Source organism: Rhinolophus sinicus, chromosome 18 (assembly GCF_057876585.1).
Source record: "Rhinolophus sinicus isolate RSI-liver-muscle chromosome 18, RSI-T2T, whole genome shotgun sequence".
Taxonomy (NCBI): domain Eukaryota; kingdom Metazoa; phylum Chordata; class Mammalia; order Chiroptera; family Rhinolophidae; genus Rhinolophus; species Rhinolophus sinicus.
In genome coordinates this window covers 48604257-48748435 of record NC_142518.1, presented here as the reverse complement: position 1 = coordinate 48748435, position 144179 = coordinate 48604257, and the positions used below count along the sequence as shown (strand labels likewise).

General features: G+C 36.7%; 1 protein-coding gene across 1 annotated transcript; it reads right to left on the bottom strand.

Moving 5' to 3' along the window:
* Positions 1-75107: 75107 nt before the first annotated feature.
* LOC109437982 (sodium/hydrogen exchanger 2-like) lies at positions 75108-143923 on the bottom strand. The gene is made up of 5 exons (XM_019717536.3): positions 143749-143923; positions 134050-134510; positions 133263-133519; positions 88536-88748; positions 75108-75324 (listed from the first exon to the last, which is right to left on the bottom strand). Exons 1-5 carry the CDS (start codon positions 143921-143923, stop codon positions 75108-75110), a joined length of 1323 nt encoding a protein of 440 aa, XP_019573095.3.
* Between the last annotated feature and the right edge of the window lie 256 nt (positions 143924-144179).

Genomic DNA, 144179 nt, shown 5'->3' with positions numbered 1-144179 from the left:
TGTTTGTTGTTTAAGCCACCCAGTTTATTTGTTTTGTTGTTGTTAAGTTATAGGAATTCTTTATATACTATTCTGTCTATGGCATTCTCTCATAGTAGCCCAAACCAAGTAAGACAACTTGCCATAGGTCACCTGATTCCTTGAGGTGATTCTAAATTGTGTTGTGACTTATTTTAATTCTAATGATTCTCAAAATTTAGAGGCATTATAGAAATTATTTCTCATATTTCAATTCAGAAAACACATTCACATCAAATTTTACATTTTTTCCCTGTGTCACAGGTTAAACATGTGGTTTTATATTAATTCACAGATTAAGGAAGTAGATCACAGGTCATTAAAATTAATTACTCAAGATCACATAGTAATTTTAAAAAACTAAGACTGGAGCTATATATAGAGAGATAGATATAGATATAGATATAGATGATATAGATATAGATATAGATATAGATATAGACATAGACATAGACATAGGTATAGGTATAGGTATAGATATTGATATAGGTACAAGCATAGGTATAGATATAGATGATATATAAGCACACAGTGGAAAGTTCACAAACTTAATTGTCTGACCTCACGTATGTGTGTATATACATATGTTTCATATAATATACATATGTTTCTAATCCTGTGCTCACTAACACATTGCCTTCTAGTCTCATAATAGTGACTCAATAATTGTTTTTGTTTGACTGATTGTTTAAACTTGAATTTTTACTCAAAAACTGCCATACGAAACCAATAATACATGAGAAAAATTTCCTGTGAGATTCTCCATAATTCTCAGTTGATATTCAGAAACCATTAATTTCCTCTTCCTATTATAGGTTAACTAAAACTTAAGCTTGACACACCTGAAATCTATGTAATTTTACTAACAATTGTCACCCCAATAAATTTAATAAAATAAAATTTTTAAAAAAAGGAAAAAAAAAATAAAAACATAATGGAAGAACCCAAATATAGTGGTATCCTTACCGCTATTCATTGCACACATCATAATTAAATGCAGGAAAATAAAGCATTTTCTTATTATTTCCCTAGCAAGTATTTTTTTTTAATTAGAAAATAAATAAAGGAAAAGGGGGAGGAAAGGAGGGAGAGAGAAAAAATGAGAAGGAAATGAGGGAGGGAGGAAGAAATAAAGAAAAAGAAAGGGAGAGATTGAGAGGGTGAGAGTAAGAGCAAGAGAGAGACCAACCTATATGGAACATTTTGCACAATCCTCAAAAGAATGTTTAATATAAAACTGCAATAGATATCTCTGTTTCTTGGGAAAATGTGTTCAAAATATGATATATGATCTAACAAGAGCCAAGTGTGCATGCTTTATGCTTATATTTACTAGTTACTTTTAAAATTTTACTTAAAATCTTTAGAAAATTAAAAAATTAATATTCCCCTTTTCACTACTAAGACATCTGTACGGTAAACACTTTCTATTAGTTGTTCTGTCTGTAACCAATGAGGTCACCAGTCATGGATACTCACACCAGTAGTTAGAAAGAGGAAGATATTAAAATAATTGCTGTATCTCCTAAACATGACAGAAGTTGAAAGCAGGGCTGACCACATATGCTACAAACATCTGCATCACAAAAAATTTCTAACATAAATTGTTTTTATTAAATCTGATTATGAAGAGTAGAGATGTAAATGTAGGGGGTGCAGGGAGGAGGAAAATAATGGATTAGGTGAGTGAAGATAATACAAGTGGAATGACAGAAAATGGTAGTATGTTTCGGTATAATATCTGGATTAGAAAATCAGAGTAGCAAATGCAGAGAGCAGTTGGGATGATACAGCAAAGAAGTTGATTAGTGTAACTATGTAGTTAGTCATAAGACTTTCTACTATGTGGTTCCCATGGATACCAGGGATGCAATCTAGTGAGGACATGAGTTTTAGGTAAATAAGTAGCTTAAGAAGATGAGAACTGTAGTAATCTAAAATCACACTATGCCCAGAAAGATGTCAAAATCAAAAGTAATTAATAAAAATGTATGCATTATTATAGATCTATAACTGCTAAAGCACTTGAAAGCAAAATATCAATATTTTTTTTATTTTAATTAAATTTATCTGGGTAACATTGGTTAATAACATTATATAAATTTCAGATGTACAACTTTATAATAAAACATCTGTATACTCCATTTTGTGCTCACCACCTGAAGCCTAGTGTCCTCTTCCCACCATATATTTTACCCCCTTTAACCTTTGCGTCCTTCCCCCACCTTCCTTCCCCTCTGGTAAATCATCATACTGCTGTCCGTATCTATGAGTTTGCTTGTTTGTTTTATTTGTTGCTTTTTTGTTTTGTATCCCACATATGAATTAAATCATATGGTTCTTGTTCTTTTCCAACTTATTTCATTTAGCATGATACTCTCAAGATCCTTAAACTAATTTTTCAAGTAACCAGAAAAGAGAAAGCTAATTGTAATAGAATTAGTATTTTACACTCACTTGCCTATGTATGCAGTCCCCCTTCGCACTTCTGATCACTTAGTCCAGTTACTCAGTTACTTCCTCTTTTCTCTCCTACATATAGCTGGTGCTGGCCTTTCCCTGAAAGTGTCAGAAAGGAAGATTGCAAATATTAGTTCAGTAATGATTTCTGAGCCAACAAAATGCTGGCTAAGAGATTGTTCCCAGACTAATGGGAATCTGGTGTTTTACAGCTAATCAAATTTCTATTACTATAGTAGAAATAAATATTTAATAAATGTACGTGTGTGTGTGTGTGCGTGTGTGTGTGTGTGTGTGTGTGTGTGTGTGTGTGTGTGTATCATTACCAATGGACTGTATGTGTAAAATTATTGAGGCCTAAACATAAAACTTTGTTCAGGATCATGATCTGAAAGCTTGAAATTTAAATCTTCATTTGCAAATAAAGATTTTATTGATTTCTTAATTAAAATTTACTGGGGTGTTACATAAGTTTCAAATGTACATAGGTTTCAAGTGTGCAGTTCTGTAATACATCAATCATCTCTGTATCATGTTGTGTGTTCACCACCCAAAGTCAGTTCTCCTTCCATCACCAAATAGTGACATTTTTACTTCTTCCATTCCAATTTAATAGTTTTCATATATTTTTCTTGATTAATGTCTTTGTCTAGGACTTCCAATATACATTCAATAAAAGTTGTGAGTGTGGGTATCTTTGTCTTTTTCCTGATCTTAGAGAAAAAGCTTTCAGCTTTTCACCACTGAGGTTGGCTGTGGGCTTGCCATATATGCCCTTTATTATGTTTTGGTATGTTCCCTCTATACCACTTTGTTGAGAGATTTTATAAATGAATGTTGAATTTTTGTCAAATAATTTTTCGGCATCTATAGAGAAGACCATATGATTTTAATTTTTTTTTTAATTTTGTTAATGTGGTGTATCACATTGATTTGCAGATGTTGAACCATCCTTGCCTCCCTGGAACAAATCCCACTTGATTATGGTGTATAATCCATTTTATGTATTGTTGAAATTGGTTTGCTAATGCTTTGTTGAGGATATTTGCATCTATTTTCATCAGGGATATTAACCTATGATTTTCTTTTCTTCTGGTGTCTTTGCTCTGGTTTTGGTGTGAGAGTAATGCTGGCTTCATAAAATGAGTTTGGAAGTGTTTCCTCCCCTTCTGTTTTATGAAGAGTTCGAGAAGGATTGGTATTAATTATTCTTTAAATGTGTGGTGGACTTCAGCAGTGAAGCTATCTGGTACTGGATTTCTTATGTTTGTTGGGAGGTTTTCAATTACTGATACAAGTTCTTTACCAGTACTAACTGATTTTTGTGTATGGTGTAAGATGAGGATCCAATTTTATTTTTTGTATGTGGATATCCAGTTTTCTTTTCCCAGCACTTGTTGAGGAGACTATTGCCATTGTATATTCTTGACACTCTTGTAGAAGATCAGTTGACCATATCTGTATGTATTTATTTCTGGGCTATTTATTGTGTTCTATCAGTCTATATATCTATCTTTATGCCAGTACTATACACTTTTAATTAATGTGGGATTGTATTATAATTTGAAATCAGAAAGTGTTATGCCTGCAGCTTTGTTCTTCTTGCTCAAAATTACTTTTTGGTACCATATGAATTTTACAATTTAATGTTCTTAAAGTGTAGAATTCAATGGTATAAGTACCTTCACAAAGTTGTGCAACTATCACCACTGTTTATAAATTTTTTCATCATCCCAAGCAGAAATATGTAACCATTAAGTAATAATTGCACACTTCACCCTCAATCCCTGGTAAATGCTATGCTACTTTCTGTTTCTATGAATTTGCCTGTTCTATATATTTCACCTTCATTTCCTCAGTAAGATGTTGGCCATCTATCCATTAAGAGTGCTGTTCGCAACTTGAGAGGACTGGCTATTGATGGTATACTAAAGTAACAGTTTAAAAAGTGGGTAGAAAATTACATAAAACAGTCAAAGTGGTAATAAAATTAGTTCAATGACTCAGATATTATTCAATAGCTATCTTTGGGAACTGTGATAATCTAGAGTTAAAGCATTCTATCTCTGGGCTTCAGTTACTTCCCAAATCCTGCCAGCTGTTCGCATGAAGTAATTAGAAATCAAATGCTTACAGACATCCCATTTTTTGCTTTATTTTTCTATGTTGTATTAGTTTCAGTGTACAAAAACAGTGATTAGACATTTACATACCTCAAAAAAGTGATAATTCCAATAAGTCTATCACCCATCTGACATTGTACATAGTTATAACCATATTATTAACTACATTCCCTATGCTGTACTTTATATCTCCATGACTATTTTTTAAATTATTTTCAGGTATACAAAACAACATTATGATTAGACAGTTACATACCTCACAAAGTGATAACCCAACAAGTCTACTGACCATTGACACCGTATATAGCTATTATAATACCATTGACTGTATTCCCTATCTTGTACTTTACATTCTGTGAATATATATATATATATATATATATATATATATATATATATATACACAAATATATACATATATATAACATATATATATTTGATATTTAATATTTTATATTAGTTTCAGGTGTACAGCACACTGGTTAGGCATTAAAATAATGTATGAAATGATTCCATTGATAAGTATAATACCCATCTGGCACCATACATAGCTTTTACAACATTATTGACTATATTATACTATACTTTACATTCCCATGACCATTTTGCTAGTACCAATTTGTACTTCTTAATCTCTTCACCTTTCTTACTCATCCTCCAGCCCCCTCCCATCTAGCAACCATCAGTTTATTCTCTGTATTTATGAGGCTATTTGTTTCATTTATTCTGTTCTTTAGATTCCACATAAAAGTAAGATCATATTCTGTTTGTCTTTCTCAGTGTGACTTACTTCATTAGCATAATACCCTCTAGGTCCATACATGTTGCAAACAGTAAATTGTATTCTTCTTTATGGCAGAGCAACACTCCATTGTATAAATGTATCACAATTTCTTTATCTAATCGTCTATTGATAGGCATTTTGATTATTTCCATGTCTTGGGTATTGTGAAGAGTGCTGTAGTAAACATAGAGGTGCATATATTTTTCATATTAGTGCTTTGGAATTCTTTGGATAAATACACAGGAGTCGAATTGCTGTGTCAAAAGGTAGTCTATTTTTTTGAGGAAACTCCATACTGTTTTCCATAGTGGCTGCACCAATTTGCAATCCCACCAATGATACACAACGGTTCCCTTTTTTCCACATTCTCACCAACACTTCTTGTTTGTTGATTTATTGATGATAGCCATTCTGACAGGATTGAGGTTGTACCTAATTGTGGTTCGTATTTGCATTTCTCTGATGATTAGCGACATTCAGCATCTTTTCATATGTCTATTGGCAAATCTGTATGTCCTCTCTGGAGAAATGTCTATTCAGATCCTCTTCCAATTTTTTAATTGGATTGTTTGGTTTCTTTGGGTGTTGATTTTTATACAAATTTTTGTTATTAACCCCTTATCAGATGTATCATTGGTGAATATCTTCTCTCTTTCAGTAGGATGTCTTTTTGTTTGGCTGATGGTTTTCTTTGCTGTAAAAAAAAAATTTGTCCCATTTGTTTATTTTTTCTTTTGTTTACCTTGCCCAAGGAGGTATATCAGTAAAAATGTTACTAAGGGTAAACACATCCCTCCTCTTTTTTGAAGAGAACCTAAACTGTTGGACTGTCAGGTAAAACCTTCCAAATTTGTAGTCTGAATGCTAAATCTGGCCCTCATCTCACCATGTATAGATTTCATTATAAACAAAATTATTATATTATTGCCAGAAAATTTCACCACGTGTGAAATGATTTGTATTTTATAGAAAAAAACAAGACAGAAGCTTTTTTACTTTTTCCACCAACTTATTGGAACCCAGATACAGAAATGTAAAGTGACTATTACCTAAGGATATGGAATGGCAAGGTAAAACTAGGAGGCCATGGAGTCAATGAGTTTTAGGGTGGTAATTTTTTGTGCCTTTTAAAAATTAGCATTTTGCAATTGATAGACAATAAATATTTATTCAATGAATAACATAAAAGAAAAAAGGAGAAAACACCAATTAATATAATCCTAATGGATCATTCAATTTACTGGTGACTGTATTAAATTCATAAAGGGTTTTTCAATTCCCAAACATCTGGAAGATGCATTTTTTAGTTTTTCTGAATTTGACTAAACTAATTAAATTGGTGATAACTCATAGGGTCCTATTTTGTGAGCAAGTTTTACATTTTCTGTCATTTAGATGTCAAGATAATCAAATATAAAATTGAAAAATAGCACTAAATACAAAGATCTCTTTTGTGATACTGGCAATATGTGTGTTCTAGTTTTTGAAACATAATGAATATTTACTTTAACCATTTTATCTGAAATCATATCATCTTTTCTAAGAATGTATTTCCTGAAAAGACATGTATGCTCTTATTTTAGGCTAGGAAACATGGGTCTTAAACATGGAAAGTTTGAGTCCTTTTGTTCTATTCCAAGAAATGCATAAGTTCTGATTCATTATTTGAGTAGAATTGAAAATCATATCAATTCTCACAGCCATGGCTTTACTTTATTTTTGTTGTTGCTGTCCTTCTTTATGATGTAAATACTGATGGTTCCATCTTGTGGTTAAAATCAGAATAGGTTCTGTGTAGTTGTGGTTTGGTTTTGTTTTCCTCATAAAAGTAAAACCTACTATAAAAAAATCAAAGTTAAAAATGTACTTATTTAAGAAGTATTTGAATATATTTCCCTTGACCTAAAGAAGTTCATATTCTAGTATGAAATAAAGTCTCATAGGGAGATATTTAAATATAGTGTAATTGATACTAAAAGAGATGTGCACAAGTGTCAGTAGTGAAAGAAAGAAGGTATCTGATCCTTTTCAATTCTTGGAAATATCAGGTATAAAATAGTAATTTTTGGTTGGTCCTTCATGGTTTGTGTTATAATATTAAACTATGGTTAAATAAGAAGAGAAGCTTAATAGCAGAATTCTTTTGGAGGCAGAGTAGTAAGGCCTCAAAATTGAGATCAGAGATAGAAGACTAAGGCAAATATCTGGAGTCAAAATTGAGAACTAAACATTGATTAGATATCCAGAGATGATGTTAGAAAGGAGCAATAGGTAGACATGTGCAAAAATGAAGTGGTATGGAAATTTTCTAAAGAAAATAAGGAGCTGATGGAATGAGAATGTGAAGGCAGAACAGAGGGCTTAGACTTCTGATTGACATGTCTACACTAAACACATAATAATATTAGGTAAAATATAAATGGTGAAAAATAATGACATAAGCAGGCCAAGAAAAAAATAATCTGTGAATCTTAAACTTAAAAAAAAAAAAAAAAAAAAAAAAAAAAGTACAGCAATGAGTAAAGCTAAAATCGTGACTTGCTGCTCTAAGCCCAAAATCAGGCAATGGATCTATGAATGAGCCTCCCAAAGAGTCTTGGGAGTTGAAAGTGCTTCATGTAATTTTAGAAACTAGGAGTAAGTTTACTGATTAAAACCAAGATCTAGGGTCAAATCTTCCCATCCATGAAAGAAGGTTGAAAAAAGCTGCTAACACTCTCTGCTTAAGGCAGCTTACATGAAGCGACATACCTTGGGAGTTTCAAAACACAGACCCCAGAATCATGAACAGAAACTGAGTCAAGCTCCAATAGAATGAGTGACTGAATCTGAAATATAAGCAACGTGACTGTGAGACAGTAATTTTGAACCATCAAAATATCTTACATACTAGACACTATCAGTACCCCACACTAATCTGACTTCCCAATCCCAAAAACTGTATTTCCTTGCCTGCAGGTTTTCTCTAGCATTTAAAATCCTATTTGTCACTCACGCACTAAACAAGATACGCAAAGGAATTAATATTCCCCAGAGTAGCCCTCAACCAATGCCTGATGCAAACTGCTGGATAAATACCCCACCTCCCTCATTCTTTCAGGTAGGTTTAAGTTTCAGGTAGGTATTTTATACTAGATCCCATAATTCCCTAAGAAAATAAATCTTGATTTTATCCACAATGATGATTTTCTTATTAATAAAACATTTTGGCTACCTTCCATTTTCTACCTCACTTTTTCATTACCTTTACAGTTATTCATTGGATCAACTTTAAAATAAACTGTTAAACTGGAATTATTGTTTCAGGTTCTCTTTATTTGGTATCCCAAACTAAGACATATAGGTTTTTGACAGAAGATACAAGGGGGGAGAGTGTCCAAGATGGAAGATTAGATAAACTCTATGTCTACTGCATCCCAGGATCACATCACAATTACAAATTAATTCTAGAACAATCAACCTCAAGAATTATCTGAAAACTAGCTGTAAAGAACCTCTATAACTAAGGATATAAAGAAGAGGCCACAGTGAGACCGGTAGGAGGGGAAGAGACATGAAATGGGCTGACCCCAAACCCACAGTCAGTGGTTGAGCACCTGAAGGGACACCTTGGGGGTGGAGGTCCCCCCTGAAGAGTAAGGCGTCCCAGCCCCACACTGGGCTCCTCAGGCCAGGGGTCCTATGCCAGGAAGTGGAGTTCCCACAACATCTAGCAGGGAAAATCAGTGAGGATATTGTCTGCCTATCCTGCTTAGATGGAAGGCAACTGGAAACCCAGACATCCTCTTGTAGAGCACGCACACAGACTCATTCATTTGCAAACACTCACCTGGTCTTCTGGTGGAGGGGCAGCAACTTGAAAGGCCCAGAGATGTGTGCATAAAGACTGAGTTGTGTTGCTTCAAGGTGAGGGCTGGAGGGACAGGAGCCATTATTATCCCTGTGTGGAGCCTGACACACATGTAGTATGCAGGAGGATGCCACGTTTTCTGTGTTGAGCTCTCCCCAAAGGCTCAAGTCTGGGACTGCATTGGTCTGGTGGAATTCACACATGTGCACCTCCTTGGTGATGCACTGGGTATGCACCCCTGGCAAAGCTGGTGCTGCGACACCTGGGACAATCTTGACTGTGGGTTGCTGTACCTGCCCCACAGTCTGCAGAAGCTTCTTTTGCCGTGGCAGATGGCCCAAGGTGGTGCAGAAAGCATTTGGTGGTGGATGGTGACCCAAGACCTGAGCCACAGCATCTCTTCAGCAGTTCTTAGGACCTGGAGGCCTGAGGCAGGCAGTGGCTGACCATGGTGTTCTCAGGGTATTTTTGCAGGGTGCTTGTGGACCTGGAACCAGTATGTGAGCTGAGACTGCATTAACTTTGTAGAAAAACACATGGTTTCCTGGAATCATACCCTTCACACCTAGAGCTGCATTGCCAAAGGCACTCTCGGGGCCTGCGTGGCCAGCCCTACCCCACAAGGCATGGAAGACTTTTATAGCAGAGGAAGGTCCACAACAGCCTGGGGCACATAAAGTACTGGACAGTGACCTCAAACCTGTGCCACAGTCACTCTTGGGCAGCTCTTGGGGATTTGTGAGCCTGAGGCTAGCGATGGCTGGATGCAATGTTCTACAGACATTTTGCAAAGTGGTCACAGGCCAGACAATGCCATGAAGTGAGCAGTGGCTCGCTGCAGTGTTCTCAGGAAACTTGTGAGCTGGTCACAGACCAACCACTGGTGTAAGAACTGAATCTACATTAGATTTGTAAACCACCAGCCACATCTCATGACTCCCTGGGACTCTAGTCTGCCCAGCTAGTGTTGCACCACTAAGGGCACTCTCAACACTGGGTCATGGATTTAAGAAGGTTATTTCAATGGCTGGGCATTATAGGAAGCTGGTGGGTGGCAATAGGCCTAGGGGGCCCTGGGCCTTTTGCTAAGCTGCCCCAGGTCCAACACTCTTGGCAGCCAGTCCCAGTTCACAGCGAGGCCACTCACACATGCCTCCAGGATGAGCAATGGCAGCAGTCAACCACATATAGCTTTGTGGCTCCTACCAAGTAGCTGTGGATTGGTAACAGGCAAGGCTGAAATTGGCCTGCATGGGAGCCCCACCCAAGAGACACCAGGCACAACATAGCCAGAGACCAGCGTCAGACTACACCAGAGCATTACCTGGTTAGCCCCATAAGCAGCACACCTAAGGGGGGGATTCTCAACAGACACAAGAACCCACAGGGGTGAATCCTCCTCTGAGGCGTCAGCCCCCACACCACAGCTCATAAACTGTGGGCATAGCCAAATTTCACAGTTAGTCAGTCTGAGAGCCAAACCCACCCAATGACATGCCAAAAGCAGTTAAAGCTCAACTACAACAGGAGAACAAACACAACACAGGGACACATGCACAGGAGATTAGGGAGACTGTGCCATTGGACCACACAGGACACATACTACATAAGGCCACCCAGAAAAGACAGAGACATAGGAGACTTACCTAATACACTGTAGTAAACACAGAGAGGCAGTCAGAATGAAGAAGAAAAAAAAAATGTCCCAAATAAAAGAAGAGGAAAAACCTCCAGAAATGGAACTCAATGAAAAGGAGGCAATCAACATACCAGAGACAGAATTTAAAACACTGGTTATAAGAATGTTGAAGGAACTTAGTGAGAATTTCAACAAAGAGATAGCAAGCATAAAGAAGGACACAGGAATCATAAAAAAAGAACCAGTAAGAAATAGAGAATACAATAACTGAAACGAAGACTATACTAGAAGGAGTCAACAGCAGATCAGATGAAGCAAAGGATTGAATCAGCAATTTAGAAGACAAGGTAGCAGAAAACACCCAATCAGAACAACAAAAAGAAAAAAGAATAAAAATACAAACAAAAATGAGGATAGTTTAAGAGACCTGTGGAATAACACCAAATGTAACACCATTCACATCATAGGAGTACCAGAAGGAGAAGAGAGGGAACACGGGATGGAGAATCTATATGAAGAAATAATGACTGAAAACTTCCCTAACGTAGTGAAGGAAAACGATATACAAGCCCAGGAAGTGCAACGAATCCCAAAAGGAATGAACCCAACTAGGCCCACACCAAGACACACCATAATTAAAATGGTAAAAGTTAAAGACAAACAGAGAATTCTAAAAGCAGGAAGAGAAAGGTAACTAGTTACCTACAAGGGAGCTCTGTAAAACTACCAACTGATTCCTCAACAACAACTTTGCAGGTGAGAAGGAAATGGCAGGAAATATTCAAAGTAATGAAAAATAAAGGCCTACAACCAAGATTAATATACCCAGCAAGGTTATCACTTGGAATCGGAGGAGAGATAAAGAGCTTCCCAGACAAGAAAACGCTAAAGGAATTTATCACCACCAACACAGTATTACAAGAATTGTTAAAGGGACTTCATTAAGAAGAAAAAGGGGAAAATAGAACATAAACATGAAGAGTAAAATGACAATAACGACATACCTATCAATAATAACTTTAAACGTAAATGGTTTAAATGCTCTAATCAAAAGACATGGGTAGCTGAATGGACAACCAAACAAAATCCATGCGTATGTTCTCTACAAGAGATCCACCTCAGATCAAAAGACACACGCAGACTGAAAGAAAGAGATGGAAAAATATATTTCACGAAAATGGAAATGAGAAAAAATCTGGAGTAGCAATACTTATTTCAGAAAAAGTAGACTTTAAAATGAAGACTATAATAAGAGAAAAAGAAGAATATTACATGATAATAAAGGTATTAATCCAACAAGAGAACATGAACTTAGTAAACATTTATACACCCAACATTGGAGCACCTAAATATATAAAGCAAATGTTGACCAACATAAAGGCAGAGATACACTGTAACACAATCACACACAGTAAGGGACTTTGAAACCAATGGTCTTCCAGACAGAAAATCAACACAGAAGCAGTGACCTTAAATGACACACTAGACCACATAGATTTAATTGATATTTTTAGAGCATTCACCCCAAAGCAGCATAATATATATTCTTCTCAAGTGCACATGGAACATTTTCCAAGATAGACCACATGTTAGGCTACAAAACAAGTTTCCATAAATTTAAGAAGGTTGAAATCATATCAAGCATCTTCTCTGACTATAATGGTATGAAATCAGAAATCAATTAAAAGAAAAACACTGAAAAATGCAATAGCACATGGAGAATAAATTTCATGCTACTAAATAATGAATGGGTCAATAATGAGTTCAAGGACAAAATAAAAAGATACCTTGAGACAAATGAAAATGAAAACACTTTTCTCCCCCAAATCTACGGGACAAAGCAAAAGTAATCCTAAGAGGGAAATCCATTCCAATGTAGGCCTAACTGAAGTAACATGAAAAATATCAAATAATCCGTCTAACCTCACACCTAAAGGAACTGGAAAAAAAAGAGCAAACAAAGCTAAAATAAATGCAAAGAAATAAATAATGAAGATCAGAGTGGAAATTAAAAAAAAAAAGAGGTAGAGACAAAAAAAATACAAAAGATCACTGAAAACAAATATTTTTTTTTTTTTTGCAAAGATAAAGAAAACTGACAAGTCCTTTAACCCAACAAATCAAGAAAAAAAGAGAAAGGATCCAAATAAATAAAATCAGAAATTAAAAAGGAGAAGTGACAACAGATACCAGAGAAATAGAAAAAGTTTTAAGAAAATATAAATACCATGAGCAAATATGTGGCAACAAATTGGACAATCTGGGAGAAATTACACTGTGGTAAAGACAGTCTGTTTAATAAATGGTGCTGGGAAAACCAAGCAGATACATGCAAAAAAATGAAACTGGAACACCTTCTTACACAATACACAAGAATATACTCAAAAAGGATTAAAGACTTAAAAGTAAGACCCAAAACAATAAAACTCCTAGAAGAAAATATAGAAAGTCAACACTCAGACATGACCCTTTGTAATATTTTTACTGATATATCTCCTCAGGCAAAGGAAACAAAAGAAAAAGTAAACAATTGGTACTACATCAAACTAAAAAGTTTTTCACAGCAAGGAAAGCCATCAAGAAAATGAAAAGGCAAACTAATTAATGGTAGAAAATATTTGCCAATGATACATCAGATAAGGGGTTAATATGCAAAATTTACATATTTAATAAAGTCTCATACAGCTCAACACCAAAAAAAATAAAATCCAATTAAAAACTGCACAGAGGCTCTAAAAAGACATTTCTCTAAAGAGGACACACAGACGGACAATAGACATATGAAAAGATACTCAATGTCGCCAATCATCAGAGAAATGCAAATAAAAACCACAATTAGATACAACCTCAATCCTGTCAGAATGGCTATCATCAATAAATCAACAAACAGATCAAAATGGTGGCATGAGGTGAGCCTCTGGAAATCTCCTCTGGAATTTACAACAAATCGAACACCAATAACTCCACAAAGGACTCCCTTCATAGCAGACAGGCAAGACAAAGAGGCTCACTACTTTATTCATCTACAGTTGGGCAAATTGCACGAGCAGGTCAGGCGGGAAGGGAGAAGTACAGAGACAGGGCAGCACGGGCACAGGGTGCAGAACTACCTCAGTACTCTGTGCTCGCTGCATCCCAAAACTACTGCAGCTGTGGGAGAGGGAAGAACTTTAGGGCTCCGCTTACAGCCCACAGGGCCGAGGGGATAGCATATAACACAGCTAAACCCAACATTCATGGCAGAGAACTAGGAGAAAAGATTGAGGGAAGAAGGCAGAAAATGGTCGTTTCAGCCTTCACTGCCCCAGAGAATGGGAACCTTAGGCACTGAAACTAGCCGCCCCCTCCCTACCCTCCCAGAGCTCGCCAAATCCCCACCTGCCCAGTGCTAGAAATGGAACAGTAGCAGTGTCAGATCAAAAGAACAGAATATTTGCAGTTCTGAGAATTGTGGTCCGCAGACAGAGATTCCCAGCCCAACTAGTTCTAGTGAAGGGGAGGGAGCTGCGGAAGCAGGACTGGCTGTGGTGGTGGTCCCTGCCATTACTCTGGACCCACCTCTCACAACCTACCCCACCCCTGTCCCCAACTATCTGGGCAGATTCCTGCAGGAGTAAACAGAACTGCTGAAACTTACGGGCACTGAATCTAGTGCAGGAAGAACTTTGGAAATTCAAAAGCTCTCCGCATCTCCACACGGACCGATGTCCTATGACCCATGCAAGCTGTTAACAGAGGAGAAGTCCGCCTTCCAGGGGATCCTCCCATTGTGCGAGAAGCTGGAATAGTGCAGAGAAAAAATAACATTACAGTGTGAGAGACAAAAAAAACTGCAGTTGGAGAGAAAATAAAATATTCTACCATTACGTACAGGAAAACAAAAGAAATACCTGTTTCTATCAACCTGTTGCAGGACCCACTCCTGCAGATGTCCAGGAAGAGAAATAATAAATCATTAATTACCATGAAAAACCAAAGCAACAAGACAGCTCAGAAAAAAAATGAAAAGTCTTCAGAAAATGAACTTAAAGATATGGAAATATGTGACATAAATGACAGAGAATTCAAGAATGTAGTTATGAAAAAACTCAACGAGATGCTAGGAAACACAGAAAGGAAGCTTAATGAACTAAGAAACACAATCAAAGAACAACATGAATATTTTACCAAAGAGATTGAAATTTTGAAAATGAATGAAATAGAATTTCTGGAGATTAAGAACTCAATAGAAGAACTTAAGAATGATAGCCAGCTTAGGTAGTAGAGTTGATCAGATGGAGGAAACAATCAATGACATCGAACATAGAAACCAGGAAATGACACAGATGGAAGAAGAAAGAGACTTGAGACTTAAAAGAAATGAAAGAACTCTACAAGAACTTTCTGACTCCATCAGAAAGAGCAATATAAGAATAATGGGCATACCAGAAAGGGGAAGATAGAGAAGGCAACAGAAAGTATATTTAAACAAATAGTTGATGAGAACTTCCCAAACTTGTCGAAAGAAGTGGATCCTTGATTCCAAGAAGCAAATAGAACACCTAATTACCTGAACCACAACAAGCCTACTCCAAGCACATTATATTGAAGCTTTCAAAAATCAACAACAAAGAAAGAATCCTCAAGGCAGCCAGGGAAGAGAAGACGGTAACCTACAAAGGAAAGCCCATTAGATTATCATCAGATTTCTCAGCAGAAACTCTACAAGCCAGGACGGAGTGGAACCAAATATTCAAACTATTGAAAGAAAGAAATTATGAGCCAAGAATAATATATCCAGCAAAGATATCCTTTAGATATGAAGGAGGAATAAAGACCTTTCCAGACATACAGAAGCTGAGGGACACGACCTGCACTACAAGAAATACTAAAGGAGGCTATTCGACCACCATCAACAGGGACAACTTGTGGCAACCAAAACATAAAAAGGGGGAGAGTAAAGGCCTGAACCGGAAAATGGGAATGGAGAAAGTAAGCATGCTGAAGAAAATGGAATACTCTAAATATCAAATTTTCTTTCACATGAACTTAATTGTAGCTGCTCAAAAAAAATCCAGAACTGAAATATATATGGTAATGAAAGAAGAAACAGAGGGAAATATCATAGAATACCACCACACGGAAATAATAGACAACAACAAAATGGCAAAGAAACAATGGAGACACAGTCTTACCAGGAAACTAAAGATAGAATAACAGGAAATCCTCACATATCAATAATCACCCTAAATGCAAATGGACTGAACTCACCAATAAAAAGGCACAGAGTAGCAGATTGGATCAAAAAACTAAACCCAACCATATGCTGTCTACAAGAGACACATCTCAGCTGCAAGGGCAAGCATAGAATCAAAGTGAAAGGGTAGAAATTGACACTCCAAGCAAATGGTATCCAGAGAAAATCAGGTGTAGCCATACTGATATCAGATGAAACAGACTTCAGGATGAAAAAGATAACAAGAGACAAAGATGGACATTCCATTGTGGTAAAGAGGACTATACAACAAGAAGACATAACGGTCTTCAATATTTATGCCCCCAATCAGGGAGCACCGAAATATACCAAGCAACTACAAACAGAACTAAAAGGAGAAATTCACCAAAACACAACTATACAAGGAGACCTAAATACATCATTGACAGCTATGGATAGACCATCCAAACAGAAAATAAATAATGAAATAGCAGACCTAAATGATACATCAGATGAAATGGACATAATTGCCATTTATAGAACATTTCACCCTAAACATCAGACAATACATTTTTTTTCTAGTGTTCATGGAACATTCTCAAGTACAGCACAGACAAAAAAGTCATTAGATACATGAAAAGATTATTTAAAAAAGATGATAGACTGAGGGTTCCAATATACATTTAACAGTTGTTCTATAATACAATAAGGGAACAATGAAAAAGTAATATTTGAAGAGGTAAGAGGGAAAATTATTTGAGTATTGAAGAGACATGAAATCTCATATGTTAAATAGGTTCTCTATATAATACTAAGAAGACAGAGATAAATCTACATGCAGACGTATTAGAAATATAACAGATGAGGAAACAATCTTAAAAGCTAATACAATAGATAAAATAGAACTTAAGGTAAAAGAAATAATAATAAAAAGTGCATAAAAATTTAAGAAAAATCTAAAAGAAGATAAATCAATCAGTAATTTTATACGGTTGACAACAGAAGCTCAAAATAAAAAAGATAAACCTAATAGAATAAGAATTTGAAATTGACATATCTATAACCATGGTGGAAGATTTTAAAATACCTCTATCATCAACCAATAGATCAAGCTAACCAAAAATTAACTAGGATGTAAAATATTTGAATGTGAAAAATAACAAGCTAGATTACATCAAAGGATCAGGTTGGAAGAGCCTCAGCCTCCAGAATATTCCAAGAAAGTTTCAGCCAGACCAAGGTGGAGTTCTTGACTTAATTTTCCTGATAGATTAATCCTGTAGTCATCAAGAATAAATTGCCATTAGTACCTCACCTTTCTCCATCATTGGCTAAGAGTAGTCCAGAAAAGTATGGCTTAAGAATTCACACCGATGACATAAATATTTCATGTCTCTTTCAAAAGACTATATGTTGTCTACTTGTTAGATGAACATATTTTCAGACACAGAAAAACTGAACAAATTCATCACCAGGCAAAAGAAAACCCTAACGTAAATATATGGTACCTGGTCATCTAATTTATGTGGCAGTAGAAGTGGCCCAAAGTGAGAATATATACATATTTCTAAGCAATTGGCAATGGCCTGCTCAGATAATAAGGAGCCTGAAAAAAAAAAAGGACTAGAAGATTAAAGACAAGGAAGGCTAAGGTTAAGGTATGTGGCTAGATGTATGGCTAGCGTAGGCACAAAGTTGAAAGATTTTTGCACCATATATTAATGACAAGAAGAAAGTATCTACATAGAAGAGGCACTAAATTAACATGTAGATAACATGACTTGGCTAGCTGGCATTAGTTAGATTTACTTGTTTAATGACCCTAGAGCTAGCCCTATGGGCACATGAACAGAATGGCAAGGGACAGAGATAGAGGCTACTCATGGACCCAACAGAATGGACTTCATCTTATTGAGATTTATATAGTTACTCTTGTCTCTTAGTGTCCACCTGCTGGTGATAAAATTAATGCTGAGCCCACATAGTATACTATTGTTCAAAGAGACCCCATAGCAATACAAGCATAACTCAAGAAACAACAAAAATCTCAAATAAACAATCTAACCTTACACTTAAAGGAACTAGAAAAAGAATAGTGAACAAAGTCAAAGTGAGTAGAAGGAAGGAAACAAAGGCCAGACTGGAAATAAATAAAATAGAGTCTAAAAAACAATACAAAAGATTGATGAAACCAAGAGCTGGTACTTTGAAAAGGTTTTTTAAAAAACGATAAACCTTTAACCAAATTCATCAAGAAAAAAAGAAAGGACTCAAATAAATAAAATCAGGAATAAAAGAGAAGTGACAAAAGACAGTACAGAAATACAAAGGATTGTAAGAAAATACTATGAACAATTATATGCCAATAAATTGGCCTATATGGAAAAAATGAACAAATTCCTAGAAACATACAATCTTACAAAATGGAATTATTAAAAAAATAAAACACACACACACAAAAAAAAAAAACCCAGAAAATCTGAACCAACATATTACTAGTAATGAAATCAAATCAGTATTTCAAAATTCCAAACAAACAAAAATCCAGGGCCAGATGACTTCATAGGTGAATTTTTACTAAACATTCAAAGAAAAAATAACACCTATTATTTTTCAACTATGCTTAAAAATTCAAAAGAAGAGATGGATTCCAAGCTCGTTCTATGAGTCCACTATTACCCATTTGTATATATATATATATATATATATATATATATATATATATATATATATATATATTCATATCACTGATTAACATAGATGCAAAAATTCTCAACAAAGTATTAGCAAACCTAATTCAGCAATACATTAAAAAGATCATACACCATGATCAATTAGGATTTATTCCTGGGAGGCAAGGTTGTTTCAATATCTGGAAATCGATTAATGTGATATGCCACATAAACAAAATGAAAGATAAAAACCATATGATCATATCAATAGATGCAGAAAAAGTGTTCTACAAAATCCAGCATCCATTTATGATAAAAACTCTTAGCAATGTGGGACTAGAGAGAACATATCTCAGTATAATTAAAGCCATCTATGACAAACCCACAGCTAACATCATACTTTATGGGGAAAAGGTAAAAGTGTTTTCCTTAAGATCAGAAACAAGACAAGAATGTTCACTTTGACCACTTTTATTCAGCATAGTACTGGAATTCCCAGCCACAGCAACCAAAAGAGATAAATGAAAGTCATCCAAATTGGATAAAAAGAGTAAAACTCTCAGTATTTGCAGATGACATAATACTATATGTAGAGAACCCAAAAAATTCTACCAAAAAACTATTAGAACTGATAAATAAATTCAGTAAAAAGTAGCAGGATACAAAGTTAATATTGAGAAATTGGTTGCATTTTTATACACCAATTATGAACTATCAGAAAGAGAAATTAAGAAAACAACCCCATTTATAATTGCACCAAAAATAAATAAATAAATAAACAAACAAATAAATAAATAATCTGGGAATAAATTTAACAAAGGAGGGAAAGACTTGTACTCAGAAAATTGTAAGACATTGAAGAACGTAATTGAAGGTACACATAAATATGCTCATGGATAGGAAAAATTAATATCATTAAAATGTCACCACAATAAATTTAATAAAATAAAATAAAATAAATGTCCATACTATCCAAATCAATCTAAAGATTCAATGCAATCCCTATCAAAATACCAATGGCATTATTCACAGAACTAGAAAAAATAATACTATAATTTATATGGAACCGTAAAAGATCCCAAATAGCCATGGCAATCTTGAAAGAGAACAAAGTTGGACGTATCACACTATCTGATATCAAACTACACTACAAGGCCATAGTAATCAAAACAGAATGGTACTGGCATAAAAACAGACAGTTTGATCAATGGAACAGGATAGAGAGCTCAGAAAAATCCTGCACCTATATGGTCATTTAATCTATGACAACACAGGCAAGGATACTCAGTGGGGTAAACACAGTCTATTCAATAAATGTTGGGAAAACTGAACAGACACAAGCAAAAAAATGAAACTGGACCACCTTTATTCCATATACAGGAATAAATCCCAAATGGACTAAAGACTTAAATGTAAGACCCGAAACCATAAAACTCCTAGAGAAAAACATAAGCAGTAAACTCTCTGAATTGCTCTTAGTAATATTTTTTTCTAATATAGTTCCTTGGGCAAAGAAAATAAACAAATAGTACTACATCAAACTAAATGTTTTTTGCACAGTAAAGGAACCATCAAAAAATGAAAAGAAAGTCTACTGAATGGGAGAAAATATTTGCCAATGATACATCTGATAAGGGGTTAATGTCCAAAATTAATATAGAACTCATACAACTCAACACCAAAATAACAAACAATCCAATTTAAAAATGGGCAGAGTATCTGAATAGACATTTCTCCAAAAGGACTTACAGATGGCCAATAGACATATGAAAAGATGCTCAACATCACAAATCATCAGAGAAATGTAAATTAAAATAACAATGAGATATCACCTCATGCTTGTCAGAATGGCTACCTCATGATCTAGCAATTCCACTTCTAGGTATTTATCAAAAAAAAATCCAAAACTAATCCAAAAACTAATTCCAAAAAAATCTAATTTAAAAAGCTATATGCACCCCTATATTCACTGCTGCACTATTTGCAATGGCCAAAATGTGGAAACCACCTAAGTGCCCATCAATAGATAATTAAAGAAGTGATATGACAGAAATGGCAGCATGAGGTGGGCTTCTTGAGATCTCCCCCAGAAGTTACCACAGATTGAACATATGTAATTCATCAAAAGATTCTCTGCCCATCACACAGAACAGCTAAGAGACACACATGAAGATTACCTGAAGGTGGGCAAACTGGGAAAGTGAGGGAAGAGGGAAGGGGGAAGTGTGGAGATGTGGCTCGCAGCCTTGGAGATGCAGGGCCCCAGGACACAGACCAGAAATGGCAAGAACTGAGCTGTGGGCTCTCTCCCTGTGACCTACAGTCCTGACAAGGGAACACCATATAGGACAGTGGTACCCAGTATTCAAGGCAGAGACCTCAGCTGAGAACTGCAGTCTAAGTCCTCGTGGTCAGACAGAAAGCAGAGAAAGCACCCTGCCTGGATCCCTCCCTCCATCCTCCCACAGCTCTCCTACCCCCACCCTTCAAGACTTTTAAGGAGGTCCCAGAATTGGAAGGAGTAGTGTCAGATTACAGAGGAACTGTGGCCCTCAAGAACTGGAAAAACCGGTTTGAAACTGTGACCTAGGGAAGAGGCTGGGATGAGTGTGCTACTGCTGGGCTAGCCAGGGAGACAAAGTCACCTTCCTACCCAGCCCCCACATTTCCTGGGAAGCACAAGGCAGGGCAATTAGAGCTGCTGAGACACACAGGTGTTAGCAGTGGGTTGCACAGGCATCTCTGGGCTTTCAGAAGCTCAGAAATCTCACACTCTCCACATCTCCTGATGGAAGAAATGCCCTAAGACCCAGACAACCTGCACACAGAGAAGAAGCCCACCTCCCAATGGCTGGCTATGGTATTCTCAGTGTGCATTTGTGCAGGCGAGAGCAGAAAGTGCACTGAATTTGTAAAAACTACCAACCACACCCCATAGCCCTGCCCAGCTAGAACTGAATTGCCAGAGTCCCTCTGGGTGTCAGGTGGCTGGCTCCACCTCCACAAGATGCAAAGGAGATTTTCTATAGCAGATAACAACCTGGTAGATAGCTTGGCCGACTTAAGCCAAGACTGGTGCTGCTTTTGTTTGTTTGTTTGTTTGTTTTTATTATTATTATTATTATTATTATTATTATTATTATTATTACCATCATCATCATCATCATTTTTAGATATATTTTTCCCGTTCTCTCTCTTTTCTTTTTTCTTTTCCTTGCTCTACTTTTCCTCCTTCTTTCTGTTTTCCTGTATTGATTTTGTTGTTGTTGTTTTTTTTTGCTTTTTTGTTTTGTATTTTTGATATTTTTCTGTTGAATGTTGGCTGTTGGCTGTTTTTGTGTGAGTGCATTTGGTTTTGTTGTTGTGCTTGTTGGTTTGTTTTGTTCTGAAATCATCCTGCATGAGAGTTCAGCCCAACAGACACAAGAATCAACACACCATGAGGCCAAACTCCACACCAAACCAGAGCATTACTGGGATTGACCTACAAGTGATACACCCAAAGGGAATTTTCTAAAGGCAGAAGAGCCCACAGGGACCAAGCCTCATCTGAGGGGTCAACCCACACACAGTAGCTCATACACTGTGCGCATAGCCAATTCTTACAGCTAGTCAGCCTTGAAGTCAATCTCACCTACTGATAAGCCAACAGCAATTAAAGTTCAAGTTCAACAGCAGAATACACACAAAAGAAGGGACACTTCTGGAACACATGCACAGGAGAATAGGGAGACTGTGCAATTTGAATATAAAGGAAAGATGCTACATAAGACCACCAGCAAAGACTCTGAGACATAGGGGATCTACCTAATACATCAAAGCAAAGACAGAGTGACAGACAGAATGAGGAAACAAAGAAACATTTCACAAGCTAAAGAACAGAAGAAAAACCTCCATAAATGAAACTAAATAAAGCAGACGCAACCAAACTGTCCGAGACAGAGTTTAGAACACTAATTATAAGAATATTTAAGGAACTTCGTGAGAATTTCAACAAAGAGATAGCAAATGTAAAGAAGGATACAGAAATCATAAAAAATAACCAGTCAGAGGAATACAATAACTGAAATGAAGAACACAGCCCAAGGAATTACAACCAGATTAGATGAAGGAAGCAGAGGATCAAATTAGCAATTTAGAAGATAAGATAGCAGAATTCACCCAATTGGAACAACAAAAAGAAAAAAAAAAGGATAGAAAACAATGAAAATAGTTTAAGAGACCTGTAGGATAACATCAAGCACAACATTCACATCACAACAATACCAGAAGGAGAACAGAGGGAACAAGGGATCAAGAACTTATTTGAAGTAATAATGACCCAAAACTTCCCTAACCTGGTAAAGGAAAATGACATACAATCCCAGGAAGTGCAGAGAATTCCAAACAACATAAATCCAAAAAGGCCCACACCAAGACACATTATAGTTAAAATGGCAAAGGTTAAAGACAAAGAGGGAATCTTAAAAGCAGCAAGAGATAGACAGCAAGTTACTTACAAGGGAGCTCCCATAACACTATCAGCTAACTTACCTACAGAAACTTTGCAGGCCAGAACGGAGTGGCAGGAAATATTCAAAGTGTTGAAAACAAAGGCCTACAAACTGGATTGCTTTACCAAGCAAGGCTATCATTTAAAATTAAGGAGAGATAAAGAACTTCCCAGAAAAGATAAGCTAAAGGAATTCATTACCACCAAGCCAGCATTACAAGAAATGTTAAAACGGCTTCTTTAAGCAGAAGAAAGGTGAAAACAAACTTGCTACAAAGATCAGAAATACGAATAACAAAATGGTAATACTATGTATCTATCAATAATCACTTTATATGTAAATGGATTAAATTATCCCAAAAAAGGCATAGTGTGGGTGAATGGATAAGAAAACAAGACCTTTACATATGCTGTATACAAGAGCCTCAGCTCAGATCAAAAGACATACACAGGCTGACAGTAAATTGATGGAGTAAGATATTTAATGCAAATGGAAATGAGAAAAAATCTGGAGTAGCAATACTTATGTCAGACATAATTGACTTTAAAACAAAGACTATAATAAAAGACAAAAAAGGGCAATATATAATAATAAAGGGATCAATCCAACAACAAGACATAATCCTAGTAAACATCTATGGACCCTACATAGGAAGACTTAAATACATAAAACAGATATTGACAGACATAAATACAGAGATCAACAGTAACACTATCATAGTAGGGGACTTCAACACATCACTGACACCAAGGGACAGATTCTCCAGACAGAAAATCAACAAGGAAAGAACGACCTTAAGTGACACATTAGACCAGTTGGATTTAATCGATATTTTTAGAGCATTTCACCCCAAAGCTGCAGAATATATTCCTCGCGAGTGCACATGGAACATTTTGCAAGATAGATCATACATTAGGCCACAAAACAAGCTTCAATAAATTTAAGAAAGTTGAAATCATATCAGCATCTTCTCTCACCACAGTGCTATGAAATTAGAAATCAATTACAAGAAAAAAAACTGGAAAACACACAAATACATGGAGGCTGAATAACGTGTTACTAAATAATGAATGTGTCATTAATGAGATCAAGGACAAAATCAAAAGATACCTCGAGACAAAAGAAACTGTGAACACAACGACCCAAAATCTATGGAATGCAGCAAAAGTTGCCCTAACAGGGAAATTAATAGCAATGCAGGCCTACCTAAAGAAACAAGAAAAATCTCAAATCAACAGTCTACCCTTACACCTAAGTGTCCTGGTAAACGAACAGAAAAATAAGCTCAAAGGGAGTATAAAGAAGGATATAATAAAGATCACAGTGGAAATAAATCAAACAGAGACCAAAAAAATCAATAAAAAGATCAATGAAACCAAGAACTGGTTTTTTGAAAAGATAAGGAAAACTGACAAGCCATTATCCAGACTTATCTAGAAAAAGACAGAGAGGACCCATATTAACAAAAGCAGAAACAAAAGAGTCGAAGTGACAACAGACACCACAGAAATACAAAAACAAATTAAGAAAATACCATGAGCGAAGCGACTTCCGGAAAAATGGCGGCGTGATGTGAGCCTCTGTAAAGCTCCCCTGGAATTTACAATGAATCGAACAACAAAAACTCCACAAAGGACTCCCTGCACAGCACACAGGCAACACGAAGAGGCCCACTACCAACTGAAATCACCTACAGGTGGGAGATTCGCGCGAGTGGAGGGAGGAGGAAAGGGAGAAGTGCGCGGAGACGGAGACGCGCGGGCGGAGGACGCAGACCTAGCTCAGTGCGCCGAGCTCGCTGCTTCCCGGAACTACCGCAGCTGCGGGAGAGGGAAGAACTCGACTGCTAGGGCTCCGCCAGGGCTCCACAGGGCTGAGGGGACAGCATATAACACGGCTGAACCCAACGCTCACGGCAGAGACCTCGGAGAAAAGACTGAGGGAAAAAGGCTGAAAACGGTGGTTTAAGGCCTCACTGCCGAGCAGAGAACGGAGCCTTAGGCACTGAGACTAGCCGCCCCCTCCCTCCCCTCCCAGAGCTCGCCCCGCCCCCACCTGCCCGGTGCTAAAAGCGAAACAGTAGCAGTGTCAGATCAAAACAACAGAAAATTTGCTGTTTTGAGAACTGTGGACTGCAAACACAATTTCACAGCCCAACTAGTTCCAGCAAAGGGGAGAGAGCTGTGGAAGCAGGACCGGCTGTGGTGGTGGTCGCCGCCATTGCTCTGGGCCACCTCTCACAACTCACCCCGCCTCTGACCCCACCTATCTGGGCGGATCCCTGCAGGAGTAAACAGAACTGCTGAAACCTACGGGCTCTGAATCAGGAGCTGGAAGAGCTTTGGAACATCAAAAGCTCTCCGCATACCCACCGGGACACTGCGCCCTGTGACCTAGACGAACTATTAACAGAGGAGAAGCCCGTCTCCCAGAGAATCCCCCCATTGTGTGAGAAGTTGGAATAGTGCAGAGAAAACATAGCACTATTGTGTGGGAGAAGGAAAATAAGTTGCAGTTGGAGAAATAATAAAACATTCTACCAACAAGTACTGGCAAACAAAAGAAAGACCGCTTTCTAACAACCTGTTGCAGAAGCCACTCCTGTAGATGTCTAGGAAGAGAAATAGTAAACCAGTAATCGCGATGAATAACCAAGGCAACAAGATAACTCAGAAAGAAAGTGAAAAATCTCCAGAGAAGGCACTTAAAGATACAGAAATATGTGACTTAAATGACAGAGAATTCAAGATTGCAGTTCTGAAAAAACTCAACGAGATACAAGAAAACACAGATAGGCAGTTAAAGGAACTCAGAAACTCAATCAAAGAACAGCATGAGCATTTTACGAAAGAGATTGAAATCTTAAAAAAGAACCAAATAGAATTTCTGGAGATTAAGAACTCAATAGAAGAAATTAAGAATGAAATAACCAGCTTAGGTAGTAGAGTTGACCAGATGGAGGAAAGAGTCAGTGACATCAAAGATAGAAACCTGGAAATGACACAGAGAGAAGAAGAAAGAGACTTGAGACTTAAAAGAAATGAAAGAACTCTACAAGAACTTTCTGACTCCATCAGAAAGAGCAATATAAGAATCATGGGCATACCAGATGGAGAAGAAAGAGAGAAGGGAACAGAGAATATATTCAAACAAATTATCGATGAGAATTCCCAAATTTGGGGACAGAACTGGACCCTCGAATCCAAGAAGCAAATAGAACACCTAGTTACCTCAATCCCAACAGGCCTTCTCCAAGGCACATTGTATTGAAGCTCTCTAAAATCAACGACAAAGAAAGAATCCTCAAGGCAGCCAGGGAAAAGAAGACGGTAACTTACAAAGGAAAGCCCATTAGATTATCATCAGATTTTTCAGCAGAAACTCTACAAGCCAGGAGGGAGTGGAACCAAATATTCAAACTATTGAAAGAGAGAAATCATGAGCCAAGAATAATATATCCAGCAAAGATATCCTTTAGATATGAAGGAGGAATAAAGACCTTTCCAGACATACAGAAGCTGAGGGAATTTTCTAATAGATGACCTGCACTACAAGAAATACTAAAGGAGGCTATTCGACCACCATCAACAGGGACAATTTGTGGCAACCAAAACTCAAAAAGGGGGAGAGTAAAGGCCTGAACCGGAATATGGGAATGGAGAAAGTAACCGTGCTGAAGATAATGGAATACTCTAAATATCAAACTTTCTTTTACATAAACTTAAGGGTAACCACTCAAAAAAAATCCAGAACTGAAATATATACTGAAATAAGAGAAGAAACAGAGGGAAACATCATAGAATACCACCACACAGAAATAATAGACAACAACAAAAAGGCAAAGAAACAATGGAGACACAGCCTTACCAGAAAACTAAAGATAGAATGACAGGAAATCCTCACATATCAATAATCACCCTAAATGTAAATGGACTGAACTCAGCAATAAAAAGGCACAGAGTAGCAGATTGGATCAAAAAACTAAACCCAACCATATGCTGTCTCCAAGAGACACATCTCAGCTACAAGGACAAGCATAGACTCAAAGTGAAAGGGTGCAAAGTGACACTCCCAGCAAATGGTACCCAGAGAAAATCAGGTGTAGCCATAATGATATCAGATGAAACAGACTTCAAGGTGAAAAAGATAACAAGAGATAAAGATGGACATTTCATAATGGTGAAGGGGACTGTACAACAAGAAGACATAACAGTCATCAATATTTATGCCCCCAATCAGGGAGCACCGAAATACACCAAGCAACTACTAACAGAACTAAAGGGAGAAATTGACCAAAACACAATTATACTAGGGGACTTAAATATATCATTGACAGCTATGGATAGATCATCCAAACAGAAAATAAATAACGAAATAGTTGCCCTAAATGACACATTAGATGAAATGGACATAATTGACATTTATAGAGCACTTCATCCTAAAACATCAGACTATACATTCTTTTCTGGTGTACACGGAACATTCTCAAGGATAGACCATATATTGGGACATAAAATCAGTCTCAACAAATTTAAGAAGATTGAAATCATACCATGCATATTCTCTGATCACAAGGCTTTGAAATTGGATATCAACTGTAAAAAGAAAGCGGGAAAAAACACAAATACATGGAGATTAAACAACATACTTCTAAAGAAGGACTGGGTCAAAGAAGAAATTAGAGGAGAGATCAAAAGATACATAGAAACAAATGACAATGAAAATACAGCCTACCAAAATTTCTGGGATGCAGCGAAAGCAGTTTTAAGAGGGAAATTTATCTCATTACAGGCCTATCTCAAGAAACAAGAAAACTCCCAAATAAATAACCTCATGTTACACCTTAAAGAACTAGAAAAAGAAGAACAAGTAAAACCCAAGGTCAGCAGAAGAAAGGAAATAATAAAAATTAAAGCAGAAATAAATGAAATAGAGAACAAAAAGACAATAGAAAAAATTAATGTGACAAAGAGCTGGTTCTTTGAAAAGATTAACAAAATTGACAAACCCTTGGCTAGACTTACTAAGATAAAAACAGAGAAGACACTGATTAACAAAATCAGAAACGTAAAAGGGGAAGTTATCACGGAAAACACAGAAATACAAAGGATCATCCAAGAATACTATGAAGGACTATATGCCACCAAATTCAACAACCTAGAAGAAATGGACAAGTTCTTAGAAACATATAGCCTTCCAAGGCTGAACCATGAAGAACTGGAAAATCTAAACAGACCGATCACCAGTAACGAAATTGAATCAGTCATCCAAAACCTTCCCAAAAGCAAAAGTCCGGGACCAGATGGCTTCACTAGTGAATTCTACCAAACCTTCAAAGAGGATCTAATACCAATTCTGCACAAACTCTTCCAAAAAATTGAAGAAGAGACAGTACTCCCTAACTCATTTTATGAGGCCAACATTACCCTGATACCAAAACCTGGTAAGGACAGCACAAAAAAAGAAAACTACAGACCAATATCTCTAATGAATACCGATGCAAAAATCCTAAATAAAATTCTAGCAAATCGAATACAACAATGCATTAAAAAGATTATTCATCACGACTAAGTGGGGTTCATCCCTGGGGCACAAGGACGGTTCAACATCCGCAAATCCATCAATGTGATACATCACATAAACAAAATAAAGGACAAAAATCATATGATTATATCAATTGATGCAGAAAAAGCATTTGACAAGATACAACATCCATTTATGATTAAAACACTTAATAAAATGGTTATAGAAAGAAAATACCTTAACATAATAAAGGCCATATATGACAAGCCCTCTGCTAATCTCATAATTAATGGAGAAAACCTGAAGCCCTTTGCTCTACGTTCAGGAACACGACAGGGATGTCCCCTATCACCTCTGCTTTTCAACATAGTGTTGGAAGTCCTTGCCAGAGCAATCAGGCAAGAGAAAGAAATAAAGGGCATCCAAATTGGGAATGAAGAAGTTAAATTATCACTCTTTGCAGATGACATGATGCTATATATAGAAAACCCTAAAGACTCCACCAAAAAGCTATTAGAAACAATCAACAAATACAGTAAAGTTGCCGGCTACAAAATCAACGCACAAAAGTCCATTGCCTTCCTATATACTAACAATGAAATCTCAGAAAAAGAAATACAAAAAACAATTCCTTTTGCAATTGCAGCAAAAAGAATCAAATACCTAGGAATAAACTTAACCAAGAATGTGAAAGACCTATATGCTGAAAACTATAAGACATTTTTGAAAGAAATTGAAGAAGACACAAAGAAACGGAAAGACATTCCATGCTCACGGATTGGAAGAATCAACATAGTTAAAAGGGCCATATTACCCAAAGCAATATACAGATTCAATGCAATCCCCATCAAAATCCCAATGGCGTATTTTAAAGAAATAGAACAAAAAATCATCAGATTCGTTTGGAACCACAAAAGACCCCGAATAGCCAAAGCAATCTTAAGAAAAAAGAACTATAATGGAGGTATCACACTTCCTGACTTTGGCCTGTACTACAGGGCCACAATAATCAAAACAGCATGGTATTGGCAGAAAAACAGACACATAGACCAATGGAATAGAATTGAGAACCCAGAAATAAAACCACATAAATATGGACAGATAATTTTTGACAAAGAAGCTAAAAACATACAATGGAGCAAAGACAGCCTCTTCAATAAATGGTGCTGGGAGAATTGGATAGCCACGTGCAAAAGAATGAAACTGGACTGCTATTTGTCACCATGTACCAAAGTTAATTCAAAATGGATCAAAGACTTAAGCATAAGACCTGACACAATAAACTGCATAGAAGAAAACATAGGTACTAAACTTATGGACCTTGGGTTCAAAGAGCATTTTATGAACTTGACTCCAAAGGCAATGGAAGTAAAAGCTAAAATAAACGAATGGGACTATATGAAACTTAAAAGCTTCTGCACAGCAAAAGAAACCATTGACAAAATAAAGAGGCCACCAACTGAATGGGAGAAGATTTTTGCTAACAGTGCCTCTGATAAGGGGCTAGTATCCAGAATATACAAGGAACTCATGCAACTCAACAACAAAAAAACTAACAACCCAATTGAAAAATGGGCAGAGGACTTGAAGAGACATTTCTCCAAAGAGGACATACAAATGGCAAATAAACATATGAAAAAATGCTCAACATCACTAATCATCAGAGAAATGCAAATCAAAACCGCAATGAGATATCACCTCACCCCAGTCAGAATGGCTATCATCAACAAGACAAATAGTAACAAATGTTGGAGAGGTTGTGGAGAAAAAGGAACCCTCATACACTGTTGGTGGGAATGCAGACTGGTGCAGCCGTTATGGAAGGCAGTGTGGAGGTTCCTCAAAGAATTACGAATAGAATTGCCGTATGACCCAGCAATCCCTCTCCTGGGTATCTACCAAAAAAATCTGAAAACATTTAGAGATAAAGACACGTGTGCTCCAATGTTCATTGCAGCTTTGTTTATGGTGGCCAAGACATGGAAACAACCAAAATGTCCTTCGATAGATGAATGGATAAAGAAGTTGTGGTACATATACACAATGGAATACTATTCGGCAGTGAGAAAAGATGATATAGGAACATTTGTGACAACATGGATGGATCTTGAGAGAGTAATGCTGAGCGAAACAAGTCAGACAGAAAAAGCAGAGAACCATGTGATTTCACTGATATGTGGTATATAAACCAAAAACAACAAAAGAACAAGACAAGCAAATGAGAAACAGAAACTCATAGACACGGACAATAGTTTAGTGGTTGCCAGAGGGTAAGGAGGGTGGGGGGGGAGGTGAGGGTAAGGGGGATGGAATATATGGTGATGGAAGAACTGACTCTGGGTGATGAACATACTATGGGATTTATAGATGATGTAATACAGAATTGTACACCTGAAATCTATGTAATTTTACTAACAATTGTCACCCCAATAAATTTAATTTAAAAAAAAAAAAGAAAAGAAAATACCATGAGCAAACATACGCCAAAAAATTAGACAATATGGAAGAAATGGATAATTTTTTCGAAGCATACAACATTCCAAGGCTGACTCAAGAAGAAATGGAAAATCTGAATAGACTGATAACTACCAGTGAAATTCCATCAGTAATCATCAGCTTCCACAGAACAAAAGCCCTGGGCCAGATGGCTTTACAAGTGAATTTTACCAAACATTCAAAAAAGAATTATCACCTATTCTCTTCAAACTATTCCAAAAAATCCAGAAGGATGGAAGTTTCCCAAACACTTTTAATAGGGCCATTATCACCCTGATCCCAAAACAAGACAAAGAAATTACAAAAAACAAAGCAAAACAAAACAAAAAAAAAACAAACAACAACAACAATAAACTCCAGGCCAATATACGTAATGAATATAGATACAAAAATCCTCAAGAAAATATTAGCAAACTGAATTCAGTAATACATTAAAAAGATCATACTATGATCAAATGGGTTTTACTCCTGGTAGGCAAGGTTGTTCAATATCTGAAAAACAATTAATGTGATACACCACATTAAACGAAAAATAAAAATCATACGTTCATATCAATAGATGCAGAAAAAGCATTTGACAAAATCCACCAGCCATTTATGATAAAAACTCACAGCAAGGTGGGAATAGAAAAATCGTATCTCAACATAGTAAAGGCCATATGTGACAAACCCACAGCTGACATTATACTCAATGGGGAAAAGCTAAAAGCATTCCCCTCAGGATCAAGAACAAGACAAGGTTGCCCATTTTCACCACTTTTATTTAACACAGTTCTGGAAATTCTACCCACAGCAATCAAACAAGAAAAAGAAATAAAAGGCATCCAAATTGGAAAGGAGGAAACAAAATTGTCATTATATGCAGATGACATGATACTACATATAGAGAACCCCAAAGACTCCACCTAAAGAAATTTAGAACTGATAAATGAATTTACTAAAGTATCAGGATACAAAATAAATATTCAGGTATCAGTTGCATTTGTATACACCAATAATAAACTACCAGAAGGAGAAATTAAGAAAACAATTCCGGTTGATCAAAATGGCAGCGTGAGGTGAGCCTCTATAAATCTCCCCTGGAATTTACAACTAATCGAACAACTATAACTCCACAAAGGACTCCTTGCACAGCAGACAGGCAAGACGAAGAGTCTCACTACTGAATTCACCTAAAGGTGGGCAAATTGTGCGAGCAGGAGAGGAGGGAAGGGAGAAGTGTGGAGATGGGGCCACATGGGCGCAGGACGCAGACCTAGCTCAGTGTTCCGAACTCGCTCCATCCCGGAACTACCGCAGCTGCAGGAGAGGGAAGAACTCGGACTGCTAGGGCTCCATTTATGACTCACAGGGCTGAGAGGACAGCATATAACACGGCTGAACCCAGCGCTCACGGCAGAGACCTCAGAGAAAAGACTGAGGGTAGAAGGCTGAAAACGGTCGTTTAGCCCTCACTGCCGAGCAGAGAACCAAAGCCTTAGGCACTGAGACTAGCCACCCACTCCCTACCCTCCCAGAGCTCGCCCCGCACCCACTGGCCTAGTGTGAGAAGTGGAACAGTAGCAGTGTTAGATCAAAAGAACAGAATATTTGCTGTTCTGAAAATTGTGGACCGCAGACACAGATTCAGAACACAACTAGTTCTGGCAAAGGTTAGGGAGCTGAGGAAGCAGGACCGGCTGTGGTGGTGGTCACTGCCATTGCTCTGGGCCACATCTCACAACTCACCCAGCCCCTGGACCCACCTATCTGGGTGGATCCCTGCAGGAGTAAACAGAACTGCTGAAAAATACAGGCTCTGAATCTGGTGCAGGAAGAGCTTTGGAAATTCAAAAGTTCTCCGCATACCCACACAGACACTGCACCTTGTGACCCAGACAAACTATTAACAGAGGAGAAGCCCGTCCCCCAGGGAATCCCCCCATTGTGTGAGAAGCTGGAATAGTGCAAAGAAAACATAGCACTACCATGTGAGAGAGAAAAAATGGCACCAGTCAGAGAGAAAATAATACATTCTACCAAAAAGTACTGGGGGAAAAAAAGAAAGACCTCTTCTTATCAACCTGATGCAGAAGCCAATCCTGTAGATGTCTAGGAAGAGAAATAATAAATCAGTAATTGCCATGAATAACCAAGGCAACAAGACAGCTCAGAAAGAAAGTGAAAAGTCTCCAGAAAAGGAACTTAAACATATAGAAATATGTGACTTAAATGACAGAGAATTCAAGAATGCAGTTCTTTAAAAAACTGAACGAGATGCAAGAAAACAGAGAAAGGCAGTTTAATGAACTCTGAAGCACAATAAAAGAACAACATGAGCATTTTACCAAAGAGATTGAAATTTTAAAGAAAAGAACCAAATAGAATTTCTGGAGATGAAGAACTCAACAGAAGAAATTAAGAATGAAATAGCCAGCTTAGGTAGTAGAGTTGACCATATGGAGGAAAGAATCAGTGACATCGAAGATAGAAACTTGGAAATTACACGGATGGAAGAAGAAAGTGACTTAAAAGAAATAAAAGAACTCTACAAGAACTTTCTGACTCCATCAGAAAGAACAATATAAGAATAATGGGCATACCAGAAGGAGAAGAAAGAGAGCAGGAAACAGAGAATATATTCAAACAAATTGTTGATGAGAACTTCCCAAACTTGTGGACAGAACTGGATCCTCGAATCCAAGAAGCAAATAGAACACCTAATAGATAAAAAGAGAAAGACACAAACAAAATCAGAAATGAAAGGGGGGAGGTTTCCACGGATGTCACAGAAATACAAAGGATCATCCAAAAATACTATGAAGGACTATATGCCACCAAATTCAATAACCTAGATGAAATGGACATGTTCTTAGAACCATATACCTCAATCCCAACAGGCTTTCTCCAAGGCACATTGTATTGAAATGTCAAAAATCAAGGACAAAGAAAGAATCCTCAAGACAGCCAGGGAAAAGAAGATGGCAACCTAAAACGGAAAGCCCATTAGAATATCATCAGATTTTATAGCAGAAATTCTACAAGCCAGGAGGGAGTGGAAACAAATATTCAAACTATTGAAAGAGAGAAATTATGAACCAAGAATAATATATCCAGCAAATATATCCTTTCGATATGAAGAGGGAATAAAGACCTTTCCAGATATATGGAAGCTGAGAGAATTTTCTAACACATGACCTGCACTACAATACTAAAGGAGGCTATTTGACCACCACCAATAGGGACAATTTGTAGCAACCGAAACACAAAAAGGGGGAGAGTAAAGGTCTGAACTGGAATATGGGAATGGAGAAAGTAAGCATGCTAAAGAAAACGGAATACTCTAAATATCAAACTTTCTTTTCCATAAACTTAATGGTAAACATGAAAAAATTCAGAACTAAAATATGTAACGTAATAAAAGAAGAAACAGAGGGAAAAAATCATAGAATGCCACCACACAGGAATAATAGACAACAACAAAAAGGCAAAGAAACAATGGAGACACAGTCTTAACAGAAAACAAAAGATACAATGATAGGAAATCCTCACATTTCAATAATCAACCTAAATGTGAATGAACTGAACTCACCAGAAAAAGGCACAGGGTAGAAGATTGGATCAGAAAACTAAACCCAACCATATGCTGCCTCCAAGAGACACATCCCAGCTACAAGGACAAATATAGACTCAAAGTATAAGGGTGGAAACTGACACTCCAAAAAATGATATCCAGAGAAAATCAGGTGTATCCATACTGATATCAGAGAAACAGACTTCAGGTAAAAAAAGGTAACAAGACACAAAGATGGACATTTCATAATGGCAAAGGGGCTATACAACAAGAAGACATAACAGTCATCAAGATTTATGCCCCCAATCAGGTAGCACCGAAATATACCAAGTAACTACTAACAGAACTAAAGGGAGAAATTGACCAAAACACAATTATAGTAGGGGACCTAAAAACATCATTGACAGCTATGGATAAATCATCCAAACAGAAAATAAATAATGAAATAGCAGCCCTAAATGACACACTCGATGAAATGGACATAATTGACATTCATAGAGCACTTCATCCTAGAACATCAGACTATACATTCTTTTCCAGTGTACATGGAATATTCTCAAAAACAGACCATATATTGGGAAACAAAACTCACCTCAACAAAGTTAAGAATTTTGAAATCATCCCAAGCATATTCTCTCATCACAAGGCTTTTAAATTGGATATCAACTGCAAAAAGAAAGCAGGAAAAAACACAAATGTGTGGAGATTAAACAACATACATTTAAAAGATGACTGGGTCAAAGAAGAAATAAGAAGAGAAATCAAAGAGTACATAGAAACAAATGAGAATGAAAATACATCCTACCAAAATTTTTGGGATGCAGCAAAAGCAGTTTTAAGAGGGAAATTTATCTTATTACAGGCCTATCTCAAGAAAGAAGAAAAATCCCAGATAAATAACCTCACATTGAAACTTAACCAACTAGAAACAGAAGAACAAATGAAAACCTAAGTCAGCAGAAGGAAGGAAATAACAAAAATCAGAGTGAAACTAAGTGAACTAGAGAAAAAAGGAAAAAAAAAAGAAAAAATTAATGCAACAAAGAGCTGGTACTTTGAAAAGATGAATGAAATTGACAAAACTATGGCCAGACTCACGAAGATAAAAAGAGAAAGACACAAACAAAATCAGAAATGAAAGGGGGGAGGTTTCCACTGATATCACAGAAATACAAAGGATCATCCAAAAATACTATGAAGGACTATATGCCACCAAATTCAATAACCTAGATGAAATGGACATGTTCTTAGAACCATATAGCCTTCCTAGGCTGAATCATGAAGAATTGGAAAATCTAAATAGAAAGATCAACAGTAAGGAAATTGAATAAGCCATCTGAAACCTTCCCAAAAGCAAAAGTCAGGGACCACATGGCTTCACTAGTGAATTCTACCAAACTATCAAAGAGGATCTAATACCTGTCCTACACAAACTCTTCCAAAAAAATTAAAGAACAGACAATACTCCCTAATTCATTTTATGAGTTCAACATTACCCTGATACCAAAAACTTGTAAGGATAACACGAAAAAAGAAAATTACAGACCAATATCTCTGATGAATAGAGATGCAAAAATATCCTACACAAAATTCCAGCAAATCGAATGCAAGAAGGCATTGAAAAGATTATACATCACGCCCAAGTACGGTTCATCCCAGCATCACAAGGATAGTTCAACAGACACAATTCAATCAATGTGATAAACACATAAATGAAATAAAGGTTGAAAATCATATGACTTTTATCAACAGATGCAGAAAAAGCCTTTGACAAGACACAACATCTATTTGTGATCAAAACACTTAATAAAATAGTTATAGAAGGAAAGTAACTTAATATAATAAAGGCCATGTATGACAAACCCTTAGCTAATATCACAATTAACGGTGAAAAACTGAAGCCCTTTGCTCTATGTTCAGGAACATGACAGGGCTGTTCCATATCTCCTCTGTTTTTCAACATATTATTGGAAGTCCTAGCCAGAATAATCAGGGCAAGAGAAAGGAATAAAAGGCATCCACACATGGAGTGAAGAACGTATATTGTCACGGTTGCCAGATGACATGATACTATATATAAAAAACCATAAAGACTCAACAAAAAAGCTGTTGGAAACGATAAATGAATACAGTAAATTGTTGGTTACAAAATCGACCCACAACAGTCCATTGCATTCCTATACACTAACAATGAAATCTCGTAAAAAGAAATTTTAAAAAATTCCTTTTGCAATTGCAACAAAAAGAAGAAAATACCTAGGAAGAAACTTAACCAAGGACGTGAAAGACTTATATACAGAAAACTATAAGATATTTTTAAAAGAAATTGATGAAGACACAAAGAAATGGAAAGACATTCCACATTCATGGATTGGAAGAATCAACATAGTTAAAATGGCCATATTACCCAAAGCAATGTATGGATATAATGCAATACCCATCAAAAATCCCACTAGCATTTTTTAAAGAAATTGGATAAAAAATCGTCAGATTTACATGGAACCACAAAAGACCCCGAATAGTCAAAGTAATCCTAAGAACATAGAACAATGCTAGAGGTATTGACTTCACCTTGTACTATAGGGCAACAATAATCAAAACAGCATGGTATTGGCAGAAAAACAGACACACAGGCCAATGGAATAGAACTGAGAACCCAGGAATAACCCACATAAATATGGACAGATAATTTTCGACAAAGGAGCAAAAAACATACAATGAAGAAAACACAGCCTCTTCAATAACTGATGCTGGGAGAATTGGAAAGACAAAACAATGCAACTAGACTGCGATCTGTCACCGTGTACCAAAATTAACTCAAAATGTCTCAAAGATCTAAACATAAGAACTCAAACAATAAACTGCATAGAAGAAAACATAGGTACTAAACTTATGGACCTTGGGTTCAAAGAGCGTTTTATGAATTTGACCTCAAGTGCAAGGGAAGTAAAAGCTAAAGTAAATGAATGAGACTATATCAAAATAAAGAGCTTCAGCACAACAAAAGAAACCATCAACAGAATAAAGAGGTAATCAACTAAATGGGAGGATATTTTTGCAAACAATGCCTCCTATAATGGGCTAATATACAGCATATATAAGGAACTCATACAACTCAACAAGAAAAAATCAAACAATCCCATTAAAAAAAAAAAATGGGCTGAGGACCTGAAGAGACATTTCTCCAAAGAGGACATACAAATGGCCAATACACATGAAAAAATGCTCAACATCACTAATCATCAGAGTAATGCAATTAAAACTTCAATGAGATATCACCTCACACCAGTTAGAATGGCTATCATCAACAAGACGAATAATAGAAAGTGTTGGAGAGGTTGTGGAGAATAAGGAACCCTCATATACTATTGGTGGGAATGTAGATTGGTGCAGGTGCTATGGAAGGCAGTGTGAAGATTCATCAAAAAATTAAGAATAGAATTATCTATGACCCTTCAGTCCCTCTCCTGGGTATATACCCCCAATATCTGAAAACATTGTTTTGTAGAGATATATGTGTTCTGATGTTCATTGTAGCTTTATTTACAGTGGCCAAGACATGGAAACAACCAAAGTGTCTTTCAATAGGTGATTGGTAAAAGTTGTGGTATATGTACACATTGCAATACTTTTTTGGCCATAAGGAAAGATGAAATAGTGCCATTTGCAACAACATGGATGGATCTTGAGAGTGCAATGCTGAGCAAAATAAGTCAGACAGAAAAAGCAGAGAACCATGTGATTTCACTGATATGTGGTATATAAACCAAAAACAACAAAAGAACAAGACAAACAAATGAGAAACAGAAACTTCATAGACACAGACAATAGTTTAGTGGTAACCAGAGGGTAAGGGGGGTGGGGGGTGGGAGATGAGGGTAAGGGGGCTCAAATATATGGTAATGGAAGGAGAACTGACTCTGGGTGGTGAACACACAATGGGATTTATAGATGATGTAATACAGATTACAACTGAAATCTATGTAATTTTACTAACAATTGTCACCCCAATAAATTAAAAAAAAGAAAATGCTGTATTAAAAACATGTAGCATTCAGTTAACTCTGGAAAAAAAAAGAGCATTTTTTTTTTTTCATATGTCTATTTGCCATTTGTATGTCCTCTTTGGAGAAATGTCTCTTCAAGTCCTCTGCCCATTTTTCAATTGGGTTGTTTGTTTTTTTCTTGTTGAGTTGCATGAGTACCTTGTATATTCTGGATACTAGCCCCTTATCAGAGGCACTGTTTGCAAAAATCTTCTCCCATTCAGTTGGTGGCCTCTGTATTTTGTCAATGGTTTCTTTTGCTGTGCAGAAGCTTTTAAGTTTCATATAGTCCCATTCGTTTATTTTAGCTTTTACTTCCATTGCCTTTGGAGTCAAGTTCATAAAATGCTCTTTGAACCCAAGGTCCATAAGTTTAGTACCTATGTTTTCTTCTATGCAGTTTATTGTGTCAGGTCTTATGCTTAAGTCTTTGATCCATTTTGAATTAACTTTGGTACATGGTGACAAATAGCAGTCCAGTTTCATTCTTTTGCACGTGGCTATCCAATTCTCCCAGCACCATTTATTGAAGAGGCTGTCTTTGCTCCATTGTATGTTTTTAGCTTCTTTGTCAAAAATTATCTGTCCATATTTATGTGGTTTTATTTCTGGGTTCTCAATTCTATTCCATTGGTCTATGTGTCTGTTTTTCTGCCAATACCATGCTGTTTTGATTATTGTAGCCCTGTAGTACAAGCCAAAGTCAGGAAGTCTGATACCTCCATTATTGTTCTTTTTTTTTAAGATTGCTTTGGCTATTCGGGGTCTTTTGTGGTTCCAAACAAATCTGATGATTTTTTGTTCTATTTCTTTAAAATATGCCATTGGGATTTTGATGGGGATTGCATTGAATCTGTATATTGCTTTGGGTAATATGGCCATTTTAACTATGTTGATTCTTCCAATCCATGAGCACGGAATGTCTTTCCATTTCTTTGTGTCTTCTTCAATTTCTTTCAAAAATGTCTTATAAAATCATTGCAGCTTTGTTTACGGTGGCCAAGACATGGAAACAACCAAAATGTCCTTCGATAGATGAATGGATAAAGAAGTTGTGGTATATATACACAATGGAATACTATTCGGCAGTAAGAAAAGATGATATAGGAACATTTGTGACAACATGGATGGATCTTGAGAGAGTAATGCTGAGCGAAACAAGTCAGACAGAAAAAGCAGAGAACCATGTGATTTCACTGATATGTGGTATATAAACCAAAAACAACAAAAGAACAAGACAAACAAATGAGAAACAGAAACTCATAGACACAGACAATAGTTTAGTGGTTGCCAGAGGGTAAGGGGGGTGGGGGGTGGGGGGTGGGAGATGAGGGTAAGGGGGATCGAATATATGGTGATGGAAGGGAACTGATTCTGGGTGATGAACACACAATGGGATTTATAGATGATGTAATACAGAATTGTACACCTGAAATCTATGTAATTTTACTAACAATTGTCACCCCAATAAATTTAATAAAATAAAATTAAAAAAAAAAAAGAAAAAAAAAAAGAAAAAGTTGTCATCCATATGATTTCATTGACATGTGGTAAATAAAATTGAAAATAACAAAGGAAGAAAACAAACAAATGAAGAAACAAAAATCATACACACAGACAATAGTTTAGTGATTACCAGAAGGTAAGGGGAGGGGTGTGGTGGATGAGGGTAAAAGGCATCATATATACAGTGATGGAAGGAGAACTGACTCTGGGTGGTGAACACACAATGTGATTTATAGATGATGTAAAACAGAATTGTACACCTGAAATCTATGTTACTTTACTAAAAAAATGTCACCTCTATAAACTTTAATAATAATTAAAAAATAGAATCTACCACATATCAGTGAAATCACATGGTTCTCTGCTTTTTCTTTCTGACTTATTTCGCTCAGCATTACACTCCCATGATCCATCCATGTTGTCACAAATGTTCCTATATCATCTTTTCTTACCGCCGAATAGTATAAACCAAAAGCAACAAAAGAACAAGACAAACAAATGAGAAACAGAAACTCATAGACACAGACAATGGTTTGGTGGTTGCCAGAGGTTAAGGGGGGTGGGGGTTGGGGGTGGGAGATGAGGGTAAGGGGGATCAAATATATGGTGATCGAAGGAGAACTTACTCTGGGTGATTTCACACATGGGATTTATGGATGATGTAATACAGAATTGTACCTGAAATCTATGTAATTTTACTAACAATTGTCACCCCAATAAATTTAATAAAATAAAATAAAATAAAAAAAGAATCTAGGTGGGAGATGTGTACCAGTGTGGACTAACACCAAATACAGTAATAGGAGGTGTAGTTCATCACACTCTTTTCTCTCTTCTAATTTTCTCCACAGGAATTAAGACCCAAAGGAACCATGGAGAAGACAGTTCATAAATATATGTGTAGAAACAGAAATTTGCATCATAACAAGTAGACTATGGTGCAGATGTGCCACTCAGATCTCTTTAAAAAGTACCTGAAGCAAAGAACATCTCCACTTCTGACCCCATGAATTCTAAGACCACACTTACCCAGAGCTGCTCCTTGTCAATGAAGAAGTAAAGTGCGGGGACGAGTGCTGGCCCATTCCTTTCTTTGGGAATTCCATATTCTTACACTTGCTGAAACTATCAGAACTTCACTGTGAACTGAGGATTTTCTTAACCAATCCTTTTTCCCCTCTCTTATTTCACAGGTGTCAGGCTTGAATCACATTCTAAAAGCTCCCTTTGCTTACTCATGCTCCCTCCCTGTGGGGACAGAGCCAGGAGTGCAGTTTCTAGGCTCTCGGCTTCACGTGGAAAGGTGCTGGCTGAGGTCGTAAATGGCCATCTACTGTGAGTGGATGGCCATCAGCTGTGGCTAGTTGGCCGTTAGCTGTAACCAGTGAGCTATTGGCCACTAATATAACTGCTGTGGCTACGCTAGCAGAAAATGGGGGCTAGCAAGAAGATGGTGGCTGAGCTAGCAAGGGCAGATTGCAGTTAGCACAGCGGATTGCAGCTAGCAAATGAGGTTGGTTGGCAGAGAGAAGTGGACGGCAGGTTGCGAATAGTGTGGCTCCTGCTTCCTGTGTCTCCAACCAGTCGCCTGCGAGACTATAGTGGTATGACTCCCCTATCTATAGTTCCGTGGGTGTTCCTTTTTGCCCTCACCATATCCTGTGTTCTTATGTGGGGAGCGGGAGCTGAGACTTGGCATGAGTCCTTGCCTGACACATGGCGCATTGAGCAGGGTCCGATGCCAAAGCTCTCCGAAGGGCGGTGAAGCAGTTTGTGCGTATGAACACTCAGTCTCAGGAAGACCAGAGGAAGCAGCTGCTGGAGACCTGGGCCCCCATGGATGGGTGGGAAGATGTGGACTATTCCCCAACCAGCATAGGCCAGAGAATGCGAAGGTTGTTGCGACCCTGTGGGCTGGGAAGTGCTTGCTGAGGCCCTCACACCCAGGATGGGGAGGACTTGGAGCCCTCACCCTGCGTAGAGAGTACACATTGTGAGGCTAATGCACAGCCCTGGCGAATGACTGTGGATTATGGGGAATGGGCTCCATCCCTAATTTAATGGACTGCTTGACTGCTTGGGAACCTACCACCATGTAGTGGAACTGGCGGATGTTTGCTTTTGTGTCTTGACCGGCTGCCGTCGAGAATATGTGAGAACCCTGGCTGTGCTCAGAAAGACTGCTGGTACCCTGAGAAACCCTGGCTGTTCCCAGGAAGACTGGCTGTGCCCAGAAAGACTGGAAGTACCCTGAGAGGCCCTGGCTGTGTCCAAGAAGTCTGGCTGTACCCAGAGAGATTGGCAGTGCCCTGAGAGTCCCTGGCTGTGTCCAGGGGGTCTGGCTGTGCTGTGCCCAAAGAGGGTGGCAGTGCCCTGGGAACCCTGGCTGAGCCCAGGAAGTCTGGCTGTGCTCAGAGAGTGGCAGTGCCCTAAGAGGCCCTGGCTGTGCCTGGGGAGCCTGGCTGTGTCTGGGATATTGCATTCACCTCCAGGCTACTTGCACAGGGCCCCTCACAGAAGACACTTATCACGTAGATTGTGAAGTGAGACCCTGTAGGGGTGGAGTGTGGGGACAGAGCCAGGAGTGCAATTTCCAGGCTCTCGGCCTCACATGGAAGGGTGCTCACTCGGGTGGTAAATGGCCATCAACTGTGATTGGATGGCCATCAGCTGTGGCTAGTTGGCTGTCAGCTGTAACCAGTGAGCCATTGCCCACTAATATAACTGCTGTGGCTACACTAGCAGAAAATGGGGGCTAGCAAGAAGATGGTGGCTGAGCTAGTAAGAGCAGATTGCAGTTAGCACAGCGGATTGCAGCTAGCAAGTGAGGTTGGTTGGCAGAGAGAAGTAGACGGCAGGTTGCAAATAGTGTGGCTCCTGCTTCCTGTGTCTCCAACCCAGCTGCCAGCGAGACTATAGTGGTTTCAGTCCCCTATCTATGGCTCCGTGGGTTTTCCTTTTTGGCTTCACCATATCCTGCATTCTTATGTGGGGAGCGGGTGCTGAGACCCCACATGAGTCCCTGCATGACACTCCCCGTTATTCATAGCTATTTAACAGATAATTTTTCATACATCTAATTCTATTTTGAAATCTCCTCAGAAGAGGAAAACTGACATAGAAGCCATGAAAATTACTTTTCTATCTATGGAGGTAAATGTGTATCAGACATTCTTCTGCTAAGAAAGAGAAAAAGCTAATAAATTCCACCAGTGGTGCCAAAAAAACGTATACACATTTTCAGTAAGGAAAAAACTGTATTAAAATTGTAATACAATGAATGACGCTAGCACTCATTTGATTAACACCATCTTTTGTGTGAACGTCATACTACACATTATTGTGTAATTCAATTAAACTTCAAAAAGTAATACATAGATAACATCTCTTAAAATGTGTATACATTTGTTTGGCACCTCCGGTATACATCAATCAAAGAATTATCAGGAACATAATTATGGATATAAGGTAAACACTAATAGATAAGCTTCACATTCACACAGCTTCACATCTCAATTCATTTTTCATTTCATTTTCATGGCTAAGAGGAAGAGAAGCTGAACAGAACTTTTAGATGTCTAAAGAAACTAATGAAGGAAAACTTAAAACAGTTTGAGGCTGAGCAAGGTGTGGTGTAACACCCCAGGTTTGAGTTGGGTCCTCTATATGAATAGGCCCCAGATTAAGACCCAAAACCAGAAATAAACAAGCCCTCTAAAAGATTAAAAGTCATGCTCTGGATGGTGAACACACAATGTGATGTATAGATGATGTATTACAGAATTGCACACCTGAAACCTATGTAACATTAGTAACAATTGCCACCCCAATAAACTTTAACAGAAAAAGTCAGACAATATACCACAATCACTGACTAGATGAAGATGATAGGACTTCATTAACTTCCTAGCAGAAGTGAAAGCTAAATCTCTGCAGAAGATATAATAATCAAGAGCCTCAAATTATCACAATTTTTCATACACAATGCACAGAATTCAATAAATATTATAAGATATTATATGCCCCAAGAAGGAATTTATCTGCTGAGATGGACTTACCATGATCAACCAAGGGCACAAATTTTATAAATAATAAGACCCTGGCAGCTGTTTTCTGACGGGGGCTTCTCACATCCTCTGTATGAGTATACTGTGAAGAACCTCAGACTGAATTCTCAGCTTCCCATAATATGCCCCAATTGTTTAGGCTGTCTAAGTCTACCGCTGCAGCAAACTCTGGTTTTGCCTGTCTACCAATGGGCTGAGACCTGCACTTTCCAATCAGAACTGCATAATTTGGATACCTCATTTACATAAAATGGACCTGATTGGGAACTTGGGTGACAACTTTCACTGTAAAAGGCAGCCTTGTTACAGAATAAGCGTTTGCTGCCTGACACACAGAGAAACCCATACTCTGGCAGTGGTTTTTGAGAGAAGAAAAGGTTTCTATTTGTGAGTTGATTGGCAAGGACACAGGAGGCAAGACTTAGATTTGTCTCTGAGGTGAGGTTTAAAGGGATAGCAGTTAAAGGTTGACAAGTGTTACTCATGAGTGGTATTTCATACATATCGTTATGCAAGAGCCATGAATTGTTGGCAAAAAGTTCAGGTCATCTAACTTTTTAATGCAGCCTTTTCAGCATTTCCAAATAGTAAGCTCAGCTAACTATTTGTCCAGTTGGTACAAATTCATAATGAATAATACCTCTCATATTAAAAAAAGTTAGCAACATCATTGCAACAAGTTCGCGAGCTTAATTGTCAGACCCGTATGTATAGCAAGCATTAACATATCTGAAAAGATAAATAGACAGCAATTCGACAATAGTAGAAAATTTCAACTCATCACTTACAGCAATGGATAACTCATCCAGACAGAAAATCAACAAGGAAACAGCAGATAACACTAAAGACCAATGAACATAAAAGACGTATACAAAACAGGACAGGACCAGTTTGAGCTGATCCTGTGGTTACAGTCTCACCTTTGTCTCAGGGGAACACAATTTAGATTGCCACCTGAATCTGTGTCTCCTGGGCTGTGTCTCCTTTTGCTCAAACAAAAGGTTTTTTTGTGTTTTTTTTCTTTTTTTATTAGTTTCAGGTGCACAAGACAAAGCAAAACTTAGACGTTTATCATTTATATCCCTCACACTGTGTGAACCCCACTCCCCCCATCCACTACTCCTCTGTACATTCCCCAAATTAATTTTCAAAACCCTGTGGTCACCTTGTGGTTACCAACTATTTTCTAAACATCTCACCTTCCCCTTATCCCCACCCCCCCGCCCCTCTAGCAACCCTCAGTTTTTCCTCCATGTTTCCAAAACTGTCTCTGATTAGTTCATTCATTTATTCTTTTCTTTAGATTCCGCATATAAGTGAGATCATATGGTATTTGTCTTTCTCTGTCTGACTTATTTCACTTAACATAATGTTCTCTAGGTCCATCCATGTCATTGCAAATGGTAAGATTTATTTCTTCTTTATGGCTGCGTAATAATCCATTGTATAAATGTACCACAGTTTCTTAATCCAGTCATCTACCGATGGGCATTTCAGTTGTTTCCAGGTCTTGGCTATTGTGTATAGTGCTGCAATAAACATAGGAGTGCATAAAGATTTTTGAATTGGAGTTTTGGATTTCTCCAGATAGATACCTAGGAGTGGGATTGCTGGATCATAAGGTAGTTAGTTCCATTTTCAGATTTTTGAGATACCTCCATACTGTTTTCCATAGTGGCTGCACCAATCTGCATTCCCACCAACAGTGCACCAGCGTTCCCTTTTCTCCACATCCACGCCAGCACTTGTTGTTTGTTGATTTATTGATGATAGCCATCTTGACTGGGGTGAGGTGGTATCAAATTGTGGTTTTTATTTGCATTTCTCTGATGGTTAGTGAGGTTGAGTATTTCTTCATATGTCTGTTTGCCATCTGTATGTCCTTTTTAGAAAAATGTCTCTTCATGTCCTCTGCCCATTTTTTAATTGGGTTGTTTGTTTTTTTGGAGTTGAGTTGAGTGAGTTTTTTGTAAATTTGTGATATTAACCCCTTATCAGATATATCGTTGGCAAATATCTTTTCCCATTCAGTAGGATCCCTTTTTGTTTTATTGATGGTTTCCTTTGCTGTGAAAAAGCTTTTTAGTTTGATGTAATCCCACATGTTTATTTTTTCTCTTACTTCCCTCACGCGAGGGGATATACCAGTAAAACTCTTACTCCGGGTAATGTCTGTGAAGTTTCTTCTTATATTTTCTTCTAGGAACTTTATGGTTTCAGATCTTACATGTAAATCTTTAAGCCATTTTGAATTTATTTTTGTATGTGGTGTAAGGAGGTGATCCAGCTTCATCTTTTTGTATTTGTCTATCCAGGTTTCCCAGCACCATTTATTGAATAGACTGTCTTTACCCCACCGTACATTCTTGCTTCCATTGTCATAGATTAAATGGCCATATAGGCATGGATTTATTTCTGGACTCTCTATTCTGTTCCATTGATCTATGGGTCTGTTTTTATGCCAGTACCATGCTGTTTTGATTACTGTAACCTTGTAGTATAATTTGATGTCAGGTATTGTTATACCTCCCACTTTGTTCTTATTTCTCAAGATTGCTGAGGATATCCAGGGTCTTTTGTTGTCCCAAATAAATTTTAGGATTATATGCTCTATTTCTGTGAAAAATGTCGTTGGTAGTTTGATAGGAATTGCATTGAATATGTATATTGCCTTAGGCAGTATGGACATTTTAAGTATATTAATTCTTCCTATCCATGAACATGGTATGTGTTTCCATCTATTTGTATCTTCTTTCATTTCTTTCTTCAGTGTCTTATAATTTTCTGAGTACAGATCTTTTACTTCTTTGGTTAAATTTATTCCCAGGTATTTTATAGTCTTTGGAGCAATTGTAAATGGAATTGCTTTTTAAATTTCTCCTTCTGATGTTTTATTATTGGTATATACAAATGCAACTGATTTCTGAATATTAGTTTTCTATCCTGCTACTTTACTAAATTCATCTATCAGCTCTAATAGTTTCTTGGTGGAGTCCTTAGGGTTCTCTAAATATAGTATCATATCATCTGCATATAATGACAATTTTACTTCCTCCTTACTGATTTGGATGCCTTTTATTTCTTTTTCTTGTCTGATTGCTGTGGCTAGAACTTCCAGCACTATGTTGAATAGAAGTGGAGAAAGTGGGCAGCCTTGCCTTGTTCCTGATTTTAAGGGGAATGGTTTTAGCTTTTCCCCATTGAGTATGATGTTAGCTGTGGGTTTATCATATATGGCCTTTATTATGTTGAGATATGATCCCTCTATTCCCACTTTCTTAAGGGTTTTTATCATGAATGGCTGCTGAATTTTATCAAATGCTTTTTCTGCGTCTATTGATATGATCATGTGATTTTTATGTTTCATTTTGTTAATGTGGTGTATCACATTAATTGATTTGCGGATGTTGAACCACCCTTGCATAACAGGGATGAAACCCACTTGATCATGTTGTATGATCTTTTTAATGTATTGCTGAATTCTGTTTGCTAATATTTCATTGAGGATTTTTGCATCTATGTTCATTAGAGATATCGGCCTGTAGTTTTCTTTTTTTGTGGTGTCTTTGTCTGATTTTGGGATCAGGGTGATAATGGCTTCGTAAAAAGTGTTTGGGAATCTTCCCTCCCTCTGGATTTTTTGGAAGAGTTTGAGGAGAATAGGTGATAATTCTTTTTTGAACGTTCTGTAAAATTCACCTGTAAAGCCATCTGGTCCAGGGCTTTTGTTTGTTGGGAGATTGTTGATTACTGATTCAATTTCCTTCGTGGTAATCAGTCTATTCAGGTTTTCTGTTTCTTCTTGAGTTAGCGTTGGAAGGTTGTACGCCTCTAGGAAATTGTGCATTTCTTCCAGGTTGTCAAATTTGTTGGCATACAGTTGCTCATAGTAATTTCTTAAATTTTTTTGTATCTCTGCAGTGTCTGTTGTCACTTCTCCTCTTTCATTACTGATTTTATTAATTTGGGTCCTCTCTCTCTTTTTTTAAATGAGTCTGGCTAAAGGATTGTCAATTTTGTTTATCTTCTCTAAGAACCAACTCTTGGATTCATTGATCTTTTGTAATGATTTTCTGGTTTCTATTTCATTTATTTCCACTCTGATCTTTATTATCTCCTTCCTTGTACTCCCTTTGGGCTTATTTTGTTGTTCTATTTCCAGATCCCTTAAGTGTGAAGATAAACTGTTGATTAGTGATGTTTCTTGTTTCTTTAGGTAGGCCTGCAGTGCTATGAACTTCCCTCTTAGGACTGCTTTCGCGACATCCCATAGATTTTGGGTCGTTGCATTTTCATTATCGTTTGTCTCGAGATATCTTTTGATTTCTTCCTTGATCTCCTGCTTGACCCATTCATTATTTAGTAACATATTATTCAGCCTCCATGAATTTGTGTGTCTTCCAGTTTTTTTTCCTGTACTTCATTTCTAATTTCATAGCACTGTAGTCAGAGAAGACAATTGGTATGATTTCAATTTTCTTAAATTTATCAACACTTGCTTTGTAGCCTAACATATGGTCTATCTTGGAGAATGTTCCATGTGCGCTTGAGAAGAACGTGTATTCTGCAGCATTGGGGTGGAATGCTCTGAAAATATCGATTAAATCCAAGTGGTCCAATGTATCATTTAAGGCTGTTGTTTCCGTATTGATTTTCTGTCTGGAAGACCTGTCCCTTGTTGTCAGAGGTGTGTTGAAGTCCCCTACTATGATAGTGTTACTGTTGATCTCTGTCTTTATCTCAGTCAATATCTGTTTTATATATTTAGGTGCTCCTATGTTGGGTGCATAAATGTTTACTAGGGTTATGTCCTCTTGTCGAATCGATCCCTTTATTATTATATAGTGTCCATCTTTGTCTTTTAATATTTTCTTCATTTTAAACCCTATTTTGTCAGAAATAAGTATTGGAACTGCATCTTTTTCTCATTTCCATTTGCATGGAATATCTTACTCCAACCCTTCATTTTCAGCATGTGTGTGTCTTTTGATCTGAGGTGAGTCTCTTGTATACAGCATATACAAGGGTCTTGCTTTCTTATCCACTCAGCCACCCTATGTCTCTTGATTGGAGCATTTAATCCATTTACATTTAAAGTGATTATTGATAGGTACATAGTTATTGCCATTTTTAAATTTGTAGTTAGATTGTTTTCATCTTTCTTCTATTTACAGAAGTCCTTTTAGTATTTCTTGCAATGCTGGCTTGGTGGTAATGAATCCCTTTAGCTTATTCTTTTCTGGGAAGCTCTTTATATCTCCGTCAACTTTAAATGATAGCCTTGGTGTATAAAGCAACCTAGATTGTAGGCCTTTGTTTTCCATCACTTTCAGTATCTCCTGCCACTCCCTCCTGGCCTTCAATGTTTCTGCAGAAAAGTCATTTGATAGTCTTATGGGAGTTCCCTTTTATGTAACCCTCTGTCTTTCTCTTGCTGCTTTTAGGATTCTCTCCTGTCTTTAATCTTTGCCATTTTAACTATAAAGTGTCTTGTTGTGGACCTGTTTGGGTTTATCCTGGTTGGAACTCTCTGCACTTCCTGGACTTGTATGTTGGTTTCCTTCATCAGGTTAGGGAAATTTTCAGACATTATTACTTCAAATATGTTCTCAATCCCTTGTTTCTTCTCTTCACCTTCTGGTATTCCTATGATGCACATGTTGTTGTGCTTGATGTTTTCCCAGAGGTCTCTTAAACCATCTTCATTGTTTTTTATTATTTTTTCTTTCTATTGTTCTGTTTGGGTGATCTCTGCTAACTTGTCTTCTAAGTTGCTGATTCGATCCTCTGCTTCATCTAACCTGCTGTTAATTCCTTCAAGTGAGTTCTTTATTTCGGTAATTGTGTTCTATAATTCTAACTGGTTGTTCGTTATGATTTCTACATCCTTCTTGATGTCCTCTCTAAGCTCCTTAAACATTCTTATCATCAGTATTCTGAACTCTGTCTCTGATAGTTTGGTTACCTCTGCTTCATTTGGTTCCATTTCTGGAGTTTCTTCTGTTCTTTTATTTGGGATATGTTTCTTTGTTTCCTCATTCTGGCTGAGTCTTTGTGTTTGCTTTGATGTATTAAGTAGATGCCCTGGCATTCTTAGTTCTTGCTGGATTCGTATGTAATATGTGTCCTTTATATTTCACTTGCACTACTTCGTTCTTCTCCCCTGCGTGTGCTCCAAAAGTGACTCTTGTGTTGTGTATATTGTCCTGTTAAAGAAGATCTTTAATTGCTTTTCGCTTGTGAGTAGGTGGGGTTAACTCCTAGGCTGACTAGTTGTGAGACTTGGCTCTGCCCACCGCAGGGTGTTCTGCTGCGTGAGGGTTGACCGCTTAGATGTGGTTTGGCCTCTATGTGCCTGTAAAGAATCCCCTCTGGGTGTGTCACTTGTAGGTCAAACCCGGTAGTACTCTGGTTTGGTCTGGAGTTGGCCTCTGGGAATGTTGAATCTTGTGCCTCTTAAGCTGGGCCCTGGTAGGGCAATTTCAGAACAAAGCAAATCACCAAGCACAAAAACAACAACAAAGAAAAAATAAAATACATTCACATGTAAAAAACAATCAACAACCCCCACTCAACACAGTCAAAGATGTCAAAGATATAAAGACAAATCAAAACAGAATAAAAAGCAGCGCCAGTCATGGCTTAAGCCCACCAAGTAATCTCCAGGTTGTTCTCTGCTGTAGTACAGAGTCCCCTGCGTATTGTGCAGGTAGAGCCGGTCACCTGGTGCCCAGAGTGACGTTGGGACTGCAGCTTTAGATGCGTGGGGCTAAGGGGTCTGGACAGTAGTTTTTACAAAGCCAGTGCAGTTTCTGCCCTAGCCTGCACATATGCACACTGAGAGTAGCACCACCAGCCCTGTGTCCAGTTCTCCTGAGTCTTAGGGCACTTCTTGTGTGTGTGTGTGTGTGTGTGTGTGTGTGTGTGTGTGTGTGGCGGGCAGGAGATTTCTGAGCGGCTGAAAGCTGGGAGCTGCGTCTGCCGCTTACTGCTGATCCCTGGGAGTGCCTCTGCCTATGTAATTGCCCCGCCCTAGGCAGGCCAGAAAGGGTGGGCCTGGGGATGGAGGGGTCTTTTCTTTCCCAGCCCAGCCATGTCACACTCTTCCTGCAGGCCAGAAAAGGTGGTGGCTGGGGTCGGAGACGTCCCCTCTTTTCTAGCCCAGCAAAAACCACACTCCTCCCAGCCTCCTCCCTGGGCCTGAGCCGCCTGCCAATCTTCCCAGAGCCCGAGCACCAAGGCTCCTCTGCAATCTGACACCACTCCTCAGTTCAGGGGCCAGTTCAAGTCTCTGGAAGGGCGGGGGTAGGATTGGAAGAGCGGGGGGAGGGGCCAGGTATGGAGTTTGTGTCCTTTGTCTGGCTTAGGGCTTAACTGGAGGTATCACCTGAGGCTATTTTCTCAAATGCTGGATATGCTGCCACCTCGGCAGGACAGATCAGCTGTGGGACACAGGGAAAGAGCCCACCTCCTGGCTTTTGTGTTCTCTGTTCCGTCCTGGGATCCCCTGTGTCTCTGAAGCTGCGGATGTTGGCCAGGTTTCCACCACCGCAGATGCGGGCTGTGTTTCCACTGCAGCAGATGTGGGTCGCAACCCCACAGCCGCAGATTCGGATCGCATCTCCACTCTGCTCCCTTCCCTCTTCCCCTGCTCGCCCAATTTTCCCACCTGCAAGTAATCCTTGCACGAGTCTCTTAGCTGTTCTGCGTGATGAGCAGAGAGTCCTTTGATGGGTTATAAATGTCCCGTTTCTGATAAGACCCGGAGGAGAACTCAAAAAGTGTGCCCTGCTGCCGCCATTCCTATGAAGTCACTCCACAATGTTTCTTTATGAAAACATTGTATCCAGAAATTTATGGGGCTTGATAGATATGCAATTTTACCCCAAGGAGAAGGATATTTGTATAGAATGTGTGACAACAATGGGAAGAAGGAAAGGAAATGACCCAAATCTGTGTAACCGTGACGTTTTCAAAGTCTCTGTGTTAGTTTCTCCACAGAAAAAGTCACTGCATAAAATTACATGGGACATACTTAACCAGAAAGCCAGGTAATTAGTTGAAACTATTTATTGTAAATAATAATAATAATTGTTTGGCTGTTCAACTTATCAGTAAATGCAAAGCAATATGTAAGTGCAAATACAAAGTTCTATTCATGGTTTATACCCTTCTACTATGATCAAAAGTAGCATCTAAATCAAACATGTGGAAAAGATCTATTTTTGTTAGATCCTTTGTATTTATAAATGAGGGAAAAGGGATCTATTCTTTATTTGTCAGAGTTTAAAATAAACTTGTTTTGGGGGAGACCATTTCATAATTTATTTTGGTTCTCTGACCTTAACTTCACCTTAGAAGACTCCTGGAATGTGACATAAAAGGATGTCTACAAAGTATCAGTCCTTGCACTTGCACCAAGTGTTTGCTGCTAAAAGAAGATCTAGTTTTTAATACAGCTCCTTCAAGGAATCTAGGCTGAAGTGCAATATTTTAATATGTATTACTACCAGGACTCTTAAGAGTAAATTTTAATTGAAAATAATTCAAACACTTGGATTTGAAATCTAGGACTCAATTTAATATCAGCATATAAAAGTCCTTTTTATAGTTTATTCATTCATTTATACATTCAAAAATATTTATTAGCTACCTATTATGTGGAATAAACTCTTCTAAGTGTTGTGATTACAGAATTTAACAATACAAAGAGGTATCTGCCCTCATACCACTTATATTTTAGTTAGAGAGAAGCATATAATAAAATAATTATGTATATATGAAATACACACACACACACACATATATATAACACACACACACAGTGCCAAAAAAATGTATACACATTTTAAGAAAGAAAAAAATCATATTAAAATTGTAATACTCAACATATATCAATAACAAAAGATGAATACAAGTCACTTTTGACTTCTGCAATTACAAGAGGTGATCAAAGTGGTTACCATCAGCGTAATTTTAATACACTTTTTTTCTTTCTTAAAATGTATATATATAGTATTATGTTATATTTTAAAAATAGAAAATAGCAAAACGTTCCTCAAACAAAATAAAACATTAAAATATCAGAGAGTAATGTGTTATTCAGTGAATTGTAGTACATTGATATAATAGAGAATGACTGAGGAGTGAGGGAAGAACTCTTTGAGGAGATGAAATTTAAGCTAAGAGTTAAATGACAAGAAGGTATAGGCCTACAAAGATGAGGTAGAAGTGTATTCCAGGCAGAGAAAATATTATGCAAAGGCTTTTAGGTTGAAATGTGATAAATTTAATGCATTGAATAGACAGCAAGGACAACATGGCTATGGTGTAGCATACGGTAGGTAGAATAGTATGAGATAAAGTAGGAAAGCCAAAACAGATAGTCAGATTTGTAAACCCAGGCAAAATGTTTGGATATTTTTAAGTGACAAGATATTAGAAGTTTTAATTGGGATAGTAATGTGATTCGGTATAGAATCCCTTTCTCTGGAATTGTGCATAATATTCCCTAAAGAAAGGGATGGTCTGAAAACTTTATGGCATACTGTCTAGTTTTGGAGTCTGGACTTCATGTCAGTCATGTCTCTCATAGTAAGGAAATGAAAGGAAAGAACTCTGCCTTTGTTTTTAGCTGTCACCTTTTATGACATGTGGATGAATAAAGCTCAATTATTTCCAACAAAAACATACAGAAAGAGAAACAGGCTCATTTTCTACACATGTATACAGGCATTCTTTTGGCAAATCCTCACTTGTCTTTCCAGGAATATTGTCCCTAGTGTCCTGATCTGTCTTCTATGCCAGCCAGCAAGTGATCAAAGAACTGAAAAAGAATGAAACATGTTTCTAAATATAGTTTATAGAGGGAATTTGGTCAATTTACTACTAAATAAAATGATCATTAAAAGCATCTTAAAAATCATTCATTTCACCTGACTTGCTTTTTTCTTAGTCCTAAACTCTTTCCAGGTCAAACAATAAAGAGCATCTATACTTATGTATGAGAATGCTTGCAGTATAAGAGGCACTCTATTTAAAATTGAAAATGCACATATCAATTGGTATTATATATGACAAATTCATTCATCGATCAAAGATCTGGGCATGGTACAGTGAGGGAAACAAAAAATGTAAAAAGCATAACCCCTGCCTTAGAAGGACTTTGGACAAATAGGAAAGGCAACACTTAAAGAAGTGGATAGAGATCAAAACATGTTCATTATAATATAATTTAAACTTGCATGTGTATACGTATAACTGCAACAAGGAAAGGCAAATTTAGAAGAGAAATAGTAAAAAATGTGGAGTTAGAGAAGGTTTATATAAAACTGTGCATTATGAGTGGGACCTGAAGAAATGGCATCACATATGGAAAAAAAATAAGTCAACTATACCTCAATAAAGCTGTAAAAATTAAATAATAATAATAATAAGTCATTCTGTGTAATGGGAACATCATGAGTAAAATTTATGAGAGAAAAGAAAGACCTTCATAAGAAATTTATGGAAAAGAAGGTTGAATCTATCTGGGTCAATGGTGGAAACAAGGGGTAGTTGACAAAAGTTTTTAAATACTAATATTAAACGTTCAATTTTATATATGACAAAAATTGCATATTTAAATAAATGTATGCATATTTAGAAGAAACAATCAATAAACCCAACTTGACTGATAATCCACAAAACAAATTTTATGCACTCTCAAAAATACCAGTGCCATAAAAGGCAACACAAACTTGAAAAAGAGTTTTAAATTAAAGGTGATTATGACAACTAAATACAATGCATGATCCTAGATCAGGAGAAAAATGCTAATAAAAATATTATGGGGATATTTGACAAATTTTTGAATTTGGAATTATATTACATAACACTATTGTATCAATTTTAAACTTTGTGAATTTGATAAATTGTGATTATGTATTCAAATGTCCTTTTTCTTAGGAAATATTAATCTTGGTAAAGTATTTAGCAGTTAATAGTCAGATTTCTGCAACTTAGTCTTAAACGATTCAGCAAATGACACTAATAATGTGTACATATATAGACACAGAGTGGTAAAGTAAAGATGGCAAATGTAACAATTAATGAATCCAGTTAAGGAGTATATATATATGTATTTATTGAAATATTCTATATTCTATATGCTTGTCATTTTTAAAATAAAATGTTGGAACAAGAAAATAAAGTTTGATTTGATCATATCAGCTGGTTAAATAAATATTTTCTTATCAATATAATATACATTATGCAGTCATTAAAAGTTATTGATATGGTAGGAATAAGACAGTAAAAATATGAATTTTTCCCAAAATAAGCTAATGTCATTCAATTATAATACAATCCCACAAATTTCTTTTTACACCTTGAGCAATAAAGTACTAAAATTTGAGGAAATTAATGTAAAGAGTTGATTTCTCATGCTTATATGTACACATTATTACATATATAATTATTAATAAAACATGTGTTTTACATATAGAAAGCCATTATATGTTCTGATATGTATCCCAGAAAAGTATGGACTGCTCCACATTGAAGTTAGAAGCAAGGTAGACACTGAATGATCATCCCTTATTTGATTAAAATCCCCAGATTTTTTCAACATTAATAAATCTAGATAAAAATGGCGATGTGAGGTGAGCCTCTTGAAATCTCTCCTGGAATGTACAAGTTGAACAACTATAATTCCACAAAGGACTCACTGCACAGCAGATAGGCAAAACTAAGAGGTTGCAACTGAAATCACCTGAAGGTGGACAAATTGGGTGAGTGCAGGGGGTGGGGGAGGAGGAAGCGGGAAGTGTGGAAACATGGGCCGCATGGGCGCAGGACACAGACTGGAACTCGGAGATCCAAACTGCCTGCATATCTTGGCTACCACAGCCAGGGAAGAGGGAAGAACTCAGACTGCTAGTGCTCTGCCTATGGCCCACAGTCCCGCCTGAGGGATCAGCATATAACACAGCTGAATCTAACACTCACGACAGAAACTTCAGAGCAAAGACTGAGGAAAGAAGGGTGAAAATGGTGGTTTAAGCCCTTACTGCCAAACAGAGAATGGAAGGCTTATGCACTGAACCTAGCCGCCCACTCCCCACCCTCCCAGAGCTCGCCCCACACTCACCCTCCCAGTGCTAGAAGTAGAGTGGTAGCAGTGTCAGATCAAAAGAATAGACAACTTGCAGTTCTCAGAACTGTGGCCCACAGCCAAAAACTCCCAGCCCAACTGGTTCTGGCAAGGGCATGGAGCCTTGCATTCATGACAGACTGTGCAGGTAGTCACTGCCATTGCTCTGGGCCATCTCTCACAATCCAAACCACCCCTGTCCCCACCTATCTGGGCAAATCCCTGCAGGAGTAAACAGAACTGCTGAAACACAGGCTCTGAATCTGGTGCAAGAAGAGCTTTGGAAATTCAGAAACTCTCCACATCCCACCACAGAGATGGTGCCCTGTGACCCAGCTGAACTGTTCACAGAGGAGAAGCCCGCCTTCCAGGGAATGCCCCCATTGTGTGAGAAACCGGAACAGTGCAGAGAAAATATAACACTACAGTGTGAGAGAGAATAAAAGGCTGCACTCAGAGGGAAAATAAAACATTCTACCAACACCTACAAAAGAAAGACTTCTTTCTTTCAGTCCGTTGCAGAAACCACTCATGTAGATGCCTAGGAAGAGAAACAATGATTCAATTGCCATGAATAACCAAGGTAACAAGACAGCTCAGAAAAAAATGAAAAGTCTCCAGGAAGGGAACTTAAAGACATGGAAATAGGTGATTGAATGACAGAGAATTCAAGATTGCAGTTCTTAAAAAATCAACAAGATGCAAGAAAACACAGACGGGCAGTTTAATAAACTCAGAAACATATTCAAAGACCAAAATGAACACTTTACCAAAGGGATGGAATTTCAAACAAGAACCAAATAGAATTTGTGAAGATTAAGAACTCAATAGAAGAAATTAAGAATGAAATAACCAGCTTAGGTAGTAGAGTTGACCAGATGGAGGAAAGAATCAGTGACATCAAAGATAGAAATATGGAAATAACAAAGATGGAAAAAGAGAGAGACTTGAGAGTTAATAGAAATGAAAAAAGTCTACAACAACTTTCTGACTCCATCAGAAAGAGCAACATAAGAATAATGGACACACCAGAAGGAGAAGAAAGGGAACAGAGTATAGTCAGAAAAATAGTGGAAGAGAACACCACAAACTTGTGGACAGAACTGGATCCTCAAATCCAAAAAGCAAATGGAACACCTAATTACCTCAATCCCTAAAGGCCTTCTTCAAGTAACATTGTGTTGAAGCTGTCAAAAGTTAAGACAAAGAAAGAATCCTCAAGGTAGCCAGGGAAAAGAAGACAGTAACCTACAAAGGAAAGCCCAATAGACTATTATCAGATTTTTCAGCAGAAACTCTACAAGACAGGAGGGACTGGAATCAAATATTCAAACTATTGAAAGAGAGAAATTATGAGCCAAGAACAATATATCCAGCAAAGATATCCTTATATGAAGGAGGAATAAAAACCATTCCAGACATACAGAGGCTGAGGGAATACCTAACACATGACCTGCACTACAAGAAATACTGAAGGAGGCTATTCGATCAGCATAAATAGGGATAATTTGTGGCAACCAAAACATAAAAGGAAGGAGAGACAAGGCCTCAACCGGAATATAGGAATGGAGAAAGTAAGCGTGCTGAAGCAAATGGAACACTGTAAATAAGAAACTTTCTTTTACATAAATTTAATGGTAACCACTCAAAAAAGAAAAATCCAGAACTGAAATACGTAACATAAAAAAAACGAAACAGAAGGAAAATTATTAGAATACCACCACACTGAAATAATAGAAAGCAACAAAGAGGCAAAGAAACAATGAAGACACAGTCCTACCAGAAAACCAAAGATAGACTGATAGAAAATCCTCATATTTCAATAATCACCCTAAAGGTAAATGGACTGAACTCACAAATAAAAAGGCACAGAGTAGCAGATTGAATCAAAAAATTGAATCCAACCATATACTGCTTTCAAGAGACATCTCAGCTACAAGGATAAATATACACTAAAAGTGAAAGGGTGGAAATCAACACTCTAAGCAAATGGTATTCAGAGAAGCAGGGATAGTTATACTGATATCAGATGAAACAGACTTCAGGATGAAAAAGGTAACAAGAGTCAAAGATGGACATTTCATAATGACAAAGGAAACTTTACAAAAAGAAGACACAACAGTCATCAATATTTATGACCCCAATCAGAAAGCATGAAAATATACCAAGCAACTACTGTGTTTCCCTGAAAATAAGACTGGGTCTTATATTAATTTTTGCTCCAAAAGATGCATTAGGGCTTATGTTGAGAGGATGTCATCCTGAAAAAACATGCAATGGTTAATTTTCCGGTTAGGACTTATTTTCAGGGAAACACTGTACTAACAACTAAAGGGAGAAATTGTCCAAAACACAATTATAGTAGGGGACATAAACACATCATTGACATCTCTGAATACATTATCCAAACAGAAAATAAATAAATAAATATCAGCCTTAAATGACACATTAGATGAAATGGACATAATTGACATTTATAGAGCACTTCATCCTAGAACATCAGACTATACATTCTTTTCTAGTATACATGGAACATTCTCAAGGATAGACCATATATTGGGACATAAAGCTAGCCTCAGCAAATTTAAGAAGACTGAAATAATACCAAGCATATTCTCTGATCACAAGGCTTTGAAACTGAATATCAACTACAAAAAGAAAACAAAAAGCACACAAATATGTGGACATTAAACAACATACTTTTTAAATTAAAGCTTATTGGGATGACAATTTTTAGTAAAGTTACGTAGATTTCAGGTGTACAATTCTGTATTACATCATCTATAAATCACATTGTGTGTTCACCACCCAGAGTAAGTTCTTCTTTCACCATCTATTTGATCCCCTTTATCCTCATCTACCAACCCCCTACCTCCTTACCTCTGATAACCAATAAAATACTGTCTGTGTCTATGAGCTTTTGTTTCTCATTTGTTTGTTTTATTATTTTGTAAACAACATACTTTTAAAGAATGACTGGTTCAAAGAAGAATTAAGAAGAGTTCAAAAGATAAATAGAAACAAATGAGAATAAAAATACATCGTGCCAAAATTTTTGGAATGCAGCAAAAGCAGTTTTAAGAGGGACCTTTATATCATTACAGCCTATCTCAAGAAACAAGAAAAATCCCAGATAAATAACCTCATGTTACACCTTAAAGAACTAGAAAAGAAGAACAAATGAAACCTAAAGTCAGCAGAAGGTAGGAAACAATAAAAATCAGAGCAGAACTAAATGAAATAGAGAACAAAAAGATAACGAAAAAAAATAATGTGACAAAGAGCTGGTTCTTTCATAAGATTGGTAAAATTGACAAAGCCTTGGCTAGACTCACTATGATAAAAAGGAAAAGGACACTAATAAAGAAAAACCGGAATGAAAGAGGGGAAGTTATCACGGATGCCACAGAAATACAAAGGATCATCCAAGAATACTATGAAGGACTATATGCCACCAAATTCAATAACCTAGAAGAAATGGACAAGTTCTTAGAAATATATAACCTTCGTAGGCTGAATTGGAAAATCTAAATAGACCAATCACCACTAAGGTAATTAAATCGGTCATCGAATCCTTCCCAAAAGCAAAAGTACAGGACCTGATGGTTTCCCTAGTGAATTCTACCAAACATTCAAAGAGGATCTAATACTTGTCCTACTCAAACTCTTCTAAAAAATTGAAGAAGAGACAATACTCCCTAACTCATTTTACAAGAGCAACATTAACCTGATACCAAAACCTGGTAAGGATAACACAGAAAAAAAAATTATAGAGCAACATCTCTGATGAATACAGATGCAAAAATCCTAGACAAAATTTTAGCAAATCCAATGCAACAATGCATTAGAAAGATTATTCACCACAACCAAGTGGAGTTCATCCCAGGGGCACAAGGATGGTTCAACATATGCAAACCTATCAATGTGATACATCACATAAACAAAATGAAGGACAAAAAATCATATGATTATATCAATAGAAGCAGAAAAAACATTTGACAAGATACATTTAGTTATGATTAAAACACTTAATGAAATAGATATAGAAAGAAAATACCTGAACATAATATAGGCCATATATAACAAATCCTCAGCTAATACCATAATTAAACATGAAAAACTGAAGCCCTTTGCTCTACATTCAGGAACATGACAGGGCTGTCCTCTATCACCTCTGCTTTTCAACATAGTATTGGAAGTCCTCGCCAGAGCAATCAAGCAAGAGAAAGAAACAAAAGGCATACAAATTGGGAATGAAGAAGTTAAATTGTCAGTCTTTGCAGATGACATGATGCTATATATAGAAAACCCTAAAGACTCCCCCCAAAACCTATTAGAACCAATAAACGAACCCAGTCAATTTGCCAGCTACAAAATCAACGTATAAAATTCCATTGCATTCCTATATACTAACAGTGAAATCTCAGAAAAAGAAATACAAAAAACAATTCCTTTTGCAAGCAACAAAAAGAATAAAATATCTAGCAATAAACTTAACCAAGGATGTGAAAGACTTATATCCTGAAAAGTAAGACATTTTTGAAAGAAATTGAAGAAGACACAAAGAAATGGAAAGATATTTCTTGTTCATCGATTGGAAAAATCAACATAGCTAAAATGGCCATATTACCCAAAGCAATATACAGATTTAATGCAATCCCAGTCAGAATCCCAATGGGATTTTTTAAAGAAATAGAAAAACAAAACAAAACATCAGATTTGTTTGGAACCACAAAAGACCCCGAATAACCAAAGCAATCTTAAGAAAAAAGAGCAATGCTGGAGGTATCACATCCCCTGCCTTCAGCTTGTACAACATGGGAACAATAATCAAAACAGTATGGTATTGGCAGAAAAACAGACACACAGACCAATGTAATAGAACTGAGAACCCAGAAATAAACCCACATAAATATGGACACATAATTTTTTGACAAAGAAGCCAAGAACATACAATGGAGAAAAGACAGCCTCTTTAATAAATGGGCTGGGAGAATTGGAAAGCCACGTTCAAAAGAATGAAACTAGACTGCTATCTGTCACCGTGTACTAAAATTAACTCAAAATGGATCAAAGACCTAAACATAAGACCTAAAACAATAAACTGTGTAGAAGAAAATACAGATTCTATACTTATGGACCTTGGATTCAAAGAGTATTTTATGATTTTGAATTCAAAGGCAAGGGAAGTAAAAGCTAAAATAAATGAATGGGACTATATCAAACTAAAAAGCTTTTGTACAGCAAAAGAAACCATGAACAATATAAAAAAGCAACCAACCAAATTGGAGATTTTGGCAAACAATGCCTCCAATAAGGGGCTAATATCCAAAATATATAAGGAACTCATACAACTCAACAACAAAAAAACAAACAAATTAAAAAATAGGCAGAGGACCTAAAGAGATATTTATCCAGAGATGACATACAAATGGCCAATAGACATATGAAAAAATGCTCATCATCAGTAATCATCAGAGAAATGCAAATAAAAACCACAATGGTATATCACCTCACACCAGTTAGAATGGCTATCATCAACAAGACAAATAGTAACAAGTGTTGGACAGGCTGTGGAGAAAAAGTAACCCTTATACACTGTTGGTGGGAACGCAGATTGGTGCAGCTACTATGGATGATAGTGTGGAGGGTCCTCAAAAATTAAGAATATAATTACCATATGACCCAGCAATCCCTGTCCTGGGTATCTACTCAAAATATCTGAACACATTTATCCATAAAGACATATCTGCTTCAATGTTCATTGCAGCTTTATTTACAGTGGCGAAGACATGGAAACAAACAAAGTATCCTTCGAATGATGAATGTATAAACAAGTTGTGGTATATATACTTAATGAAACACTCTTTGGCCATAAGAGAAGATGAAATAGCACTATTTGTGACAACATGGATGGATCTTGAGATTATAATGCTAAGTGAAATAAGTCAGACAGAATAAGTAGAGAAACAAATTATTTCAGTGATATGTGGTATATAAAACTGAAAACAAAAGAACAAGAGAAACAAATGAAGAAACAAAAACTCATAGACATAGACAATAGTTTAGTGGTTAACAGAGGGTAAAGGGGGAGGGTAGTTGTAGAAGATGGTAAACGGGGTCAAATATATGGTGATGAAGTAGAACTGACTCTGGGTGGGGAACACATAATATAAGATGTAGGTGACATATTACAGAATTGTACAACTGAAATCTATGTAACAGTTCTAACAATTGTCACCTCAATAAACGTTAATTAAAAAGAAAAAGAAAGAGGGGGGGAAGGAAGGGAGGGAGGGAGGGAGGGAGGGAGGGAGGGAGGGAGGGAGGGAGGGAGAGAGAGAAAGAAAGAAAGGAAAGAAAGAAAACTAATGGTATCTTGAATCCCTCTTAATATTCTCTATATTTCAATATTTATATTGCTATATTTTATAACAGCCCACCTGGGATAAGCAACAATCCAAAGTTTATTTCTATAAGAAGATAAATACAAATGATACAGACTTTGTTTATTTTTAATTTTCTGAACCTCTCCTTACTTCTAATGTAGGAATAAGGCATTTACCTCTGAACGCTGGGTAATTTTGAAACTCTATTTTGAAAAGTATATTTTGCAATTTGATTATTAAAATCTTTAACTTTCTCAACTCTTGATGATATAAAGAAACTCCACTAAAGACTGTAATAACCCAAGAAAAAAATTCCAATTACATATGAGATAAACAGGTAAGCTCATAAGCAATTTCTTTATAATATCAAGTAGAAAATAAACTAAGTTTCTGTGTAATTCAGTCTACTTTTAAAAATTAGCATGATAAATAAATTAAACACACTTGTAAATTGAAATATTTATAATTCATAGACTGTTCAATTTTAATAGGCCCTCAGAGATAATGTAAACAGCCATTTTAATTTGATTAGAAAACCAAGGCCACAGAGAACTTAAAAGACTTTCATAAGATAATATAGGAAGCTGAGCAGTTAACAGCACAAAGGCTAAAATCCATATTTTCATTGTTTTTACCCCCTTGCCAGAATAACTGATTTCTTGATTTTAAAATTCCAGATGGATTTAAAAACATGCTTATTCAGATGTGGGTAAAGGGGATCAAATATATGGTGATGGAAAGAGAACTGACTCTGGGGGTTGAACACACAATGTGATATATAGATAATGCATTACAGGATTGTACACCTGAAATCTATGTAACTTTACTAACAACTGTCACCCCAATAAACTTTAATTTTAAAAAAGTACCTATTCAGAAGTCAGAAAAATCATGCCCCCTTTTATTAGGAGAGAGATCCAAATATAAAAAGACCGAACATGTAAGGATTTAACATACAAGGGTTAGTTTCAGTCAACAATATGATCTAGATTATATATATGCATCTTACACGGAGGAGAATTTGTTCACTCACAGTTGGAGAGTTCTCTTTTCTTCTTGTCACATCTAATAAGTCAACAAGAGGACGGATGGTCATCCTCTACAAAATTAGAAACAAAATCTGTATTCATCTCATATGAAATTAGTTCTTGAATATTTCCCATCTGTGTGTGTGTGTGTGTGTGTGTGTGTGTGTGTGTTTGTCTGTGTGCAGGCATGCACATGTGTTAATCCAGCCACAATTAGAATTCAGTATATTATCTTCAAATTAAGGGGGATTATTGGGCTAACATCAGAGAGAAATGCTGTGAATTTCTCACAAGATCAATGGGGAATATTACATACAAAAATCTGGGTCATCTAATATAACCTAACAGGAAGTTTACCATTATATTTCAAAAGTGGAAGGAAGTAGTCAAATCACATAGCCAAAGTGCTATGACAGATTTTAACTTCAAATTCTGCCAGCTATCTCAGGTACATCATTTTGTCATTATTCATCATCCATTAAAAATGGGATTACAGTCCTCTTTTTTAAGTTAAAGTTTATTGGGGTGACAATTGTTAGCAAATTTACATAGCTTTCACGTGTTCAATTCTGTAATACATCATCTATATATATCACATTGTGTGTTCACTCTGACCCAGTCAGGAGAGGGATTACAGTCCTCTTGGTATGCTACTTTAACTGTTTCTTAAGAAGAATTAAAAAAACAAACATTTCACAGTGTTTACAAATGCCAATCCATTATGATGTACACCTGATATTAAAGTTATATGTCAATTATATCTCAATTAAGAAAAGAAGCAAATGTTAAATATTAATAAGCAATAAGTTGTGTCACAATATTCATAAAATTATATATATATATACATAAGTATATATATATATATATATATATACACACATATATATAATATATATGTGTAATATTTTGTTGAGACACTGGAATTACAATGGGGATATAAAGTCAAAAATTTGACACATAGCCTCATAGCCTTATGGAGATTGCAGTGCAGTGTAATGTGTCAAGGAGAGAGCCATTAGTCAAATAACTACATTAATGTATGAACAATTACAACTTGAGATAAGTGTTAGAAAGGAAATGAAGCTGGCTTTATAACAAAGTAGCACATTTTAAATTGTAGGGTAAGGAAAGTTTGTGTGTGTTTTTTCCCTAAGGAAGTGACACCTAATATAAGACCTGAAGTATGAGTAGACATTTGATATATGGAGGGAAAGAACCATTATAGGCTGAGGGAATAACAGCATCAGTAAGGCCCTATAGTAGGAGAAGGCATGGCACATTAGGGAAACTGAAAACCCTGCATAACTGGGTTGTGGAGTGCAGTGGAACTCATATTATTATTAAGACTGGAGAGATAGGCTAGGGTTAGACAATGGAAAGCTTTACAGGCTATGCTAACTTTTTTTTTCTAAGACTATTTGACAATTAAGATGGCTTGACTAGATTTATGCTTTACAAAGATCACTGTAGCTGCAGTGTAAAAAAGAGTGTTGAAAATTAGATATGATGGATATGAGGAGAAAGTTTAGGAGACCGCTTTGTTATTCCAAATAAGAGATGGTGATGGCTTAGACAGAGATGATGGCAGAGGAGATACAAATAAATGGATTAAGTTACCAAATAGACATGGAAGGAGGGCATTGTGACAGAGGGAAAGGTAAAAAGGATGACACTAAAATTGTATGCTTGAGCAGGAAGGGTAGAGAAAGTAATTTTATCCAAATGAGGAAGACTAAGAGTAGTATCCAGGTTGACAGCAAAATCAAAAGATCAATTTTAGATGTAAAAAGCTTAAGATTTCTGTGAGTTTTCCAAGTGAGGATAGCAAGAAAATACTTGACTATATGTTCTAGAATGCAGAGGAGATATTTAGGATAGAGGTATAAATTTATAAGTCATATGTGTACAGCAAGTAAATGAAATTATATGTAGGTATGAATGAGGGAAATCATCAGGGAAAAAGAGTGAGAAGAGAAATGGTTCTAAAGGAATCCTTGAGAAAAGCTAATATTTAGTGATACATAAATGAGAATAGCCAGCAAAAAAGACAGAGAAAGAGGAACCAGATATAAGATAATCATAAAGTGGACTATCACAAAACACACAAAAAAACAGAAAATTTCAAGGAGGTGGGAAGGGAGTTTGACTCATGTGGAATCCTGCTGAAAGCTCAAATAAAATGAGGATGGAAAGTGTCCATTAGTAATCTGAATAAAAGACATGGGAGCAACAAAGGCTATGAGACCAAGAGAGTATACTTTAGAGTTTGGTTGTATTTTAAATAGGAGTGAACTGAGCCTGTTTAAGGCTGATGGAAAGGCTCCAGTTGAAAAGAAGAATATGAATATACATAAGAGAAAATAAATGATGGATAGCCCAAGACAAAAAAGAGGGGGAATAGATTACAGAGCATAGCTTAAGGTAGGAGATCCCAGTTCTGTAATAAGAAGAAGAAAAGAAGAGGATAGGAACAGATGCATGTGTTTTGGGAAGTTAAAGGATATCCCATGGATTGCTACTAAGCCAAATTGCTCTTTGGGAATTTCAGTTTCCTTATATTATAGGAATTTTAGGGCTGAATGAAATCTGAGATAATATGGTAGTTCTCAATTGTTCTGACAATATGGGTGGGTGCAATTTTTGGTTGTCACAATGAGTGGCACTTACTACTGGCACTTAGTGGACAGGGATCAAGGATGCCAAAGTATAAAGAATTCTTCTACCGAAAAGCAAATTGTGACCCCATTAAGAAACTCCTCATTTTGAAGATAAAAAAAACTGAAAACAATTTAAGAAATTTAGTAATGCCAATACAGGAAATTTTGAAGAACAATTACTCAAGGTCAGATTACATAATTCTAAACCATGCTCTTCTATTATATTATAACATCAATTCAAGATGAGAGATTGCACTTGATATTTCAGTAATGTTCCTAAAGTAGCTAGAGGTTAAAATGATTAATATAAAACATCTTAATATATCCACATGTCTTAAATTTTCAAGTGTTCTCTGCGGTGAGAGAAGTTAGCCCTTTAAATTGTCTTCTCTTTCATCTTTCTTACCTCCGAATAGTATTCCATTCTGTATATATACCACAACTTCTTTATCCATCATCTAGCAAAGGACATTTTGGTTGTTTCCATGTCTTGGTCGCCGTAAATAAAGCTGCAATGAACATTGGAGCACACTTATCTTTATGTATAAATGTTTTCAGATATTTTGGGTAGATACCCAGAAGAGGGATTGCTGGGTCATATGGTAATTCTATTCATAATTTTTTAAGGAACCTCCACATTTCCTTCCATACTGGCTGCACCAATCTGAATTCCTACTAATAGTGTATGAGGGTTCCTTTTTCTCCACAGCCTCTCCAACACTTGTTACTATTTGTCTTGTTGATGATAGCTATTCTAACGGGGGTGAGGTGATGTCTCATAGGACCATTTGTGACAACATGGATGGATCTTGAGATTATAATGCTAAGCGAAATAAGGCAGACAGAAAAAGCAGAGAGCCATATGATTTCACTGATATGTGGTATATATCAACAAACAAAAAAACAACAACAAAAGAACAAGACAAACAAATGAGAAACAAAAACTCATAGATACAGACAATAGTTTAGTGGTTACAAGAGAGTAAGGGGGTATGGGGGTGGTAGATGAGGGTAAAAGTGATCAAATATATGGTGATGGAAGGAGAACTGACTCTGGGTGGTGAACACACATGTGATTTATAGATGACGTAATATGGAGAATTGTACACCTGAAATCTATGTAACTTTACTAACAATTGTCGCCCCAATAAACTTTAATTAAAGACAAAAAAAATTATACTGATTAGGTAATAAGCTTAGAGAAGCCAAAAATCAGTGTTAACTCTGTTCACTGCTGTATTCCAAGCACTCTGAATGCTACCTGGTTTATAGTTGCTCAATAAATATTTGTTGACTACATCACTAACATTCATGTAATTAATAAGAATGAGAAAGTGCAATAATAGATCTGAAAGCACTTTGTACAGTGTCATGCAATTGTGTGGTCTAGTTAAAACTGAAAATTAGACTCTGGAGAGCACTGATTGGCCGCTACTTCTGATCAAGACTGAGCATTATTCTTCTAATCTGGCTTTTAGATCACAGTGGCAGAGTCATTTCAAATACACTTACAAGAGCAGAGGAGAGGAAAAAATTGCATGAACAGCTCTTATCTACAAATTATTGCTATTTCTACCAGATCTGGTCTACAGGCTGTGATTTTTTTCCCTGAGGCAGAGCCTCCCGATTCAAAACAGGGGGAGAGATATGGGTGATGAACTACACATTGCATAGTTCACTATTAGAGAAATTTGCTTTTGTATGTCATTTTGAGAGTTCCAATATATATTCATACTTAATCCTAATTAAACACATTAACAGATCACATAGTCTAAATTAACTTAATACCTGATTCTACCTGTCAAGTCCTGAATTATCAGTGCTCTAACATGGAAATATAAGGAGGATGGTAGATGACGGTAAAGGGGATCAAACATGGTGATGGAAAGAGAACTGACTCTGGGTGGTGAACACACAATGTGATGTATAGATGATGTATTACAGAATTGTACACCTGAAATCTATGTAATTTTACTAACAATTGTCACCCCAATAAACTTTCATTAAATTAAAAAAAATAAGTGGAATGCCAGTTTTATTGACTTTAAATACGTATTTACTTAGCAATACCATTAAATTATCTAACAGCAAAGGTAAGTGATGCTTGTTTGTTCACGTGTGTACACAGAGGAGAAAGCAAGCATGAGACTAAGACAGTGAAGGCAAGGGGGAGAGAAAATGGAGAGTAGACATGGTCCAAAATATTAAGTTCTTCAGTGTTTTGCTGTTTTTTCTTTAATAAAACAAAGAATGGTTGAATGAAAAGTAAAAGAAGAAATTGAGATTTTCCCTAGAGTTTAAATGTGAAACAAGGACTTTAAGAATGAAAGTTATCTGAAGTCAGACAGGAAAAATCAAGAACCATATGATTTCACTCATATGTGGAAAATAAAACTGAAAGCAACAAAGGAACAAGACAAACAAACAAAAACACACAGACACAGACAACAGTATAGTGGTTACAAGAGGGTAAGGGGGGAAGGAGGAAGGGTGTGGTGATGGCAGGAGATTTGACTTCAGGCTATGAACACACAATGCAATATACAGATGATATGTTATAGAATTGTACACTTGAAACCTATATATTTTTTATTAACCAATGTCACCCCAATAAATTTAATTTAAAAAAAAAGAAAGAAAGCTATCAACCTAAGTAAAAATCATGAGGTGGAATATGGGGTGGGGGGAAATGCCTGCAAATAAACTACTGCTGTCAAATGAGCTTCCACACTACTTAGTCATTTTCGAAGCACTTTGAAAATACGTTTTCATAAAGTTGCTATTTTCACCTTATTTCAGAAATGTAGAAAGAAGCAGGTAATAATTTCAATTAATGATAAGGTTGAAACTTAAAAGAAACTCATTGGTTCCCTAGCTCTTCATCAGCTCTTCAGCGCTTTTAAATGACAGAAGTATCTTATTATGGACCTGGTTTCTTTAACATGCCAAAAGTACATGCTTCCCCAAGAGCTTCCTTTCCACTTTGGAACTATGCAATTTTTGTAAATGTATCTGAATTGCCTAAAGTCAGGGGATCATCCTATTCACATGGCTTTCATAAGTAATTTTGTGTAATTCTCCCTTTTTAGGTGACATTTAAGTTGTGAGATTCCACTAAATTCATTCTGACAGTTGAAAAATTATCGTACAATGCTTTCATGGAATACAACTATGTCCTCTTGACTGCTTATTATAGGCAAAATGCTTACCAGTGTGCACAGGTCTGCCTAATGAACTGGTCTTTTAAAAGGCTGCCTCCATATTTATATTTTTAAATCTATCTAAACTACTCACCATCTTTACTTATCTTATTTCATTGCACTCAGTCTATCAGGGATAGACCAAAATTAATGCTTCCAAAAGAAAGATGTCAAACCAACCAAACTCAGTGACATATCCTCATATAGCTAATTTTATGTATTTTGTACTATTATACTCTGTCCAGAGACAAACTTTCATTCCATATGGTAGAATCTTTGTAGTAACTAGCATATCAGGTTACATAATGTATTGAGTAAAACAAAGGAAATGGTTGACAAAATGAACTTGATTTCAAAGCTTTACCAAATGTTTTCATAACATAGCCATACGCCAAATAACTTTTATTTATATTCATTTATTTCTTTATTTCACAAATATTTATTGCACATTTCATTGGAGCCAACACTGTACTAGACTATGAGTATATAGTGGTGAATAAACCACATATATTTCCTGTATTCATGGAACCCATAGCTTAGCAAAGGACATAGACTTCACAAGTGGAAAAGAAAATAACTAAATGATTGATTGACTGATGAAAGAAAGAAATACAGAGAGAGAGAGAGAGAGAGAGAGAGAGAGAGAGAGAGAGAGAGAGAGAGAGAGAGAGAAGGGAGAGAGAGGGAGGGAGGAAGGAAGGGGAAGGGAAGGGAAGGGAAGGGAAGGGAAGGGAAAGGAAAAGAAGAGAAGGGAAGGGAAGGAAGGAAAGAAAGAAGAAAAGAAGGAAGGAAAACAAAGAAAGAGTAATAATTCTATAGAAGTATTAAAAACAAGACAATACACCTAAAAAGGGGACACTTTTATTAAGCCCCAAGTCATCAAATCAAGACTTGACTTAATTACAGCTTTCACTATCCCAGAAATGAAATCTTAAGGCAGTCAATCAGCAGTTGTCTAATCAGCACTAGTTTGGTGTCTGCCAGAAAAACCCCTGCCATTCTCTGAAGGAAAGTAACTTTGCAATCTGCTTTTTTGCAAAGTGTAACTTTCTTGTTCCTGCTCCCTTCTGCCTATAAGTCTTTCATTTTGCAGAGCTCCTTGGAGCTCCTTTCTATCTTCTGGATTAGAAGCTGCACAAATCATGAATCATTGAATAAAGCCAGTAAGATCTTTAAATTTTACTCAGTTGAATTTTGTTTTTGAACAAAGAAAAAAATCCACCTCCTCACCCTTTACCCTCTGGTAACCATTAAACTATAAGTTTTTTGTTTCTTCATTTGTTTGTCTTGTTCCTTTGTTGTTTTCAGTTTTATATACCACATATCAGTGAAATCATATGGTTCTCAACTTTTTCTGTCTGACTTATTTCACTTAGCATAATAATCTCAAGATCCATCCATGTTGTCGCAAATGGCATTATTTCATCTTTTCTTATGGCAAAATAGTATTCCATTTAGTATATATACCACATCTTCTTTATCCAATCATCGATTGAAGGACATTTGGTTGTTTCCATGTCTTGGCCAATGTAAATAAATATGCAATGAACATCGGAGCACATATATCTTTACAGATAAATGTTTTCAGATTTTTTGGGTAGATAACCAAGAGAGGGATTGCTGGGTCATGTGGCAGACGAGGGTAAAAGGGATCAAATATATGGTGATCGAAGGAGAACTGATTCTGGGTGGTGAACACACAATGTGATATATAGATGATGTATTACAGAAGTGTACACCTGAAACCTATGTAACTTTACTAACCATTGTCACCCCAATTAACTTTTTAAAAAATGAAAGAAAAAAAGAGTCAGAAATGAAGAATCCAATAATTGAAATGAAGAATAAATTAGAAGGAATCAACAGTAGATTAGATGAAGCAGAGAATTGAATCAATGACTTGGAAGATAAGGTAGCACAAAATACCCAATTAGAAAAGAAAAGAAATCCAATAATATGAAGATAGTTTAAGAGGCCTCTGTGACAACATCAAGTGTATCAACATTTACATCATAGGGGTACCAAAAGGAGAAGAGAGAGAGCAAGGAATTGAAAACATATTTGGAGAAATAATGATGGAAAACTTTCCTAACCCAGCCTAGGAAATAGATTACAAGCTCAGAAAGCACAGAGACTCCCAAACAAGATGAACCCAAAGAGGCCAACACCAAGACACATTATAATTAAAATGCCAAAGTTTAAAGACAAAGAGAGAATCTTAAAAAAAACAGTAAATTACCTACAAGTGAGTGTCCAAAGACTCTCAAGCTTATTTGTCAACAGAAACTTTGTAGGCCAGATGGGAATGGCATGAAACATTCAAAGTGATGAAAAACAAGGACTTACAACCAAGATTACTCTACTCAGCAAAGCTGACATTTAGAATTGAAGGACAGATAAAGAGCTTCCCAGACAATAAAAAGCTAAAGGAGTTCATCGCCACCAAACCATTATTACAAAGAATGTTAGAGGAGCTTCTTTAAGAAAAATAAATTACTTAATTAAAAAATGAAAAATATGAATAATAAAATGGCAATAACGATAGATCTATCAATAATTACTTTAAATATAAATGGATTAAATGTTCCAATCAAAAATAGTGTGGCTGAGTGAATAAGAAAACAACACCCTTACATATGCTTCCTTTAAGAGACTCATTTCAGATCAAAAGACAACACAGACTGAAAATAAATGGATGGAAAAAGATACTTCATGAAAATGGAAGTGAACAAAAAAATTGGGATAGCAACACTTATACCAGACAAAAATTGCTTTAAAACAAACGCTATAACAAGAGACAAAGGACTTAGTAATTCCACTCCTGGACATTTATCTGAATAAAACAAAATACTAATTTGAAAAGACATCTGCATCTATATGTTAATTGCAGCATTATTTACAACAACCAAGATATGGAAGCAACCTGTTTATCAATAGATGAATAGATAAAGAAGAAGTTATATATATATATATATATATATATATATATATATATATATATATATATATAATGCAATGTTACTTAGCCATAAAAAAGAATAAAATATTACCATCTGCAATGACATGGATAAACAAACAAACAAAACAGAAACAAACTTAGATACAGAGAACATTTTGATAGTAGCCAGATGGAATGGGGGATGGGTAATGGGATGCAGGGATTAAGAGGCACAAATTGGTAGTTCCAAAACAGTCACGGGGATGTAAAGTATAAAATAGGGAATATAGCCAATAATATTATAATAAATATGTGTGGTGTCAGATGGGCACTAGATTATTGGTGTGATCACTTCATAAGTTATGTAAATGTCGAATCACTGTGTTGTACACCTGAAACTAATATAATATTGTATGTCCAGTGTAATTTTAAAAATCATTTAAAAAGTAAATAAATAGGTAAATAAATAAAATTCATTGGTAGATAAACAAAGAAAAAGAAAAGAAAGTGTGAAAATGTGCTTGCAAGTTTCATAAAGTAGAACAAAAGAATGTGCCCCAACTTGGCAACATGGAGGCCAGTAGTTACTTTGGCAAGAACAATCTTGGTGGAACAGTGAGGGCAGAATCCAAATTGTAGTTAAACAGAATGGACAATTGGAGACAGCATGTGAAGATACGTTTTTGAGTGCCCTAGCTCTCAATAATAGTAATAATAATACCTTAGAAACATAAAGTGCTTTTGAACTTATATTACTATTTGATGTTTATAACAAAACAATCCTGAAAAATAGGGCCTATATCCTCTACCTCCAAAAAAAAAAAAAAAGATATTGGGTAATCAGAAACATGTTCAAGATTAGAAAACTCATCAGGAATGAAGTTGCAATCTGACACTGATTTCAACTCCAGTTCTCCTTCCCCCTCAAGAAGAATCAGAGAAGAAAAAATAGCTGGATGAACACAGAGTATCTCTGCTATATCACAGAAAAAAAAATTCAAAAGACATATTCTACTGATGGTAGACAAGGCACTCATCAGTCTAAAGCACATCATGGCAATTTTACCAATCTCCAATAAGTAGAATATAACATTGTACATTTTTTCTTTTTTCTTTTTTTTTACATTGGGCATTAATTCTTAAACAAAATGAAAATATCTGCGAATATTTTAACCACTAGATGGTGTTGGAATGACATAAGAAGTTCTCTATTGTGATTCTGTCTTTAATTGCAGTCCTCTAAACAACATCCTCCGAGCTCCCTAAACCCCATCCAAACTCCCCAAAGTCTTAAATGGTTTACTGTATTATTTGAAACAATGGGAAAATATAAATGTCAAATGATGAAGTCTATAGGAGTAAGATGTATTTGAATAACTGGGGTGTGGGAAATGTAAAATTAAAGGAGGATATGAGTGTTATTGATAAATTATCAGACATTAATCAATAATTCTAAAAGATAGAAGAATTGGAAGTTTATTGTTTAAAATGACTTTCATTTTGAAGTACCATTTTGCTACCTGACACATATTTAATGTAAAGGCCAGTTAATGCTTAGATTAAAAATACAATTTGATTTTGGGCTGGTTTAACACAATTCATTAATTTAATTTATGAGAAAAAAAGAAATATTAAATCTTAGTCATTTACAAAACAAAAAAAATAAAAAACTAAGAAACCATAACCCATTTTAGAGAAACAGTTATTTTGTTTAAAGGGAAGCCTGCCAAACTCACATATTCTGTCTTATCTTAACCTAACACACACACACACACACACACACACACACACACACACACACACACACACACAAATATCCACCATTGTTACCTTAGTTTAAAAATTTTAGCCCAAGTTTGAAATACTATCTCACTCAGTTACTGAGTAAGTCTTTAGACATTTTTTCCAACATTCTTTTGGCCAGCTTTGTCAAACTAAAGTGCAGTGAATTGACAATTAGAGAGAAATGGCGATACAGACAAGCCAAAGACATAATTCAAGAGAAAAAATGGTCTTATAAGGAAATTACTAAAGCATTTTATTTATTTCCTCTTCCGCTGTCAACACCAACCTTAACTTTTTAAATACCTAAAATGTAATATTTGTTCTAAAGCTAATGGTATCAACCACTTAAATAAATGATGCAGTCTCCCATTCCCCTAGTGATATAAAAATAAATTCCACCTCGGTTTTTGTAAATGTTCTGTTTATGTTAGAAACTATTTCATACTATTATTGTCTTTCCAAAATATAAACTACTTCAGTTCAAGATCCTGAAAGAGGATGTTAACTCATTCATTTCCATCTAAGTGGAAGATTTCAAATTCCATGACCTCAATTATTTGTTTATTGTTTGTACAATAACAGTAAATAGGATAACAACTGTAGTTGCTGCTATGAACAGTTTCTTTCTGGAAAATTCTGGAAGCAGGAAAACAAGGGAGAAACAGATTGGTCCTCTAAGTCCTCCATAGGCTATAATAAATTGGTCCTTCCTGGTGACTGTATTCACATGACATTTGCTTATGAAGAAGGTCAGCACAAGAATTCCTAAATTTTCCAAAAAGAATAGTTGAATAATCAATCAACAGAAAGAAAAATGTTGCAAATGTATTATAATAAATTCATGTTAAACTGGAATTCTAAGGATTTGTGACGAATAATTTAAAAATCTAAATGAATTAAACAATTAAAAGATTTATTTCCAATCATTGAGAATCACCTGAAGTTTAGCTGAACCAAGGCCCTACAAGTAGGGACATAAAAGAGAAGCCACCTGGAGAATGGTAGGAGAGGCAGAGACACAAAATGGGCTGGTCCCACACCCACATGTGACCATTAAAAATAAGGAGGAATATCTTAACTGCAGAGGTTTCCCCTGGAGGAGTGAGGGGCCCCAGCCCCACAGCGGGCTCCCCTGCCAAGTTTTCGGTGTAGGGGAGAGAATTCCCCATAACTTCTGGCTGTGAAATTCAGAAGAGATCGTCACTGAGAGAAACAGATAGGGGTTGCAGTCTTAGATGCTGCTCTTAAAGGGTCCACACAGGAACTTACTCGCTGATGGACTCACTCGCTCTGAACACCAGCACTGGTGCAGCAGCTCAAAAGGCACTGGGGACATATCAAAAGAAACTGAATTATCTAACTTCAGGGTGAAGGATGGAGGGTAGCTTTCTCCTGGATGGAGAAGCTGGCAGAAGCAATTATTTCCTTGTTGAGCATTCCCCCTCCCTACATGCAGATGCAGTCTGATGCCATATCTGAGTCTCCATCAAACTGACTATCACTCTGCCCTGCCCCAGTGATTCCCTGAGACCTCACCCCACCCACCTTTTGGGCAAACCCAAGCCAATTACAGTGGCTTTTCTGTACAAAAAATCTGTCTTAGCTAATGCTATGAACTTTTCTAAAGTCTCTTAGATTCACACAACCCAAATAAGCAGCATCTGGCATTGGCATGTCCTGTACCTCTAGCTGAAAAGCCCAAGTACAGCACTAGTGACAGCCAGCCTTGGTTCAAGATTTGGCCTACCAAGGCACCTCCAATCCCAGTGAGAGTGGTGGCCACCCGTGGATTGCTTTGTGGAATAAACCAGGTGGCCAAGGGCAGGGCACAGGCTGTGGCTAAACTTGGCCTGCAGCAGGTCCCTTCCCAGGAGGCTCCAGCACTGGCACACGTGGTCAGCTTCAGACCAAGCCAGAGTATCATCCAGACACCTCCAAGATGACACACCCCAAGGGCAGACTGGGTAGGTGCCAGAGCCCATCTACAGCAAACCCTGCTCTGTAAGGTCAGCCCTTGCACAATATCTCCTCCACTAAAGTCATGGCAAGTCCTCACAAAAATAAATATTTGACCCTTAACCTAAGGGTTAATCCCTCCCACTGATCTGCAAACAGTAATGAAGGCTCAAATACAAAGGGAGGGCACACAACCCGCACAAGGGACACAGCTAGAACACCTGCTCTGGTGACCAGCTCCCACCAGACACATACTACAAGGCCACTCCACTAAGACTGGGAGGCATAGCAGCCCTACCTAATACATAGAAACAAACAGGGGGAGGCAGCCAAAATGGAGAGACAAAGAAGCATGTCCCAAATAAAATAACAGAACAAAGCTCCAGAAAAGAAAACTAAATGAAATGGACACAAGCAAACAACCAGATGCAGACTTCCAAACACTGGTTATAAGGATGCTCAATGATCTCAAGGAAAACTTCAAGAAAGAGATAGGAAACATAAAAATGGAGATAGAATACAAAAAAGAACCAGTCAGAAATAAAGAATACGATAACTGAAATGAAGAATACTTTAGAGGAAATCAATACTTGATTAGATGAAGCAGAGGACTGAATTGGTGATTTAAGAGATAAGGTATCAGAAAACAACCAATCAGAACAGCAAAACAAAAAAAGAATTAAAAAAAAAAAGAGGATAGTTAAAAGGGCCTCTGTGACAACATCAGGCATAGCAACATTTGCATCATAGGGGTACCAGAAGGAGAAGAGAGAAAGCAAGGAATTGAAAAACTATTTGAAGAAATAATGACAGAAAGCATCCTTAATCTGGTGAAGGAAATAGACATACAAGCCCAGGAAGTGCTGAGAGTCCTAAACAAGATGAACCCAAACAGGCCCACACCAACAGACATCATAATTAAAATGCCAAAGGTTAAAGTCAAAGACGTAATTTTTTTTATTTTTTAAATTTATTGGGGTGACAATTGTTAGTAAAAATACATAGATTTCAGGTGTACAATTCTGTATTACATCATTTATAAATCCCATTGTGTGTTCACCACCCAGAGTCAGTTCTCCTTCCATCACCATATATTTGATCCCCCTTACCCTCATCTCCCACCCCCCCACCCCCCTTACCCTCTGGTAACCACTAAACTATTGTCTGTGTCTATGAGTTTCTGTTTCTCATTTGTTTGTCTTGTTCTTTTGTTGTTTTTGGTTTATATACCACATATCAGTGAAATCACATGGTTCTCTGCTTTTTCTGTCTGACTTATTTCGCTCAGCATCTCAAGATCCATTTTAAAAGCATCAGGAGAAAACAAGTTACGTAGCTACACGGGAGCTCCCATAAGACTTTCAGCTGATTTCTCAACAGAAACTTTGCAGGCCAGAAGGGACTGGCAGGAAATACTCAAAGTGATAAAAAGCAAGGACCTAACAAGCAAGATTACTCTACCCAGCAAAACTGTCATTCAGAATGGAAGAATAAAGAGAGCTTCCCAGACAAGAAAATGTGAAAGGCGTGTATCACCACCAAACCAGTATTACAAGGGATTTTAGAGGGACTTCTTTAAGACAATAGTAATAATAATAATAAATTAAAAATATGAACAATAAAATGGCAATAACTACATATCTACATATTACTTTAAATGTAAATGGATCTAAATGCTCCAATCAAAAAACATAGGGTGGACTAAACGGTAAGAAAACAAGACGCTTACATATGCTCCCTATAAGAGACTCACATCAGATGGAAAAGCACAGACAGACTGAAAGTAAAGTGGGAAAAAGATATTCCATGAAAGAGGAAATGGTGCATCCTGCACAACACAAGCCGTGGGAAGGCGAGGGAGGCGGCGAGGGTTAAACTATAATAAAGAGACAGAGACTCATATACAGTTAAATCACAGAGGACCAAGGGACTCGCAGCCTCAATAGACTGGAGCTCCGAATCGAGTCACTGACAGTATTTATTGATTACAAACAATGAACATTACATGATTAGAGGCAGGGTCTGTGAAAATCCTACACCAATTAAAAAAAATGATTTCAATACCCAATTATTTGTCCCAAAGCAGCCGAAGTATGTCGTCCCAAGATGACTAAGGTGCGGTATGCACCACTCTGGGGGAGAGAGTCTCTCGCGGTGAAACTGTCCCATGAGCTGAGCAGAAAGAGCTTGATCTTAACGCTCTAATGGGCCTCTCTCATAATAAGGTGAGAGGGCGTAGCAGTGGCAAGCAGCAGCTTCCCACAAGAACAAGAGGAAGGAGGGCAAGGCTCCTTTTTATTATTTCTTATTACAGCTCATTGGGGTCTCAACGGGGTCCCGACTGGCTTGAGTTGTCACTCCCACGAGGAATCTTACTCGTCTTTGACCGCAGACCCTTCTCTTGAAGACCAGGTGGAGAGACTCAGGATATTATAAACTCAACCCCAGAGAGGCACAGTCCCACAACTTCTTCTTTCCTTAGGTTGGGGGGGACAGACGGCTAGGCTGCTGTGTGATCACAAGGAAACAAACAAAAGAAGCTGAGGTAGCAATTCTTATACCAGATAAAATAGACATTAAAAAAAAGGCTATACAAGAGACAAAGAAAGACCCAGTAATCCCAATTCTGGGTATTTATCCAAAGAAACCCAAAACGCTACTTCATGAGGGCCAGGGCATCCATATGTTAATTGCAGCATAGTTTATAATGACCAAGATGTGGATGCAGCCTGGGTTTCCATCGATGGATGAATGAATAAAGAGGAGGTGGTACATATATACAATGGAATATTGCTCAGCCATGGAAGATAATGGGTTCTTGCCATCTGTGGCAGCATGGGTGAACCTGGAGGGTATTGTGCTGAGTGAGGTACGAGGTCTGGCGGTTAAGTTCGCAAACTCATCCTAGAAAAAGTCCTACAGACCTCATTGCTGAATATCACTATGGTCATCTTTGAAGTACTCCCCTTGGGAAGATATGCACCGATGCCAACGCCTAGTCCACACTTCAAAGCAATTTTGGAAATCTTTCTGGAATGGCCATCCGAGCTGTCTTCATATTACCCTTCATGTCCTGAATATCATCAAAATATCTTCCTTTCAAATATTTCCTTTATCTTTGGATAAAGAAAGAAGTCATTGGGGCAAGATCAGGTGAGTAGGGAGGGTGTTCCAATACAATTGTTTATTTACTGGCTAAAACTCCCTCACAGACAGTGCCATGTGAGCTGGTGCATTGTCATGGTGCAAAAGCCATGAATTATTGGAGAAAACTTCGTCTAACTTTTTCATGCAGCCTTTTCAGCACTTCCAAATAGTAAACTTGGTTAACTCTTTGTCCAGTTGGTACAAATTCATAAAGAATAATCCCTCTGATATCAAAAAAGGTTAGCAACATTGTTTCAACAAGTTCACAAACTTAATTGTCACATCTCATATGTCAGACAGCAAAAGACAGATACAGTGTGATTTTGCTTATATACGGAATCTAAAGAAGAAAATACACAAACAAAACAGAAATTCTTATAGATACAGAGAACATTTTGATGGTTGCTAGATGGGAGGGATATTGTGGTGAGTAAAAACGGGGATGGAATAAGAAGTACAAATTGGTTCTTACAAAATAGTCATGGAGATGAAAAGTAAAGCACAGAGAATATAGTCAATAATATGGTAATAACTATGCATAGTTCCAGGTGGGTACTTTCCTAGATTGGGATATCACTTCTTAAATTATATAAATGTCTAACCACTATGCTGTACACCTGAAATTAATATAAAATAATATGGAATGTCAAAGTAAACAAATAAATAAGTAGTAAAAAAATTCCAATTAGTTTCCAAATATTTGTTATCAACATTTCAGTAAAAACTTGTGAAGCATAGTTATTTGGATTAAATATGTTGATCAGCATAAAGTCATCACAACCACTGATGACCTTCTTCCTTTTAGATCTATACATCTTTCATGATATATTTTTTCAGGTAGAACAATCATTAAAATATAGTTGTGAAATATATTAAACAAGTCTCATAAATTGATGAGTCACAAATTTCTAAATAAAGATCAAAATAGCAATACATAACCAATCATATTTATTTCATTAAAATATTATCAGTATTAGATTTTAATAAGGCCTAAAACCTTGTTTGACATTAAAAATAAAATATGTTATATATAATTGAAAAATGTCTACCTGGTATGTAGACATTACAATGCATATAATATTTACAATGGAATAACAGTTAAACTAAATCCATATTAATATATGAAGGTAACACTGGTATAGCTATTTAATTTCCATATTTTTATAACTATGGACTCTTTCTTTCAAATATCTTTGCAAAAATCCAACCATACTTGTATACATTATTAAAAAAACAAAATTACTTTGATTAAAAAAAAAAAGTTTTACTTCCTAAAATTACTTTCAGAGAGCTTTCTTTAAGTAGATGTATTTTGTTTTGGTTGTAGTTTGGTTCATCCTTTTGAGTGTTCTCAGATTTTTAGAATTAAAGCAGTGCAATTCCTTTATTTAGGCCCATGTGGAGTACCTGAGATATTCTGCAAAAGCAGTCTCTATAAACAGAATATAACATTTATCTTCAGTCTTATTAATACAGTTGAGCTGACCCAAGCTAGTGAACTAAAAGCTAAGTAATGTGACCCGTGCTGGTTTTAACATTTAATGAGCTAGGTCTCCAGAAAGTTCAAAGCTTTGAATAAAAGCAGTTTTTCCCCTGCTATACAGAGTCTAAAGTTCTGAGATTCAAGTCTCAGCCAAAATATTTTATTATTCACACTTGTCTATAGTCTAAAAAAACTAGACATAAGCATGAGAGAAGTAAATGCTTGGTCACATACCAGTACTGTTAAAAAAACATGGGTTAAATCTTTGTCCCACAGATCTGACTCCTAGTGATTACATTTCGAATGTGTTGTGGTGAATAAGCTTATCAGACAACTTACTTCAAGATAAGAATGAGAATGCGAGGTTCCTAGACAGGTGAGTTGAAAGTAGGGATCCTTATACAAAATATGAGCTGAAATAAATTGGCCAACAGACAATTTAGCCAAAATTGATTTGTTTGGGAAAAAAATCCCAGATCCTCTTTATTGGAGTATACAGCAATTTGGAGGGCTGTGGGAGTAGTCTTGCAACCTCTATATGTGATTAAGAATTTTGGTCTATTTTTCTATTTTTAAAACATTTTAATTCAATTTAAATATTTACAGTTCCAGAAAATGAAAGCAGTCAAACTGTTAGAGCAGGCATAATTAACTAAAATACATAAAAACTAAATTCTATAAAAGTTTCATATTCTTAAATTTTCTTTTAAAATACTCTTTACCTCTTTTAATTCTCTTTCATTGTTACAAAATCAGAGTAAGCTCTGAGAGAAAAATACAAATATGCAAAGGAAGAACATAATATCTATAATGTCACCATTCCAGAGAAAGTTACTGCTAACAGTTTAGAATAAAACTTTGCAAAGCCACATATGACTATGTTTATATTACTATTTTTATAAGTTTGTTTTATCTATTCTCCTACTGTTGAACATACTATAAGTTGTTCCAACCATGCTTAATCGTATACAATAGAATTTCAAATTTCTAACCACTCTTATGCTATATTAAAATTACCTGAACTCACTGCTAGTGACAGTATATTCATTTAAGGCCAAATTACCATTTTGAATAAATGGAAAAGCCATTCAGCTTACTTTCAGTCAAACGGCATTTGTTCAACTTAGGTGTATTGCTTTAGCAATACTGACATATTGCCAGGATGTTGACCTTTCAGTTTTGTTTATCACAGGTCTTATGTGGGCCCCCAAACCAAAAAGAAAGAAAATTCAGATGCATCAACTTGTGAAACCTTCTAATTTAATAGAATTGAAAAATAATATGATTTAATACAGCTGAAATCCAAAGGAAAAACAAATACCATGGCTTCCTATGGCCTGTATCCAGCTCATCTCTACTCTGCTTATATAGGCATAATCTTAAACTAAATTGTGATGCAAGGATTATGATGTTATAGACACCTCATTAACTATATTATGATAGGGCTTCCTTCATGTCTTCTCATGTCAGAGGGAGAGACTGTCTACACATTATAGTTTGTAAATACAGTGGTACTGGAAACAAGATTGTTTTGTCTCTTGAATTTTCACACAAAACTATATATACAAAACTATAGAAATCCTAACTTCTATCTCTAACATTTTCTCTTCTAGGTCTCAACATTTTATAGAAAAAACTCAATTATCCCTGGCATTTTTTTCTTTTCTGTCAGCTACTTTTCATAGTACATAATTACGAAGTAGACTTCTTCCAATTTTATTGAAAACCATATTTAAATAAAAAAGAACATTTTGCAACCCTAGTGAAATTTTCCAGTGGGCTCAGAATAGATTAGAAATTGCCTTCTATGAACTTGCATGACATTTAACTGGTTTCACTGTTAATAGCCAAGATAAACACATTTTTTGATATAAAGACACCCTGGCCAGCTTTACTATTCATTCTTTTTTTAAAATTAAACTTTATTGGGGTGACAATTGTTAGTAAAGTTACATAGATTTCAGGTGTACAATTCTGTATTACATCCTTAAAATCATAAGCAACTTTCCTAATGTGCTGCTCAGTATTGCTAGAGTAAGTTTCATAGCCTCCAAAGAAATTACAGCCATGATGCTATTCATTTGTGGAGGAGGATAAAATTAAATATAGAAATGTCAAGAAAATATGATAAACTATAGACTGAATTCCTATGCAGACAATAAAATGTAAGATTAGAAACAGCTGAATTTATCAATGAAGGTGTGATGCTTTTAGGATGAAAAATATGCTGCACATGTGTATTTCACTTTAGTACCAATGGGATTTTTAAATTTTTCTTAAAGATTTTTATTAAAATATAGCTAACACACAATATTATATTAGTTTCAGGTGTGCACCATAGTTATTCAACATTTATATACCTAAAAAAGTGATCACCATAAGTCCAGCTACCATCTGACACCATACCTGACACAATATTATTGACTATATTTCCTGTGCTGTACATTACATCCCCATCCCCATGACTTGTTTTTTTTATACCTAAAATTTTGGACCTCTTATTCCCCTTCCTTCACCTTTTTCTCTGCCTTTTTAATTTTTCAATTACAGTTGACATTCAATACTATTTTATATTAAGTTCAGATGTACAGCATAGTGGTTAGATAATTACAAAACTTAAGAAATGATCACTTTGACTTAGTCTAGTACCCACCTGGCACTATACATATTTATTGCCATATTATTAACTATATTCCCTGGGCTTTACTTTACATCCCCATGACTACTTTGTAACTACAATTTGTTGTTGTTGTTGTTGTTGTTGTTGTTATTGTTGTTCTTCTTCTTCTTCTTCTTCTTCTTCTTCTTCTTCTTCTTCTTCTTCTTCTTTTTGCAGATGTACTTTGTTTTATTTTTTATTAAATTTATTGGGGTGACATCAGTTAGTAAAATTATATAGGTTTCAAGTGTACATTTCAATAATACATCATCTATACAGTGCATTGTATGTTCACCACCCAGAGTCACTTCTCCTTTCATCACCATATATTTGACCACCTTTACCTTCTTCTATCACTTTCCCATTCCCCCTTACTCTCTGGTAACCACTAAACTGTTGTCTGTGTCTATGAGTTTTTGTTTCTTCATTTGTTTGTCTTGTTCATTTGTTGCTTTCAGTTTTATATCCCACATATGAGTGAAGTCATATGATTCTCAACTTTTTGTCTGACTTATTTTGCTTAGCATGGGAATATAAATTGGTACAGCCAATTTGTACTCCTTAATCCCTTCACTTTTTTCACCTTGCCACCCAACCCACTTGCTGATAAATAGAGCACCCGTCGGACACCAATACATAGTTATTACAATATTATGGACTATATTCTTGGACAATATTATGGACTATATGCTATACACTGCATTTCCATAACTACTTTGTAATAACCAATTTGTACTTCTTAATCCCTTCCCTTTTCACTCATCCCCAAACCCCTCCCATCTGGCAACCATCAAAATGGTGTCTGTATCTATGAGTTTGTTTCTGTTTTGTTTGTTTGTGTTGTTCTATAGATTCCACATATAAGCAAAATCACATAGCATCTGTCATTCTCTGTCTGACATACCACACTCAGCACAATACCCTCCAGGTCTATCCATGCCACTGCAGATGGCAAGAAGCCATTCGCTCACATGGCCGAGCGATAGTCCATTGTATATATGTACCACCTCCTCTTTATCCATCCATTCATTGACAGACACCCAGGCTGTTTCTACATCTTGGCCATTGTAAACAATGCTGCAATAAACACATGGGTGCACACATCCCCTTGAAGTAGCATGTTGGATTTCTTCAGATAAATACCCAGAAGTGGGATTACTGGGTCCTTCTCTGTGTGTTGCTATAGCCTTTGTTTTAATGTCTACTTTGTCTGGTATAAGAATTGCCAAACCAGCTTTTTTTGTTTGTTTCCATTTCCATGAAATATTTTTTTTCATCCCTTTACTTTCAGTCTCTGTGTGCCTTTCAATCTGAAGTGAGTCTCATGTAGGCAGCATATGTAAGGGTCTTGTTTTCTTATCCACTCAGCTGCCCTATCTTTTGATTGGAGAATTAACACATTTACAGTTAAAGTAATTATTGATAGCTATGTAGTTATTGCCATTTTATTATTCATATTTTCTATCTTTTTTTTTCTTTTCTTTAAAGAAGTCCCTCTAACATTCCTTGTAATACTGATTTGGTGGTATTGAACTCTTTTAGCTTTTGCTTGTCTGGGAAGCTCTTTATGTGTCCTTCGATTTTAAATGATAGCCTTGCTGGGTAAAGTACTGATGGTTGTAGGTCTTTGTTATTAATCACTTTTAATGTTTTGTGCCAATCACTTCTGGTCTGCATAGTTTCTGTTGAGAAATCAGTTGACAACCTTATGGGAGCTCCCTTATAAGTTACTAGTTGCCTTTCTCTTGCTGCTTTTAGTATTCTCTTTGTCTTTAACCTTTGGCATTTTAATTATGATGTATCTTGGTGTGGCCCTCTTTGGGTTCATCTTGTTTGGGACTCTCTGCACTTCCTGGGCTTGTATGTCTATTTCCTTCACCAGGTCAGGGAATTTTTCTGTCATTATTTCTTCAAATAGGTTTTCAATTCCTTGCTCTCTCTTTTCTTATACCCCTATGATGCAAATGTTGGTATACTTGATGTTCTCCCAGAAGCCCCTTAAAACGTCCTCATATTTAAAATTCTTTTTGATGTTCTGATTGGGTGTTTTCTGCTACCTTATCTTTTATGTCACTGATTTGATCCTCTGCTTCATCTAATCTACTATTGATTCCCTCCAATGTACTTTTCATTTCAGTTATTGTATTCTTTATTTCTGACTGATTCTTTTTTATGTTATCTATCTGCACTTTTTTTTTTTTTTATGTTTCCTGTCTCTTTGTTGAAGTTCTCTCTGAAATCACTGAGCCTCCTTAAAGCCAGTGTTTTTAACTCTGGATCTGGTTGATTACTTATCTCCAGTTTGTTTAGTTATTCTTTTTCTGGATCTTTGCTCTGTTCTTTCATTCAGGACATATTTATTTATCTCTCCATTTTGGCTGCCTACTTGTGTTTGTTTCTATGTATTCGGTAGGGCTATGTCTCCTGGTCTTGGTAGAGTGGCCTTACATAGTAGGTTTCCTGTGGGGCCCAATGATGCAGTCTGCCTTGTCATGTGCGGTGGGTATTCCAGGTGTGTCCCTTGTGTGGGTTGTGTGTGCCCTGCTGTTGTAGTTGAGTCCTGGTTGCTCTTTGTATGTCAATGATAAGGACTGATCCTCAGGCTGATTGTTTCTGAGGACTGGCTGTGACTACAGTGGAGAAGTTGTCATGTAGAGGCTGACCCTATGGAACAGGATTGATTTCAGCAGGCTATGGTACCTGCCCCATCTGCCCTTAGTGTGTGTCATCCTAAGAGGCATCCAGGTGATGTTCAGCTCAGTCTGAAGCTGGCTACTGGGCTTGCCAGTACTGAGGCCACCTGGCATGAGCCACAAAGCAATTTGCAGGCAGCCACTAACCACACTGAAATTGGCACTGCCTAGAGAAGCTAAGCCATGAACACAGGTTGGCTGCCACTATTGCAGGGCTTGGGGCTGCTGAGTAAGTGGTATGGGACACACCAAAGCCAGATGCTGCCTGTTTGGGTGTTGTGACCTTTTGATAGATTTTAGGAAAGTAAGAAGCATGAGCCAAGACAGGGCATTTCTATGTAAAAACCACTGGAAATGGCTTGGTTGTGACCAAAAGTTAGGTAGGGCAAGGTCTCAGGGAATCACTTCGGTGGGACTAAGAAATTATGTTAGCTAAGTTGATAGAGACTCAAATATGGTGGCCACCTATATCTGCATGCTGTGAGAGGGAGGGCTCAACAAAGAAACGATGATTCCAACTGGCACTTCTGTCTGGGAGAAAGTTGGCCCTGCAGACATTGCCCTGAGGCCCCACAACTCAGTTCCTCCCTATATGTCCCTGGTGCCTTTTGAGCTGCTGCCCAAGCACTGGAGCTCAGAGTGAGTGAGTCCACCAGCTAGTGAGTCTGCCAGTGAGTAAGTCCAGGTGTGGGCTCTTTTAGAGGAACACCTGGGACTGGAGATGCCCTCCATCTCACTCATTCACAATTTCTGCTGGTTTCCATAGCCAAAAGATATGGGGACTTCTCTTCATGGCACTGGAACCCTGAGCTGGATAGCCTGGTGTGGGGCTGGGACCTCTTGCTTCTCCAGAGGGAACCTCCACTGCCAAGATATCCTTCCCAGTTTTTAATGGTCACATGCAGGTATGGGACCAGCCTGTTTTACATCTCTGCCCCCCCTACCAGTCTTGAGGTAGCTTTTTCTGTATATCCTTAGTTGTAGAACTTTGATTCAGCTTGACTTCAGTCAATTGTCAATGAAGATTGTTCTGTAGTTTAGTTATAATTTTGATGTTGTCATGGGAAGAGGCAAGCACAGTGTTTACCTACTCTGCCATCTTGACACGAAGTCCAAATAGAATATTTTTTTAAAATATCAACATTGGACTAAGAAGGTTTAGCTGCAGCCAACAGTAAAGTCATATAGCAGGTGTGGTTTGGTGGCACCAGATGCCACTGAGCTTCTGCTAGGGTTTGAGGAAAAAACACGGATGGTATGTATTTTCCTGCTAGAGTCAGCATTCTCGAAGACACAGTAAGTGCTTTAATAGCACTGATACAGACATTAACAATGTGCATACATGTGTGTGCTAGGCTAGGAAGTTGTAACAACAGCGCTGAAGACAGTGGTGACTTTTACTCCTTCTTTGTAAATTGGGGTGAGTCAGGGGGTTATAAAAATTCAGAAAGAGAAGAATGAAAGAAAACTCTCAGCTCTCACCCTAGCAATAGTAATAGTATTGAGTATTAATTATTAGTAGTAGTTCTTACTAAGAACTCTAAGTAATTCTTAGGAGCACACATATTTATTATATCATACTATATTACAATGGCATTAGTACTTATAATAGTAGCAGCAGCAGTATTATTATTAGTAGTAGTAAAACCTAACATTTACAAATAGCTTATGATGTGCCATGCTCTATGCTAAGCTCCTGGACTGCAGTATGTCATGCAATTCTCACAATAGCTGGCAGAAGTTGATAGTATTATCACTGTCATTTTACAGTTGAGGAATCTAAGGCCTAGCAGGAGTATGTAACTTTCTCAAATACATAAGTCTAAGTAGTGAAGCTAGGATTTGAATTCAGTTAATCTGATTTCAAAGTCTGATTTTTAACCTTTCTATTATGTACCTTCTATATAAAAGGAGATATAAAATAGTCTGCTTATGAGAAGTAAAGCAAATATAGCATATTGTAATTTTAAATTTCTTGCTTCGAATGCATCCCAAATTCAATTGACATAGTTTATTTAAGCAACAATATTCCCTATATCTGATGCTCTCCAAATAAGACAAAAAATGACAGTGAAACAAATGTAAGGCCAATTCCATTCATGGTTATCTCCAATAGTAGAAACATCAAGGAAGTTGAAGATAAGAGTATCACTAACACTACTCCATATCTTCATGAAGTACTTGATAGTGGTATGGGACTTCTGAGAAATGTTAGCTTCCACATAGTGTTTTATGCTCGTAGCACAGGCAATAATTCTAAAGAAGGGAAAAAATATGTAAGGGTAACACTTGCACTTAACTTTAAGGGAAAGTGATCACGCAAATGTTCTTGAAGACTAAACCAGGATTACTGTTACTTAAGATATCTTACTCTGTTTCAAAGTATGAAAAACATGTTTCCTCAGACTTTATTCAATAACATTTCTAAGACTATCAAATACTTAGTTTTCAAAATAAATGACAGTTTCTATGTCCTTTTGTGTGTGAGAACCACCTGCTTACTTTATCATCTTTAGCATGGTCTAATCTGTCGTCCTTAAATAGGATTGCATGGACAGAGTCTAATCATTAGTTGGCAGTAAATCACTAAGAGGCAGGTGTAAGAATGAGAAATACATCCGTGTAACCTCTAAAGCATTATAATGTCATCAATAAAGCAATTTTTGATGCTGAGGGAGGTTTTTGCTGCTTTTATTCTATTCACTACGCTTTCAAAATTATTTTTTGTACTCTTCTTTAATAATCCTTTCCAAGCTTTGCTTAAAACTATTTCATGGCACCTTTCAACCCACCAAAGTAGTTTCCAGCCTGCAAGACTTACTTCCTACTTTAATTCATTTAAGGGTCAGATATTTAGGTATTTTCCTAACAGTTGTGAGGGGGGCAGAGCTGGAGGGGTAACATTGTATATGGGATGAGCAACAACCTGTTGGCACCCCATGTTGAATTACTTTTAAATTATTATCTACTTAAGAAGTGGGGAGGGTTGATAGCCATCCATATATCTGCACTCATTTTAGAGAAGATGGATGTTCTTCCATGTCTAGTATAACCTTTTGTTTTTAATGTAAAACTCCCAGAAAAATGATTCACATTAAAAGCCGTGAGGGTAAGAATGATAAACTAGGAATCTGGAATGGAGTCTGAGGTTATGAGTCAGCTTTCTTAAATCCTCAGTTTTGCCCAGGACCAGCCCAGATGAAACAAAAAATTCTAAATCTTGTAATGTGACACTCAAGGCATAAAAACCATAGGTTGTTAATCCTTAGTCTAAACTAATCTATCTGGAAATCTACCCTGAAAATAGCCAGAGGTTTACTATATACAAAACCAAAAGTAGTAGGGAAAGCAGTGATCAACAAGGAATTTCAAATTTTAGCTTTGGTTAAACCCAGACTCACAAAAGGAGCCTTGAAAAGACTAATTCACCTTCATTTCCTTTAATATCAGCAAGAACTGATTGACAGTTTTCCTGAAACTTACTGCAGGCCCTTTGGGGTTACTCCAGTCCAATTAAACCCATGGAATTCAGTTAAAAAAGGCACACCAACTTAAGACAGTTAATGACTTAGAAGGTCATTTGACAAGTTTAATCCTTGTTCTTTTCTTTTTGACCTACAAATGAGGTTAAATATACATATACATATCTATATATAAGTATAGCTTATATTTCTTAAGTGCTTAATTTGTGATAAGTATATCATGTAAGTGTTTTACCTATTTTATCTCAGACTGACCTTTATGAGGTAGATACTATTACTGTTTCCATTATACAGGTGAGTGAGGTCTGGTGAAATTAAATAACTTTCTCAAGGTCACTTGACTAGGAAGTAGCAGAGCTGGGATTGAATCTAATCAAACTGTCTCTAGAACCCATGCTCTTAACCACCTCGATGTATATTTCATATATACAGAAGGTATTTCATTTGTGTGAATGATGACTCATGCTTTTCAAGTGTGACATGTTCAATCAACATATTTTGCTTTTCCATTCCTTGGAAGTTACCTTTTCTTACTGACTTGCTTTTTTATGTTTTCTTGCATTAATTGGGTATTGAAATTATCTGACATTCAGCATCAGTGCAATATAACCCCCCTTTCGTTTTTAAGGAACACTGGTAAACTGTTCTACTCTGGAAGAAAGAGAAGAATATAATAAGCTTCACTGACTTTTCCTTTCTTTTCTCCTCACAACAATTTACAAGGGGACTTTTTCAATGGATTATTTCGACTTTTAAAGATATAATTTCAAAATATTCGTTACACTCAGAATCAAGCATTGATACCAATGTATGTTGTTTTCTCTGTCAAACTGCATTTTTCATCTCCAGTCAGTTTGGGTCTAAACAGCTGATTCTACTGCCATTATTATATGGTGTTGCTGCTTTATTCTCTAAATAGTTTGGTATTTCCTCCAAAAACTGGAAGAGTTCCATGATGATGTTCAATGTTCTAGGACAAAAATTTTTAAATGTGTGTAATTGCTCTATTTAGCCCCAGCTACTTTAACTAGATAGACTTGGTCAACAAATAAATGACCAGCTTTTCAAAAATGTGATAGCCAACCATTGCTCTCAATCTGTTACAGGTTCTTTCCTTTCAGTTGCAGTTTTGTGTGCAAATGTTGAAGATGAAAGCTGAATTCCTGTTATAAGTGTGGGAGTCTCATGAATAATTAGTTTTATTTGGCTAGTAAAAATGCATTTGTTTTTTATTATTTAAACCAGTTCCTGAATAATATTAACAATATCTAAAAATAATGTGGGCATCAAAAGCCTTAGGTGAATTGTCAAGTACTAATTAATCTCAAGAGAATTAGCTTCCTTATTATTTTCACTATGTTTAATAATTTCTTATAACAAACAGTATTTGGTGACTTGATAATTATCATAAATTTCTTGTTTTCCCACCTGTTACATACAGGTTTTGTTCTTATTTCCTATTCTGCTTTTTAAAAAAATTAAAGCAGGTTAATAATCACAAATGTCCATTATCTTGGGTCATTTTTGATTGTTTGAGAGAAATAGAATAATGAAATCCTCAGGAAGTAAGATTTACATTGGACATCTGCTGAAATTCCTGAAATACTACATGTTGTCTGGTGTTGTTCAGCACAGGATAGTTCTTTGCATCTTTGAATATTTAGGGGAGGTAACTAACTAAAATATCACCCATAATATACTGGAGGTGTCAAAGAAATGTATATACATGACTTGAATTCATCTTTTGTTTTTGGTATATATTGAGTATTACACTTTTAATACAGTTTTTTTTTTCTTTCTTAAAATGTGTATACATTTTTTGGCACTCTCTGTATTATTGCCACCATAAATGCACTATGATGTCAATGTCAGAAATGTCCAAACCGGCAGAGAATTTTTATAAGAGTTTATGTGAGCCAAACTGACATCACATGCCAGGAAACAAGATCTCAAATGCTCCAGAGAATAACACTTTTGCAGTTTATTTTATGCATTTGAAATTAAGAAGGAGAGGTAAAGAAAATTACATGAAAATGGAAGAAAGCAAGATGAGGATAAGATTACAGGATAGTTAAGATTACTTGCTCTCTTGAGGGGTCTGAAAAGAGGCATTTTCAAAGGTGTGTTAACTAGATGCACAGAAACAATGGACAGGGCTTGGTTAAGGCAAACATAAACCTTTTGTAATAAGTTATACGCCTGGGGCATGACTACCCAACATGACCTACCCTGTTAGGAATTTATGATCAGGTCACCCTGTGAAGTTATTTTCCATAGAACCCTTTTTGTCATCCACAATGATCAAACACATCTGTTCTAAGGCAACTCCCAACTGCTGCTGTTTAGTATTTACTGAGCAATATGGTACATTGTGTGATTTCCCCCCATATGTGGTTCTTATTCTCAATCACTTTATAATCTTAGATAATATGAGATCTCTCTGACAGTAAAAATATCAATCTATGATATACAATGTGCATGTACACTGATTATTTTCAAAGGTTAATTGTAATTTTTCTTTTTATTCTGTTTTGTAAGTATAGACACACATACAATCACACGTCTCATAAAGACAATTATGAGATAAAAGGTAAATAAACTAGCTGTTGTTTTAATATAACTCCTCACATGCACTCAGGTCACTTCCAAATCTTTTGTAGAAATGACACACATAAAAATGTATTAAGAGAGGTGGGGATGAAATATCCATTATGTGAAACCAGAAATATGATTCAGTTATTTCTTTTAGCCAGAGAAAGAACAGCTCATGAAGGTAGCAAGGTCAGGTAAATAACATTATTCAAGTAAAACTGAGGGACAAAGCAGGATCAAAATGTATTTTGATTTATTAACAAGTAAATGTAGCACATTCCTAGTAAAATATTTAGAAATGCTAATGTTGAGTGCCTACTATATTCTAGTCACATTTCATACATTATTCCACTTAATCCTCATAATCTTATAATTACACACAAAGTGTAAATGAATTAACTAACTGGCCCAAGATTAAACAACTAGCAAGTTGCAGAGCACATATATGAACCCAACTCTGACAAACTTCAGAATTTACAGCCTTTCTATTACAATGCCACTTCATGTTAAAATAGACAAAAATTACCCTGCACAGAAATACTCACTTCTCATATTTTAAGAAGGTCTTAATATCTTTCTCATGCAATAAAATGTTACTATAAGCATCCCAAGATTGTACTTTATAAGTAAAAGTCAAAGATCTAAGACACAACAAAATCTATGGTAAAATATTAGACTCGAAATTTTTCGGGTATGTTTTACTTCACACACTCTGCACACCTTGCATAATAAACTGTATATGGTACAATAGTAAACTGCTATGAAATTAAGTTATAACTATTTACCTTTCTGGGTAATGGCTAGTACTAGAATCTTGAATTTAGAACACCTATCAAAAGATATCCATGTCAAATCTTCATCAGTAATAATTAGATATGGTTCCTATAGCTCTTAATGCAAAACAAACAAAGATGGCCTGCATAAGTTAAATTTGTCTTCTTATAGCTTGGCACCTCCCATTTGGTAATTTGGCAATAATCATCATCTACTTTATAAGGTGTCATGCCCCTACCTTTTATTCCTTTCCCCTCTGCTATATATAACAGGGTGCTTTTATTCGAGACCCTGATTTTTTGTTGCTCTTATTCTTTTTTATTCCTTTCCCATTTAATTGTGAAATTCCAAATATTTTTTTATTTTATTTTATTAAATTTATTGGGGTGACAATTGTTAGTAAAATTACATAGATTTCAGGTGTACAATTCTGTATTACATCATCTATAAATTCCATTGTGTGTTCATCACCGAGAGTCAGTTCTCCTTCCATCACCATATATTCGATCCCCCTTACCCTTTTTTTTTTATTTCAGCAAATCTAAAAGAAAAAGGGTAGATGAATGCTATATTTCAGTGAACTAAAGCCACTTAGGAATCAAATTCTAACAATACAGTTTTGTTTTGTTTTTGAGATATCATAACAAGGATTTTAAAGACAATGAGAACAATTTTCTTTTTAGGCAATTTATTAGACTATCAATGTAGACCATTTATTTGCTTTCACCATTAATATAGTGTTAAAGTATCAACAAGCTCTAATAATTAAAAAGAGGTTGCATCCCTATACAGATTTTGTATGTAGCACCTAGTGCTAGAAGTTGGGCTACTAGTCATTTAATAAAACTATCAAATGACAATATTTTTTATCAATCCACAAAACATTTTACAAATCTAACTTTTCTTTCTTTCTTTTACACAAAGTAAAATAATATTAATAATAAATAAATGAATAAAACATATTCAATAAATATATATTGAGCAAAAGAAAGAAAAGTTATTCAGCTTCTCTGATCTAATCAGCAACCTAGAGAGAACAATGAGCTTTTCTAAAATTTATCACTAAGGCCCAAACCATGGGGGATAATCACAGACAATCTACATAGTTTCAACACTAAAGATCAATAACAGTGACTGTTCTTTCTACATCCTGATAAAAATCACCTCAAAGCATTTCGAAGCAATTTAGTTGTTTCCAGAACTTAATTAAAACTTCCTGATTCCAGGGTCATGGCAGCTCAACATTATCTTTTCTATACTGTCAACAAAAAATCACCCAGCCTAAGAGAAAGCTTGTAAGAGTTTATTTGAGCCAAACTGATGACAATTGCCGGGAAGCAGAGTCTCAACAGATTGAGAAAATGCTCCAGAAAATGGCCGTTTTGCAACTTATTTTATACGTTAGAATAAAAGGAGGAATGTTACATGAAATCCATTGGTTGTAGATTAAGGGGGTAGGAGAAAGCAAAGCGGGGAAATCTCTGGGATTGGATAAAAAGAGAATGGAGAGACAGACACTTCTTTTACATAGGTGGGTACAAGATAGTTAATAGTGTTTTACAGCACATAGAGATGGTATTTGGGGAACAAAATAACAACGAGAGATATTGTAGTTTCCTCCTCTGGTGTTGTGGGTGGTGCCCCCTGGGGGGTCCGGAAAAAGGGATTACTCTGACATTCCGGGGGTATGTTATCTTAAATGCAAAAATACAGCAGATAGGCTCACTTAAGGTAAAGATTGACCTTTGTCAAGGAAGTTACAGGCCAAGGATGTGAGTTCCAGCCATGGCTCACCTTAGTTGGAATTTTTATGTTCACACCATCCTATGTGGTTATTTTCAGTCTCCTGAGCTTGTTAGGTTTAACATGTGGCCCCATCTCTATCCACAATACATTCCTTCCATTTGATGTAAAACTGTTAATCATTGAACTGTATGTACCCTAATTAAAATTTCTAACGTACCAGTTGTACTTTTGCTCACTCCTCTGCCTATCTAATCACCCCTCATTTTTCCAAACTTAGAGCATTGTTTTAAGGCTTTTTGAAGCTCTGCTCTTGGACTATAATCCACAAGCAAGGTCCTAAATAAAAATATTTCTAAAATTTTTAAACATTCCAGTTATTTTGTTGACAAGCATCTATGGTATGTTAGTTAATAAGTGAAACAAAAAACATACAAGAAACATTGTATTATAGAAGATCACAATTCTGGGGGGAGGAAAAGGATAAAGCATATTCACATATCCATAAGATAAAAAAATTAAGTGCTTTATGACCACTTTCTGGAATATTTAATGAGTAGCTAGTTACAAATTGTTCTCATCACCTAAAGCAGTTATTAGGTTGGTGCATAAGTAATTGTGGTTTAAAATGTTAAAAATAATTGCAAAAACTGCAATTACTTTTGCACCAAACTAATACTATGAATCAGAAGCTGTGCAATATCTAATGACATTGAAGACGAAAAGAAGTTATTAAGGCAAAAGGAGGAAGCAAGCAGGAAATATTTACAGCCTCTAGGATTTCAGTGTTGATATAGCCAATAAGCCAACATACTGTCTCCCTACCCCCCTTCCTGCTTTTCCTTTAGTTCTCAGACTTTCCGTTCTCCACAGGTATTTTGTCCAATGCCCATGCACGACAGCAGGTAAGTACTTTTAGTTGTTAATCATACATTTAAGTATTTCCTATCTTCCTTTGTTCTCAACCTTTATTTCATGTGTATGTTTTGTCTCATTTAAGTAGATTATAAGACCTCTGAAAGCAGAACTTTATTTTAAAATTATCTTTTACTTCCCATAACGATAAGAACAGCACTAAGCATACACAATGTTTCCCTGAAAATAAGACCTAGCCGGAACATCAGCTCTAATGCATCTTTTGGAGCAAAAGTTAATATAAGACTCAGCATTATATTATATTATAGTAGACCTGGTATTATATTATATTATATTATATTATATTATATTATATTATATTATATTATATCTGGTCTTATATTATGTAAGACCCGGTCTTATATTATAGTAAAATAAGACCGGGTTTTATATTAATTTTTGCTCCAAAAGATGAATTAGAGCTGATGGTCCAGCTAGGTCTTATTTTCAGGGAAACACAGTAGTAGGATCTCATAAATACTTGCTTGGTGTTTGAATTAAAGTGTAGTCTCAGGAACATTTTTAGAAGACTGACTAGAACCCGTTCTAACCCCAGAGACTCTCACCCAATGTGACTATCTAGACTCCAGCCTAAATAGGTTCCTAATGGTGGAAGTTAGAAATGAAGCTAAGTGAGTATGTATTTGAGATACTAATTGCATCAGCTATAATAAAAGCCTCACCATATATTAACAACCAATTAACACCTAATATTATTTGCTTTCATAGGCTTACATAATAAAGTCAGGGAAAATAGCTTAGTGATTTCATAATGTTAAAATTCATAAAAGACAGAAATTAAATATTTCTTTGCATGAAAGAAATTCAAAAATTGTATTTTATCACAAAATAAAAGTAATTCATATTGCTGGTGCAAAGAATGTTTCTCTTTAGTCTTATTCCATTATATAAAAATAAAAATGATGACCTTTGATGATCTGGCTACAGTTCCTACAACAGTCTCTCTTTTGCCTTTTAAGTATAATTTCATACTGGTATTTGATAAGATTTGATATTTAGGTAACAGTTACAAAATTGCCCATCTTCATCCATTATTTATTGTTTCACATCTTAGAGTTGTCATTCTAAGAGTACAAAAACAACAAGTGAGCCTTTTAATAGAATAGTATGGCTTTTAGTCTCAAAAAGACTTTTAGTCACAAAACAGGTTTAAGCAAGAAAAATGGCTGAATGTGAATATACTTTACACTACTAAAATGTACACTTAATAATGGTTAATTCAGTAAATTTTATATTATAATCTTTACCATAATTAATTTTTTAAATGGCTGAGATTCATGTAGAATTGTTTTCTTTCAGGACATTTTAAAAGCAGAATAGATTCTGAGAGACATCATCGAAATGGCGGCGTGAGGTGAGCCTCTGGAAATCTCCCCTGGAATTTACAACAAAAAACAACTATAACTCCACAAAGTACTCCCTGCACAGCAGACAGGCAAGATGAAGAGGCTAACTACTGAATTCACCTATAGGGGGGCAAATTGCACGAGCAGGGGAAGTGGGAAGGGAGTAGTACGGAGACAGAGCCATGCGGGTACAGGACACAGACCTAGCTAGGTGCTCCAAGCGCCACATCCCGGAACTACCGAAGCTGCAGGAGAGAGAACTGGGACTTCTAGGGCTCCGTTTATGGCCCACAGGGCTGAGGGGACAGCATATAACACGGCTGAACCCAATGCTCACAGCAGAGACCTCGGAGAAAAGACTGAGGGAAGAAGGCTAAAAACAGAGGTTTAAGCCCTCAATGCGGAACAGAGAACGGAAGCCTTAGGAACTAAGACTAGCCGCCCCCTCCTTACACTCCCAGAGCTCGCCCTGCCCCTACCTGCCCAGTGCTAGAAGCGGAAGAGTAGCACTGTCAGATAAAAAGAACAGAATATTTACAGTTCTGAAAACTGTGGTCCACAAAGTTTTGCAGCCCAACTAGTTCCAGCAAAGGGGAGGGAGCTGTGGAGGCAGGACCAGCTGTGGTGGTGGTGGTCGCAATTGCTCTGGGCCAATTCTCACAACTAACCCAGCTCCTGGCCCCACCTAACTGGGCGGAACCTGCAGGAGTAAACAGAACTGATAAAACACATGGGCCCTGAATCTGGTGCAGGAAGAGCTTTGGAACTTCAAAAGATCTAAATATCCCCAGAGGGACGTGTTGCCCTATGACCCAGGCAAACTGTTAAGAGGGGAGAAGCCCGCCTTCCAGGAAATCCCCTCATTGTGTGAGAAGCTGGAATAGTGCACAGAAAACATAACACTACAGTGTGAAAGAGAAAAAAAGGTCTGAGTTCCCAGCGAAAATAAAACATTCTACCAATACGTACTGGAAAACAAAAGAAAGACCTCTTCCTATCAACCTGTTGAAGAACCCACTCCTGTAGATGTCTAGGAAGAGAAATAATAAATCATTAATTGCCATGAATAACCAAGGCAACAAGACAGCTCAGACAGATAGTAAAAAGTCTCCAGGAAATGAACTTAAAGATATGGAAATATGTGACTTAAATTACATAGAATTCAAGATTGCATTTCTGAAAAAACTCAACAAGATGCAAGAAAACACAGAAAGGCAGTTGAATGAACTCAGAAACACAATCAAAGAAAAGCATGAGCATTTTACGAAAAAGATTGAAATTTTAAAAAAGAATCAAAGAGAATTTCTGGAGATTAAGAGCTCAATAGAAGAAATTAAGAATGAAATAGCCAGCTTAGGTAGCAGAGTTGACCAGACGGAGGAAAGAGTCAGTGACATCAAATATAGAAATCTAGAAATGAAACGGATGGAAGAAGAAAGAGACTTGAGACTTAAAAGAAATGAAAGAACTCTAAAAAAATTACTGACTCCATCAAAAAGAGCAATATAAGAATAATGGGCATACCAGAAGGAGAAGAAAGAGAGAAGGGAACAGAGAGTATATTCAAACAAATAGTCAATGACAACTTCCCAAACTTGTGGAAAGAACTGGATCCTCAAATCTAAGAAGCAAATAGAACACCTAATTACCTCAATTCCAACAGGCCTTCTCCAAGGCACATTGTATTGAAGCTGTCTAAAATCAATGACAAAGAAAGAATCCTCAAGGCAGTCAGGGAAAAGAGTAGGGTAACCTACAAAATAAAGGCCATTACATTATCATCAGATTTCTCAGTAGACACTCTACAACCAGGAGGAAGTGGAACCAAATATTCAAAATATTGAAAGAGAAATTATGAGCCAAAAATGATATATCCAGGAAAGATATCCTTTAAATACGAAGGAGTAATAAAAACCTTTCCAGACATACAGAAGCTGAGGGAATTTTCTAATACACGACCTGCACTACAAGAAATACTAAAGGAGGCTATTCAACCACGATCAACAGGGACAATTTGTAGCAACCAAAACATAAAAAGGGGGAGAGTAAAGGCCTGAACCGGAATATGGGAATGGAGAAAGTAAGCATGCTGAAGAAAACGTAATACTCTAAATATCAAACTTTCTTTTACATAAAATTAATGGTAACCACTGAAAAATATCCAGAACTGAAATATATACTGTAAGAAAAGAAGAAACAGAGGGAAACATCATAGAACACCACCACACAGAAATAAAAGACAACAACAAAAAGGTAAAGAAACAAGGGAGACACAATCTTACCAGAAAACTAAAGATAGAATGATAGGAAATCCTCACATATCAATAATGACCCTAAATGTAAATGGACTGAACTCAGCAATAAAAAGCCACAGAATAGCAGATTGGATCAAAAACTAAACCCAACCATATGCTGTCTCCAAGAGACATATCTCAGCTACAAGGACAAGCATAGACTCAAAATGAAAGGGTGGAAATTGACACTCCAAGCATATGGTATCCAGAGAAAATCAGGTGTAGCCATAGTGATATCAGATGAAACAGACTTCAAGGTGAAAAAGATAACAAGAGACAAAGATGGACATTTCATAATGGTAAAGGGGACTATAGAACAAGAAGACATAACAGTCATTAATAATATGCCCCCAATCAGAGAGCACTGAAATATACCAAGCAAATATTAATAGAACCAAAGGAAAAAATTGACCAAAACACAATTACAGTAGGGGACCTAAGTACATCATTGACAGCTAGGGATAGATCATCCAAACAGAAAATAAATAACAAAATAGCAGTCCTAAATGACACACCAAATGTAACGTACATAAATGATATATTTTTAAATTTTATTTTATTAAATTTATTGGGGTGACAATTGTTAGTAAAATTACATAGATTTCAGGTGTTAAATGATATTTATAGAACTCTTCATACTAAAACATCAGACTATACATTCGTTTTCTAGTGTACACGGAACATTCTAAAAGATAGACCATATATTGAGACATAAAACTAGCCTCATCAAATTTAAGAAGAATGAAATCATATCAAGCATATTCTCTGATCACAAGGCTTTGAAATTTGATATCAACTGCAAAAAGAAAGCAGGAAAAAACACAAATACATGGAGATTAAACAATATACTTTTGAAGAATGACTAGATCAAAGAAGAAATTAGAGGAGAGATCAAAAGATACATAGAAACAAATGAGAATGAAAATACATCCTACCAAAATTTTTGGGATGCAGCAAAAGCAGTTTTAAGAGGGAAATTTATATTATTACAGGCCTATCTCAAGAAACAAGAAAATTCCCAAATAAATAACCTCACATTACACCTTAAAGAACTAGAAAAAGAAGAACAAATGAAACCTAAGGTCTGCAGAAGAAAGGAAATAGTAAAAAGCAGAGCAGAACTAAATGAAGTAAAGAACAAAAAGATAATAGAAAAAAATAACGTGACAAAGAGCTGGTTCTTTGAAAAGATTAACAAAATTGACAAACCCTTGTCAAGGATCACTAAAATAAAAAGAGAGAAGACACTAATAAACAAAATCAGAAGTGAAAAAGGGGAAGTTATCACGGATGCCACAGAAATACAAAGGATCATCCAAGAATAATGTGAAGGACTATATGCCATCAAATTCAACAACCTAGAAAAATGTACAAGTTCTTAGAAACATATAGCCTTCCTAGGCTGAACCATGAAGAACTGGAAAATCTGAACAGATCGATCACCAGGAACGAAATTCAATCAGTCATCCAAACCCTTCCCAAAAGCAATAATCCAGGACCAGATGGCTTCACTACTGAATTCTACCAAACCTTCAAAAAGGATGTAATACCTGTGCTGCTCAAATTCTTCCAAAAAACAATTCCCTAACTCATTTTATGAGGCCAACATTACCCTGATACCAAAACCTGGTAAGGACAACACAAAAAAAGAAAACTACAAACCAATATCTCTGATTAATACAGATGCAAAAATCCTAAAAAAAATTCTAGCAAATTGAATGCAACAATGCATTAAAAAGATTATTCATCACAACCAAGTGAGGTTCATCCCCGGGGCACAAGGATGGTTCAACATATGCAAATCCATCAATGTGATACATCACATAAACAAATAAAGGACAAAAATCATATAATTATATCAATTGATGCAGAAAAACAATTGACAAGATACAACATCCATTTACGATTAAAACACTTAATAAAATAGGTAGAGAAGGAAAATTCCATAAAGGCCATATGTGACAAACCCTCAGCTAATCTCATAATTAATGGTGAAAAACTGAAGCCCTTTGCTCTACGTTCAGTACCACGACGGGGCTTTCCCCTATCACCTCTGCTTTTCAACATAATGTTGGAAGTCCTCACCAGAGCAATCAGACAAAAGAAATAAATAAAAGGCATCCAAATTGGGAATGAAGAAGTTAAATTGTCACTCTTTGCAGATGACATGATGCTATATATAGAAAACCCTAAAGACTCCACCAAAAAACTCTTAGAAGCAATCAACAAATACAGTAAAGTTGCCGGCTACAAAATCAACGTACAAAAGTCCATTGCATTCCTATACAATAACAATGAAATCTCAGAAAATGAAATAAAAAAAAAAACAATTCCTTTTGCAGTTGCAGCAAAAAGAATAAAATACCTAGGAATAAACTTGACCAAGGATGTGAAAGACCTATATGCTGAAAACTACAAGATATTTTAAAAAGAAACTGAAGAAGACACAAAGAAATGGAAAGACATTCTGTGCTCATGGATTGGATGTTACCCAAAGCAATATACAGATTTTATGCAATCCCCATCAAAATCCCGATGGCATTTTTTAAATAAATAGAACGAAAATTCATCAGATCTGTTTGGAACCACAAAACACCCCAAATAGCCAAAGCAATCTTAAGAAAAAAGAACAGTGCTGGAGGTATCACACTCCCTGACGTTAGCCTGTACTACAGGGCAACAACAATGAAAACAGCATGGTACTGGCAGAAAAACAGACACGTAGAACAATGGAATAGAACTGAGAACCCAGAAATAAACCCCAATAAATATGGACAGATAATTTTTGACAAAGAAGCAAAAACACATACAATGGAGAAAAGACAGCCTCTTCAAGAAATGGTGCTGGCAGAATTGGATAGTCACATGCAAAAGAATGAAACTGGACTGCTGTCTGTCACCATGTACCAAAATTAATTCAAGATGGATCAAACTTAAGCATAAGACCTGAAAAAATAAACTGCATAGAAGAAAACATAGGTACTAAACTTATGGACCTTGGGTTCAAAGATCATTTTATGAATTTGACTCCAAAGGCAAGGGAAGTAAAAGCTAAAATAAAAGAATGGGACTATATCAAACTTAAAAGCTTTTGCACAGCAAAAGAAAGCATCGACAAAATAAAGAGTCAAGCAACTGAATGGGAGAAGTTTTTGCAAATGTTGCCTCTGTTAAGGGGCTAATATCCAAAATGTACAAGGAACTCATGCAACTCAACAACAAAAAAACAGACAACCTTATTAAAAAATGGGCACAGGACCTTAAGAGACATTTTTCCAAAGAGGACATACAAATGGCAAATAGATATGAAAAAATGCTCAACATCACTAATCATCAGAGAAATTCAAATAAAAACCACAATGAGATATCACCTCACCCCAGGCAGAATGGCTATCATCAACAAGTCAAATAGTAACAAGTGTTGGAGAGGCTGTGGAGAAAAAGGAACCCTCATACACTGTTGGTGGGAATGCAGATTGGTGCAGTCACTATGGAAGGCAGTGTGGAGTTTCCTCAAAAAATTATGAATAGAATTGTCATATAACCCAGAAATCCCTCTCCTGCGTATCTACCCAAAAAATCTGAAAACATTTATACATAAAGACACGTGTGCTCCAATGTTCATTGCAGCTTTATTTATGGTGGCCAAGACAAGGAAACAAACAAAATGTCCTTCAATAGAAAGAAGTTGTGGTATATATACACAATGAAGTACTATTGGGTGGTAAGAAAAGATGAAGTAGGACCATCTGTGGAAACAGGGATGGATCTTGAGATTATAATGCTAAGTGAAGTAAGTCAGACAGACAAAGCAGAGAACCATATGATTTCACTGATATGTGGTATATAAACCAAAAACAACAAAAGAACAAGACAAACAAATGAAAAACAAAAACTCATAGACACAGACAATAGTTTAGTGGTTACCAGAGGTTAAGGTGGTAGGGGGGTAGTAGATGAGGGTAAAGGGGAACAACTGTATGGTGATGGAAGGAGAACTGACTCTGGGTGGTGAACACACATGGGATTTATAGATGATGTAATATAGAATTGTACACCTGAAATCTATGTAATTTTACTAACAATTGTCTCCCCAATAAACTTGAATTTAAAAAAACATATAATAATAATAAACAAAATAATAAGTAAATAAGTAAATAAATAAATAAATAAATAAATAAATAAATAAATAAATAGAATAGATTCTGATCTGTTGAGATGACTTAATTATGCTCCTGTGTGGAAAACGCAACTATATAATCATCCATCCACACTTTTTTTAATCTTTCTGGCATCAGTTTTCTCATCTGAGAAATGAGGGTGTGGATTAAATTATCTGTAAGTTTCCTTCCAGCTATAAGGTTTGTTGCAATTTCATGCTTCTGGTTTTCGTTTTGAAGAAGAAAAACAGGAATTGCATTTTACCCTGAAAAAGGAATAGGACAAGTACCAGGTCATCATATGTAGGTAACTAAAATTAGATAATGCTCTGAATGTATGGTTGTGTTATAACACATTAAAACAATAAATGCAGCAATCAATGCTTTACATGTAAATCATTTCACAAGTCTGAGAAGAATAAGGAAAGGAGAATTTTTGTGCTTTTATACTACTGAAGTCTAATCTATGGATGGATTTGATTTTTGGATCAAGGTAAAATATATATTGTTTTGTATTAGTCATACCTAATTTTAACCAGGTTGATATTACATCATAACCTGAGAGGGGAGAAAGAGCTCACCACAAAAGTTTTACCCAAATGACCTACCCCCCAAAATAATGTCAGCAGTCATATTCAGTTGTAATTCTTAGATAATTCATAAGCAATTCAGTCCACCAAAATTTTTTTAAAATGTACTAGTCAAGTATAAGATTTTTATAATAGAACAAGTTTATAATAAGTCCAATGTATTTCAATGTATAGAGAAAAGAAACTGCCATGTCTGGGAGAGGATTGGCCCTCTTTACATAGAGAAGCCACTCTACACAGGCAAAAGAGCATTGTTATGTGGTACTCTACCTGAATACAGGCCTGCTCCCATTGCCCTAAAAGGAACAGAAACAGGTGCTCTAGGATTGAAGCTAAGCCTTTCCCTTCTTTTTATTGGATTTCTCAGCCTGCTCTTTAAATGATATAACAATATATATGAAAAACAACCTGAAAGGATATCCACCAAAATATCGCTTATGGCTATCCTTGCATGTTTGGTTATAAACCTTTTTTTAATTGTCAATTTTTTTAATATTTTGCAATGAATATGTATAATTTATAAATAGAAATTAAACTATTTTCCAAATTTACATAGTGTGACTCATAAACAGCTGGCAGCATAATAGGTTACCAGTTCCATGGATGTCTTGCATAAAGAGAAAATCTGGGGGGCAGAAATGAGTAAGATTTCAGCTCATTACATTTCATAGAATATAAGGTTCACATAGTCTCAAGGATGAAGAGAAAACACAAAATAACAACATAATATGCCATTTATTGAGTTCTCATGAAAGGCCATGTACTGTGTTAAGCCCTTTACATCTCATTCAATGCAACATGGTCATGCACCTAGTAAGCAGTAGAGCTGGAATTTAAACCCAGATCTGTTTTATTTTAAATTCTATGGGCTTAGTCATTATATCCTACTATACTACTTTCTTCCATCTCTACCCCAGTTTAAAGAAAAAAAAAACTGACTTCATCATATACAAATAATTTAATTATAATGAATAATGAACTTTCACAAATACAAAATCATGACTATGTTTGTTCTGCAATGACTATTTCATTATTGAAATATGTTCTGTAACACCCTCACTCCATATCTCTAGACTTTATCCACTAAATAGTACTTGTTGTTTCTGTGGCTTGATCTCAAGAATAAATACATAAATAAAATAAAACAAACTAATAGAATATAAACACAACTAGTAATGAATGATCATTTGTGTTCATTTGTAACACAAAACCATACACGATACTCAGCTGTACTTTGTTTCTAAGGTATTAGTTATAAGCAGTAAACAAATTATACATTTGTGAATGTGGTGCCTCTCAAAAGTTAATTTTTAGATTTTGATAGTATTAATTTTATGAATCGTGGTTGCATTCCCAGACTATCACACAAAATCTATGTAACCCAGAACACAGATAATAAATGGTAATATCAGGCTAAGCTATACATCTTGGAAGCCGAATGCTACGTAGTGTTGAAAGTATAAGTTTTTTTCCTTTGTTTTCATATGATGAAAATACTAGCCTAGAACAAAATTTTAAAATCAGATGTTTCTAAGTCAGCAACCAACTATATCGCCTCCATCTGTATCATTTTGTCTCTTTACATCAAACAATTTCAAAGTCTAAGGATAAATTGAAGATGTCAATTGAATTTTTGCCCTTTGATTACACCTGAATTATGGTTGTTTAACATTAAAGATAGATATGGTTAGTCTAATAAATTTGCTTTAAAGAATCCTTAATCCTTGTACAGTAATCCAGAAGGACAAGTGATTAAAAAATAATTTTAAAAATCCAGCTTTTTCTACTCTATGGAATCTCAGTGATAAATCTCTAGAAAACTAAAGAGTCAACAATTAAAGTCAAGAAAAATTAAGAGTTATGAAATTGCAAATTCTTTTTGAGTGCCACATTTTTAAATTAAAGTTTATTGGGGTGACAATTGTTAGTAAAGTTACATAGGTTTCAGGTGCACAATTCTGTATTACATCATCTATATTTATCACATCGTGTGTTCACCACGTCAGAGTCAGTTCTCCTTCCATCACCATATATTTTATCCTTTTCAACCTCATCTACCACCCTCACCCCCACCTTCTGATAACCACTAAACTATTTTCTGTGTCTATAAGTTTTTGTTTCTTCATTTGACTGTCTTGTTCCTTTGCTGTTCTCAGTTTTATATCCCACATATCAGTGAAATCATATGGTTCTTGACTTTTTTCCATCTGACTTATTTCGCTTAGCATAATAATCTCCAGACCAATCTATGTTGCCACAAAAGGCACTAGTTCATATTTTCTTATGGAAGAATATTATTCCATTGTATATATATACACAATCTTCTTTATCCAATAATCTAACAAAGGACACTTCTGTTGTTTCCACGTCTTGGCCACCGTAAATAAAGCTGCAATGAACATCAGAGCACATATGTCTTCACTGATAAATGTTTTCAGATTTTTGGGGTATATACACAGGAGAGGGAATGCTGGATCATATGGTAATTCTATTCGTAATTTTTTGAGGAACCTCCACACTGCCTTCCATAAAGGGTGCACCAATCTGCATTCCCACCAACAGTGTATGAGGGTTTCTTTTTCTCCACAGCCTCTCCAACACTTGTTATTATTTGTCCTGTTGATGATAGCCATTCTAACTGGTGTGAGATAAAATTTCCTTGTGGTTTTTATTTGCATTTCTCTGATGATTAGTGATGCTGAGCATCTTTTTTAAAGTTCACTGGGGTGACAATTGTTAGTAAAGTTACATAGGTTTCAGGTTTACAATTCTGTAATATATCATCAATGTATCACATTGTGTGTTCATCACCCAGAGTCAGTTGTCTTTCCACCACCATGTGTCTATTGGCCATTTGTATGTCCTTTTTGGAGAAATGTCTATTCAGGTCCTGTTCCCATTTTTTAATTTGATTGGTTTCGTGTTGTTGTTGTTGTTGTTCAGTTGTATGAGTTCCTTACATATTTTGGATATTAGCCCTTTCTCTGAGGCAAAGTTTGCAGGTATCTTCTCCAATTCACTTGGTTGCCTCTTTGTTTTGTTGATGGTTTCTTTTGCTGTGCACAAGCCTTTTAGTTTGATATAGTCCTTTCATTTATTTTAGGTTTCACTTCCCTTGCCTTTGAGGTCAAATTCATAAAATTCTCTTTGAACCCAAGGTCCATAAGTTTAGTACCTATGTTTTCTTCTATGCAGTTTATAATTTCCAGTCTTATGTTTAGGTCTTTGATCCATTTTGAGTTAATTTAGGTACATGGGGATAGCAGTCTAGTTTAATTCTTTTGTATATGGTTTTCCAATTCTCCCAGCACCATTTATTGAAGAGGCTGTCTTTTCTTCATCATATGTTTTTGGCTCCTTTGTAGAAAATTGTCTGTCTATATTTATGCGGGTATTTCTGGGTTCTCAATTCTATTCCACTTTTTGATAGCTTCAATAAAATGTGCCTTGGAGAAGATCTGTTGGGACTGAGGTAACTAGGTATTCTATTTGCGTCTTGGATTTGAGGATCCAGTTCTTTCCACAAATTTGAGTAGTTCTCATTGACTAATTTTTTAACATACTCTCTGTTCCATTCTCCCTTTCTTTTCCTTTGGGTGTGCCCATTATTCTTATGTTGCTCTTTCTGATGGAGTCAGAAAGTGCTTGCAGAGTTCTTTCATTTCTTTTAACTCTCTAGTCTTTCTCTTCTTCCATTTCAGTCATTTCCAGATTTCTATCTCCGTTGTCACTGATTCTTTCCTCCATCTGGTCAGCTCTATTACCTAAGCTTGCTATTTCATTCTTCATTTCTTTTATTGAGTTCTTAATCTCCAGAAATTATATTTTTTTATTTAATAACTTTTACTTTATTTATTTATTTTTAATTTCTTGGGGTGACAATTGTTAGTAAAATTACATAGATTTCAGGTTTACAATTCTGTATTACATCATCTATAAATCTCATTGTGTGTTCACTACCCAGAGTCGGTTCTCCTTCCATCACCATATATTTGATCCCCCTTACCCTCATCTCCAACCCCCTACACCCCTTACCCTCTGGTAACCACTAAACTATTGTCAGTGTCTATGAGTTTCTGTTTCTCATTTGTTTGTCTTGTTCTTTTGTTGTTTTTGGTTTATATACCACATATCAGTGAAATCATATGGTTCTCTGCTTTTTCTGTCTGACTTATTTCGCTTAGCATTATACTCTCAAGATCCATCCATGTTGTCACAAATGAATCTATATCATCTTTTCTTACTGCCGAATAGTATTCCATTGTGTATATATACCACAACTTCTTTATCCATTCATCTATCGAAGGATATTTTGGTTGTTTCCATGTCTTGGCCATCATAAACAAAGCTGCAATGAACATTGGAGCACACGTGTCTTTATGGATAAATGTTTCAGGTTTTTTTGGTAGATACCTAGGAGAGGGATTGCTGGATCATATGGTAATTCTATTCGTAATTTTTTGAGGAACCTCCACACTGCCTTCCGTAGTGGCTACACCAGTCTGCATTCCCACCACCAGTATATGAGGGTTCCTTTTTCTCCACAGCTTCTCCAACACTTGCTACTATTTGTCTTGTTGATGATAGCCATTCTAACTGGGGTGAGGTGATATCTCATTGTGGTTTTTATTTGCATTTCTCTGATGATTAGTGATGTTGAGCATTTTTTCATATGTCTATTTGCCATTTGTATGTCCACTTTGGAGAAATGTCTCTTCAGGTCCTCCGCCCATTTTTCCATTGGGTTGTTTGTCCTAATAAACTTTAATTTCAAAAAAAGGCTATACATTTTTTTATAATTTCTACACTAACAAATATTTCACACAACCAGCATGAGTCTATAGGCCTAGATCACTTTTAATACCATAGGCCTAGATCACTTTGAAGCATTCACAGCATCAAAATGCATACTATTAGGCTATTACAATCCCTCTGTGAAGAAGTCCTAGTAATGCATAAACTCTTAAGAATAGGCATGGGAGAAAAGCTAACACCCAAATAAGATTTAAAAAAATACAAATCATAGCTTATTTCTAAGTCCTATTTGCAAGACTTTGTCTAGTAGAATTAGCCTTGATTTGTATATGCTATCTTAATTTGTTTCATGTTTATTTCTTGAGAATTCAATAAGGTTTCTCAGAGTCTTTAAGACTAGACTGCATTTTACTTCAAGGTTCAAGTACTGATTGTCATATGAGTAGAAGAGTTTCTTAGTAATTAAATTATAGAATAAAAGGTCATGTCTGTCATTGACTCATTACAGATCTTTAGGGAATTCATTTTACCTTCTTCCTTAAATATAATATACTTAAGAAAGTCATTTACTCACTTTATGGATCCATTTCTCTATAAGGTAGGTTGTATGAAACATGGTAAATACCAGTGCTTTCTTTTACAGAAGTGAACTCATGATGTATTATCTAAAATTCTCCTAGTCATTAATGCACTCACTTGTATATTCATTCAAAAGTAAAAATTCCATTCCTACTGTGTGCATCTCTCACTACAGATCTTTTTTCTCATATAATTCTCAGCAAAAAGCACTTTTTGTTTCCTGAAAACACCATTGGCACTGCAATTTCAAAACTGAGCCAGTTGGGTGAGCCAGAGAAGTTTTACTGAAGACACATCCATCAGAACATACTTTATCCTGGTCTTGGAGAATTTGAATTAAAACAAGGGAGTTCATAAAGAGGGGCATCTTTGTGATTCACTGTTTAAGTGTTTCATCTAATATCAGTGATTAAATATACAAGTATTCTTTCAGTTACTCCAAATGGCTAAGAATGTATAAGCTTGATACATTTCAAAAGAAATCAAAAGAAAATAACTTTTTCAAGAAACTTTATGATTCTATTTGGGATCTCTAAGGAATATTCTCAGACTAATAGTGTCTACCATGAAAATTAAAAATAAGCCACAGCTATAATTTCTGATTTTATTTATGTACATATTTTGAGCTAAGACTTAACTTTAAATTTAAGTTTAGTATTTAAAGTATCAACTAGACTAGAAAGTAAATAGAAGATATTTATCTGGAATCTGCAAATAATGAAGACCACAGTTGCCAACTAAAGCCATTTGTGGGTCAGTGAGATAGAAGACAAACTCCTTCCAAAAGCGAATGAGCTCTTGTATGTTCTCCAGGCACATAGAATTCTACCATCTAAGTGAAAAAAAAAAGCAATCTTCTACTAGATTCCAACAGTTTTGAAAGCCAAACAAACTTATGAAACAATATAGAAATTTCATTACATATGGCATTTTTGTGCTGATTGATGTTTCTTTCTTGGATAAAGCATTATTATATTGTAAAATGGATTAATTATGAAATTTACCAACTGGTACAGCTCAAACTCATTATAAAACTGGAGGCTTAAGCTAGAGTATTCTTAAATTCAAATGCCTTAGCTTTGTAATTCACTTCAAATGCACAAATACAACCTTATAATATATTTATGTTATTACAAAAATACTGTTTATCACTATACAAAACATCTTTCTGAAACCTCAAACTCTATAAGTGCCTTTTTTTTTTTTTTTTACAAAATTGATAGATATGTTTATGGTGGGGGAAGAGAATGGTATATAAAAATAGTATCCTTTGAGTATTTTAACTATAATTAGAAATTCGTTTTTTCATTAGAATGTAAAATAATTTTGCTCACACTCCTGAATAGGAATCAGAAACAAGCTAATTGCACCAACGATTTTCAGAATATAATCTTTATCTAAGAATATTTATAATGTGAAGTTAGAAGATGAGAAATGAATCAGTTTGCTGCTTTATGCACTGTAACATTGATATAATACTATATGCAGAGCAAGGAGATGATGCATTTCATTAATTGTATATAGAAATGATACCAGACAAGAACAGTTATTCCTGTTTCTTTTGCCAAAAAGTGCTGTCAATTTGACATTTAATCACAACACCTACTATTTGCTGAGAGTCTCAAGAACAATATTAGACAGTCATGGCTCTCTGACCCAACTGCAGATATTAATCTTATTCTCCTACCTCTGCTGGTAGGCAACGATACCAAACAGTTTTATGAATTAAATACAGACTAATTGGAACCTCATAGAGACAAATTCATATTTGTCAAGCTTTAAAAAAATGGTAACAAAGTATAATAGTGATAAAAACATATTTTCAAATTTCTTAATAGAAATCTAGACCTGCATATTAATTTCAAAGAATCACTAATGACTGCTACTTATAATACAAATATATATGCATACAGTTTTTCACTATAATAAAATGTAATATTTTATACATAAATTTTATATGATAAAAATTGGTGCTACTGATGGGCTTTTTAAAACAAAAAACTGTTTAAAGTAGAAGGCAATATAATATAATAAAACTTATCTTTAAAATATCAATAAATTCATACTTATTGACTTCAGAAACAATGATTTATTGAAAAGGAACAAAAATGAATTCCATAGGGCCGGTCCAGTGGCTCAGGCGGTTAGAGCTCCGTGCTCCTAACTCCGAAGGCTACTGGTTCGATTCCCACATGGGCCAGTGGGCTCTCAACCACAAGGTTGCCAGTTCGATTCCTCGAGTCCCACAAGGGATGGTGGGCAGCACCCCTTGCAACTAAGATTGAACACGGCACTTTGAGCTGAGCTGCTGCTGAGCTCCTGGATGGCTCAGTTGGTTGGAGCACGTCCTCTCAACCACATGGTTGCGGGTTCCACTACCGCAAGGGATGATGAGCTCCGCCCCCTGCAACTAACAACAGCAACTGGACCTGGAGCTGAGCTGTACCCTCCATAACTAAGACTGATAGGACAACAGCTTGACTTGGAAAAAACAGTCCTGGAAGTACACACTGTTCCCCAATAAAGTCCTGTTCCCCTTCCCCAATAAAATCTTTTTTTAAAAATGAGTTCTATAATGGATGCAATACACTACTGTTAAAAGCACCCATAATTAACACTAGATGCTTTCTTCTTTTAGGCTGAAAATAGTGTTCAATCGCACAATTCTCATAATAGAGTTTTAATTACTTTTCATGCAGGACAGTTTCTTCCCTATTTTCTCCTCCAAAAAAAAAAAAAAAAATCAATGATGATATTGACCATTCTAAGAAGCAATACTCCTCTCGGTAGAACCTGATTCACATACAGCTCATTTCTGAAAAGGTGATCAATGCTTGACTGAATGCAGTTGTTTTGTGCTATATTTTTCATATTATTGAACAATGGAATAATATGGAAGAGAAAATTTTCCCAATGTAACATTGTGGCTAGGATTATACTTTTGCTTCATGTTTAAGACAATGATTCAATCAGGGAATAACTACAAAATGACTAAAATTTACTTTTCATATTTAAATAGCATTCAGTAAATATATTATTTTATATTATTACTCAAAATCATGTACAGTAGGTATTATCATTACATTTAACAGATAAAGAAACCAAAGCTCAAAAGGTTTTGGAGGAATTTTTCTACTTCCATCACAAAAAAATATAAAATTTTAATTATTCAAATGTATTTAATATTTAAAATCTATTGCCTGCCTATTAGTTGAATTACGATTTTATGCATTTTAATCACAGGTTTAAATATCTTCGTTATCTTATCTAGTTTGGTGACTCAAATACCAGTGCTCCATTTCTTAATCCAGTATTTTCAGCTTAATTTTCCTATTAATACAGTGTCTTAGAAAAGGATCCTCTCAAGTATTTTAAATCACATTTGTGCTCTTCTATTCAACTATTTTTAGAACTACCGACATTTACCATTTTTCCCCAAAAATAAGACCTAGCCAGACCATCAGCTTTAATGCGTCTTTTGGAGCAAAAATTAATATAAGACCCGGTTTTATTTTGCTATAATATAAGACTCAGTCTTATAATATAATATAACATAATATAATATAATATAATATAATATAATATAATATAATACCGGGTCTTACATTAATTTTTGCTCCAAAAGACACATTAGAGCTGATGGTCTGGCTAGGTCTTATTTTCAGGGAAACATGGTAGGTAAGAGCAGTTTTATACCAAAACACAAAGTTTGGACAGGTTCATATATTGTTAAAGGATATTTATACAAATAACTTTTAAATAACAAAAATACACCGAAACAATTACATTGTTTTGTGCACCTGAAACTGATAAAAAAAATGTTATAAAAAACAAAGAAAAAAGAAATGTACACCAGAAAAAAATAATACACCTAAAACCCAAGCCTAATGTGGTGTGAATAAAATTAAATAATTTAATGATTTTGTTAACCTATGTCCATAGAAAATAAGGGTATATCTTTTTTCAGTCAAAAGAAACAAGATTATCAAATACAGTCTCAAAGGATACCTGTAATCCTAACCCCAAATAAAACACCTTAGATTTACAAGAAAGTTAAGCATCAGGAGATTTTTCAGAGAAAGCAAGTTTTCACAATGTTTTTTGCTATATGGTTCATTCTCTCAGGACACAGCACAGATACGGCAACAATTTCCACATTGCCAAGTACTTTAGAAGTCCTGAGTACTCAAAAGATACTATAGCAAAAGCTTTGGAAAATGTCCTGGATTACAAGAATTAAATTTATTGGCTTTCTTTTACTTGTCTTTCATAAGACAAGTAAAACACAGACAATAAACATGAAAGACAAGTTAAAGCACAAATTACATTTCTCAACAGATTAAGATGCAATCACCCAGAACCTAGATATAATCTTTCATTTCAAACTAGAACATTTTATTTAAAACAGACTATGTCCAACCACTGTGCTATGACATTTATCATTTACAGTAAATCCTTTTAAAACTTCGAGTTATCTAAAGTCAAATGGCATTAGTTCTGTGGAACCTAACTTAAAAATCAATTTTGAGGGGTGAGGTCAAGATGCTGAATATGATGTTAAGCTCACCTCTTCCCATGAACACACCAACATTACAACTAAATATAGAGGAATCATCACTGAGAAATACCTGAAGACTAGCTGAACAGAATTCCTATAATGAAGGACATAAAGAAGCCAGGTTGATATGGGTAGAAGGGTCAGAGATTCAGTCTGGTCAGATCCCATACCTAGTGTGGTGATTCACAAATGGCAGGAATATCTCAACCATGGTGCCCCACCCCCCTATACAGGTCTCCCCAGTTCAGCAGACCAAAGCAAATAAGAAGAGTCTCCATGATATCTGGCTTTGAAAACCTGCAGAGATTTCATTCTAGAGAGATGAAGGGCTGTGGGAGACCAAGATGATGATCTTAAAGGGCTCATGCATCAACTCATTCACTCCAACCTCCAATGTGGAGGTGACAATTGGAGAAGTGCCTGGGTCATATGTGAAGGAATTATATTGACTAACTTTAGGGCAAGTGCCAGAGGGGCACAGATAGGCGGGAACTCTATCTGGGGATGAAGAATGGGTGGGTACCACTGATTCTTTGTTCTTTTGTTGTGATCTCCTTTCATGTGTCTAGCCCACTGCAAATGGAACCACCAAATGTGTCACTTTCCATTAACCTGGCTAACACCATTTTCCCCATCCTATGTTCTCCTGAGATCCCACCCCACCCCCCAACCTACTTGCACCAGCCAGAGCCTTTCCAAGTAGCTCCAGATCTGCCACACATGGTGGCTGGCCTTGGCTCACATAATCACTTTTTCCAATTAGCCCCAAGCCTGGAACAAGTGTAAGCCAGTCTCGGCTCACATCACACATTTCCCAAGTAGCCCCAAGCCCACCAAAAGTGACAGCCAGACTTGGATCACATCACAGCTCCTACCAAGAGTCTCCAAGCCTGGCACAAGTTATAGCTGGCTTTGGCTCACATTGTAGCTCCAACAAAGTGGCCCCAAACCCAGCACAAGTAACAGTTGGCCTCATTTCACATTGTAGCTTGTAACAAGTGGCTCTAAACTTGGCACAAGTGGCAGCCAGCCTTGGTCCACATTGGAGACCCTGCCAAGAGGCTTCAGGTTTGACACAACCAGCAGTGGGCCTCAGCCTGTACCATAGCTCTTCTAAAGTAGCTCCCACTCTTTAGGGCCAGCCCCTGCATACTAGATTCTCTGCAGTAGTCACAGATATTCCAGCAGCCAATCAGTGTGAAGGTTAAAAAACACACTGGTGTAGTTGCAGCAATTGTGACCCAAATACAAAGGGGACACCACTGGAACACCTCATTCTGGTGACTAGAGGGGATTGTGCCACTGGGATCCACAGGACACCTTCTATAAAAGACCCCTATTTCAAGATTGGGAGAGATAGCAGATTTATCTACTACATAGAAACAAACACCAATAAACAGCTGAAATGAGAGACAAAGAAATTTGTTTCAAATGAAAGAATAGGACAAAAACCCAGAACAAGAAGAAAACAAAACAGAGACAAGAAATCTATGGATAAAGAGTTAAAACAATTGTTATAAGGATGCTCAGTGAACTTGGAAGAAGAAAGGATAAACACAGTGAGAACTACAACAAAGAGACAGAAAACATTTTTAAAAATCAGAACTGAGAAGTCAATAAATTAAATGAAAAATACACTAGAGGGAATCAACAGCAGATTAGATGATGCAGAATGGATCAGCAACATGGAAGATAAGGTAATGGAAAGCACACGATCAGGAAAGCAGAAAGAAAAAAAAATAAACATGAGGATAGTTTAAGGGACCATTGGGACAACATCAATCATACCAACATTTGTATCACAGGGATCCCAGAGAGAAAAGAGAAAGGGACAAAAACCTATTTGAAAAAAAACTAATAGCTGAAAACTTCCCTAACCTGTTGAAGGAAACAGACATCCACGCCCAAGAATCACAAAGAGACCCAAACAAGATGAACCTAAACAGGCCCACAGCAAGACACATCATAATTAAAATGCCGAAAGATAAATAGAGAATCTTAAAAACAGAAAGAGAAAAACAACCAGTTATGTACAAGAAGATCTCCATAAGAATATCAGCTGATTTGAAGGCATAAAATTTGCAGGTCAGAAGAGAATGGTGCAATATATTCAAAGTGATGAAAGGATAAAACATATAACCAAGAATAAGCTACCCAGGAAGGTTACCATTCAGAATTGAAGGAGATAGAGTTCCCAAGACAAGCAAAAACTAAAGGCATTCATCACTACTAAACCTGCACTGCAAAAAATGTTAAAGGGATTTCATTAAGCTGAAAAGGCCAAACCTGAAAATATTAGATACAAGGGGAAAAAAATCTCACTGATAAAAGAAAATATTATTAAAATTGTGGATCTGCCAATTATAAGGTTAGTATGATGGTTAAAATACAAAAGTAGTAAGATCGTGTGTATATATACAATAATAAATTAATAAATGCACACACACAAAAGATGTAAAATATGATGTCAGAAACATAAATGTAGGGGATAATTTTAAAATGTAGTACTTTTAGAATACATCGAAACTTGAACAATCATCAACTTAACATAGACTGCTAAAACAAAAAGTTGTTATATATGAATCTCATGGTAACCACACACCTATCACAGATATACATAAAATAAAAGGAAAGGAATCCAAACACATAATTAAAGAAAGTGATAAGTGCACAAAAGAAAAGAGCAAGAGAAGGAATGAATGGAGAACTACAAAAAGAACCAGAAAACAATAAAATGGCAATCAGTATATATCCACCAATAATCACATTAAATGTAAATGGACAAACTAATCAAAAGACATAGGGTAGCTGAATTTATTTAAAAAATATAAAATAAAAACAAGCTCATTGAACATGCTGCCCACAAGATGTTCGGTTCATATAAAAAGACAGAAACAGACTGAAAGTGAAGGGATGAAAAGATGTACTTCATACATATTTTAAAAAATAGGAAAGTTGAGGTATCAATACTTGTACCAAATAAAATAGACTTTAAAACAAAGACTGTAACAAGAGACAAAAAGAGCGATATATAATGATAAAGGGATCAATCAAAGGATATGGCAGTTGTAAACATATACCAACAATGGAGGAAAACAAACACATAAAGCAAATATTAACAGACATAAAGGTAGAGATTGATAGTATTACAATAATAATATGGGGCCTTTAACACTTCCCTTCCATCAATGGATAGATCATCCAGACAAAAAAAAAATCGACAAGTAAACAGGGGTCATAAAGAACAAATGATTCCAGATGGACATAAAATATATGTACAGAGAAGTCCAACCAAAAAGAGCAAGATACACAATCTTTCCAAGTGCACATGGAACGTTTTCCAAGATAGACCACATGTTAGGGTAGAAAACAAGGATCAATAAATTTAAGAATAGCACACCACCTGAGGCTCTTTGAGTGGTGTGCAACCAACATTGACCCACACTGCAGTATTTTTGGACAACTCTTGGGGGTCCTTGGTCCCCGAGTGGGTGGTAGCTGTCCTCGGTGTGCTCTGTGCCTTTTGCTGAGTGTCCCCAGGCTCAGCACTGGTGCTAAATCTGAATCTACATTACCTAGTAAACGTGACTTGCCCCCACCTGGTAACTCCCTGAGACCCCATCACACTCAACTTGTGTATGTCCCCCCACCCAGGCTTTTAAGGAAGCTGAGCCTTATGGGAAGCTGGAAGACAGCAGTAGCTCTCAGTGTGCCTTGGGCCTTTTGCTGAGATTTTGAAGCACAGTAGCAGTGGCTACCAGAGTCAGTTCGCAGTATGGCCTCTTCCATGCACCTCCAGATCCAGCTCAGGCAGCAACCAATGACAAATCACTTTGTAGCTCCTACCAGGTTGCCCCAGGCTGGTTACAGGTAGTGGCTGAACTTGGTGTGAAAGGGAGTGCCTCCCAAGCAGCCCCAGAACACACCCAGTGGCCAGATTCAGATCACAACAGGGCACCACCTGATTAGCCATACAAGCAGCAGATGCAGAGAGTGGTCTTAGCAGACACCAGAGCCCACTGGGGCAAACCCCACTTTGTGAAGTGAGCCACCACACAGCAGCTCTTAAGATATAGTCATGGCCAATCCTCACAGCTAGTCAAACTTAGGGTCAATCCAAACCACTGACATGCCAACAGCAATCAAGGGTGAACTAAAACAGGAGGGCACATAACCCACACAAGCAACACACCTGTAGCACTAGGCTCAGGTGACAAGGGAGACTATAACACTGGCCCCCACAGGGCACCTACTACATAAGGTCACCCTGCTAAGACTGGCAGACATAGAAGATCTACCTAACACATAGGAACAAACACAGGGAGACAGCTAAAATGGGGACACAAAAAACATGTCCCAAATAAAGGAATAGGTGAAAACTCCAGGGGAAAAAAACACAAAAAAACTAGATGAAATGGAGGCAGGCAATATACCAGATACAGAGTTCAAAACACTGGTTGTAAGGATGTTCAAAAAGTTAGTGAGAACTTCAACAAAGAGATGTAAGCATTAAAAACTAAAAAATAACATTAAAAAGAACCAGTCAAAAATGAAAAATACAATAACTGAAAAAGAAGAATACACTAGAAGGAATCAACAGCATATTACATGAACCAAAGGATTGAATCAAAGATTTGGAAGATAAAGTAGCAGAAAATACCCTTTTGAAACAGCAAAAAGAAGAAAAAGGAATTTAAAAAATGAGAATAGTTTATAGGAACTCTGGGACTACATCTAGCATACCAACATTTGCATGATAGAGGTAACAGAATGAGAAAAGAGAGAGTAAGGGATTGAGAACATACTTGAAGAAATAATGACAGAAAATTTCCCTAACCTGGCAAAGCAAATACACATACAGGTGCAGGAAGCACAGAGAGTCCCAAACAAGATAAACTGAAAGAGGCCCAGACCAGGTAACATCATAATTAAAAATGGCAAAGGTTAAAGATAAAATGGGAATCATAAAGGTAACAAAAAGAGTCACTTGGTTACCTACAAGGGAGCTCCCGTAGAAACATGAGCTGATTTCTCAACAGAAACTTTGCAAGCCAGAAGAGACTGGCATGAAATATTCAAATTGATACAAAGCAAGGACCTACAACCAAGACTACTCTACCCAACAAGGTAATCATTTGAAATGGAAGAACAGATAAAGAGCTTCCCAGACAAGAAAAAGCTAAAGAAATTCATCACCACCAAACCAGTATCACAAGAATTTTTAAAGGGACTTCTATAAGAAGAAAAAGTGGAAAAAATAGACCATATATATAAACAATAAAATGGCAATAACAATGTACCTATCAATAATCACTTTAAATGTAAATGGATTAAATGTTCCTATCAAAAGACATAGGGTAGCTGAATGGATAAGAAAACAAGACCGATGCAAACGCTACCAACAAGAGACTCACTTTGGACAAAAAGACACACACAGGCTAAAAGTAAAGAAATGCAAAAAGACACTTAATGCAAATACAAACAAAAATACCTGGAGTAGCAATACTTATATCAGACAAAAGAGACTTTAAAACAAAGACATTTCATAATCATGAAGGGATCAATTGAAAAAGAGAATACAACTCTTGTAAACATGTCTGCAGCCAACATAGGAGCACCTAAATATATAAAACAAATACTGACAGACACACAGGGAGAGATCAACAGTAATAGAGTCATAATAGGGGACTTTAACACTCCATTAAAATCAATGGATAGCTAGCCAGGATAGAAAATCAACAAGGAAACAGTGTTCTTAAATAGCACATTAAACCAGGTGGATTTAATTGATATTTTTAGAACATTTTACCCTAAAGCAGCAGTATGTACATTCTTGTCAAGTGCACATGTAACATTTTCCAAGATAGACCACCTGTTAGGCCACAGAATCAGTCTCAATAAATGTAAAAAGACTGAAATAATATCAAGCATTTTCTTCAACCAAAATGGTATAAAACTAGAAATAATTACAAGAAGAAAACTGAAAAACACATAAACACATGGAGGCTAAATAACATGCTACTAAACAATGAACGGGAGAACAATGAGATCAAGAAAAATCAATAGAAACCTTGAGAAAAATGAAAATAAAAAATACAACAACCCAAGATTTATGGCCCACAGCAAAAAGTCCCAAGAGGGAAATTCATGGCAATACAGGACTACCTCAAGAATCAAGAAAAATCTCAAATAAACAATCTAACCTTACACATAAAAGAACTGCAAAATGAACAAAAAACAAAGCCCTAACTGAGTAGAAGGAAGGAAACAATAAAGATCAGAGTGGAAATAAATGAAATACAGACTAAAAAATGACACAAAAGATCAATGAAAGCAAGAGTTGGTTCTCTGACAAGATAAACAAAAATTGATAAACCTTTAACCAGACTCATCAAGACAAAAAATGAAAGGACACAAATAAATAAAATCCTAACTGAAAGAAAGTGACATCTGACACCACAGAAACATAAAAGATTATAAGAAAATAAAACAAACAACTATATGCCAACAAATCAGACAAACTGGAAGAAATGGATACATTTTTAGAAATATAGAATGTCACAGAAAAAAGGTGGCATGAGCCATGCATCTTAAAATCTCTCCTGGAATTTACAACAAATTGAACAGCCATAATTCACAAAGGACTCCCTGTGAGGCACACAGGCACACCTAAGAGAACCACAAATCGAATCATCTAAAAGGTGGGCAAATTGGATGACCAGGGGATGAGGGAAGGGGAAAATGCAGAGACACAGGCTGCAGGATGCAGACCAGAGCTCCGAGGTCCTTGCAGTCTGAAGCTACTGCAGTTGCACAAGAGAGGGAAAAATTCCGGGCTACTAGTGCAATGCTATGGCCCACAGTCCCACCTGACAACAAGCGTATAACACAGCTGAACCCAGTGTTCAGGTCAGAGACCTTAGAATAAAGACTGAGGACACAAGGGTGACAATAGTGGTTTAAGCCCTCACTGCCAGAGGACAGAAGACATAGAACTGGAGCCTGGCCAACTCCTCCCCACCCTCCCAGAGCTCACCCTATCTCCGCTTTCCCAGTGCTAGAAGTGGACTTTAGAAGAAAGGGTGGTAGTATCAGATTAAAAAACAAATATATATGGCTCTGAGATTTGCAGCCCTGCAGACACAGACTCACAGCGTAAATAATTCTGGAGAAAGGGAAAGAACTATAGGGGCAAGACAACTGTGTGTTAGTAGTCACCATTGCTCACAGCAACCTCTTAAAACCCACTCCATCCCTGAACCCACCAGTCTGGGAAGATCCCCACAGGGGCAACGAGAACACTGAGAGACACAGGATCTTCATTGGGCTGTCAGGGGAGGAATAGGACTTCAGAATCTCAGAATCTATCACTCTCCACACAGAGGCGATGCCCGGAGACCCAGGCAACCTGCACACAGAGGACAGCCCATCTTCCAGGGAACCCCGATTGTGTGAGAAGCTGGAACAATGCAAGAGAAAATATAATGCTACACCGTGAGAGAGGATAAAAGGCTGCAGTGGGAGAGAAAATCAAACAGTCTACCAACACCTACTGGAAAGCAAAAGTAACAACTCTTCTGATCAACCTGTTGCAAAACCCACTCCTGTAGACGCCTAGGAAGAGAAATAATAATTCATGAATTGCCATGAATAACCAAGGTAACAAGGAATCTCAGAAAGAAAATGAAAAGTCTCCAGAAAATGAACTTATAAACATGGAAATATGTAACTTAAATGACAGAGTAATCAAGATTGCAATTCTTAAATAACTCAACAACATGTCAGAAAACACAGAAAGGAAGTTCTATGAACTCAGAAAAACAATTAAAGAACAAAATGAATATTTTACGAAAGAGATGGAAACTTTAAAAAAATAACCAAACCTAATTTCTGGAGATTAAGAACTCAATGAAAGAAATGAAGAATGAAATAGCCAGCTTAGGTAATAAAGTTGACCAGATGGAGAAAAGAATCAGTGACAACGAAGATAGAAATCTGGAAATGACACAGATGGAAGAAGAGAGAGGCTTCAGACTTAAAAGTGATGAAAGAAGTCTACAAGGACTTTCTGACTCCATCAGAAAGAGCAATATAAGAATAATGGGCATACCAGAAGGAGAAGAAAGAGAGAAGGGAAGAGAGAGTATATTCAAACAAATAGTCAATGAGAACTTCCCAAACTTGTGGAAATAACTGGATCCTCGAATCCAAGAAGCAAATAGAACACCTAATTACCTCAATCCCAACAGACCCATTGTATTGAAGCTGTCTAAAATCAACGACAAAGAAATAATTCTCAAGGAAGCCAGGGAAAAGAAGACGGTAACCTACAAAGGAAAGCCCATTAGATTATCATCAGATTTCTCAGTAGAAACTCTACAAGCCTGGAGTGAGTGGAACCAAATATTCAAACTATTGAAAGAGAGAAATTATGAGCCAAGAATAATATACCAAGCAAAGATATCCTTTAGATATGAAGGAGGAATAAAGCCCTTTCCAGACATACAGCAGCTGAGGGAATTTTCTAACACATGACCTGCATTACAAGAAATATTGAAGGAGGCTATTTGACCTAAAACAAGATATGAAAAAAAATACTAAACCAAAATTAGTATTATGATCAGATACACAGAAGCAGGAAATAGTAACCCCTACACCAAATAGGACAGTATACACTTAAATATAACATACAGGGTAAAGAAGAAACAAAGGAACAAAACATTTTTTAAAAAAAAGACAAAAAAAGACAACTTGCTACTGTAAAGAAATCAACTAACAGCATAAGAAGGGATAATCTGTGACAACAAAAACATTAAAGGGGAGAGAGTAAAGATCTGAACCAGCAAAGGGGAACGGAGATTAGAAACATGCTGAAGAAAAGTACTACTGTAAATATGAAACTTCTTTTATATAAACTTAATGGTAACGACTCAAAAAATATACAGAACTGAAATATATAACATAAAAAAGAAGAAACAGAAGGAAAAATCATAGACTACCACCACATTGAAAAAACAGAGAGCAACAAAAAAAAGAGACAAAGAAACAATGGAAACACCAGAAAAAAACAAAAGAGACAAGAAACAACGGAGACACCACCACCAGAAAAAAAAAGATAGAATGATAGGAAATCCTCATATATCAATAATCACTCTGAAAGCAAATGGACAGAACTCACCAATAAAAAGGCACAGAGTAGCAGATTGGATCTAAAAATACTAAACCCAACCATATGCTGCCTCCAAGAGACATAGCTAAAAGGACAAATGTAGACTCAAAATAAAAGGGAGGAAATTGACACTCCAAGCAAATGGTATTCAGAGAAAATCAGGTGCAGCATACTGATATCAGATGAAACAGACTTCAGCATACAAAAAGGTAACAAGAGACAAATATGAACATTTCATAATCATAAAGGGGACCATAGAACAACAGTCATCAATATTTATGCCCTGAACCAGGAAGCACAGAAATATACAAAGCAACTACTAACAGAATTAAAGGAAGAAATTGACCAAAACACATTATAGTAGGAGACCTAAATACATTATTGACAGCTGTGAACAGATCATCCAAACAGAAAATAAGTAAAGAAATATTAGCCCTACATGAAAGATGAAATGGATATAACTGACATTTATAGAGCGCTTCATCATAGAACATCAGACTATGTATTCTTTTCTAGTGTACATGGAACATTCTCAAGGATACAACACATATTGGGACATAAAACCAGCCTCAGCAAATTTAAGAAGACTGAAATGTTAGAAATAATATTCTCTGATCACAAGGCTTTGAAATTGGGTATCAACTGCAAAAAGAAAGCAGTAAAAAACACAAATATGTGCTGACGCAGCAATCCCTCTCCTGGGTATATACCCAAAAAATTTGAAAACATTATCCGTAAAGATATACGTGCTCTAATATTCATTGCAGCTTTATTTACAGTGGCCAACATATGGAAACAACCAAGGTATCCTTTAATGATTGGGGATAAAGAAGTTGCTGTTTATATATACATTGAAATACTATTCTGCCATAAGAAACAATGAAATATTACCATTTGTGACATGCGTGGATCTTGAGATTATTATGCTGAGCTAAATAAGTCAGACAGAAAAAGAGGGGAACCATATGATTTCATTGATATGTGGCATATAAAACTGAAAACAACAAAAGAACAAGATAAACAAAAGAAGAAAAAAAACCTAATAGACACAAACAATAGTTTAGTTGTTACCAAAGGGTAAGCGGGGAAGGGGGTGGTAGATGATAGTAAAGGGGATCCAATATGTGGTGACAGAAGGGGAACTCACCCTGGGGGGTGAACACACAATCTGATGATAGATGATTTATTGCAGAGTTGTACACCCGAAATCTATGTAACTTTACTAACAATTGTCACCTCAATAAACTTTAATTAAAAAAATACATATATAACCCCGACAGGTCTTCTCCAAGGCACATTGTTTTGAAACTGTCAAAAATGAATGACAAAGAAAGAATTCTCAAGGCAGCCAGGGAAAAGAAGAAGGTACCCTACAAAGAAAAACCCATGAGATTATCATCACATTTTTCAGCAGAAACTCTATAAGGCAGGAGGGAGTACAATTAATTATTCAAACTATTGAAAGAGAGAAATTATAAGCCAAGAATAATACATCCAGCAAACATACCCTTTAGATATGAAGAAAGAATAAAGATCTTTCCAGACATACAGAAGCTGATGGAATTTTCTAACACGTGAACTGCACTGCAAGAAATACTGAAGGAGGCCATTAGACCAGCATAAATAGGGATAATATGTGGCAACCAAAACATAAAAGGGGGGAGAGTAAAGGCCTGAACCGGAAAATGGGAATGGAGAAAGTAAGCATGCTGAAGAAAATGGAATACTAAATGTCAAACTTTCTTTTACATAAACATAATGATAACCCATTAAAAAAAACAAAAAAACAAAACAGGACTGAAATATATCAGGTAATAAAAGAAGAAACAGAGGGAAAAATCATAGCACACAGAAATAATAAACAACAATAAAAAGGCAAACAAATAATGGAGACACAGTCTTACCAGAAAACCAAAGATAGAAATGTAGGAAATCCTCACATATCAATAATCACCCTAAATGTAAATGGAATTAACTCACCAATAAAAAGGCAAAGAGTAGCAGATTGGATCAAAAAACTAAACCGAACCATATGCTGCCTCCAAGAGACACATCTCAGCTATAAGGACAAATATAGACTCAAACTGAAAGCATAGAAATTGACACTCCAAGCAAATGGAATCCAGAGAAAATCAGGTGTATCCATACTGATGTCATATGAAATAGACTTCAGGATAAGAAAAGTAACAAGAGACAAAGATGGACATTTCATAATGGTAAAGCGGACTATACAACAAGAAGACATAACAGTCATCAATATTTATGCCCCTAATCAGGGAGCATCGAAATATACCAAGAAACTACTAACAGAACTAAAGGGAGAAATTGACCAAAACACAATTATACAAGGGGACCTAAATACATCATGGACAGCTATGGCTAGATCATCAAAACAGAAAATAAATAAAGAAATAGAAGCCCAAAATGACACATTAGATGCAATGGACATAATTGACATTTATAGAGCACTTCATCCTAGAATATCAGACTATACATTCCTTTCCAGTGTGCATGGAACATTCTCAAGAATAGACCATATATTGGGACATAAAACTAGCCTCAGCAAATTTAAGAAGACTGAAATCATACGAATCATATTTTCTGATCACCAGGCTTTGAAATTGGATATCAACTGTAAAAAGAAAGCAGAAAAAACACAAATATGTAGAGATTAAACAACACACTTTTAAAGGACAACCGGGTCAAAAACTAATTAGAGGAGAGTTCAAAAGACACAAAGAAACAAATGAGAATGAAAATACATCCTACCAAAATTTTTTGGATGCAGCCAAAGCAGTTTTAAGAGGGAAATTTATATCATTACAGACCTATCTCAAGAAATAAGAAAAATCCCAGATAAATAACCTCACGTTACACCTTAAAGAACTAGAAAAGAAGAACAAATGAAACCCAAGGTCTGCAGAAGAAAGGAAACAAAAATCAGACCAGAAATAAATGAAATAGAGAACAAAAAGACAATAGAAAAAATTAATGTGACAAAGAGCTGGTCCTTTGAAAAGAGTAATAAAATTGACAAACCTTTGGCTAGACTCACTAAGATAAAAAGAGAAAAGACACAAATAAACAAAATCAGAAATGAAAGAGGGGAAGTTATCAGGGACACCACAGAAATACAAAGGATCATCCAAGAATACTATGAAGGACAATATGCCACCAAATTCAATAACCTAGAAGAAATGGACAAGTTCTTAGAAACGTATAGCCTTCCAAGGCTGAATCACAAATACTTGGAAAATCTAAACAGACTTAACTTTCAAAGAGGATCTAATACCTGTCCTACTGAAACTCTTCAAAAAAATTGAAGAATATACAATACTGTCTAACTCAACATTACCCTGATACCAAAACCTGGTAAGGATAACAGAAAAAAAGAAAACTACAAACCAATATCTCTGATGAATACAGATGCAAAAGTCCTAAACAAACTTCTAGCAAAACGAATGCAACAATGCATTAAAAAGATTATTCATCATGACCAAGTGGGGTTCATCCTAGGGGCACAAAGATGTTTCAACAAACGCAAATCTATCAATGTGATACATCACATAAACAAAATAAAGGACAAAAATAATAGGATTATATCAATTGAGGCAGAAAAAGCGTTTGACAAGATACAACACACATTTATGATTAAAGCACTTAATAAAATATGTGCAGAAGGAAGATACCTTAACATAATAAAGGCCATATATGACAAACTCTCAGCGAATATCATAATTAACTGTGAAAATCTGAAGTCCTTTGCTCTACATTCAGGAACACGACAGGACTATCCCCTATCACCTCTGTTTTTCAACATAGTGTTGGAAGTCCTCACCAGAGCAATCAGGCAAGAGAAACTAATAGAGGGCATCCAAATTGGGCATGAAGAAGTTAAATTGTCACCCTGTGCAGACGACATGATGCTATATATAGAAAACCCTAAAGACTCCAACAAAAAACTATTAGAAACAATAAACAAATACAGTAAACTTGTCGCCTATGAAATCAAGATACACACAATTCACTGCATTCCTATATGTTAACAATGAGATCTCAGAAAAAGAAATTAAAAAAAAAATACTTTTGCAATTGCAAGCAAAAGAAAAAAAAATCCCTAGGAATAAACTTAACCAAGGATGTACAAGACCTATGTACTGAAAACTAGAAGACATTTTCAAAAGAAATTGAAGAAGACACAAAGAAATGGAAAGACATTCCATGCTCATGGATTGGAAGAATCAACATAGTTAAAATGGCCATATTACCCAAAGCAATATACAGATTTAATGCAATCCCTATCAAAATCCCAATGACATTTTTAAAAGAAATAGAACAAAAAATCATCAGATCTGTTTGGAACCACAAAAACCCCTGAATAGCCAAAGCAATTTTAAGAAAAAAGAACAGTGCTGGAGGTATCACCCCTGATTTTAGCTTGTCCTACAGGGCAACAATACTCAAAACAGTATGGTATTGGCAGAAAAACAGACATACAGACCAATGGAATAGAATTAAGAACCCAGAAGTAAACCCACATAAACATGGACAGACAATTTTCAACAGAGAAGCCAAAAACATACAATGGAGAAAAGACAGCCTCTTCAACAAATGGTGCTGTGAGAATTGGAAAGCCATGTGCAAAAGAATGAAACTAGACTGCTATCTGTCACTGTATATCAAAATGTATCAAAGACCTAAACATAAGACCTGAAACAATAAAATGCATAGAAGAAAACATAGGAACTAAACTTATGGACCTTTGGTTCAAGTAGCATTTTATGAATTTGACTCCAAAGTCAAGGGAAGTAAAAGCTAAAATAAATCAATGGGACTATATCAAACTTTAAAGCTTCTTCTGCACAGCAAAAGAAACCATCAACAAAATAAAGAGGCAACCAACTGAATGGGAGAAGATTTTTGCAAACAGCACCTCCAATAAGGGGCCAATATCCAAAATATACAAGGAACTCATGCAACTCAACAACAAAAAACGCACAACCCAATTTAAAAAATGGGCAGAAGACCTGAAGAGACATTTCTCCAAAGAAGACATACAAATGGCAAATGGACATATGAAAAAATGCTCAACATCACTAATCATCAGAGAAATGCAAATAAAAACCACAATGAGATGTCACCTCACACCAGTTAGAATGGCTATCACCAACAAGGCAAATAATAGCAAGTGTTGGAGAGGCTGTGGAGAAAAATGAACCCTCATACACTGTTGGTGGGAATGCAGATTGATGCAGCCACTATGGGAGGTAGTGTGGAGATTCCTCAAAAAATTAAAAATAGAATTACCGTATGATCCAGCAATCCCTTTCCTGGGTACGTACCCAAAAAAATCTGAAAACATTTATCCAAAAGGACATGTGTGCTCCAATGTTCATTGCAGCTTCATCTACTGTGGCCAATACATGGAAACAACTAAAATGTCCTTCGATAGATGTATGGATAAAGAAGTTATTGTATACATACACAATGGAATAGTATTCGGCAGTAGGAAAAGATGAAATAGTACCATTTGTGACAACATGGATGTATCTTGAGATTATAATGCTAAGTGAAATAAATCAGACAGAAAAAGTAGAGAACCAAATGATTTCAGTGATATGCGTTACATAAAACTGAAAACAACAAAGGAATAAGACAACCAAATGAAGGAAGAAAAAGTCATAGACATAAACAATAGTTTTAGGATTACCAGAGGGTAAGGGGGAAAGGGGCTTTAGAAGAGGGTAAACCGAGTCTAATATATGGTGATGGAAAGAGAAGTGACTCTGGGTGGTGAACATACGATGTGAGATATAGATAATGTATTAACAGCATTGTACACCTAAAACCTATATAACTTTACTAACAAGTGTCACCCCAATAAACTTCCATTTAAAAAATAATCACAGTGGAAATAAAAAAATAGGACTATATAAACAATAGAGAACATCAATGAATCTAAGAGCTCATGTCAAAAAACATAAATGAATTTGATAAAGCTTTAGCTAGACACATGAAGAAAATAAGGAGGGCCTACATAAATAAAATCACAATTGAAATAGAAGTTGGAACCCATAAAACAGAAATACATAGGATCATAATTAAATACTACAAACAGCTATACGCCAAGAAAGTGGACAACCTAGAAGAAATAGATAAATTCCCAGAAATACACACTCTTCCAAGACAATCAGGAAGAAACAGAAAACCTAAGCAGACTGATTACTATGAATAAAATTTAATCAATAATCAAAAATTCCCAACATTCAAAAGTTCAGGACTAGTTGGCTTCACAGGGGAATTCTACCAATCATTTAAAGAAGAATTAAAACCTATTCTTCTGAAACTATTACAAAACTTTGAAGAGGAAGGAACATTTCCAAACTCAGTCTACAATCATCATTACTTTGAGACCTATAGCAGACAAAAACACTACAAAAAATAAAAGAGAATTACAGACCAATATTTCGGATGAACACAGGTGTAAAAATCCCCCAAATATTAGCCAACCAAATTCAAAATTACATTAAAAAGACAATATGCCATGGTAAAGTGGTATTCATTTCAGAAATGCAAGGATGTTTCAATATCTGCAGATCAATGTAATATACCACATTAACAAAACAAATGATAAAAATCATGTGAGCATCTCAATAAATGCTGAAAAAGCATTTAACAAAATACGACATCCACCTATGATAAAAACTCAACAAAGTGGTTCCAAAGAGAACATATCTCAGCATAATAAAGGCCATATATGGCAAACCCACTGCTAGCATCATGGTCAACAGTGAAAAGCTGAAAAATGTTTCACTAAGATTGGGGATAATATGAGGATGCCCACTCTCACCCCCTTTGTTCAACATAGTGTTGGAAGTCCTAGCCACAGCAATCAGTCAAGAAAAACAAAAAATCATGCACATGGGAAAGGAAGAGGTAAAATTGTCACTGTTAGTAGATGTCATGATACCATATATAGAAAACCCCAAAGTCTCCAGTAAAAAAAAAAAAAGTTTAGAATAGATGAGTCCAGTAAAGTTGCAGGATACAATATTAATAATCAATTATCAGAAAAATAAATTAAGAAAAAAATCACATTTACAATTGCATTCAAAAAATATCTAGGAATAAATTTAACCAAGGAGGCAATATAACTGTACTCTAAAAAAAATGTAAGACGTTGATGAAATAAATTGAAGATGACACAAATAAATGGAAGGATATACCATTCACATGGACTGGAAGAATTAATACCATTAAAATGTTTGTGCTACCCAAAGCAATCTACAGATTCCCTATCAAAACACCAATGGTGTTTTTCACAGAACTAGGACAAAGAATTCTAAAATTTATGTGAAACCACAAAAGACTCCAAGTAGTCAAAGCAATCTTGAGAAAGATGAACATAGATGGAGATATCATACTTCCTAATTTCAAACTATACTACAAGGCCACAGTAATCAAAACACAATGGTACTAGCACAAAAACAGGTACATAGATCAATGGAACAGAATAAAGAGCCCAGAAATTAACCCACACTTATATGGTCAATTAATGTGCCGGGGAGGCAGGGATATATAGTGGGGTAAAGACACCCTCTTCAATAAATAGTGCTGGAAAAACTGGAAAGATACATGCTGAAAATAAAGCTGAACTGCTTTCTTACAATACATGCAAAAGTAAACTCAAAATCAATTAAAGACTGAAGTGTAAACATTTAAACCACAAAAATCCTAGAAGAAAACAGGCAGAAACTCTTTGATTAGCAATATTTTTCAGGATTTTATATCTCCTTAGGCAAGGGCATCAAAGGCAAAATAAACAAGTAGAATTAACTATATCAAGCTTAAAAAGCTTTGTACAGCAAAGAATACTGTCAACAATAACAAAACAAACAAAAAAAAACTAACCTTTGTACAGAAAAGAATACTGCCAACAACAACAAAACAAACAAACAAACAAAAAACAACCTACTGAATGGGAAAATATATTTGCAAGTGATATGTCTAATAAAGGGTTAATATCCAAAATATATGAAGAACTCATACAATTCAACATGTAAAGACAAACAATCCAATTTAAAAATGGGCAGAGGACCTGACAGACATTTCTCTAAAGAAGACACACAGATGGCCAACAGACAAGAAAATATGCTCAACATCACTAATTATTAGGGAAATGCAAATCAAAACTACTTTGAGACACTACCTCACACTTGTCAGAATAAGTGTTATCAAAAAGTCAATAACAAATTTGGACATGGATGTGGAGAAAAAGGAACCCGTGTCCACTGTTGGTGGGACTGTCAATTGCTGCTGCAACTACGGAAAACAGGATGGAGATTCCTCAAAAAATTAAATATAGATCTACCATATGACCCAGCAATTCCATTTCTGGGCGTTTATCCAAAGAAAACAAAAATACCACTTCAAAAAGATATATGCACCCCAATGTTCACTGCATTTTTATTAAAAATAGCCAAACTATGGAAGCAATGTAGGTGTTCCTCAGCATGAATAGGTAAAGAAGATTTGCTATATATGCATATACAATGGAATATTACTCAGACATAGAACAGAATAAATTATTGCCATTTGTGACAACATGGATGGACCTAGAGCGTATTATGCTAACTGAAATATGTCAGAAAGAGAAAAACAAATATGTATGATTTCACTTATATGTAGAATCAAAAAAAAAACAGAAACAAATGAAGTAAAACAAAACAGAAACAGACTTATAGACACAGAGAACAAACTGATAGTTGTCAGAGAGGAGGGAGTGGGGAGCTAGGTGAAAAATCTTAACAGGAATGATAGGTACAAACCTCCAGTTATTGAAAAAGAAAAGTCATGGATATGTACAGTACTGCATAGCAAAAAACAGTCAATACTATCATTATAACTTCATATGGTGACAGACAGTTACTAAAGTTATTGTGGTGACCACAGCTCAAGGAATATAAATGTCATATCACTATATTAAACACCTGAAAATAACATAATATTGTATGTTGACTATACTTGAATTTTTTTTTTTAAATCAATCTTTTTTTTCTTTTTAAGCTTCTGGAAAACCTGCAACATTTGAATAAATGTATTTCATTATTTCTTTTAAAAACACAGCATGGGATTATCTGTCTAAACCCTAGTACAAAAGCACTTAGATACTAGTACTGCTTAGCTTGCTATATGGGCATTTAGCTTTATGAGTTTATTATTAGATTTGAGGTATTGTCCTCACTGGTTAAATGACAATGATGGATGGTAGAAAAGAAACCTGGCATATGCCATATGGTTTACATAAGAAGTTATAAAAATATTTAATTGTTATGGCAGAAATTTTATCTATACATGAAGAGCTCATGCCAAGCTTACTTATGTGGTATGCCATCTAATTACTTATCACAGGAGCCCTATTACACTGAGATACACTAATTTGGCAGGAGAATGATTCTCCCCTGTAAAGACAAAGAACTATCCTAGGTAGCCCCATTCCAAATTCTCAGCATTTTCGTTATGCAATTAAGGAGTCACACTAACTGCCCCACCCAAAGTAGGCAAGGTAGATGGGAAGTAGCCATTTAATCTCTACAGGGAGTCCATAAAGTTGTTTACAGTAACACTTGCCATGTTATGACTAAATGACTCTATTAAAAGTAAGATAAGATAATTAAAAAGAGAGCATAAAGGGAGGGTCCTCCTCCTACCATATCTAGGAAATTTCTTAGTGGAAAATCAAACTCAATTTCTAAAAGAAACTCTAAATCAAAGACTTGTCCAGATACTTACACCACAATCCCTGAGAGATGGAGCATTTCAGCAATCAGGTAGGAGAGGTAACTACATAAGAAGACAAAGAGAGGTTCGATGACACAGATGACCTTGGTAAAGCATGTGGTAAAGGCAACAGTCATGCCAAACAGGAACCCAGTGAAAATGCCTCCGATTCCAACCAAAAAAAAAAAAAAATTTCCTATCCCAGCCAGAATATCCAGTGGTTTGATAGATGGCATTCCACAGAAGTATTTAAATAGCTTATAGAGCACCTGCATTAAAAAAAAAAAAAAAAAAAGTGTGAATGTATCAATCAAGAAAGTCTCAAATGATGCCCTATGTATCCTTCTAATTTAAGATTTCTCAATCTTGAAGTTCTCCAACTCCTCATTTCCTTTCAACATGAGTTACTAGAAAGCTTCCCTGTATCAACAGATATTTCTACTGATCTGTGTCAAACTATGTGTAATTCTGTTTGAAAATTGTCTGATGCGCTACGAAGATATCTTTCATGGCTAAGGTGTTTTTATCTTATATGACTGGGAAGACTATGGCCTCCAGAAGTTTTAACTCAGTGTTTGCTTAATAAACAGATAGAAGATTAATAAAGTATAAAGGAAGCACTGACATTTTCTAAAACATATTTTGACCAGTATATCATACTTGCTCAATTCATAAACTTATTCCTAGGACTAACTTACTCAATTATAGCCTAAACCAAAATTACTATTTAAATTTCAGGGATGAGCATAAGGGAACCTAAAGCAATACCTAGAAAGCTCATGCCTGGGATACTTATGACAGTAACAGCATCATTAAGGAGGGATTCTCCAAACACCAAAATATGAAGCTTTTCATTCACATGAATTTCTTCAAATACAGAGAGTACAGCCACAGGATCTAGTGCAGCAATCAAACTCCCATACCAAAGGTTATGGAGCAATGACACATCTTGAAGGTTGAAGTACTTCACCTGACATATGCCATAGAGGGAAAGGCCTATCCCAAATGCATTCCACATGGTTCCAACTATAACATACAACAGAATGGTTCCTATGTTTTCAAAAAATGGCTGAGCGGGCATAAAATACCCTGCATCAAGGACAATTGGTGGAAGTAAATACAGGAAAAATATATCACTGTCCCTTACTAGTGGGGATTTGTCATTTAAACTGCAAATTAGTCCTCCCAGGATGAGACCTACAAACATCAAGAGGCAACTTTCAGGTACAACTATGGGCATCTTATTATAGAGGTGAAATCCTGGAAAAGAGAAAAAAGAGTATTATAATATCTTTATTATCATCATCTCTATATGTCATCCTTCTTGTCAAGTCTCATGATTTCAGGAAAATAGCTTCTCAGTCATTTCGTATTTTTTATTTTAATAATGACTTAATAAAGATGCAGAGTCATGAATGGAGGCACTTTTCTTTATAAGGGAAAATATTTACTAATAGAATAAAAGGATTCACAGTTAACAACAAAATTATTTATATGCCCACTGAATCATTTCCAAATGTGGGCACATATTTTAAAATGGAAACAATGCATTTATCAGCTGGCAATATTCTTCTGCTCTTCTCATGATTATAGTGATAGATACCACAAGCTTAAAAAAGTATAGAACTGAGAGACATAAATCAAATGTCTCGTTTGAATAAGACCTAAAAAGGACTTCAGTAATCATGATTAATTCTTCATTGATAAGGAATCATAATTAATTATTTATAAGACAACTGAGGCCAAAGAAATAAGGTGGCTTTTCATGGTCACACAGTAAGTATGTGACAGAGATGGGATAACAATCCAGCCAGTTCTTCTGACTCCAGCCCAATATTGCTATAATTACCGCAAACTGTCACTTGGTCTGATTGAAAGACCTGGCCATACATGAATTCATACCACTGTATTATCAAAATATAATCCTAATTATAAACTTTGTTTCTTCTCATAGAATAGTATAAGTCCTTTATCCCATGAGGGAAATGCAGCCACCTCTAACAACCTACATGGCAGCAGTTCTGGGGTTTTTTCCTGTATTCTTTTAACTTTGCCCTACATTATATGCCAGAATATCATGCTCTAGCTTACACAAAGCCTACAGATAATGACTCTAATTATCAACTCTCTCTGCTATAGAAAGGTCCTAAAATCATCTGAGCTAATCCATCTCCTTCCTCTCTACTCCAGTCCTCACCAATACACTGTTGAAATCCTTTTCTAATATAACTGTTATACTACAAATTTCTCAAAGACTTAAGGTTAACTCTTATATTTATCCTCTAGCACACTGCTAGAACATAGAAATAGTTCAACAGATATTTATCACATGAATAATAAATAAATTTTTAGAAAAGAAAGCCAATTGGTTCCTGTAATGCAGGGACTCAGCTCCCAGCAGGTGAACACAGAATATGGTGAGGCCAGAAAGGAACAACAGAGCCACAGGTAGAGGGTTCATACCACCATATTCTCAATGGCGGCTTGTAGAGACACAAGAAGCAAACATCCACCAATACCCCAACAAGGGGTCTTCCTGCATCACAGTCTTGCTGGCAGCCAGTCGAGACACATGAAGTAGGATCCACACCATCTGCAATCCGTGCTTGCTAGTGTAGCCATGACAGTTATATACAAAACAATAGTGGCTAATGGCCAAATGGGTACAGCTGATGGCCAACTGGTTACAGCTGATGGCCATCTAATAACCGAGCCAGCACCTTTCCACATGAGGCTGACAGCCTGGAAACTGCTTTCTGGGACTCCATCGCTACATTCCACCCCTCCAGGGTCTTGCCTCACAATCTACGCAATAAGCATCTTCCGCAAGGGTACCTGTGTAAGGGACGTGGAGGTGGATACAATATCCATGAGTCATAACAATAACAGTTGCTGCAGCAGACCACCATCATCCCACACTCAGTACCTCAAGCAGGGGCAGGTTTAATTCACCAAGCCCACGAGAAAAAGTTTCAATCCAGTCCAAGTAATGTCCCAGGGGGTGTCCCTCAATGTCCACCTATACAGCCATTGCCCCCTGAAGTGGCGAATTTTCCACGGCAACCCTGGGGCTGAACAAACGGGCAGTTCCATGCCGATCTGAGAAGATGACTGATTCACCCCACCAGTAAAAGTGTGGGCCCAATCCACTATTGCATTTGCTCAGAGGCACCTATGGGCAGACGGAAATAGTAGTCATAGCAACCAACAATGGAAAATCCCTTCCCTCTTGGAGAATACATGCTAGCTTTTTGTCCTGGGAAAGAAGGGTTGCTGCCATAAGCACCTTTCCTGATTTGTGGTACCAGACCTTTATGGCAGTGTTTGGGGTCCCTTGCATGGCTTCAATATGTAGTAGAACAGGGGACCCCATAATAGGCCATAACGAGAGGACAAAGGCTCTCCACACAATTGTCCTGGCATCGGGACCTCTGTATACCAGTCACTTGCGGTAGCCACTCGGCCACCACCCCTGGTGTCACTTGCAAATCATGGGTCAAACCAGGCCCCCATGGGGCTATCAGGCCCAACCACCAACAGTGGGGGCTTTTGACCCACCAGGGCCAAGTCCATTGCTGCCGTTCCCCTGCTTTCAAACATGTGGGTGATGGCAGCAAAATGTTTCCATTTCTGCCATAGCCTGGCTTTAACAGTCTCAATTATAGTAAACTGTAAATGAATGGGAGCAGCTGTTCAATGTAGCAGGGCCTCTATGGGTGAAGGCCCTCCCTTCTGTGGTCTCTCATTCAGGATTCTCAAGACCCACAGACGTAGGCCCAGTCGCCCATCGTGAAAGGGTGTTTCAACACCCCAATATCTTGCTTCAAAAGGCCATTGTATCCATCATGTAATACAGAATTGTACACCTGAAATCTATGTAATTTTACTAACAATTGTCACCCCAATAAATTTAATAAAATAAAATTTAAAAAAAAAAAAGAAAAAAAGAAAAAGCCAGGCATAAAATTAAAAAAAAAAAAAAAGGCCATTGTAGCATTCAATAATGCCAGCTGTTTGTAGATTGTACGAGGTATGAAACAACCATTGTATGTCTATCCTGGCAGCCCAGCGTTGTAGTTCTTGCCCCATAAAATGAGTACCCCTGTCACTTTCAATGACTTGGGTCACCCATAGAGGACACAAAGCCGTGTAAGAGCAACCACTGTATGCCACTGATCTGCAGCCGGACATGGCCAAGCATCAACCCTGTAGCAGTGTCCACTTCTGTGAACGCATACACAGCATTATGGATCTTAGGCAGGGGTCCAATATAATCCACTTGCCAGTGAGTGTTGGGCACCCTCCTTCACGTAATCTGCTGTGTCTCCCAGAAGAGCTTCTGCCATTTGAGTCTGTCCTGGGCACAGATGGGACAGTCATAGCAGGCATCTGCTATCTCCTGCCATTTGAAGGGCAACCCCCAGCATCTGCTCACCTGCCACATGGTTCGGCTTCTAGTATGCTGCAATTTCCTATGCATCCAATGGGCCACATTAGTGGCAGAGCCCCGTTTTAACCATCAGACATCTGAGCATCTCCTTCATCATTACCTGAGGACACTAAGGGGGAGTGACCTGTGACGTGCATTAGGGTCACCTCTTTTCCCTGCCGTAGGTCACAGAGGTCCTGCCACATGGCCTGACCCCACAGTGGACGGTGTCCTACCAACCAGTTTTGGTGTTTCCACATGGGGAGCCACAACATTAAGCCCCGGAACATCTCCTCAGCTGTCAGTACAAATAACCAGGGGCCCAGGCTCGTGGATGATTATCATCCACATAACCCACTGGCTATTCTGGCCCGTCCCAGTATCAAACCAAATGGTGTCTATTTTGGGCTGCACATCAATAGCTGTCCAAACAGCTGCAGCTCCCCGGCTAGAACCATCAGTATACCAGGCATCTTCAGATACTGGGGGCTGTCCTTTGTGGGGTGAGGGCTCCAAGTCCTACCCACTAGGTGGAGCATATGGCATGGCCTGGGTTACAAGCTCCACAGGCCCCAGGACCTGTTGTAATTCTTTGCTCAAAGGGCTTGAACTGAGGGTGCTATGTTGCTCCAAGTAGGCCCCCCACTTGGCCACCCCCATTTTGGGCCCTTGCGTCCATGTACGCACCCAGCCCTGGATAGGATAAGTTGTGCGAACCAATACCCATGCAGTTCCTGTGATGGCTTCTGCTTTGGCCACCAAAGCTGCATACATAGCAACCAGTAGTTTCTCTATTAGAGAGTAGCAGACTTCAGCTCCTTTCCACAATTGGGACCAAAATCCCACTGGTGACCAGAGATGCTCCTGCCAGTTGCCAGAGGCCCCAAACGTACCCCTCTTGGGTTATGTGAACATAAAGTTCAAACGGGCGACCAGGGTCTACTACTTGCAGAGCCTGTGCCTGCTGCACTGCCCATTTTGTGGCAACAAACCCTTGCTCTATAGCCTCGGTCCAAGCCAGTGAGGGCCCCCTTTTTACCACGGAATACAAGGACCTTGCTGTCTGTGCTAAATGGGGTATGAACACCCGCCATTATACCAGCAGACCCAAATATGTCCGCAGTTGGGAGACCTTGGTCGACAGGGGAAATGCTTGTACCTTATCAATAATCGCTTCAGATGTGACCTTTGTCTTACCCGACCACACAACACCCAAAAACTTGACAGATAAGCCAGGGCATTTGACCCTTTCTTCATTCACCACCTAGCCACATGACTTCAGGTGGCAGAGAAGAGAAGGAGCTGCTTGCTCTAAATCTGAAAGAGAATCAGATGTTAGTAAAACATTATCAACATAGTGAAACAGGAGCACAGAAGACAGGTAGTCCCACTGTACCAAGTCCTGGACTACAAGCCCATGACAGACAGTGGGGTTGTGTAAGTATCCTTGCAGGACTTGAAAAGTCCATTGCCGCCCATCCCAAGTAAAAGCAAATTGCTCTTGACTCTCAGCTGCAATATCAATGGAGAAAAAGGCATTCGCCAAGTCCACTACATAGTGGTATGTTCCTAGACGAATAGTCAGAGGATCCATCAAATCATGAATTGAAGGCACCGCAGCTTGCAAAGATAGCATCACCTTATTCAACTCCCTATAGCCCACAGTCATTCGCCAGGTCCCATCTGACTTCTTGACAGGCCATACTGGGGAATTAAGGGAATGTGCACTGGCCTCACAATATGTGCCTTCTCCAGTTCCTAAATTGTATGGCCAATCTCTTCCTGTTCCTCTGGCAGGCGGTACTGTCGCACTGTAACCACACACCAGGGCTGCAGCAACACTTGAGGAGGGTGGTGAGCATGCCCATGTATTACCTTTTTCACCACCCAGATCCAGAGGTGGAACTCTCCGACCGATTTCTGTAAACTGAGGCCATGCTGCACATCCACCCCTGGAACATATTACAGGACAAGGGAGACGTACACTATGTAGGTACAGGGAGAGGCCTTCCTATACCCAGTGGTAAGGAAACAGCTTTTACCGTCACAGTCTTTCCCCCATAGCCATCAATGCAGATTGCTGGTCCGGGGAACAGTTCTGTGTTCCCATAAATAAGACTGCTGTCTGCGCTAGTGTCAACTAGGGCCAAAACCCTCTGCACACTAGAAGAAGACCAATGTATGGACAGTTCCACATGGGGCCTCCGGTCCCCACTTGCCCCCCTGACTGGGTACCTTGCCCCACTCCAATCAAACTGGAAGGAGCTGGCCTCAGGCAGCCACATGAAGTCCTGGAGGGAATTGGGTCGCACTTTGCTGTACTTCTCATTGGGGCTTTGCCAGAATTGCTGTTTCAGATGTAACTGTTTCCAAAGTTCCAACAAGACTGCATTGAGTTGTTGGTCTATTTTTTCTGGTTCAACCCCTGCTGCCATGAGACTATACCACATTTTCATGCGTACTATTTTCAGAAGCCCTTGTCCCCTTGCTTCTGATTTGGGCTTCCTGGTCTTGACTTCTCAGACCTCATGTCTTAACTTCCCCCACTACTGGCTTTCAACATACCTCAGGGTGGCCATGGAGATGGTAACTTCATGAATTCACAGCCCCATATAAGACATAAGAATGGCAACCAAAGATCCAAAAGCATGTACAGGGGAAGTATCCAAAACTAGATTTCTCATGCTGGTTGTAAAATGTTCATCATCCGGCCCCCGCATATTAGGGTTGAACACAGCATGTCTCATACCCATTTCACGGATGATTTGATCAAGTTCAGCACATGATTGCCATTTACTCACAGTGTATGGCAGCTCACCAGCCACTCCCCACACTGTGCGCACTGCAGCATTGAGCCACTCCATTAGAGTGTGGCTGCCCTGGTCTTGGGACAACCTATGGCATTCTGTAACCTTTGTCGCAGGGACAGATGCACCATCGCAGAGGCTAGCTTTTCCATTTTGTCTGGGGAGCAGAGAATGCTGTCTGCCCCCTCATCCCATAAACACAGCAGCCAAGCCGGTAGTGGTTCTCCAGGGCCATTTTGGCAGTGCCTCCCCATCTCCCACAACTCAGTGGGAGTGTAAGGGTTGTAGGTTGTGAACTCAGTCACTGCTGGGTTGCCGGCAGCAATATCCCCAGGGCCCAAAGGTTGCTCATGCTTTACCTTTTGCTGCACGATGGGCTGTGCATGGGGGTGGGCAGCTACATTGCTTCCACTTGCATCATCTGCCTCTGCCTCAGAGTCTCCACTGTGGAGCTCCTCCTCTAACTGGTGGACAGGAGCATCCAGCGCCTCCCACCAGGGCTGCAGGTCCTTTATCTGGGTTGCTTCAGTAAGCGCTTCCTCCATGCTATGATGCAATGCAGTGAGGAACATCCAGTCCACAGGGCTGGCTGCACTTCTCCCCTTCTCCGCAACTGCTCAGTTAAACCCTGCAGGGCCCTTTCTATGCTGTCCAGAGAGCCATCTATGTCTTGCCATCCCTCCACGGGGGTCAAACTCCTGAGAACAGAGGATATCAGGTACCACACACTGTGTGGGGGCCACATGTCCTCCTGCCCAGAGTCAGACACCGTTTCTACCTGGCCAGAACCCTGCTCACTGTGCCATGTGTAATGCAGGGTCTGAGCTCCCGCTCCTGGTGGGTGAATGCAGGATATGGTGAGACTGAAAAAGAACACCAACAAAGTCACAGGTAGGATGTTCATACCACTACATTGTCAATGGCGGCCAGTCAAGACACAAGAAGCAAACATCCGCCAATACCCCAACAAGGGATCTTCCTACACCACAGTCTCGCTGGCAGCCAGGCAAGACACAGAAAGTAGACTCTGCACCATCCGCAATCTGCACTTGCTAGCATAGGCACAGCAGTTATATACAAAACAATAGTGGCTAATGGCCAACTGGTTACAGCTGATGGCCAACTGGTTACAGCTGATGGCCATCTAATAACTGAGTCAGCACCTTTCCACGTGAGGCTGAGAGCCTGGAAACTGCTCTCTGGGATTCTGTCCCTACAGCTCCTAAATTAGACTTTATGTCTCAATAACTTCAAGAGTGTTTGCACGTATATTCTCATATTTGATTCTCTCATTATACAAACAGAGCAATGTAATATTGCTTTTCCCATTTTAGAAATGATAAAAACGAGGCAAAATAAGTACTTTACTTATCCAATATTCTTATTCATTGTCTATGTTCCAGGTACTGGCTCCTAAATTTGCACAAATATTAAATAGCTCAAAGTAATCTTGTCTTTCCATTTCACTATGCTGCTTCCCTCTTCATCCTCTATAGAACCATTTCTTTCCTCTAGGCATTGAAATAATTTGGAAGTCCCTCATGGGAGAGATGGGGTCTTATTCAGCACTGTAATCCATGGGCCAAATATTATATCTCACCTAAAATATGTGTTAACATTTTTTGCTGAATGAATGCTAACATAAAAGGGTTTGTTTGGTTTGGTTTGGTTTGATTTGGTTTGTTTTTAAATTTACATTCTTTTACTAAGGTTACGGCAAAAAAATTTTTAGTCAGTGATATCTCAATAAAGTCCTACTTAAACAAATGTGGTTGGATGACCTACTGAGAAGTCCCTTTTGCCCTGTGATCCTGACATAAACATTTAACTAGACTATTTATTGCAATCAACATATCTAGTGCTAAAAATCTTAAAAGAACCTTAACTATCCACTAGGTGCTAATTATAATCACACAAGAGAGCATGTACTTCTTATCAAGGAGGCATGAGACCAGCATTCAAAGTTATGGTTATGAACTTCACAACGTATCTTCTCTTCCCTGGGCCTCAGATTTCCTATCAATAAAATGAGGGAAATGGGGGTGGCTGTTTGGTTTAGTGGTTAGAGTACAGTGTTTATAACACCAAGGTCACCGGTTTGATTCCCACATGAGCCAGTGAGCTGCGCCCTCCACAACAAGATTGAAAACAATGGCTTGACTTGAAGCTGAGCTATGCCCTCCACAACTAGATTGAAAACAACAACTTGACTTGGAGCTGATGGGTCCTGGAAAAACACACTGTTCCCCAACATTCCCCAATAAAACAAAAAATGAGGGGAATAGTTGAGAATTATCTCCAAGAGTTTTTCCAGCTCTGACAATCTATCATGCTATGAATCTATGGATTGTGTGTGTGCCCTCATTAAATATCACGTTCATGAATGGTAAAACTTTGGTACCTATAAAGTCACTTAAATAAAACTTTGGAATGCTAAACATGATTTATTTTAGAATAAATTAATTTTGAAATAACAAATTTCTACAGTTTCTTCCATGTTTTCTTAGCATTGTTTTTGGTATCAAATCTACAAAAAAATGGTCACTCAATCATAAACACTTCGAATTATTAAAGGGCTCTCAGAATTTTAATATTACTAAGGCAAAAGCCAGATAAATTATTAAAGAACACAAATGGAGTAACAGAAGAAATCTCCTTAGCAGAGCCATAACACTAGTGATTCAGGGTGTTCATAAAGGCTAAATAGTTAAAATATAACAGCTCTTCTTATTTTGCTGGATTTGTTCTTTGTTCCCCCCTCCCCATAAATTCTGAGTGGTGGCAAAAAGGCATATCTTTAAAAAACAACAATAACAACAACAAAAATAAAAAAACAGAAAATGGATTTCTCACTACATGGTAGCTATCGTAAGTTGCCTGTGAGGAAAAAAAGGTTGCCTAAAGACTCAGATCAGTTAGTATCTAGAATCAATCTAGTAAGATTTCTCTGTTCTCCCTTTTAAAGTTATGCCATGTCTTCTCAACCCTGATCAATCAGGACACTTTGCAGTCTAAGTTCCTGTGCTGGACCTATTCCAGCCTCCATCTGCTGGGAGACCACCAACATTTGAACATAATTAGTGCAAGGGGGCTTGAGCTGTGAAAAAAAAAATGTCCTTTTCATAGACAGCAGGAGGCAAATATCACAGCTTGCCTTTCTCTGGCCTAGTAAGAAAAGGATGCCTTTTTAACATCTGGAAAAGCACTGAGTCCCTACTCTTAGGCTATTATCTGGGAGAGCCTTGGGTAATTCCTCACTTACCTATCTTTGCCAAAGAGGCTAACGTAATCCAGAGTGTGATCTCGAAAGGGACCTGCACATGCTGGTAATCCAAGGAAAAGTGGAGTGTGTGAATAGACACCATTGAGCCATTATCCTGCGTTCCTTCAGGTCCCCAGCTGCTACTGTTGGGCCTCAGGTTCCAGTAGTGCTGCATGCTATCCCCAGAGGTTCCCAGAAGTTGGGAGTAGAGGTGCCCAAGCAGCAGAGGAAAGAGGAACCCCAATCCATGGACCATCATCAGCTTTGCCAGCTCTGCTTGCTAAAGTACTCAATCTCCTCCAAAACTGCAGCTGCTCACAAATGTAATTTGTTGTTGCTGACACTTAGATCTGCTGGCTAGCACTTAAAGGATAAGTGGGAACTCCAGAAGCTCCCTGGAGTCCCTGAAGAGAAATGATGGGCTGTTATGA

Coding starts and splice junctions, on each gene's coding strand:
- LOC109437982 (XM_019717536.3), bottom strand. CDS start 143,923: ATGCAGCACTACTGGAACCTGAGGCCCAACAGTAGCAGCTGGGGACCT. Junction 88,749..133,262: donor CATCTCTCAGGGATTGTGGT/GTAAGTATCTGG, acceptor TCCCTTCTTTAG/AATTATTGCCTGTGCTACGA. Junction 75,325..88,535: donor TTTTGTCTTATTTGGAGAGC/ATCAGATATAGG, acceptor CTTTTTGGAAAA/TTTAGGAATTCTTGTGCTGA.